We start from the raw sequence: 142,953 nt of genomic DNA, 5'->3' as shown, positions 1-142,953 counted from the left end.
GGTGCAGTTCAATGGAGAGGGATGACTGATCATTCCCCATCTCTGCACCTGGCTGTAAATTACCACCTTAGCATACTGTAGGGACTGGCAGCTTCCTGCATGACGGTGAGTTTCCTCCCTGGCAGCCTAGGGCATAGCCTTAGTCAGCAAAGATTTGCTCTGATTCCCTATCTCTGCCACTAATAGTGCAGAAACGGGACCTGTTTGGCTTCAGCTGTGCTAGCCTCTTCCCTCATTCCCCTGACCTAAGCTGTCTCTGAAGACACAGCACACAGTCCAGATGTGTCTTCTGGGTGCTGTCAGTTACTGGAGAAAAGCTGGAGAAAGGCTGTGTGTGACCCATAACCTCTTGGCCCAGGAGCAGAGGCATATCATCAGCCTCATGGAAGAGCTCTCTCCACCTGTGCTGGGAAATGAGGCTGGAACAGAAGAGATCTGTCTTTTTTGGTTTCAGTTCTGTCCCAATTCAGAGGCCTGTTTCAGCCAATGTCAGAAGTACCTGCCATGAGCTTGGGCAGATCTCAAGAGGATGATGACCACTCTGGGTTCACTATCCCCACACTCAGGAGGTCTTCTGATGGACAGACCACAAAAGAAAGTAGGTTTCTGCATCTCTGTGACATAAGATACCTCTGTAATCCACAGAGATCAAACCCGTACAGGTGGAAGAACCTGGGTATGGATCACCCTGTCTTAAAGTGGACATTTACATTTGGTCATGTGAGTCATCCTAAACTGTACTGATAAGCTCTCCAGCAATTCTGAAGAGAGCACAGGGTGCCTGGCTCTGACAGGGACCTCCTTGTTTTAGGGGAGCCTCATCTGCTTTTTCTGGTTGTGTCTGACCTTTCAGGTGCTCAGACCCAGCACACAGGGTGGTTTGAGGATGTTGCGAACACAGTATGGGTCAGGCAGTAAACCACATCAGCAGTTTCCAATGCAGGCTCAGGAGAGATATTTCTAACTAGCTTGAGGTTCTAACAGCATCCACCTCTGCTGGCTCCTTTGACCTACCAGTCTGGCTTTCCTGTTGTTTTGCTCGAGTGGTTTCTTGTTTCCCACCAGGTAGTTGAGTGTAGCGTACTCCATGAGAGCTGCAAAGACGAAGATGAAGCACACAGAGACAAAGAGGTCCATGGCTGTGATATAGGAAACACGGGGAAGGTGCTTGCGGGAGATCGTACTCAGGGTGGTCATTGTTAGCACAGTCGTGATACCTAAGAGAGAAAAGAGCTGGTTTAAGTAATAAAGAGGAGCACTTGTATCTTCTGCATGCATCTAGACCTAAGAAAATCCACATTTCCCCTCTAATGTGGTAGAGAAATTCCTCTGGTTGTCTGGTCCCATTTTTGCTCTGCTCAGAGGGACACTGGTCTTGAGGTGCCCTCTGACAATGCTCTATGGAAAAGGAGTTGTTCAAAACCCAGGTGTCACACAGGCCATCAATGTGAACTGGTAAAGGAGTGGGGAACTCGGACTCTGCTTAAGGCTGTACACAGGAACAACTGCTTGGATGATGGCAGGAGGGTCCAAAGGAAGGACATGCTAAGAGGCAATAACACTGGATGGATGGCTTTGGGCAGGCAATGGGTGAGTTGGGATTCAGTCAGTGATGTCTGGCTGAGTCAGCAATAAACATGGCAATGTCTTAGATGACACAGGACTGCTACTTCTGTCTGATGTGAACCAGAGCTGGAAGGCAAAGGCCTCTGTTCTTTTTCTGCCTTTGTCTTTGAGCATTTGCTCCCAGCATTAATTCAGCCCAATGCAAAGCTCATCATAGAATCATAGAATAGTTTGGGTTGGAAGGGACCTTTAAAGGTCATCTAGTCCAACCCACCTGCAATGAGCAGGGACATCTTCAACTAGATCAGGTTGCTCAGAGCCCCGTCCAACCTGACTTTGAATGTTTCCAGGGATGGGGCATCTACCACCTCTCTGAGCAACCTGTTCCAGTGTTTTACCACCCTCATTGTAAAAAATTTCTTCCTTCTATCTAGTCTGAATCTACTGTCTTTTAGGTTAAAACCATAACTCCTTGTCCTATTGCTGTAGGCCTTATTAAAAAGTCTGCATCTTTCTTATAAGCCCCCTTTAAGTATTGAAAGGCTGCAATAAGGTCTCCCCAGAGCCTTCTCTTCTTCAGGCTGAACACCACCAACTCTCTCAGCCTGTCCTCATAGGAGAGGTGTTCCATCCCTCTGATCGTTTTTGTGGCCCTGCTCTGGACTCACTCAAGCAGGTCCATGTCTTTCTTGTACCAAGGACTCCAGACCTGGATACAGTACTCCAGGTGGGGTCTCACCAGAGTGGAGTAGAGGGGCAGAATCACCTCCCTCGACCTGCTGGCCACATTTCTTTTTATGCAGCCCAGGATATGGTTGGCCTTCTGGGCTGTGAGCGCACATTGCCAGCTCATGTCCAGCTTTTCATCCACCAGTACTCCCAAGTCCTTCTCCACAAGGCTGCTCTCAATCCCTTCCTCCCTTAGCCTGTATTGATACTGGGGGTTGCCCTGCCCCAGGTGCAGGGCCTTGCACTTGGCCTCGTTGAACCTCATGATGTTCACATGGACTCACTTCTCAAGCTTGTCCAGATCCCTCTGGATGGCATCCTGTCCCTCAGGCTTGTCAACTGCACCACTCAGCTTGGTGTCATCTGCAAATTTGCTGAGGGTGCACTCAATCCCACTCTCTATGTCATTGATGAAGATACTAAACAGTACGGGTCCCAATATGGACTCCTGAGGGACACCACTTATCACTGATCTCCATCTGGACATTGAGCTGTTGACCACTACTCTCTGGATGCGACCACCCAGCCAATTCCTTATCCACTGAACAGTCCACCCATCAAATCCATCTCTCTCCAATTTAGAGAGAAGGATGTTGTGGGGGACCGTGTCAAAGGCCTTACAGAAGTCCAGATAGATGACATCTGTAGCTCTTCCCTTGTCCACTGATGTAGTCACTCCATCATAGAAGGCCACTAGGCTGGTCAGGCAAGACTTGCCCTTGGTGAAGGCATGTTAGCTGTGTCGAATCATCTCCCTGTCCTCCATGTGCCTTAACATGGCTTCTAGGAGGATCTGTTCCATGATCTTCCCAGACACAGAGATGTGGCTGGCGGGTTGGTAGTTCTCAGGGCCCTCCTTTCTACCCTTTTAAAAAATGGGTGCAGTGTTTCCCTTTTTCCAGTCACCGAGGTCTTCACCTGACTGCCATGACTTTTCAAATATCATGGAGAGTGGCTTGGCAACTACATCAGCCAATTCCCTCAGGACTCTGGGATGCATCTTGTCAGGTCCCATAGACTTATGTATATTCAGGTTCCTCAGGTGGTCACAAACCTGATATTCTCTTACAGTGAGAGGGACTTTGCTCCCCCAGTCCCTGTCTTGCAGTCCATCCACTGAAGAGGTGTGGGAAGAGAGGTTGCCAGTGAAGACTGAGGCAAAAAAGTTGTTGAGTACCTCAGCCTTCTCCTCATCCATTGTTACCAGTTTGCCAGTTGTGTTCATCAGGGCGGTACACTTTCTTGGACCTTTTTCTGGCTGACATACCTGTAGAAGCCCTTCTTATTATTCTTTGCATCCCTTGCCAAGTTCAGCTCAAGCTGCGCCTTGGCCTTCCTGACGCCATCCCTACACAACCAGGCAGCGTCCCTATACTCCTCCCAGGATACCTGTCCCTGCTTCCACTGCCTGTACATTTCCTTCTTGCCCTTTAGTTTGACCAGCAGGTCTCGACTCATCCATGCCAGTTTCTTGCTCTCCTTTCCTGATTTCTTACACCTGGGGATCAAGAGCTCTTGCGCTCTGTGGAAAGCATCCTTAAAGATCTGCCAGCTCTGTTCTGCTCCCTTGTCCCTGAGGGCAGTTTCCCAGGGGGTCCTATTGGCTAACTTCTTGAACAGCTGGAATTTTGCTTTCCTAAAATTTAAGTTCCTGACTTTACTCTTTGCCTGACCCATATCCCTCAGGACTGTGAACTCCACCAGTGCATGATCACTGCAGCCAGGCTGCCTTCAGTCTTGATGTCACCGATTAGCTGACTTGCATTGGTGACCATCAGGTCCGGTATCACATCCCCTCTGGTAGGATTGTATATTACCTGGCTTGTATATTACATTGAGTTATCCTCAATGCACTCCAGGAATCTCCTGGATTGCCTACAGCTCACCATGCTACTCCTCCAGCAGATGTTGGCGTGGCTGAAGTCCCCCAGCAGGACGAGAGCCTGCGAGTGCGATGCCTCCTGTAGCTGGAGTAAGAAGGCTGCGTCAATAGGCTCCCCTTGATTGGGCGGCCTGTAGTAAACACCAACCGCAAGATTCCCTTTGTTGCCTTGCTCTCTAATTCTTACCCATAAGCTTTCAACCTGCTCATGGCTGTTCTTCAGAGACAGCTCTTCACAATCTATCCATTTCTTGGCGTAGAGGGCAAGTGGGTAGGAGATGATAAGGAATATCTTTTGACTTGAATGGGGCTTGGAATTGTTTTTGCAGCAGCAGTAATGCTCACAGACCTGTTTCCAGAGATGAAGTATCAGGAGCCGACAAAGGATCAGCTGCAAGAGTTGGTCTCGTGATCTCATCGACTGCTTTTTAGGATGTGGAGAAGATGTTCTTCCTTCTCTAGAATTCATCTAAATCCACCTGCCACCCTTTCCTGGGGTCACCCCAATGGCTCTGGGTGGGAGTATGGCAAGAGATTTTCCTATTTTCCTGCTGTCTTTGCTTTAGCAGATGTGATATGACTTCCCATATATTTGGAATGCCAATGGAACTGGTCTGGTTTACATCTCCCTAATGTAGGTTGGCAGGCTTAAAATGCACTGGGAATCATTTGTATTAAGTACAACAGGGACTGTGGAGAGAATACATTGCTCTTGATGTGCTGAGATCCCTTCCCACAGAGAGGAGCCCCCCTCCTGGGGAAACTTGCCTTTGTTTTTTGAGACAGCCACCATAGTGGTGTCAGCCTTGCAGAACATTTTGCCTCTTGCTGTTCATTCCTTTCCCAGCCACAGACTATGGCGTACCCTCACCTCCATTGGAAGTGACACCCCATTCCTCCTCCTGCTTTCTCCATGGGCACCAAAGAAATTGATTTTGATAGGGAGGTGGGGAGAGATGGTCAGAATGTATGGGCTCTGACTAGCCCTGCCTGATGCTGATGGCCCCTTGCCTCTTCTCTTCCTCCACACAGAGGCCTGCAGGGAGGGCTGGGAATGCTACCTCCAATTAAAGGGAAAGTCAGCAAGGCTGATGGGAAGGACAGTGCCAGGAAGCAGAGCTTGCTGCAAAATGCAGATACAGCTAAAGTGTATTAAAGATTTGTAAAGACCTGTCTAGCGCCTATCAGAGCAGGATTCAATCAACATAAGCTTTTTCCTGCCTCAAAGAGCCACTGCAGGTTGCTGAGAAAATCTAAACAATAGGCAGAGCTGTTGCCATGTCCTGGACTCCCACTGTGTGTGACTGACAGAGAAAGGCTGTACCTACAGGGCTTCCATGTCCTGCCAGAGCTTGGGACTCTATGGATACAGCCGAGCAACTTTGCTTGTTACCCTACAACCTTCTTGTCATTGGTCCTACACTGAGCCCTTGAAAAGTCATGAGGAAATGCAGAATACATGCTTGTGACAGGAGCCCTTTGGCCAGCATTGCCATGCCACAGCTCACCCTTTTCCCTTTCAGCACATGAGAATACCACATTGTCAACTTGGAAAAGGCTGTGTTCAGGTCTCAGATCAAGATATGAGAGTGTTGTGCTATCCTGAAATAATCCAGTAGTCCAAGCCAGCACAGCTGGAGATTTGGTTGAGCTTGAGGATAGTGTTACAAACAGAAAGATGGAGGAGTGGACTATCCTCCAGTAAACTGAATAATGCCAAAAGATGGCAAAGTGCTTTAGGAGATTTTGTACTCCAACACTGCCAGTCTGCTAGCCTTGCAGAGTTTGACAAGCATCAGACATGCAACAACCTGTCTCTTACCCAGAGATGTCCTGGCTGGCGTAGAGTCTCTCTTGATCCAGAAGGAAACCCAGGAAAGAACAACAGTCAGGATGCAGGGAATGTAGGTCTGAATGGCAAAATAACCCATACGTCTGCTTAGGTCAAAAGAAACTGTCATCACCATGTACTCCCCTAGGAAAAAGCAACGGAGACATTGGAATCATAACATGTGGCTTCCGGAAACACAAAAATCAGCAAAGTTTCAGAATTTGGAGTGTTTCTGTTGAGGTTTTCTTGATGTTTTAAGTGCCTGGCTGGCTGGTTTTGTGGCTGGCTTTGTGGCTGCCCAGATTGTTAGCTTTATGGACAGCTGTGTGGCTGGCTGAGTAGGTTTGGTGGCTCACTGGCATTGTAGCTGGCTTGCTGGTTTTGTGGCTAGTGGACTCTGTGGCTACCTGGCTGGTGCTGTAGCTGTCAGACTTAATGTCTTTGTGACTAATTTAAGAGCTGACTTTGTGGTTGCCCAGATGCTACCTGCCTGGCTGGCTATGTGACCACCAGGCTGCATTTGTACTGGCCCTGCTGTGTGTCCAAGCACACTGAAAAACACACTGTCTGGAAAAGTTTCAGAGAGGAAACTATAGAGTTTTCATCTTCAGCTGATTGCTGCAAGGGTTTCTTTTCTATAGAAGCTATTTAGCTGTAACAGGCTACATGGCCTGGCTTGCTAACTAACTACCTGAACTGTGACAAAGGAAGTGTCCTTCAATCACTTTTGTTGAGACTCTGGTTCTGCTCCTGGAAAAGGAATGTGGTGCTGTACATCCTAATTGCTCATTTGGCAACTTACAGCTGAGGTTCTTCTGCTTTTTTAGAGGATCCTAGTGAGTATTGGAAGAAAGCCACCTGACAGCTCTAGGGTTAAGATGGAGCTTGCAAGCAATTACCAAAAAAGAGAATTACAAATGTCAGACAGCCACTAGTGCATTCAAGACACTTTCACTGCACCAATTCTTGTCCCGGTTTGTCCTGCCTTTCTACCCCAGTTAGAGGCTGGCTGCTGGTGTTGGCAACAGCAGCTTTCTGCAGAGTGGGAGAAGCAATATGTGAACTTGCTGCTTCAGAGGGCTTAAAAATATGAGCTCACCCCACCTGCAGGAATCCAAAGAGGCTTTCCTCAGTTGTCTGTGGGAAGGAAAGGGAATGTGAGCTATTATGAGGAGGAGGAGCTGAAGGGCCTCCATTCCTTAGTTTCTTCACACATGCAACCTTGTTCCTGTCTCTTAAAGCATAATTCAGGTGTTTGTCAGCCCCACACAACTTTACAGAAGTAAAGATTGAGATCTGCAAGTTCTGATTTCCCCACCCCTGTTCCAATTATAAGCATCATCCAGAAATGACATAGTATGCACATACTGCAGCAAGAGGGGATCTGAGCTCCATCTCCTTTCCCTCTTGACCCTTCAGTTAGGGATAGCTTCATTCACATCAGCATTGTCACCCCACAGTTCACAGCTGTCAGTGGTTCTGGCCTACCCCTGCTTCGTCTTCCCCTCACTCTTAATCTCCATCACTTCTGCTCCCTCTAGAAAAGGTCCATCCCTTCATTCTTACATTTCTCTAACTGTGCTGTTGTGACTTTCCTTCCCCACCACTGTGGAGCTGTCTGATGATGCCTTTGCCTCCTGCAAGGTCTCCAACACACTGACATGTCTGTGGGCTGTCTCCCTTTGCCTCACCTGCCCCAGTCCTGAGAACTTCTGAGGTGTTCCTCAGCCCCGTGAAGTCAAACTGGTACAGCCTCCAGGTGCGCTGGTCGGAGACCTCAATGGAGTAGCGCCTCCAGCGATAGACAATCTCCTCACGTGGGTAGCCATCTGGGAAAAGGGTCAAGGACATCAATGAAATGGTACATCATGTGCCTCCACCTCATTCACCACCCTGACTGCTAAAGCACTGGCATCTCACTCTAGCTGTTTTGTAAACATGAAGCTTTCAGGCAGGTATTAGGTTCCCTTAGGCATCCCCACATGCAATGGGGGTAGGGTCAGCATCTCCCCTTGTGGGCCACTTCAAATCCTAGGGATGGGAAATCCAATGCTAGAAACAGTTTTTCTAAGGACTGCACTGGTGGGAAAGAGGCTTGGATTGGTGTAAGAGGACTCCCCCAGCCTGAAATCTTTAAGGGTTTTAGCTTCCTGGGACAGCATGGGGCCCTCACTACTCCTCATGACTACCTCCCCTTCCCAGGCATGACTACACCAGGAATAAAAAGCTGTGAACATGGGAGGTAGCCTGACTGTGGCTGCTCTGACTATCTCTGTACCTCTCGCCCTGGGAGCTGATCCTGAGTATGGAAAAGAAAGGGTGCATTCTCCATGGAGAAGGAGATCTGGCTCCTGCAGGCTGGAGCATGGCTTCTCCTGGCTCTGGCTTTCTTGACAAAGAAGCCTACTGTGAAGCAGGGACCTCAACACCTACGAGAGAGTTCCTCAGAGGAGGAAAGGAGCAAGAGCTTGGCAGCAAATGAAAAGTGTGTTTCTAATTATCAAGCATGTATGGCATGCACCGTTAATTAGCAAAGAATGAGGGATGGTGGGAGATGAGGGGATGGTATCTCCTCAGCATGCTGCCTCCCTCTGAAGCACCTTAGAGCCACATGTGCTGCATCTCTTCAGTGGCAGGGGAAGCAGGAGAGGCAAACCCAAGCTAAGATGACTGAATCAGATTTCCAACCAATGCATAAGGACAGGAATCTCTTGGTGTAGAAAGGCTCCCTGCAAAATTACCAGTGGAGATGTGCCAACATCAGCAGCCCTCTCTGCTGATGAGAATGGACATGTGGGGACTGAGAGGGGAGGTCTGAGTACCCCTCCTTTGCCATCACCTTGGGTGCAGAAAGTGGGTCTGTCTCTGGGCTGAGGTCTGGAAAGCCAAGCTGTCCCCTCAGAGAGCAGAAGGGGGAAGATGCAAGGCAGGACAGGTGCCATTTGTCTGCCAGCTGAAGGGATATACTCTGTCTGGAGTGACTAGAAGGTCAGTGAAATAATCACCTCCAACCATCCACCCAAATTAAGGAGAAACTCAGAGGTGCTGTGAATCTGTCCCAGAAGACCTTTTCTAGCCCAGAACTGGGAGGATGCTTCAGGGCATGACAGGTAGTGGCCCAGGAAGACAGTCACAGAGATTAGGTGAAAAATGTAGCTAAAAGGGAGGATGGTCCTCCCAGAAGAGTTTTATTCTACTGAGGTTTCTCTACTTGCCTTCTAAAACTATTAAAAAATATATATACTCACAACTGGAAAAAACCAAAGGGCAGGAGTGAGTGTCCATTGGGAAATTCTGCAGCTGGAGCAGACATTCAGCCTCAATCGTCAGCCTGAGAGAGAAAGAGAGAGAGAGAGAGAGACTGAGATATTGTGTTGGTGAAGGTGGTTTGATTCCAACACCACAATGTGACAGAGAGATTCTCGCTTCCTTGAGAGAGAAACACTAATTTGTTGAAGATCAGTCTGTTTGCAGGAACATTTCAAAACAGCAGCAAAATAAAACATATGTTTGGATATTTTCAAAGTGAGAAAAACATCTAATTTTCACATTCAAAAAGCTTTTTTGTTTAGTAAGCTTTTCAGATTCATTTATGGGACTGAGAATTTATGGGAACAAAAGCCAAATGTTTAATATCAGAATTAAATAGCTGGACTAACCAACTTTTAAAGGATTTTGGTTTAGGAAACCATTTGTAGTTTTGACTTTTTTCTAGGTATTATATGGAAAAACAGTTTGAGTTTTTTGGAAGCCTTCATCCTGGGAAGAGGAAGCCCATTCTGCAACCAGTACTGCATATGCACTCCCATCAGCCCTGGGAGATGTCTCCACTACTCTGTCCCAGGGCACCTGGAAACCTCCTCTGCTTTGACCAGGTCCTTGTTCCCTCACCTCAACAGCCAGCTACAGTGCCTGCTGCATGTACCTGAGTGTGTAGAGCACTTTTCCATCATTCCAGATGCGGAGGAGCTGATTAGGAGTGGTTATCCAGTGGGAATCAGCCCGCTTGGAGTTCCTGAAAAAGGTATCTGGGATCCAGATGCGGCTCACCATGTTGGTGTTCAGCGTGAGGGCCTTCAAGGTGCTGTTGAAACGAAGACGCCGGTCATACCACGTCTGAGCAAAGAAGATATCAATGGTGTATTCCTGTGAAAGAGAAGGAAGAACATGTCTTTCTGAGAGGGATTCAGGCAAAGCAGAGCCCTGTCCTTTGGTATGCAGGCCACTGTTTTGGAGTCACAGCCAGAACATTTGCTTTTTAAGTCTGGGAGCAGGTGTCAGTGACCACTGACACCTTTCCAGGCTCATCTTCAGCTCGGGGTCAGGACATCCATGGAACACTTAGGAAGAGCAAAGACTGTGTGTTGACTGGTGGGTTGAGCTGTAGCATGTTTGGCCTGACCCATGCCTGGAAAGCCAAGACCATACAAACTAGGGCTTGGGCTTCCTCTTGGTGGACAACTCAAGCCAAACACTCCTTTTAAGCACAGGCATGAAGGAACAGTGTGGACATTGGCTGAATCCAGTCCTAAGTTCAGCTATGCCTTTCAAACACAGTCAAGGAAAGCTGCTTACCAATTTACCAGAGAAGGCAAGCAGACAGCAGTTTCTGTTATTTATTAGGACACAGCCCAGCAGTGCTCCATACACCTAATTTGTACATATAGCAATAGTAGTGTTGGGCATAAACCTAGTGAGAATCCATCCCTTACTTCAGGACTTATACTATAAATGGTTTCTATGAAAAATGGGGGCACTGTGGGTTTCTGGGCAGATACCCTTTGCTGAAGATTAGAAAAGGAAGCTGGGGCAGGGGCTGCTATGGACCCAGCTGTTGGTGTAACCAGTTCAAAATCTTGAGCCTTTTGCAGACAGAAAACAGAGTTTCCACCATAATGAGGACCTTTGGTTGTGGTGAGAGAGAGGGTGTCCTAGTTCACCCATAGCTAGCATTTCTGGGAGGCAGCTCCTGTCTGGACTGGACTGGCAGTAGTCCACATCTTTAGCCCACCGTTCTCCTGCTTGCTGCTGCAAGACAGTTTGCTCCTTACCCTCTTTTTCAGCCTGCCTGAGAAGGTGCTAATTAGTGCCATGCAGAACCACGTCTGGCACTTAGTGGCGCTCTGAACCAGACCGCCAAATCCAGTTCCACCAGCCCATACTAAAGGCTGTCACCTGCTCCTGACAGCTCCTCTCTGACTTGGACTTTGCTCCCTTTCACTCCTGTTAAACCCCCATGACCACAGAGGCATCATCTCCCTCTCTCCTGTGGGCAGAGATGAACAGCGTCTGACTTTGCCATTTCTTCCTCTCATTCTCCTCCTCCCTCTATTGATTTATCTCGATGGAATTTTTATGACTGCAGCACATCCTCCCTCCACTGCCCTCACTGCTGGTTCAGAGCTGACTTCTTCAAACCATGCCATTAAAATAGATGCGGTGCTCTTAGCACGCTCCCTTGGACAGCATGTCCTGCTGGGGGCAGGCAGAACAGGGCAGCACACGACTCCCTGCTTCATTTTCTTCACCCTTGCTCCACTGTCAGCTAACCGGTGATGAGTGATTGGTACTGAAAACATCCCTTGCATAGGAATGAGATCATGAGAAAAGAGCATTTGCCATCAGGCAGTCGAGTCACTATCTGGGCTGATCCTTCACCCTGGTTAGACACAGGGATGAGCAAAGGTGATGGGGATGAGGTCCTAAAATATCTCTAAATGGGGACAGATGCAGCATGTTCAAAGTGATGGCATTGCCTCTACAGTTCATTCAAAACAGACAAGAGGAGACACAGAGCTAGGATAGCAGCAGCCCTCAAAACCAACCACACAAGCATGGCCACTGCCTGAAAACAGGAGGTGGAGAGAGCCCATTCCAGCATCTGAATGCTCTGGATCGGACTGGGTACTGCTTGGACATAGGGTATGTGGTGATGAAGGCACAGATCAGGTTGTGAAACAGTGAAATAGAGCCCACAGCCAGGCAAAGAAGCATTGGCACAGTAGGGACAAGATGGGGTAATGGCAGCCCAAGAAAATGACATATATGGGGAGGGCTGGCTTTATTCTGCTTGGGGCCATTTTCTTTTCCTTGCCAGCTGTTGGGTGAAAATAACACAACATTTGACATATTCTCCCCCACCCCTGCAAACCCTGTTTGAGCCAGTATGAGCTTACATTGCTCCTCCTAAGCAATATCTCTGGTGTAGGAGAAAGCAACCAAAACTGCAATGAATGATGCCACTATCAGTTTCTATGTCCTAACTGGAGTCACTTGTAAGATCTTGCTTCTGGGCTGGCTGCTCAGATTAGATGTCCTGCTGTAAAGTTCAGCATTCAGGTCTGGGATAACCAATGCTAATGTGTCAGGAGAGTGGAGGGTCAGCTATCCCAGGGGTTTAGTATTGTCAAGCCCAGATTTTCAGAAGGGACCAGAATTAAAGAGCTCCTCTTGTGCCATTCATAGCCAGCCTTTGCAGAAGGTGTACTGCACAAGTCATTCAGCTCTTCTGAAAAATCTGAGTTGTTATTGTCACTGTCCTGTGGTTTGATCTAATTTCAGCAGCTATTATTAGCACAGCTATTCATGAGGAAGAACTTAGTGGCTGAGCTGGCTCCCTTGCCTCTAGGTGGGGAACCCATTGGGAAATGTTGGCATTTACAAATGTATTTTCATTCAGAATTATCTGAGGCAAGTTTTATTAAAAAAATGCTCTGTCCTTTGGGAGCACTTTTACCCTTCCAATTCTCTCCCCCATTCCGCTGCAGGGGAGTGAGTGAGCAGCTGTGTGGTCCTTAGTTGCCAGCTGGGGTTAAACCACAACAGTTCCTCAAGACTTTGTCACCTCTTCCCATCAGGTGTGGTTTGCATTGATGCTGAGGAACCTTGCAGGACTGCACGTCTACACCAGTCAGTTGTGGGATAGTGCTCAGGCCTTTCTCTGAGCATTAATCAGATCCCACTTAACTGTAGGCACCTGACCAAGGTGATTAAAATAGGAGGTGTTTTGACCATGGGTTCTTTACAGTCACTGGAGAGGGGTAGGTATTTCTGGAGGAAGATCCCAATATGAAGCAGTCCAAGTTGTCTTCTGGAAATGCCTCGCACACTTGCTGACCTTAGAAGAGTCCAGGTTGATCAAGGCTGAATAGCTGAAGTTTGGCAGGGTGCACTCAGCCCCTAAAACTTACAACAGTGCTGTTTCTTGAACTCCTGCACCCCTGTAGTTTCTCTCTGTCCCTGATTCATTCTCAGGCATCACAAAGAGACTTCTCAATACCTCAATTTCCCCATGTGGAAAAAGCTTATTGTAAAATACGCCTCCAACATTACTGTACCATCTGCTATGCGGCACATGGAGGTTGTTAACTTCTCTGTAAAAGCACGGGCTTTTTTTGAGTTTTCAACAGAAGGAGCTAGTGGAATAAGAAGAATCGCTCTAACAGTTAGGTCACACCATTTGGATCACACGTGGGGTAGCACACACATGTTGGCATGCATGCAATATTACATCAAACTTCAGTCATAAAATAAAAAATCAAACTACCCGTAAGGCAAACACTGAAGACTGCCTACCCTAAATACTATCACGTGAGTTTATCCAATGCTAAGGAATGCCCTGCAGCATTGCCACTGCTAGCTGTGTGGGCTCATGTCCAACTCAGCCTTTCAGCATGTCCCTGCTGGCCCTTGGTCACCGTCATCACCTGGCACTGCTGCACATCACTGATCAGTCCTTGTTTTCCTCATGTGGGCAGCAGAGATGCTGGTGGAAACCCAGTTCCAGAAAATGGTAAAATCTGAAAACACTTAATGGAAAAAAACCTGTCCTGTAAAAGAGCATTTGCGGCAAATAAGGGGATGTGGAGTTGACAAGAATATTTAATCTTGGAAGAAAGAAATAAAACAACAAAAAGCTGTTACTGCACTCTCAAACCCTTTCATTTTTAAAAACATAGTTTAAGTGAAAAGCTATGGAATTTCCATGTGAAAAGTCATTTGAAAGAAAACCTCAAAATTTTCAATCTGCAAGAAAATAGGCAGGTTCAGACATCGGCCTGTCCCCAGCACAAGAGAGTTGGGAGCTGGCCACTGTTCTCTTTGTGTGCTACCCTAAGCCCTGCTCCTTGGGTCATCCCAGCCCCAGCCGCTCTGCCCTAACCTTCATGGCCCGGGAGCACCTCCCCGCTTCCCATCCTGATGTCCTTCCTCATACAGCAAGGACATCCAGCCTGGCCCCAGGTAGCTCCTCCCTGTGCCTCCTCTCTCACCTCTGCGTGTATGTGCATACACATGGGGAATCAGGCCGTATTTCCAGTTGGATTTGGCCCCAGAACTCTAGACTAAGTTCCACCCTGGGTTCAGAGCAGGTATGAGTTAGGGCTACTCAATTTCAGACTAACAGCTTAAACTCACAGGGTTAGCATGACACAAGTTGAAATTAGCAGTTTGTATTTTCAGGTTACCTTATACACCAAATAAACACAGCTGTGCATTGCCAGAAGATCCTTTTCAAATGGCTCAAAGCAAGTTTGTGTGTGCAGTTCAGCTGACCTCTCTCAAGGGTGCAATTAGTGGGATACAGAGGAGTTGGTACTACATGGTTCCTCTGTATCCATCTATGAGCTCCTTTCCCTGTGTTCTTTAAGAGCTCAGCTGTCTGACAAATGCCGGACAGAAGCAAAGCCATGAGATGAAGATGTCTTAGATGTCTTCCTTAATTAGGATAAAATTAAGGATTTAAAGGTGGCTTTTGCAACTTCACTTGTATTCAACAGCAACAAGAAAACCTCCAAATAGAGGAGACAGACGCCTAGAAACAGGTTCCTCCATTTTCCTCTGCTGGAGAGATAGTTTGGAAAATTCCTAAATAACAGTGGGGCTGAGAGATTAATATCCTAGCCAGTCTCATTCTAGCTTTTATTGTTCTGATATTTGTTTTTATTCATAGAGCCCTCTTCCCTCTGCACCTCCAAGCAAATCCCTTGCTGCAGTACAGTAAAGCAGGTTACTTTCCTGGGAAGCATGGTCAGCATTTCAGGTGGGCTGATGTGAATCTGATGGGTCCATGCTGTCAATCACAGAGCTAAGCAAAGCAAGTATTACAGGCAAATGCTTTGGGGTGCTGCAATTCAGGAAAATCTTAGGAGGAGATTTTGGAGGAGATGCAGGAATGGGGTATATTTCTTTCAAGTGCTGGTAGGTCACGCTGTGCAGCTTGAGGCAAGCCAGGAAGCCTCCAGTCTCCCTCTTCTGCAAAACAGGGGTCAGCCCAAGCATCCCCCCTTCAGACAGAACTGCACTTAGCAACTCCACACCCCTGCAGCCCTTCCTTCACAGGTGAGCATTTTCTTCTCCATGACATCCCATGCATCCCTCCCAGCTTGCAAACATCTGTGACAAACCCTGGGCTGCTCCCAGCAGCTGGCTCCATGTCCCAGGGAACACAATAATAGCAAAAAGTCTGGAGACACTCTCCAGACTAAATAAATAAAATAAATAAAATAACCTTATTTTAGAAAAATCTTCAAATCTGATGCACAACTTCTTGTCCCCACAGCTTGCAGGCAAGAACGTGCTTCTAGCACGAAATGTGCAAGCACTCTCCAAAGGCAGCAAGCAGAGAGGACATGTACTAACAGCATATGTTAATGCCTGACACTGACCACTTCAGCAACCAGTTGGGCAGTGTCAGGCTTCTCTCAGTTCTACCATTAGAAGTGTGAAACACCTTGCTTGTGGATGGCTCCGTGTCCCTGCTCTGGGTGAGTTTTGTCTCCCCAACACAAAGAGCAAAAGAATGAGAATGTAAGTTTCATTATGTTTCCAAGGTCCTCCTCTCTCCAAATCAGACTCCAGAGAGCTTTTTGGACATGATGCTGGAGTGACTAGGGGAGCTCACAAGGACAAAAGGAGCAGAGCTCTGATGATCTGTGTTTTCAAGGTGACACACTGAACTTCCCATCTGTTTCACTTCTGCAGCAACACAGGCAGCGCTGTCCTTGTCTGAATGTCTTTTGCCTCTGCCCAGGGAATCTCAGTTGAGACAGCATTCTTTTTATAATACAAACTCGCTGTTAAAAAACCATCACCATGTCCTGTGCTCGTGCCAGGAGCCTTCAAACAAGACATGCTGTACATGCTGCTCTGTCGATTGCAAACTCCCCAGTCAAGGCTTGCTCACCCTTGGATTCTCTGCATTCGGGAACTGGACAGGGCTTTCAAAACCAAGTGCTGGCTTCTGAGATCTCTACCTGCCTGCTCCCATGCATGTGCAAGCCGGGACATCTAAAAGGCAGGCTTTTATGCTCATGACAACCAACCATCCCAGACTCTTTCTTTCCCCCCAAACACATTCTTCTGAGCTGTTCCCTTGTACCACCGCTTCCTGTCCATCAGTGATGTTATCACCTCACGTGCAACCCCAAGATGGCTGCTGATCGCCTTGGTGCCTGTCCCTCATTTCATGGGAATGTAGCCTGGCACATGGAGTCTCTCACTGTGAGCCCCAGGGGCATGTGACCTAGAGTGTGTGTTTTAGCATCTGATTAACAGCCATTACCCAAAGGATCAAGGAGAGTCCTTGAGTCAAGACATGACGTCAGCCAGACTCTGGTTTATAGAAGCACAGTCTGCCTGCACTGTCCCTGATGAGGTTATTCCTGAAAAGGCAGAGGTGTGGACACAGGATGCTATATGCAGACGGGGCAGAATTAATTAAAGGGGAAGATACTGAACACTTCAATGAAGTATTATGCAAAGCACCATGGGGAAGGAGCCACCTCCTTTTAGATTAATTTTTCACCACTCTCGGGACGGGACATGGCCTGGGTGGAAAGTTTTGTGTAAGCACCTTCTGATGCAAACGAGGATGTAGCCCAGTTACCATGAGCTCTAGAAAATGCCTGGGCTGCTTGCAAAGCAAAGCCACACTTGTCCAAAGTCTTGTTTGCATGTTAAACCTTACTGCTAAATGCTTAAATGCACACCACGATGTTGGGCTTGAAGCAACTTTGTGCCAGCAGAAGAAAGCAGGTGGGGGAAGAGAAGAGGTAAGGACAGAAGCACACAGGATAACTGGAAGAGAATACTTAGCACTTCGGGCAGGTGCTCTTGTTTATTTGTCCTTTAAGCTCATGGGGTGTTTGACAAGACAAAAACAAATTTCCTTTGAAAGGGCTAGAAGACAAACCTTTTCACTGCATACAATTAACTCCCTAAGATTGCTCCTCCATGACAGCTTGGCAAGATTCAGATGAGAAGCTGGAATTTCTTTAATTGCACTTCCCATTCCCATGCTACCCACTGTGATTAAAATGAAATGCTGGGATGGGCAGTCTAATACTTCCCAGGCCTGGGAGAGCAGCTGCTGCAGCTCCCCTGTACCAGACAAAGGAAAGTAGGAGGTCCTGCGAATGCCCCAAGGTGTCCAGCCCTAAACACTCCTGGGGAGGGGTGTCTGTGATGGTCAGCTTGTCCCCATGGAGACATCTGCAAGTCTATCATTGCCTAGGAACATGATCTGTTCCTCCAGCTCTGATATGTTCTTTGCCCTATCTCTCTGTCTTTACAAAACTCACTGTCCTGGGCTGCTGGATTCCCATGAGCCTGCCTGCAGGATCCTGCTCAGTGCAGGAGCTGGACACTGTAACTTCACTGTCTCCTCCCTAGGATGGAGAGGCAGGAATGAGAGCAGTATCCTGTTGCAGCAGCAGGGAAATGGCCCTCAGGTGAAACGAAGGAAGGCAGGAACATCCTCCAATCATTAAATTACATGGGTGCCTTCAACTCTCAGAGGCACATGGCTGTGTGGTTTCGAAGTATGAGAGCAAGCATCCTTCTAGGCTTAGGGCTCGACAGCTGGGCCTGTCTCCCTGCCTCCAATCTGGTACCTCATAGAGAAGGGACCACCACTGGCATCAGCACTGGCTTTGCCAGACCCCAGTACAGCCTACTGCTGCTGCTGGCTCATCAGATGGACTAGGGGGTGGCAAAGTCAACACTGCCTCTGAGATTTAGGGTCTGATTCTCTTTTACATCCAGTCCCTATGTGGGCGTACTGAGGGTTTTGGTGAGGCAGAGTAGTCCACAGTAGTCTGTAGACTGTTGTAAAGGTCTTAGCACTTTTCCCTGTCTGTTCAGGGACTGAACAGCCCACATCTGCTGCCCAATTACCTTTGCTGTTTTTTCATCTTTCCGGGCTTTCTTGGGTTTTCTCTCTTTTTCCCTTCGCTCCCTGCTCTAGTCTTCTTTCCTCCTCCTCCTCTCCATGCCCCTCTCCACATGCTCTTTGGTCTGTAGCTCACCACTCTGCTTCTCTGCCTCAGCAAGAAAGGCATTACCACCCTGCCCACGCCCCTCCTCAGACAGAAACATCTTCAATTGTAATGGTCCTATTCAAGCACCACATCATTTCCCATGCCCTTCCCACCTTCTCATGGGATTTTGCTTTGTCTAGTAAGGCCATACGCTCTTCAGGGGAGGGACCACCTCTCTATGGACTGAAAGGTGTCTAGGGATCTCAGCTGGATGCCAACTGTCATGCAATGAGAACAGACAAAGTCCCTCCCACTGCAGTCTTAGTGATGAAGAAATTGCTACAGAAGCTGTGCTTTGAGGTCAAGACAGGAAGGAAAGGGTGGCAGAGACAGGGAGCCATAGGAGCTCTGCTTTCTGTGTGGATCAGAGCCAGAAGCTTCCTTCCAGTGCAGGAATTGTATGGCATGGCACAGCAGCATGCAAAACCAGAGGGGTTAAGAATGGGCAAACAATGTCAGGCAGCTTCCCTCTGTCCCAACAGTCACAGGAGCTTAGGGACAGAGTATAAAGAGCAGGAATATCACTACAGCTTGCTAAATATGCCCTCCTCCATGAGAACCACTTGCTTCCAAAAGCACTGAGCTCTGTCAAACCACCTTCACAGGCAGCACGTTTACAGGGTGGAGAAGCCAGCAGAGCCCAGAACTGGTGCTGAAGAAGCGATGCTCGCCACCAGCCTTGGGAGCTGCGCTGCTCCTGGGAGATGAATCACAGGCTGAGGTGGGCTAATGGGCTGCCCCACATGAGGAGTCACGACACAGCACAAAGCATGATGAGGAAACTGGCCCTGGGTGGGCAGTATGGTTCAGCTCTTCAAGAACCAGTGAGCCAGTGGCACGTAAGAGAGGCCCACCTCCCAAACCCTGATGGTCCTCTGTCCTCTTCCCACCAAAATGGGTCTGAGAAAGCACAGTGCACCCACATCCCTGGGATGCCATCCATTGTACAGAAATGCCTTTGCTGGCCATGAGGAAAACCACTGTTTGCATATATGAATCCCTTTCTTATCCTCATCCTCAAGGAAAAAAGCACATTCAAAAAAATGTGAGAAAGTTCTGCTTTCATAAAAGGGGAGGGTTTTTTGCCCTCTGCAGAAATCCTCACTCCTGACAGTGTTCTCTCCTGGCCCCAGATGAAGGAGGAGGTGGGGACAGTGTACTCTGCTCCACTGACTCTTTCAAGGAAACTTGTTTCATGTTGTCTCTCATGCCCCCTTGCTGTGCTTGCCAGCTTTCTCTTCCTGCCCTGCCAGTTCCTTGATTTAGCTCCTTCTCCCTGCTTCATTTTGTTTTTCCTTTCACAGTTCTTTTCAAGCCACCACAAAACCACAGCCCAGCCCTAATGAGATTTCAAGGGAGCAGCAGGCTGAGGAAAGCAGCTGGGAGAAATGAATCAGGTTACAGAGAAAGAACAATTTCTTTCTGTCTTCCCTGTTGGGTATTCGAAGGGCAAAGCAAGCTGGACTGCAGTTACAGAAGGGACACCAGGCCAGCTGATTATCCTTTCTAGGCATACATCCACACTTCAGGCCAAGTGTGCTGGTCATTTGGAAGCCAGGACACAGCCGCTGGCCAAGCAGGACCTGCAGAGCTCTGCCGCTCTGGGCTGCTCACTTCCCATGGCACCTGGTGGCTGCAAAAGACTCTCCTCAGAAACTGGGGACCGGTATTCCCGGTCCTTTTTTCCAGCTCCTGACTGTTTTGTAGAGACCCAGTCTCCTGCAGATGCCTCCTTTAAAATTCAACCAGTCTACCTTTCCCAGCTCCCCTAGATGGCTTTAGGACATCTTTGGGAAGTAGTGAAAAAGGTGAAGGCTCCGGTTTTCTACACAGAGATATAAGGAATGCACTGGCAGAGTTTGTATATCCCAGAATCATACATACAAAGAAACCAAACAATTTTGGCTCTTGAGCTGAGTCCAAAGTTCCCGGGAGCTGGACAGCCCATTCTCTGCTGCTCCTTACCAAATCCCAGCACTTGGACCTGCCTTTGGCTTTCTGTGATAGCAGCAACACTGAGGTATTTTCATCTCTCTTCTTGCTGATCCAGTGAGAGACGACCAGCGTCTAAGCAGCCCCTGACCTCACTGCTGCAGAACTGGACTGAAGCTTGCAGCCAGCTCCTCAGGAACGTGCATGCAGAGCTCACATCCAAACAGCCATGAGCAGCAGGAAGGGAGCTTGGCTTCACGCAATGGCTCACTCCTCCCTTGCCGTGCAAACTGGGTGCCCAACATCCCCATTCACAGTGCTCCTTCTGTCCCCTACCTTCTCTGCAGAGACCCTTCCTCCCCAAGCCTCCTGGTGAGATCTACTCTGCACATCCTTCTGGCACGTTGCTCCAAGCCAAGTCACCACTGTGGCTCTTTGTTGTGGCAGGGGGAACCAGGGTACATCGTGCCTTCTCAGAAGGTGCAGATTCATGTGACAAACTAAGGCTGCAAGCTCTGGACAGGTCTGTCAGTCCACCACTGCCAGATCATGAAAGGAAATGGTTGTCTTGAATATTACAGTTCTCTTTGCCTCAGCTTTTCTTTTCAAGGAGCAAATGAAGAGATCAGCCAGTGAGCATCTTAACTTCTTCTTAATCTCCTACCTCCCTGTGGCTGTAGGAACAACCAACCAAACTCCTACAATTTTTTTCCCACTTCTCACTTCCACCCCACTGCTCTGCTTCCTCTCCTTGTCCTCACTACACTACTAAGGTGGCTTTGGGTGTCTGTGGAGGAGAATGACAGACCAAGGGACACAGGTCTGGTGTGGGAGCTGTAACAGGTACACTGGCAAAGCTGGAGGGAAAGAGAAGTGTGGGCAAGTGTCAGAAACAAGGCTTACAACATTTGCAAAGTCCTAGCTCTGACCTTCCCTGTTCCCCAGCCACATGGAGACAAGGTGTTCCCCCACCCACACTCCTAAGTGTTTTGGTTCACACATCCCATGTGCACCTGCCTGCGGGTGAGCCATTATCACTGACTGCAATTCTGTTGAGACAAGCTGATCAGATGGTTAGAGCCATTCCCAGCTAACTGCAGGTCAGAGAACAACTACAGAAATCCTCACAGCAAAGCCCTCTGGACACGAAGATGGACAAGCAAGGCTTATACCAGTGTCCCAGCTACCATCAGCTCTGTGCTACCAGCACACACCAAGCCCAGCACGCAGCAAGCCCAAGACCCCTGACCAGACTTATTCCCCCCCTGCCCCCCCTCAGTGCCCCATGCAGCCAGCATGATTTCTCTGGGGCTTCAAGGAGCTTTTGCATTGGAAATTGGTGGGGCCAGTCTCAGCAGTGCTGGTGTGAAAAAGCTGCAGCATCGGCAAACCCACAGCGCGGAACGATGGGCTGCTGCCGACCAGTGTGAGGCACCGCAGCAGATGGCTGTGAAGATCTACCTGCCCACCCACTTGCTGACCCTAACACATATCTCCTACCAGCACAAAAGACACCAAGCTGAAGACACAGGGGCACCGAGGAGATGCCTGAAGGCATGGAGGAGGTGCGAGGGGTTGCAGGGAGGAGAAGCAAAGCGCTGCCTCAGCCCGGCCAGCCCTGGTGCCATGGGGAAGCTTAGGCTGGCAGTATCACCGCTCCACTGCTGCTCACTTGCAATTTGTATCACGGGCAATTAAACCCTTCCTGTACACCGAGATGGGATGTAATAGTCTGAATATTCAGCCTTTAATATCAAGGCATGAAGAGGTCCTTGAAGCATATTGCCTCCGGCCACCTACAACCACTGAATTCTGAGAAATGGTCTTCATTTCATAACACATTTATAGCAGGCAGATTTCATATCAGCCTTTTAGGGGAGATGGTAGGACTGCTTCACCTGGGGATGCAAGAAATAAATAGAACTGATTTGTACTGACAAAAATCAAGTTTTGCTGGAAATAAATTAAAATCTTCAAAACCTAAAATGAATTACCTCAGCATCATCATTTCATTCAGAAACTTTTTTTTTCTTCAGTAAGCTAACAAAATATTTTGCTTTACCCTTATCTATTTGATTCTTTTATTTTCAAATACTCATTTTCATGCTTGACTTATAGGACAGAATTTATCACTGTATGAAAAGCAAATCAAAACAATCTGATGATACTAAATTTAAATGTTTTGATTGTCCCTAAACCCATTTTCTGTCAGAAATGCTTAAGAATTTTGGCTGTTTGTCCCAAGCGGGAGGGGAGAGCGAGACCCCCTCCCCTACGATGCTGGCTGTTTGCCCTAGACCAGAAATCCTGGCCTCTGACCAGCTCTTTGGCTTGGCTGTCACGCACCTGAAATATCCAGACCTCTCCTGTGGAGACATCTAAAGCCTTCAGTTCAGATAAATCAACTCTGCCTTAAAAATAATTCAGCCCATCAAGTGACAACTATTGGTACAGCTCAGAGCCTACATCTTTCAAATTTGACACAATAGTGCTTTCCCTTTGACTTGGAAGAATCAATTTAATGAGGTTCAGAGCACAGATCAGTACCTGAATGAAACACATGCTTCCTGGCCTGTCCACGCACACACATCTCCATATGGAGAAGCGGCGCCATTGGGGAGCTGCAGAGCAACTCCATTAGCTAATGTGCTTGTGATGGAGACAGCTGCATCCGCGCTTTTCTTCGCAAGATGCAGCTGCGTGCAACTGCTCCGAGCCTGAGCCCGCATCTCCCAGGCACATCCCTACCAGGGTGTGATGGGCAAGGTTGCATTCCCACTGCCCAGTGACTGCAACCATGTCCACATCTGTGCATCACCACAAAGCCTCTTTTAATGCCCTGTCAGAGGGCAAAGCTCCTACCAAACCCAGAGAGAACTGCTAGCTGCCAGGGTTGCCAGGGCAGGGGATGTCCCTCTAGCCTGGTCCAGGCCCCAGGAAGGAGAGTCTCCTGGTCACTGGAGAACTGTCATCATCCTCTATTAGCAAGCAGAAACCCAGTTGCTGGCAGACACCTCTGGAAAGGGAGACCAGATGCAGCTGCTGTGGTCAGGAGCTGTGTTAGAAATGTTTTCTGTGGGTAAGGGTGAAGAATTATGAGTTACAATGCTCTCAGGTTGGGCACAGTGAGCACACTGGCTACTTGGGAAGAGCCTACAGTAAGTATAATTCCCAGGCTGCCTGCAAGGGTGCAGGGCAAAAAACCCCCTCTGCATTCAGCCCAGCTGAAGAAATGTGAGTTTTCTCCAAAGGCTGGCACAATATGAATGCAGGATTGAGCCATTCCTGCCAGGAGAAGGCCGGAAATTGGATCCGTGAAGGAATTTACAAGAGCCGCTTACTTCATTATGAATGTTGATTTATCTCATGTTGCCCGAGGGCCAGAGGCCGCCGGAGCTGTGGGCTCTGTGGAGGCATCTGTGTGCCAGGACTGATGCTGCAGTTTAAGAAACCTGACCGAGTACGGCCACATTCCCCATTTAGCATTGGACTGGGGAGCACAGATGTTAATTAACTTTAGGGCTTTGCTCTCCAGAAATGCCTCTGAAGAAAAGCACTTTTCCCCCCAGGAGGCCGCTGTCCAGATTTTCACATTTTAGAGGCAAAACCCCAGCTTTTTGTTCATCTTCCCTGATAACAGACTCCTTGTGTTTTCTGCACTATAAACAGCCTATAAATAAAATACCAACATGGATGTCACACAGAAAATATCTGGAGGGGATTAGTGTTTGTGCTGGATAATAAAAGGAGCTGGTTGAATTATTCATAGTGAATAAATCAGTCCTTTTCCAGTTTGGGAGCAGACCCTGAAACTTGCAGAAGCTCTTGGGATACGTTCAGGATGGGAGTAACTATTTATTTCATTAGATCTTCTGTTGCGGTTTGTGATTTGTCCCAGAAGTCACATGTGATCGGTGTTATTCCTTAGTGGCCTCATGATTTTTTTTTTTTAAGGCAATGACAAACAATGGCTACAGGACAGCCGCTGCCCTTCTCTGTACCCGACCTCACTGCCACGCGAACACAAGCAGCTACGTGAGGAACAGTCCCTCTCCTAGTACTTGGGCACACAGGAATGGTGACCGTTCTTGAACATCAAGGAATCAAGAGATATGAGCACTATCCAAGCAAATGAGTATTTTTGAAGATGTTATAAATGCACCACCAGCTCCAGCGGCGCTGAGCCATCACTCAGGCATGGAAACTAACGGCCAGAAAAAGCACTGGAGCCTTTAGTGAGTAATACCCATTTCCCAACACTTTAAATTTCTACGATGTACATCTTTATCTGGGACCAAAACCTGAACTAGCTCATTACATGAGTGTACGTCCTGTGCAACTTCACTAGATTTATGCTGATGCCTGACTCTCGCTGCACACCGGGCAGGCTGAGAAGAGCACAGAGTCCTTGGCAGAGCATTGTGGTGTGCTTCAGGCATTGCAATCCACCCTAGAAGTGGGTGCATCTGGGCTATTGCCTCCTAGACAGATGATTTGTGAAGCATTTTTAAGTCCTTTCAGTTCAGAAGTGCTGTGCAACCGCTGGAGTCTATTATTATCAGGGAAGAAGGGGGGGAGGTAACAAATTTCCTTTACCTATAGGCTTATCTTGTGCTCCAGAGCAACATATTCAAGCATTTTAAAAAGTGTGCCATTTTCATTTCATTTCCTTCCTACTTATTCCAAAGCAGCCAAAGCTAAGTATAATCAAGACTTAAGTGTTCCTCAGAGCCAGACAATTATTACCGGTCTTGGTTTCCCCATCTATTAAGAAGAAACGAAGATATTAACCCAAGCCTTGCAGCGGGACACCAGGGCTGTAACCCAAGGCTTCCCGCTGCAGTTCCCACACTAACTGCCTTCCAACAAAGCACAGCTGCCGTTCCTCGGGATGTGGCTCCGCTTCGGTGCGGAGATGCCTCAGACCGCCTAAGGGCTCTCCGTGAGGGTGGCTTAGCCCCATATGGCTTTTGTAGAGCCTAGCTCCTCTCTTGGGGATCTTTGCCCCTGCTGCTGGGATAGCTCAGCCATTCACAAGCGGCTGCCGGCTTGCTGCACACTCTGATAACGTGGCATCGATGGGGATTTTACTCAGAGCTGTGATTCAGCAGCTCAGCCACCCGCAGCTCAGAGTGGGGAAGAAGCAGCCCTTGGAAGAGGGTTGTGTGGACAGCCACTGCCTCCCTGCCCCGCTAAGCCATTCCTGCATGGAAAGCACCCGCAAGCAAAGACAAAGTGGCCCAGGTCCCCAAGCTAGCTTTGTCACAGCAGCCCCCTTCCTCACTGCTACCCCTTGTCAGCTTTAACTTTGAAAACCAAACCTCCCTCCCTGGCTCCTCAGGATTTACATGAAAGCAGTCAGTGGGGAGTTCTCTTCATTCATGCTGGGCTTATACTTCTAAATTATAAAGTGTGTCAAATGAGGATTTAATTTATATTTAACAAGACAACATTTGTAAATTAATTATTCATCAGCTGATAATGAATAAACATTTCCCCCTTCCCTCCTTCTTCACAGTGTTTTCACAAATGCACCATACATGCAAATCTATTAAATCTATTCTGCAGTACTCAGACGTGGGAAAATATGTTCTTCATCCTCAATTTCGTTAGTGTGTTGCATGGTAACTAATGCAGCCAGGCACAGCATTATGAATTTAATAGTGCGCAGCATCTCCTTCCTAAAGAGGGAAGAGGAGGAATATTCAACACGTGTATTTGGACATATCACCTTCTTCGGGTTCCAGTCCCCTGCTCACAGGCAGAGATAAGAAAATAATTTGCTGTAATAATGGAGGCAGGAGCTTAGCCCTACCCCTTGGAAGTCACAGGCACTTCAGAGGCAGCAGAATCTGGCCCCTGGGGAAGGATGGAGGCCAATTTTGCTCTTTCCATCTTTATTATAATGAAGTAATGAGATTGAGCTGGTGCACAATCCCAGCAGAAGAGCTGTCACCAAGTTTTGCTACAGAATTTGGCACACAAGAGCATCTCCTCGCACATACCAAAGAGAGGAGTCTCCAGCATCTAAACTAGCCCTGACTGCACCGCATCTGATCCCAGACACCTGAAGCAGGTAACCAAGCAGGTCCCTGGATGAGTGGCACGTCTCCATGCACTTCGGCCAGGAGGCTACCACAGTGTTTGGGATATGTTCTCAGTGTTCAACTCCTCGAGCCTCTTGCTTGGTTTTGTGCAAGGAAGAAAAAGATGTTCAGCTCTGACCTCTGGGAGAAATCAGAGAAGCTCTGGACAGCACTTGCTCCATCCCCAAGCTCGGAACAGAAGCACTTTTTCCACTCGTACCCATGCTGGCTCTCATGGACACTTCACGGACATTCTCAGGACTGAAAGACACTCAGCCCCGATAGCTGGCAACGACTTTACTTCTACAGCATCATTTCCTGAGAGTTAAGCATCCCTAAAGGAAGGTGATCCAGAACTCTAGGTGCCCTTGACAACAGTTAAAGCTATAATCTATAGCAATAAAGCCATTACGAAACAAAACCAGGAGCAAATCCCTCCAGCAAACCACCAGTCAGTGAAAAATTTGAACCAAAAGTCTCCTCCATCAGTCCCTGCTGCCGCAGCCCTCCCTGGCATCTCTTCCAGCAAACATGCTTGGAGAACCAAGGTGGGTCTTTGCATCAGGCTCAGCTTAACAATAAGCCAAGGACACCTGAACACTGTCTGTGTTAATAGGAATCTAATTGGGCATCCTGATCTGCGACACAGCTTGGAAAGCTGTGGCACTGTGGGTGATAACTCATTTGGCTTGAGGTGCTGCTGGCCAGCACCCAGCGGCAGCAGGCGGCTATGGAAGGGCTTGTGGCTGAGCGCATCCTTTCCCTGATGGTGCAAACAGACTTCCCACCACCTGAGAAGTTCCAAAGGCCCCAATCCCACCCAAAGACAATGGGCTCATGGGGATGGGTAGGAGATCCCAGTCCATGCAGCGACTGGAGCAAACAGCTGTGGGACCTGATGGTCCCACTTTTCTGCACCCTTTTCCCTTTCAGCCCATCCTCTTCCAGCCAAGCCCCATCCCACTTCCTATCATTTGACTGTCTCCTAGATTTATTTCTGGTTACTGCCACATTTTGGCTGGCAGAGCACAGAGGGTCCTTTCCCCAGGGAGGAGAGAATGTAAAATTTGCAAGTACATAAACGGGAAACAAGACTGCCATTCTGGTCTACAAAAGATACCAGGAAATCACTTTACATTTCTTCCCCCTCCAAACCTGCCCACCTTCTGCTGACTCCTGAATGTTAATGTTATTTATGACAAGTGATTGATGAGGGGGATGCAGAATTCACACCCAGCACAGGGCATTTTCAAATCACCTATTCATTTTTAAGGACCGGAATCAGTTTTGTATCCTGACATGATTTATCATTTGGAGGTTGAACAGCGGCTACACAGGGCCAGCTTCCAAGCCCTGACAGACCATCACCAGGCTGAAGGCAGTGGTGAGTGGTTAACCCTTTGAGGGGTGAGCAGAAGATCACAGGACACCCGTATTCAAACTACATTGCTTAAGTTGGAGCCTTCTATTCCACCAGCATGTCAGGCCATCCTATAGCCTTCAGATGCACAGACCGTGCAGATCCAAGCTAATAGCCACATTAATGCTGCTACATTTCTTAAAAGCAGAGCTAGGTTTTTATCTTCTACATAGCCTGGCTATGTGAAAGAAATATTTACATAAGATGCTGTCATTGCAATGCACCTAAAAGAGATCAATGGGACATTTCCCCTCCAGTGGACCTTCCAGCCTACATGAGTCTCTGTATCTGCAGCAGAGAGAAATCTCACCACGAGCTCAGGAGAGATCTAGCTCCAAGTCAAATTCTGGTTCCCTTCCCTCAGAAATGTGCATTTCCTCAGGTTGCATATGGGAAAAGGGAAAGATCAGGCATGTGGGACCGGCCTGACAGCTGGGAGAAGGCAGAGCTTCTCAGGTTGGGAGAAGCTATATAAAAAGGGACAAAGTGGGAATGACATGTCTCCAGCAAAGACATTCTGTACCATACATTTGATGCCAGCCTGCCAGTGGCTGGCACAACCCACAGAATGACTTAATTCATTGCATCAGCATGGAAAAGCAAACAAACACCAAACAAGTGGGTGAAGCAGCCAAGTCTAGAGGTGACACTGTGGCAGCTTTTTCACAGCCCTTTTCTCTTGCTTCAGGAGATACTATAGCAGGATGCAGCCTCTCTCATGAGCAGGGGGAGGTATTCAGAGTACAGACGGCAGAAAGCTGCCATCCAAGGCTACAAGACCTGGGTCTAGCTGTCCTCAGTACCTCAGGGAGAAAGGTTTTAAAGCTCAAGAGCATCACAGATTCAAGTTTAGGAAGTTACCTAAGGGGACAGGGCAGGAGACATGTCCATAGAGAGTCTACTTGCGGTGTCATATTGAGGTGTCATCAGATCACTGGTGACTATTGGGACCCAGCAGGGACTCCTGGACTTGTAGCATCTGGGCACTTTGGAGAGAGTGCAGCCAGTTGTGACTGATGCCACAAAATCCCTCAAGTGTCTCTAGGCCAAGTGATTTCCTCCCCTGCCTGAGCAGCTCCTTGCCATGCCATTCCCACAATACCTTCCTCAGGTGGGAGGGCTGCAGATGGGTAGATTAGCCCCATGGCAGCAGCTTCCCCAGCAGAGCCCTGCAGATGTAGGCGATTCCAATTGCCAGTCTTGCCTTCACACTCCTGGCTTGCACTAATTGCACTGGGACCCCCTGGGATCCTGTGCAGACATGGAGCCCCACTTCACGAAGCGTAAAAGCTTCTGCTGACTCTTAGAAAGAGCTAAACACATGGGTTGAGCTGCTCTAGGAATGTTCAGGGCTGTCTTCAGCAGCACTCTCCCATATGATTCTCTGGTGTCTAGTAAGGGTTGAGTTCACACAACAGTTTTTCCCCTCAGTGGGGATGGCAGTTGTCACTGCCTTGCATCCTGTTTTCACAAAAGTACTGGAGATGCTGAATATACCTGAAGCTCCTATACCTGCAGTCATATATGGTTGGTATTAGCTCAATGGATCTAAAATACTGAAGAATTGGGATGGACGTACGTATGTTCTCACATACCCATCACCATGGCATAAGCTGTGTTTCTTAGGAAACCAGACTAGCAGCAGTGCCTGGTATCTCCATTTAGAAGAGATGAACTCTGGATGCAAGACTGGATTTTATAAGCCATTCTCTACTGCTACCACCTGCATGGCTATGCAGTGCTCCTGCGACAGGGAGGAGAACAGAGCTTCCAACAGGGGTTGAAAGGGGTAAAGTAAATAGAAGAGAGGAAAAGAGAAGGCATGAGGACGTGCACTGTTGTTGTGCATGGTTTTCTTGGCATATCCTTTGGCAGTGCAAAGCAGATGGGACAGCGGCCTATAACATGACTCTTACGCTCTACCTCCAGGCACAGCAGTGGCTGGGGAGGTGAGTACACCCAACCCTGCGCCCTTCCGCCTGCACTGCTGCTCTTACATCACTGTGGCTTCACGTCCACACACCCACGTGGTATGGAGGAGCTTGTGGTATCTGCTGGCAGCCAGGGATAACATCCACATGCTTGGGCTGTGGTTCTCCTCCTGGAAACCAGGCCCACAGAAACAACGAAAGGAAATTTTTGGCCTTGAGGCCGTCCCTGCTGGGCCTCCTCATGGTGCCCTCATCATGCAAGTGAGCACCCAGCCAGGTCCCCATCTGGTGGCTCATGAGCGGGCGTTGCTCGGAGGCACATGCTTGGTGGTGGCCGGTCAGAAGGGCTGCTTCAAAATGCTTTTTGGAGTGGAAGTGGTACTACAGCTACAATGCCATTCTTCCATCCATCCTCAGAGGGGCTTGTTCAGTGGAAATTTGCTACTTGGGAAACTAAAAATAACTGAGAACTTTCTTTTTTCGGTTTAAGGGGGCTGGTTTTGTTTCTTCTCCATTTTGCATTGAGAAAGACAAGAAAAGCCAAATTATCCTAGCTATACCTCTCCTTTGTCCTCTCTATGCCATTGCCCAGTGGGCCAAAGAAGTCTTTCAAACCTGACAGCAGTCAGGTTTGTTTCTTGCTAGAAAAGAGGAAAAAACAGCTTCACAGGGAAAATAATGGAAGCTTCCTGTGATAAATAAATAATCAACAGTTGATCTCCAGTGTATGTCCTGGAGGCTCTTTAGACCAGAGTGTCTCTGTTGAGTCTTTCCACAGCTCTCAGTACAGTGGGGTCCTAAGCCACGAGCAGAAACCATCGCAGTTGTGGTGGCATCAGTCTAAGGTGCTATGTACTGAAGAAGAGCCATTGGACCCGAGGCACCCTGCCTGCCCCTCCCCAGCAGCACTGCAGGCCAGGCCTGGGCACCCAAGTTTTACACCATCAGACCATTGCCATGGAAACCATCTCCATGTACCTATTTCAATCCTCCTGGGAAGCGTGCTGCTCCCCCACCCAGCCACCACCACACTGGCTCAACCAGGGTGGTACAACTTGCTCCAAGCATCCTGGTGCCTGCACGCTTCCCAGGCAGGAGAGGGCAAAGCCACCAGCCAGAGGTGTCTGTCCACACATTGTCAGTGGAGACCAAAGAGCATCATCATCCTTCTCCCTGAGCTCGTGAGCACGGTAGGGTTGCTGAGCTCACCAAGGGCACTTGAGGACCTTGCTCCTAACCAGGGATGGCTGTCAAGCCTTTCCTAGCTCCAGCTATCAGCGGGTCAGAGCACCTCTTCCCAAGGGAAGGGAAACAAATCCACCTCTTCTCATGACACCACCACCTTCACACCATGTCTAGCCAGCATGACACAACCTGCCAGCAGCGCTGGGCCAGCTACCTCCCACACTCTCGGCTGCGGTGATAGGGTGACCCTGCAGCAACGACACCACTCACCATCTGGATGACAGACACCGGCCCAATGCTGTTCACATAGATATCCACATCGATATAAGTGGGCTTGACTGTAAAGAAAATAAAATAGGTATGGATGAGCTGGGGCTAGAATAATTTCTGAAGGGCTGAGGACCAGGGGAGCATCTGGGATCAGTGTGGCTCTGTCTCACCAAAAATCCCAACTACAGCAGCCACAAAAGCATGGAAAACACAAGACACAGCTGGGCCAGGTCACCACCCGTGGCCACAGGGAGCTTCAGGGGACACTTACTGCCAATGTCAGGCCTCAGCTTGTTGTCATAGTTCTTCAGCAGTGAGTTGAGGATCTGCGTGGCATCAGTCTCCTGTGCCTTGGGGGTGAGGACCCAGGTTTTATTGATGCTGAGGTAATCATAATCGTATTCCTCTGTGCTCTCACACCTGGATCAGAGAGACAAAAGGAGAGAGACATCACTGTGGCAGCTCTCTGGTGCTCTGTGGGAGCAGGGACACAGCTGGGTTTCAGAGATACTAAAGGAGGAGGATGCAGTGCTGCTAAAAGGCAGAACATAAAGAGCTCAGAGATCTGCTTTCAGCCACACTGCTAAGACACAACTCACCTGGCGCCTTTGGTGCCTTGAGGGTCCCCAGACATGCAGGGGCCTTGCCACCAGCAGTCAGGACTAGCAGGGATGGGGTGCTCCACATCCTCCCCAGCTTCCTTTGGAGACACACTGCTCATCCCCAAAGTGTGGGAGCCAGTCCCTGCCCTACCCTGCTGTGTTCCTGCCCATTCCACTCCTCGCCCTCCTCTACTGCCAGCAGCTCCTGCTCCTGGAGCTGCCTGTTAACCCCAAATACCTCAGCTGCTCTGCCTGCCACTTGCACCTGAAGTGGGCTTCCTCTGAGAAGAAGACAGTGACCAAACAGCATTTTTGGGGAGCAAGGCTTTTACATTAAAAGCATTTCATAGAAAAGAGGTCCTAAACTACCAAGCAGGCAGCAGGCATGTCTGGCTTGCCAGGAACCCAGCCATCTGCCCTGCACAGATCCTCAGAAAGAAAAGCTTTACGCAAACTCATCTGCCCTCAGGCCAAGACCTGCCACAACCCATTCCCTGTAGTGACCAACCCCTCCTCCCCAGCCTTTGGTGCGAGCTCCCATTTAAAGATGCTCCATCTTCCTGATCTTCCAGTTCCAAGCCAGGCAAGGAAAGCTTGCTTCCTCCTTTGGACATGATCCACTTAGCAACAGCTTCTCCCACTGCCTTTCAAATCTACCTTTTCTAAACCTTTCACACCCCTCCCTTTTCCTAAAGGGGTTTTCCTAAACCCCCTAATTAAATTAGGTCCACATGGTCACCTGGGAAATTCTAACCACCTGCCGCTGCTCTGGGCAGCTCATTCACAAGATTGTCCCTGGAACACAGCCGTATGTGGGAGAGGATGCCGAGCACTCCCACACCCAGCACCCCCCCCTTGATGTCTGCCATGTCAGCGTGTCACCTGCTCCAGCGCCAGAAAGGGTCTCGCAGCGGGAGCTGCCACTGTGTTGACACTTCCCAGCTGGAGCCTCGCAGCTCGGAGGTGCAATCAGGCACCACCGATACACATCTCCCTTCAGTGCCTGGGGAGGCAGAGCCTGGCAAAGGTACTTGAAGGGGGGGAAAAAAGCGTTAAATTGACATGTTGCAGCCAATTTATCGGATGCTCCTCTTTTAAAACCCCAGATAAAACTTGCTTTCACAATCACTTTAAAACTCTTTGCATCTCCCCAGCTTTCAGGCACCGGGATGTGTCCCCCGACAAAGGCTGGGCTGCATGCAGCTGGCTGCCTGCCGCCGCACATTAGGTATTGGTACATCAGCTTGTTGTTTCCTGTCTGATTGCGCTGCACTTTCTAACGATGCTTAAGGAGTCTTAAGCAACGCTGTCAGGATGCGCTTCCCTATCTGAGCAGTGGCAGCGAGGGCTCGCCTGGCTGTTGTGCTGTGCCGAGCCTTCGAAATGCAGCCGAGCAGACAGCTCCGTGGCACCCAGCAGCTGCAGGAGGCACGGGGGACCACCACTGCGCCCACCTGAAAGCTGGCCAGAGCCGAAATCTGGGGCCGGCCCTGCTCCTGTGGGGCACAAAGAGGGACATGTGTCTCTGCCCGCAGCCCAGCTCAGGGCAGGGGAAAGCAATCCTAACTGCTTTGCCTTGCTGCCCATGTTTTGGGTGGTGCAGGCTGCCTCTAGCAGAGTGGGAACAGCTACACCAAAACCTTATCTCAGTGTTCCCTTGACCCTACTTGAAGTCAGCGCAAGACAGGTCACCTGCCAGCACTGAACTCTGTGTGTCCCACTGCCCTGCCAAAATCCAGTTCCTGGAAGGTGTAAGGCCACAGTAGAGTGCGAAACATCCCTCTGGGGCCGAACACAACCAGGCTGGTTACTCTGACCTCAGCCTTCTGGCTTCTCCCTGTTTAGTGTCCCTGATTAACATCCTAAGGCTTGGGATAGCATTTCCAGGGAGTCACATCCCTACTTCAGATGCAGTGACACTACCAAAAATATGCTTTTTGCTAATGCAGTTAATCCTGGACTACTAAACCATACTAAGCCATCTTAGCATAAGCAAGCCAGCTTTTGCTGGAGAAAATATGCTTTTGCTGGGTGTCTGTGCACACACAGACACATGCCAGCTCTTACTGGTCAGGAGTGTGACTCTCATGCCACCCTATGCAAGCCCCTGCCTCCTCCCCAGTGGCCCCACTTCAAATCAAGAAGGGAAGAGTCCAAGAGCTATTGCAGAGGAGATGAATTAAGGTGACATGTGCATGTCACCCCACAGCTGCTAATGGAAATGTCACACTGCAAACCTGCAGTGATCCCCAATGCACTGTGAACACTTGCCGGCCCGGTGGCTCCGTCTCCTTGTGCAAAGCGACTGGCTCGGTGACAGGGGACAGCTGGTTCTCATATGTCTCGGTGCAGTCAGGAGGAAAGGCAGAGCCACGTTTCCTCACCCCAGCTTGTTGAAATATCAAAACATCCACCTCACAGCACTCCTGCATTCGGCCACAGGGCTGGGACGCAGCCATGAGTGCGGGCTGGGGGTGGGCAGGGGGGATGATGGCAGGGCAGAGCTGGGGACATTGTGAGGAAACTCCTGGTCTGACAGACGCGGTCGGGGCTGTGGCAGCTCCTGCTGGTGCCCAGAGCAGGCCTGCATGGCAGGGAGGTGTCCTTTCGGATGCAGTAATGTATATGGATGGGGTTGGACAACCCTCCCTGGGCAACCCTTGGCATTATAGCAGGACAGTGCTCTGCCTTGCATCCCTAATTCTGTTTTACTCAAGCAGACACCTGTTTTGCTGAGATTTCCAAGCACACTGATGGTCAAAGTAAAAGCCACCCAAAGAGCTGGTGGCTGGCTCCCTCCTCCAGTGCCCAAGCTGTCTGGCAAGGTTTCCCTTAGCAGGAGGAGGGGAAGAGCAAAATGCGCCATGAGCCCTTGAAGACACTTCTGCTCCTTGCCTGGTGGGACCGCCGATGGTGCTTGACCAGGTTGCATACCCACTACTATTTGCAACCTAGTGCGTTAAGAAAGTCTGAGACCAGTAAAATTTTGTACTGAGACCTGCACCCACTGGGAAGGTGACACACACGCTCTCAGCCATCCCTAGCCCTGAGGCAGGAATGTCCTGGAGCAGATGCAGAGACCCGGGCAGTGACTGGGCAGCCCCTCTGCAAACGCAGCGCAAAGCCTCCCCTGCTCCCGAGGGACAGACAGCAACAAAATGCAAGAACATTTCCCTTGGTTGAAAAGCACTGTGGTCAATCCTAATTACTACATGCTAATGTGTCCTTCTACTGCCCATCCCAATGCCTTCAAGGGTCGTAGGCACAGGGACGTTCAGGCAAATTGCTCTAAATTAGAAGCTGGCAGAGGATTTAAGGACAGGGTGCTCACTAAACTGTACCCTACCCATTTCACATGTCTTTGTACCTCTCCTTTCACAGCATGCTCCATGAAGCCCCAATGGTCAAGTCTGCACAGTTTCAACCATCTGCCAAGCCCAACTTTCTGGTGGTGTGATGCTGTGTAGGGAACCTGCCTTCAGGTCTCAGAATTGGGTGCCTTGGTCCCAGCCAAGCCAGTGCCCTGGGAAACGTGGTGAATTAGGCTCTGTGATGGGGGGACTGTCTGGGGAGTGCTGAGTCACTCGCCACAAAGCATCCAGCCCGCTCCAGCACCAGGGGATGGGTCTTGCAGCTTATGCCGGGAGAATAGCTTTGACACATGCGGCACCTGTCCGGGCTCCTCACCCCAGCACCCACCATCAAGTGCAGGGATGGCAAGATTCACCCCCTGCGAGCTGCAGCCAGGAAAAATGCAGTGAATGCAAAGTATGACCCTTGCTCCTCTTCTTCTTCTCCCACAGGCTTCCTCTCCTGCTCCATCACCCCCCAAGCATGCACAGACACTGCTCCTGGCAAAGCCAGGCTCAGGGAAGAGGTAGACACAAGGGATTGGGCAGAAGGAGAGCTGGGCCAGCTATGGGGTAAATCTTCCGGCCCAAGGGAATACATGACTTAACTGCTCCTCCATGTGATCTTGCAGATCACGATTCACCCTCTCAAAATGCAGTGTTCATGGCAGTGCACTGCAGGATGGTAGGGCACAGGAACCGGGACCACCACAGTCCCCCTTCTAGGCTCTCAAATCCCCCCTGGGACCAGCATGCTGGCGAGAGGCTGGGTGTCAGGGCACAAGATCTGCCGTGGGGAGATCTTGCTGCCTTGACTCCGGGAAGGCCAAGCCCTGGAGGACCGCAGCAGGGATGGACTTTCTGCCTGCACCCGAGGTCGGGAAGCCTTGGCAGAGCAGACCATTAGTAGCAGGATTCATGCTCCCTGTCCCTGACTGCATTTGTAATGGGATTTGATCGGCTTTAAGGCAGCTTATTCTGCCAATTAGCTTCAGCCAGTAAAATCCCTCTTCCCCCGAGCCCTGGGGGCAACAATCTGCTGACAACTTGTTCTTTCCCCGATCTAGCCATTAAACTCACCAGCAGGGCTAGGAATTGTAAAAAAAAAAAAAAAACAACGGAAAAAGAAACTTGAAAACCCCTTGTGCGTGGGGCCTTTCATTGCTGTTTACAGAAAAGCGCTACGAACGCTGGCCCTGGGAGAGAACCGTAATCCGCCAGCCCCCCACCTCCGCTCGCCTCCTCAGCCAGCACGCCGGTGGCTTCGGGCTGGCACTGGGCTCCCGGCCGGCACCCAGAGCTGGGACCTGGGGCCAACCTGTAGAGCAAGGCAGGAGCCCGCGCTGCCCTCCTCCTGCCAGGCTGCAAGCCCTGCAGGGGCTTTCGGGGTGCCAGGGGATGGAGTGCAGGGAAGGGGACGCCAGCTCCTTCCCACCCAGGCCGACTCCGCGCGGAAATGCCCCGGTGATGGATGCAGCCCCCGGGAGGTGCCGAGCTCCCTCTGGTCCTGCTCTGGGCACCCCCAGAAGGAGCGCAGCCCCCGGCAGGATTCAATCGGCGAGGCGATGGCGGGGTGGAAAACAGGACGTCCTCTCGATTCCCGGCATGCGGAGGGGGGACCCGGGGTGCAAGGGACGTGCAGGCACTAGGTGCTGCCGAGCCCAGACCTGATCCCGCCCCGGGGCCGGCTGGACGGAACAGCTGGGGGCACAGAGGTGACCAAAGCCCCGCTGAAGCCGGGGCGGGGGGTGGTGGGGACACACGCTGCGACTCCAGCCCCCTCCCCTCCCGTTGTCCCGACGGTAAACTGAGGCGGGGAGGGGGCGTCCCGGTCGGCGGGGGGGGGGGGGGGCTCACCTGGCGCGCAGGACCGGCCCGAGGGCCAGGCAGAGCAGCAGCACCGTCCCGGGCATCTCGGCGAGGCGAGGACCGGCCCCGGGGGGCTGGGGGGGGCGGCGGCGGCGGTGCGCCCGCCCCGGCGGGGCTCAGCGCGGGGCCGGGGCGGGGGCGGCGGCGGGGCCCCCCCGCCGCCCGCTGCGCCGCGCTCCAGCCCCGCCGCCGCCCGCCCGGCTCCGCGCTCCGCGCCCCGCTCCGCGCCGCCGGGGAGGAAGGGGAAAGTTGGGCATCTCTTCTCCGACTCCGCGGCGGGGAGGGGCTCGGCGCAGGGTCCTACCTCCCCGCGCAGGGGCTGGCTCCCCCCGCACCCCCCCGAGGGCTGAGCGCCAGCGGGGGGGCGCGCACGGCAGAGGCAAACCCGCGCATCTGCCTGCCGCCGCGCTGCCGGGGAGCGAGCACCGTCAGCTGGTGCACGGATCGCTCGCTCCCCCTTTGCGTAACGAGGCGCTTGATTTCTCTTAATAGTAGCTTTTTTCAGTGCACGACGGTTGGGGGTTTTTCTAAAAAAAAAAAAGGAAAAAAAAGAGTGGGTAATCGTTGTTTAAAATACGCGAAGCGTCAGTCCCCGCTGGGCTGAGCTGCAAGGGAGAGGCAGCCGGGAGGGGGTCCTTTCCCACCTGTTGGGGCTGCTGTCCCAAAAATAAGCCGGGAGGGTGCGTGGGTAGGAGCTGTGGGCCAGCCGCGGGGCGCGGGTGGGCGGTGGGTTTTCAGCCTGTCGCTCTCTGCTCTCACAGTTTGCCAAGCTGCACTCAGGCATTTCTTTTCACTGCTGGCATCTGACTTGTAAACAGGGATAACAGATTCCTTCTTGGTCAATTTTGGGTGGGACTTGCTCAGAACCAACTTTGTTACAGCTACGTGAGGTACCAGTAATTATCCTTCGTCATCTGGTTACAGCCGTGAGTTGCAGGAGCCTGTCCCCAGCGGGGCCTGGTCCTGCATCTCCCAGAAGGTCTAGTAACACTGATGATAAATGGGGATTTGGTGCCACCTCTCTGGACCGGAGTGGGACCATCCCTGGTACTGGAGTGGGACTGCGGACAATTGAGTCTCTCACTCCTGGCCCTGTCACAGCCTTCCCTACATGAGGCCGGGCGAATCACTTCACTGCTTTCCATCTGCGTCGTGCTGGTAACCGCTGTCCTCATTTGCTCAGCTTGGCAGTATAGGGAGATACGTGTTCCCTAGGCACGATCAGTTCCTAATAGCCAGGACCAGCCTCAGTGGGGACAAGGAGTGCTACAGGAGCACAAGCAGTAAATAACAGCAGCACACCTGGGTGATTTTTCAAGGCTCTTCCTACGCAGGTTCTCCCTTGCTGATTCTTGCAATGATCACCTTAAGCCCTCAAGCATGAGATCTGAGCAGCCCCAAAGCCACGGGAGCCAGCTGCAGGCATCACAACTCCAAGATGGCATTTCCCTGTAACAAAGCAGCTGCAGATTATGTTTCCTTTACTGCATGCAAAGAAGCCAGCTCTGGGATGGCAGAGTTTACAGGAAGCACATGTCAAAAGAGTAAATAATGAATATCAAAGCAGCAGCGAAGGTGAAAAGAACCCTTTAAGCTTCAAAGCAAGCCACTGGATTGCCCCAGAAGTTCTTCAGGGATCCAGATGAAGCCAAAGTTGGGAAAGGTGCAAGAACAGCCGCAGGAAGGACATAGCTGTAGAGACTTCTGGTCATGAGCAGATCACAGAAAATCCAGGGGTTCATATATGTGCTCTCAGCTCCCCCTCAAGACGCAGGATGTGAAGTGGTATATGGGGAAATTCATGGGACTGATTTCTTTTGACCACCCCTTCTGCTACCTAAGAACAGAGAGATGTGGGGAGGACCGGTGCTTGGAGAGCTGGAGATGGTCAGAGCAGTATTAAGGAATCACAATATCCATTTACGATGCTGTTTTGGGGACAGCTTCCAAGCAGTTCTATGCACCGGGAGCATCCGAGCAGCTGTCCTCCCCGGTCTTCTTCATCTACAGTGGTTTCTTGTTGTAACTGGTTCTGAGTCTCTTATTTGGACCAAAGATAAGAATGAAGCGTGTTGATGGTGTAAGAGAGCAAGGGGAGAGCGCTGCTTTTCAAGCAAACACTTTATTTGTCAACAGCAGAGGCTCAGCCTGGGAGAAACCCATTTCAAATTCATGGTGTATGATTTTGACCAGGAAAAACCACCCTCAGTCTAAATGCTGGGAAGGACAAAATGTCCTGCACCAGTGTTTTGGGAGGAAACAGCCCCCATTTTCCACTTTGAAGAGATATTTGTTTTGAGGTCTACTGTCATGGGATTCTCCAAACTTAAACAGGAGATGAAATGTTTTATTCAAGATGCTTTTTGTCCCTTCTGGTATTTCGGTTTAACTGGCAAACTAATAAAACCTATTATTTACAGAGTTCTCATAAGCACAGAGCCTGGGGGGGGCATGCTGCCACAGTAAATGAGGGTTTGATCATGCAGTCCTCACTGCAGGATTTAGCCCTGGGAAGCAAGGAGACAATCCAGCCCTGGCCCAGGACCCCAAACCTTGCAAGGTTGGCAGTGCTTTCAGAGGGAGACGCCCCATAGCCAGAAAGTCCTGTATGAGTCTGGGCACATCTGCAACCCTTTCTGAATCCTGCTGTGCTCTCTCAAAAGCTCCTTTGCAGTGTCAGCCATGGAATCTGTGCTGCCTGCTCCCGCGTTGGTGGGTGGTGTTTATGACTGCAGGCTGGAACAGCAGGTGAAGGCAGGAGGCAACGCTCTGCCCTCCTCTTCCCTGTGCAAGGGGCTGGTCACTCCTTGCCTCGGGCAATGCCAAAGACAAGGAATGTCTCTCTCCAAGGAGACTGCTTTTCTTCTGGGCTATGTCAGGAGTGCTGTACTGAGGGAAAATAGATACAAGTGGAGAAAAGTATTAACCCAAGGTATTTAGGAGCTTGTTTCTGGGAAAAGTCAGGCTCTTGGCATTTGCAAAATCCTCCCCAGATACCTTGCAAGGGTGAAGGAGCAAGGGAACTCACAGCTGGACTGGAGGACCCCGGGCAGAGACAGATCGCACAGGGCTCTGCAGGAACAGGTCAGGCTTGAGAGCACTGCTGACAGAGCTGGGGACGCCAGGACAAGGAGCTGCCAGGGTATTTGCAGGCAGCTACTGCCAGGGCCGTGCAGCAGGCAGCTCTGAAGGGCTGCATAGAGGTGAATTTGCCTTCCCCTCCTCCCGTCACTGCTCCACGTCATCCGTCTGAGGATAGAGCACAGTTAGAGCACTGTCCTTGATACTCACTCTCCTCCTGGTAACGAACCGGGGCTCGTGTTGTTACTTAGCCAGTGCATCCTCCAGGAGCAACGCAGGTTCCCACGCTGTCTGCCCATGAATCTCCTCCTCGTGCCCAGAGCTGTGGGCTCTGGCAGAAGGCAGAGGCTGGTCAGGCTGCGAGTCTCCTACAGCAGTATCCATGAGGCTGAGTATGCTGATATGCCTGGGACAAGAGCAGCAAAGGACATCTGAGGAGAAGCTGGTTACAGCATCCCTTTGGAAAACTCGGAGAATGAAAAACCCTGTATAAGCCTCAACCTTTTTCTCCAAGTTGGGGCACATCCTGCATGGTGGAAACATTTGTTTACTCTACCAGGGCATTTGTTCAACATGGCCAAGGTTTTGTCTTTTTCAGGCTCACCAGGCAGACTGGGCACAGCAGCAGATGCTGCATCTGGGCTCACACGACATCAATAACCGCTCCAGCTGGGCTCTGGCTTCCCACCATTATGGACAGCGATGATATATGAAGCAGACAGGACACAGTTTGGTTTTTAGGTGCTGGAGTGAACTTGCAGTGCTGACAGATTAAAAAAATGTGTTTGGAGCCTGAACAAATGTGACATGAATGTTTTCCAAGGAGAATGAAGGGTGTGGGAGGACAGCCCAGGCCGTAGCAAGAGCTGGTGCAAGCTGTCCCAGAGGGTGACAAGAGCGTTGACAGGAGTGAGAGCTTTACTTTCATCCTCTGCTGCTACGTCAGGCCAGGCATGAAAGAGTCTCCACATCCCTTCCGCTGTGGACAGTCCCTCTTCAAAATTAGTTGCTTAGTGGGAAGAGATCACCGAACTGATAGGTGATCTGATCCTGGGTGTCAGAACGGTTCTCGCTGTCATCCCGGGGATGGGAAAGATGCTATATTTCCTGCACTTTTATGGTTCTGCTCTTCCGACGCTCTCCCCAAGTTGGGGCTTAACGTGTTACGTTCCTGCTAGGGATGAATATGTGAAAAGAGAAAACGTACATGGGAAAGGGTGGGGAGGGGAAGAGAATTGGCAGCATTTGACAAAAAAGGGAAAACTCTCAGCAAATTGAACACTAGATATTTCAATACTTTTTCAAATGGACTTCACAGCTATGCCATCCATCCATCCATCTGATGTCGTATGTCCAGTACAGTACCATGAGCTGGTAGTTTGGCGTGTTGCCCCCAGAGTAACTCACAGGCAGTACATCCATATTTTAAATACTGTGCAACTGCTGACACAAACTTTGGGGACATGCAGCTGCAGTAACAGGAGCAGCTGCTTCCCTTCACTGTAGAAATATGCCTGCCTCTGGATGAAGACACACTAGCTCCTTGTCAACCCATGCCACAATAGTTCAGGGTAGGGGAAAAGGAGCCAGGAAGGTCATGGAGGCAACAAAAACTGTCATTGGGATGCAAACTGTATTTCACACAGTGATTCCACCTAGGGTTGCTCAATAGCTGGGAAAAACCTGGGCTTGGGACTCTCCAGAGGACATGCTGGGATTCAGAGCAGAGCCTACACATGCAGAAGATGGTGCTTATGACCAAAAACCCATGGGTGGACCTGGCCAGCAGTAACCCTGCCTGGCCTGACCCTTTCCATACCACAGCTCTGAAGGCACAGCTGAGGGTACATCATCACTCACTGGCCTCCCTGGCTGGATTTGAGAGAGAGAGAGGAGGCACAGTTGCCTTTTATTGTTAATACCCTTAGGCATTTCTGTTCAGAGATGCGGGGATTTCAATGACTTCTCTCTACACTGGCTCAGGAATGTTTATACACCAGTAAATAATATTAACTGCTCATCTGTGGCTGAGTTTAGCTGTTGCAATTACAGCTGTTTCCAGCATCTGGTCTGGGTCCTGCACTCTGCTTTCCCTCTTGCTCCGGCTCTGTGGTTTGCCTGGCAGTTTGACATTTTGTCAGCCTGAGGATAATGCAGGACAGTTGGCAAGTCGAGAAACCAGTGAAAGATGCTTTCCTCCCAGAGCTGAGGCAGAACGCAGTCCCTCCTGTGGCACGTACCAGGTGATCTGGGCTCACACAAGCTGTGTTGCTTTGCTCTCTGTTATGGGACTGACTCTGAAGCCCCGGGACAGATCCCTGCAGCGAGCCCATATTCAGACACCTCCTTCCTTCTTGGGACCTGCTAGGCATTTTCAGGGCCTCTTCATTTTCCTTCTTTGTGGAGCTCTGGTGTCTCCCCCAGCAAGAGTGAAATGCCCTTCTCACTCAAGTGCCTGAACTCAAAGGACACATTTTGGAGGGGCTGCTTTTTGTTGTGTTTTAGGGAGGCCGTGCTTGGGATCATCATGCACGGTGTCCCCCCAACAGGGCTGCATTAGCAAGAGCTCACTAGGGAGATGACCAGCTGAGAGCAGGCTTGGCACACCCCGATGCACTTTGCCCATCTGGCATGTGGGGTCCCCAGCACACGCCTGCTCAGGACAGGGTCAGTGCCTGCTCCTCACCTGGAGCCCCTCAGCAGCCCCTCTTCCACCCCTGGCCCAAAGCATCATTCATTCAGGAGGAAGAGAGCACCCTCTGTGCTGCTATTACCCACTCCCAGATGGGGGGAAGCAATGGGACAACCTCTCCTTCCATCTCCTCTTGGCCAGATGGGACACAGCAGGACAGTTGGCCCCCACAGCAGCCCTGAGAGCCCCCCATGGTCATGCCACCAGGGTTCCCCCTGAGACCATGGCAGAGCAGGGCTGCTCTCCCAGTCCAGACTCCCTCCAGCAGCCAGCTGCTCTCCACTGCAGGCACTGCCATTTAGACCCTTTCCACCTCCACACCCTTGTGAGCACCCGCGATGCTCCTCAGCCCATGCCCGCAAAGGGTACATGGAGAAATGCCAGCATTGCTCTCTTCCTCAGCTCCAGGATCTCCTGTGAAACACTGACCTAGATCAACCCTACGCTGCGCATGAGCCTGGGCTGTGCTGCTGTGGCTGCCGGGCATGGCGAGCCCCACTCAGGTACGAGGAGTACTCTTTGGGATTTTACTTTCCGACCGAATAGTCCTCGCACCTCATCAGGTGGAAATCCAGACCCCAACTGGCCAATGCAGCCAATGTCACAGCGCCCAGCATCCACCATGCCCCTCACCCTTGTTTTCTCCCCCTCCATCCCAGCCCCTCCAGTTGCTGAAAGCAATCAGTGGCAGCACAAGTGCAAAGAAGCCGACACTGTGAGCTGCGGCTTTCACGCTCGGTGCCCTCCAGCTTCTGCGCTCCCAAAGTCATCGGAGCAGAAATGCCTGCACACGCAGCACCTCTCCAACAGGGAGATGCTGGCACTAGGAACTGCTAAGTGCCAGCACATCAGGAATGAGAGATCTTCTCCTAATACTCACTAAGCTCCAATCTTAATCTTGTTCGTTGCTGTTAAGTCTCAGAGAAATAGGGCTGATGCATTGAAAGGAGGTAAAATAAAAAGATTCAAGAGGAGGCTGAAGTTTCTTTAGAAAACTGAAGAGAAATAATCTTCAAAGGTTCCCATGAGCCTGCACACCCTGGCCTGGAAAAGCGGAACAGATAAACATTGAGAACAGCAGTGGGAGCCTTGCTGGAGTTGTTTTTTAGTCTGGTATTTTGTGGGAGGGGACAGAAGAGTTAAAGTTGGAATATCAGAAAGCAGTTATGGGATCTCAGTACCTAGGGCTTGACACCTTCCCCTGCTGGCTGGTAGGGTCAGGTCCCTGAGGCAAAGCCCAATTCCCATTTCCCCACCCGGCTGGGGACCAGCCAGAGCAGTGGCACATGAGGGGCTGGATGCTTTTCCCTGGGTGAGACCCCCAGGCAGGTCTGTGGTCCCTTCCCACTGCCCCACCTGCAAGCAGGTTCCAGCCAGGTGGAAAGAGCTGCAAAGAAACAGCCTGGTCTGGGACGAATGGAAGGAGTTGCGTCCAGTAGACGGCCTCTGCCTACATCCAGGCAGGGCGTTTGCTGCCCATCATCCCAGACTGTCAGGGCAAGGAGCCAGGGCAGTGCAGCACCTTGCTCCCACCACCTTGCCTGGGGCTGCCTCACCCCTCCCACATCCCATTGCCTTGCAGCATCCCTGCAGAGAGCCTTGTGCTAGCACCCTCTCACCCTTGCACGAGGGACACGCGTGGAGGGGTCTCCCCTCTCCTTGTATCCTCCCCTGAGGCCTGGGGGTTCCTGCAGTGAAAGCTGCTTCCAGACTATGTACTTGTCACTGCCCACCGAGCTGCTGCTGAATCCCTTCCTCAGCTCGCAGATACTTTTAGCCTCCCTAACAGCCCAAGGCAACACACGTTGCCATTAAATAAGGCCCTGCTATGAAAGGTGCTGCCCTTTCACCTTGCAAAAAGTGCATGTGTGTGGAAGACACCAGGGAGCATCCCTGGCATATTCCAAATGCACCCCAATGCAGCACACCGAGCATGCACACCTTTGTCCCACACACTGCAGAGGGATGTGCCCAGCCCCAGGGTGTTCACAGAAGGGGTCATGGTGCAGAGATGTAGATAAGCTGAACCAGACCGCTTCTGTGCAAGCAGGGTGGGATCTAATGGGGCTCCCGCAAAGTGGGAGCAGCCTGTCTGCAGGCTCTCAGCTAGAGCCTGCGGTGGGGAGGCAAATCACCGACTCCCCAGGCAGCTCTGCCAGCTTCAGGTTTTGCAGCAAATTTTGCCTTTGTCATTGCCCATGTCTTTGGTGGACAGGGGACTCCTGTCTTCTAGGAGGCTGTTAAAAAATGCCTTTCAACAGCAGTCAAATTCACCAAAAAAAAAAAAAAAGGAGCAAGCCATAATTACACCCACACAGCTCTCCACACTGCGCTAAGCTTCACCCCCCTGTCAGAAATGCACCCGCACCAATAGAGTGGATATGTTGATTAAAAGTCCCCCAAAATGAATAGATCAAGAGAAATCTGCCATACCCCTGCAGCAAGGGTGAAGTGCTTTTTAATTAAGGACAAAGAGATGCAAATGTCCTGAATCATCACAAGCAAATAGCAAAATAGCACCTGTCAGAATATTAAAAAACAAGCACTCAGCGTTCCCTTGTGATCAGCTCGAAGGAGGCCTTGAGTTTAAAAAAAAATAGAAATTCCACCGAGAGTTGGAAAATGTAATAGGCTGAGAGCAAGCGAAGAAAATGGCTCAATAAAAACAAGTGGGTATTACTTGCTGGTGATTTTGGCGTGGGAACGTGTCAGCAAAGCCGACAGACAGGTCTGGAGCATCCCTGGCCCCAGCACAGCCTGCGCCGGACCAGCTCAGAGGCCGGCACGAAGCGCTGTTGACCTGCCCAGCCTGCCTGCAGGCTCCTTCCCATCAGTGGCAAAGCCCCACTCCTCCCAGGTGCAAGATTCCTGCCGCGACCCTACAAAGCCCCTAATCACAAGCACTCAAATAACCCCAGTCAGCTGGGAAAAAATTACTTAATGCACACTGAAGTGCTTTGCTGGAGGATCAGCCTTGGGATCTGCTCCACACCGATCCCCTCACCCGCGTCAGGCCTGTCCGTGCTGAAGGAGAGGGGATTTAATGGGCAATGAAGGCAACAGGGTTGCATTTCAGGGCCGTGCAACAAGAACCCATAAACTGTTCTCCTCACTGTGCATTTGTTTGTGAGGCAACCTGGGAACATGCAGGTAGGGTCCTGTAAGTGTCCAGAGCCTTTATTATTAGGACTGATTACAGGGGAAGATGGCTGGAAAGGATGCCTGGATGCAATGCTGCTGGGGAGAGCTGGCAGGTGGTCTCAGGCTGATCAGGGCAGACAATTATTTCCACAGAATAAAAGGGTTAAATGGGGAAGTTTGAGGAATTCTTTTGCATTTTGGATGTGTTCATTGCTATCATTGCTTGCTTTCACCCAAACCCATTTGTGTTCACGTTAAAAACCCAGACGTGAGGGGCCATGGTGCCACGAGGAGCGCCCCACGCATGCAGCCTCCCCTCTGGCCTCCAAACAGTGGCCTTGAGCACCCCCAGCTTAATGACACAGCTGAGGCCACTGCTGTCCCCACCGCTGTACCAGACCCGGGGGGGGATGAGGGCCAGGAAAGGCAATGAAAGGAGCAAGTGTTGGGAAGCACGGCGAGAGCCAGCGCAGCCCAGGAGCAGCAACAAAGGGCTGGGGCTGTGAAAGGAAGGCAGAGCGAAAGGGAAATGCCTGGAATAATAAGTGACGGACGGATGCCTTTGAAGGGGACTCTGATATCTTGGGTCTCCCGCCTGACCTACTTAAAACTGGTGTAATCTGATGAAGGAGCATCCTCCGGCTCTAAATATAAACTTCACTCCTCTTTATTTAAATTCCTTCCCTCTGCCACCCAGGGGTAGGACTGTGGTTGACAGCTGGGTGTGAGGCATTGTATGTATTCCGTAGGTCCCAGAGTCCTGCAGAAGCCCCCTCTGCCCCTGCCTGGGGAGGGCTGGGTACCTTAGGGAGGCTGCTGGGCAATTTTCCCATGAGGATGGGCCACACAGCAGCAGAGGCACTAGCACAGAGCCCAGAGGGACAGTGCTGGCATCGCACGGTTTTCTAGCAGCCTATTTATGAACAGGAGCAAAACTGCACTCCACAGGGCATTGCCTATAGAGGAATTACGGGATGCCCTGCTGTCAGGTAGCCATTCCCAGCACAAGCTGCAGAAAACAACACATCAGGACCCAAAAGTCAGGGGTGTCCCATTAGCTCCTTGTATATGTGTGATTTGCAGTCAAAGATTTTTCATTTTAAATGAACAGCAAATCTGATGCACAACAGAGTCCTGAGGCATCTAAACAATAGGCAACTTTAGGCAGAATTTGGCAATTAGTTTAAGTAAGAAGAAAAACAAAACCACAATCCAAGAAAAAAACCCAGCTTTTTTCACCTGTTTTGAAATAAAATGTTTTGCTTAACAATGCCAAAATGTTTCATCGATCCATTTTCTAAATTAAATGCTTCAAGTTTTTCCACTTCAGCACACCATTGTTCATTTAAAACTCAACTTTCTTTAAATAAAAAGGGTAGAAAAAGAACCACTGTTTTGGTTTGAACAACACACTGAGATGTCAAGATTAATTTTTTTCATTTTTCCTGTTTCACTGGAAAGCCATATTAAAAAAAAAAAGTTTTGATTCAATCTGAACCAAATTTAATCCATTCCTCACTCTTCTCCAGAGCAATTTCCATATCTGCAATGTGTATTCCCTGGAGAGCTGCTGTCGCTGCAGCCCCAGCCCCATGCGCACTCTCAGCGTGCACAGCCGGAGCCAGCACAAGGGGATGTTCAAGCAACACTCGGCCAGTTTTGTTCAAGCAACTCAGCAGCGATCAGGTATCCGGCATGGGGCCAGCTTTGTGAGAGAAACAGTGACCACCGGTGGTAAAACTCCAGCAGAAATTAAGACCCCTAAGCAGCGAGATGGCCAAGGGCAGAGCAGGGGGAATGGACAGCCTGGCCCTGCTCCCGTAGGAAGCCCAGCAGCAGCGCATCCCTGGCTGAGATGGGGACACCGTGCTGTTCCCAAGCAAGAGCAGCTGCCACCACCCCAGACTATTGGGCTGTAGCCAGGGACATCACATCTCTGCTGTCATCCTTTCTGCAAGAACTACAAAGCCAGGACATGCCAGGGGCTTCTGGAGCTCCAGGTCTTCCCATTGCCACATGGGGAGCAAGGTGGGTTTGGTGAGAATTCCCAGCAGATAAGAGTAAGACTCATAATATTGTTCTATCAAGGGCTTTCATCAAGCCCTTACAGATCCCAGCTCCCCAAGGATATAAAATTTCCAGCTCATAGACTCTGGGACTGTATGAGCTATTTAGGAACCTTCATGTGCTTTATTCAACTGCCTTGCTTTGGTGGCAAAAATGTATGTGGGATTAGAAAGCCAAAACAATTAAATTAAAAAACAAGTCATTACAGAAAGCTAGCAAGCTGCACATCTCTCAGTATCATCATCAGAATTAGATGAGTTTGTTCCCTTTGTGGAGATAGGCCCCGTTAATTTTCTTGGCAGGATCTCCCATGTTAAAGCAACAAGGCAAATGTTTGCTTTGACTTTTCAACAGTGTTTGTGACCCCTGGGAAGCTTGAGGCGGTGGGGGGGAAGACAAATTCTCTTAATCTGAAATGCTATACACGTTAATTTTTGCAAAGCTCAAATTTAGGGTCAAATTTGAACTGACAGAGTCTCCTTCAAGGAGGAGGAGGGGCATAAGATATTTGGTAAAGAGAAGGGAAAGATGAGACAGGCAAAGTGGATTTTTTTTAAGCTTGCAGGGAGATGCTAAGCTCAATAATCAGACAAGAAAGGCAACGAGCAGCTATCAAAGCAGCAGCCGTTTTAAGAGCTGTACTCATCTGAAAGCGACTTTTAGTTCTTGTGAAAACTGCCGCCTTAACAGCTGTCCCAATTAGAGCCAGCCGGAAATTTCCCAATAAACCAACATTTTTGTCAGAAAATAATTCGCTGAGTCTGAAATGCTCCAAGTTGGCTGAACTTTTGTTGAATCGAAAAGCAGGGCTCCAACTGGGTCCGGTGCTCAGCTGCCAGGTTTGCACTACGAGCGGCAGCGCTGATGGAAAAGTCAATTTTGCTGAGCAGCTGCAGGCGCCAGGAAGCGCCTGGTTCCCATAATTTATGTTTGGGATTTGGTTTGAGTTGAAAAAAAAAAAAGATAAAAAGGCAACTGAGTTCCTTATAAACTTGAACTTGAGCCAGCCGAATTTGCTCATGCCATGATCCCATATGCCTGACCCGTTTTAGGATCTGGCGGCTGGATCTGCGAGAAAAAAAAACAACCCCAAAGCACTGCGGGGAGGCCAGTGCTGGAAGTGGCTCCTGCCAGGAGAGAAGGCTCATGGCCATGCCAAATTCTGTGTGACCCTGACGCTAGCAGGTCTCCCGGGGTCTCTCCTTCCCCAGGGTGGCCCTAGCAGAAACATCCTGACACCACCTCCCTTCTCTTATTTTTTATTTTTTAAGTAGAGCAAAAGCAATGACTACAGTTACTAGTTTTTTTCAACTACATCTTTGAAAAGTGATGTGTTACCACTGGACGTATCACCGGATTTGTTCCAGCTGCCTCACTGCATCAGAAACTGATTAAAAGAAGGAAAAAGTCGACAAGACTTAGCCTAGGAGACCCTGTGCAAAGCTTCACATGAGCATGGAGAGATTTTAGGTAGCTGTATTTAAATTACATTTTTTAAAAAGAAAGGCCACCAGGCAGGACAACCGAGACTCCCCCCAACCACCTTCCAAGGGTCTGCCAGGCTCTGAGGCAGCTGCTGGGGCCAGAGGAGCCCCTGGGCCAAATCGGAGCTGCGTTTGCAGGGGAAAAAAGCTGCTAATGCTCAGTGCAGCTCCTGACCAGGAGGGAAAAGCCTTTCTGTGAGTGTTGATGATTAATTACTAATGATAATTAACCTGCAACAACAGTGGCACTCAGAAACTAGAACAGAGGCACACGTCCCATCATGTGCAGCTCTGAATGAAAACAGAGTCCCTGCCCCAAAGGGATTTCTTTTTAAAAATGCCTAGAAAAGATGACTGACACAACTGGAGCTTTTCCCCACGTGAGCACTCCCCAGGGGCGGTTTGCAGGGCACAGAGCCCGCTTGTAGGTAGCAGTCTCCCTTCCCACGCTGCTGGCTGTTGCTCATGGAGGGGCTCTGCTGCTTCGCCCGGTGGCTCCGAGGGCATCCCCGCGGGTCTCTGGTGCACCAAACCTCGCTGTGCCCCAGGGAGAGGTGCTTCGTCAGGGCCCCGCTGCCTCCCCATCATCAGTCCCATCTGGTGTCCGTCACTCGCTGGGCCCCATATCTGTGCAGGCATGGTACCGACGCTGCCCATCATGCTGCCACTTACACTAACAGAAATGTAGGGGTATGGGGCTGGCACTTGAAATCGTCCCCCTTTGGGCCACTGAAGTGATGCTAAGGGCTTCTTGCTAAGGGCCCACTGAAACTAGAAAAAAAATAGCATCTGCCACATTCTCCATTTCATCTTGCAAGCTGTGAGATCCCACCCCTCTCACTGCCTATCCCTGCTGACAGCCGTGCTTCCTACAGAGCAAATGGGCTTGAAACTCTGCGATCAAAGTCATTTGCATTGATTTCCATGGCCTGGTTTCTCTGCCTTGATTCTCCCTGTTGCTGCCCTGCCCCTTTGGAGCAGGAGCACCGGTGTCTTGCCTGTTTGGGCTTTTGCTGTATCCCTGTTTCCTTCCCAGAGGAAGAAAAAATATTGGTGCTGGACGCCAGTGTTTACCTGAAGGTTTAGCAGCGCACGTGCTGAGCTGCATTTGTTTGACCCAGTCTCAAGGTGGAGGTGGATGTTTCCCTGCACACTGTTTCCCAGCCAGCTTTCCCATCTCTGCTCCCTTGCAGGTCACATCAGCATCTCACCTATCCCCGGGTTTTCTGTTTCCTACCAGACAGGCTCGCTCAGCAGCCCCTGTTCATGCCCCCTAGCCAGCCTGCCCCTGCAAAACCTCTCAGACAAAGAGCTCAGCTCCCAATGGGCTTTGCTGTAGGGCCAGTTGCCCCAGTGGGCGGCAGCCCATGTCCTCAGCCCAGTCACTCCTGAAGGGGCTGCTTCTGCTTTCTGTCCTGCTCAGGAAAGGACCGTAACAGCCTCTCTTGCTCTGGGAGAAAAGAGGGTCTCCATGGCAGCTAGGAACAGCACTAGCATGACAGTAAGACTGTGCAAGAAACTTGATATCTTTTTCTTAGAGAAAATGCTTCTATTTTTGACAAAAGGCCTTTTTGAGGTATGAAACCTCTTATGAAACTTCTCCCACATCAGTGCTTTACATAAACTATTTTGCTGTAGTTGTGTTATTCATTGCACACATTTTACACCAGCGTGAACTAGTTTATCTCCAGAGAACGGAAACCAGAGCCTAGCTGTGGGGCAGGGTATCCTGCAAGCCACATCCTCTGCAGGTCATCTCATCACAAACAGCACTAGCCTGGTGCAACTACCCTGAACAGGGCAGAGCCACACTACAGAGCCAAAAAAGGGTCTTGCCAGTGTGAACATTGCCTTTATCTGTGCAAGAAGAGAGTGTAAATGGGACAGGAAACATCACACAGGTGTACCCTGAGTTACAGCCTCTGCCAGTGGGAGCTGCAAAGGTGAATGGCATTACACTGATGTGCTCCTGAAAAGCCTGTGGCCCTACAGCACATGGGGAAGATGGCCAGCTACATCCTCATAAGGATTACCAGGGTGAAGAGTCCATTCATTGCATTAGTATCACAGCCTTTTTTTTTTTTTCCCTCTGAGCCTGAGATGTCAGGGCTGATAGCAGATAGTTTGTTTCACAGCAAATGTACAGCAATAGGTCAGGGGAACAAGTGAAAATGCCACCTTTGAGGGGAATTAGATCATTAAAATGTCACGGTAGTACCTTGGGAACCACCTGGAGATTCCAGCTGCAGTTTCTTGCTCCCTCTGCTAGGAAAAATGCGTTACACCTGCCAAGCAAGACCAGGCCTTTCTTTTCTAAAGAGATTACTATTTTTTTATATCGCCATTGTTTCACAACACTCTGCCAGCAAGAGAGTCATGATCTCATTTTCCATTGCCACAAAGTCTGATTTTGGGGGAGTAAAAGCTTTCCTCCAAGCCTGGACTAAAGGATAAAGGGAGTGGTCTGGGGACAATAGCACAGAAGGGAAACCTATACACCACCCAACCTCCATTACATCTGATGAACATTGAATTAATGGTAGTGCTATGCTAGGGTTATTCCCTTTTCTAGCTTTTTACCCTCAGTGCATTTTTTTCCAGCAGCAATTTGACTCTGTGGGTCTTTGTTTCTCCTCCCCCATCCACACTGCTATTGCCCACCATCTCAGTGCCCTAGAGATTGCCAGACACTCCTCCCATCATGTGAAGAAGCATCATCCATTGAAAAATATCATGGTCTAGGGCTGTTTGCAGCTCTGAAGCTGTCTTGGTTGGAGCCTGCAGGGGATTTCTCAGTGCTCAGCTCCCCAGCTGTGTAATGGAAGAAATAATCCTTATCTTTAGCATGTGCCCTTAGCACTGAGGAACACTGTGCTGCTATCATCAACCACTGTCCTTGTTAGAAAATTTCTTTCCAAGCACATATGGAAGGAGATCTGCACAGTAATAGCACATTTTAGAAGCCACAGTAAGTAAAGCCAAGTCCTCACTGTGCCTCTTGTCCCATCTCCCAGTGGCTGCCCAGAGGAGATACTAAGGGAAGGGGCAGGTATACGGACGATTCCTCCCTTTCCAGGAGGACCCTGCATGTTTCAGCAAGTCATATCTCATGAGTTGCCATTGTCCTATTGTCTCTTTGCTTTCCCAGGCTCTTGCTCCCCCCTCTCCCTTGGCAGGGCTGGGAATTACTTCCCACACCAGCTCAGGGTGGAGAAGCGGAGCCAAAAAAGACTTTGACTGCTGTCAGGCTACCTTATCTAGGTACCCAGTCACAGGACAGCTGATGGCAGCAGCTGCCACCACTCCTGGCTTTTCTCTGCATTTCTCTCCTGCTTCCCCTCCAGAGGACCAGCTCCACAGCAAGCCCAAACTTTCCCAAAACTCTGAGCACTCAAGCCCTCGAAGTGGTGACCCCTTTGCTCTCCCCCACGACATGCCTCAGTGCCTAATTGTTCATCTTCTGCCATAACTCAAGTCTTTGTTCCTTGCCACAGTGCGGAGGGAATAAAGCAGAGCGAGGACAATGACAAACCAGACACTGAGGGGCAGATGACCCCTTCCCTTTGACTGTGCACACAAGGAAAATCAAAGCTACCTGGGTTGTTGTTTTTCAACACCAATCTGGTCCAGGCAAGATAACCACCACAAATGCACAGGGCTGGGGTGCAAAGAATGGGAAGGGAGCATGCTATTGTGGCTGGCTGAATGGTTCAACTGCTGGCAAAGCAAAGCCTTTTGTCCACTGATTTTTTTTTTTTCCTTGCAGATTACTTTATTGGTTACCTTTTGTATTTCCCCTCTCTCTTCCCAAGCATCATATTATTCCATTTGGAGGGTATTTCCAGAAGTTTAGGGGTGGCCAGGAAAGTAATTCAAAGCAAGGGCTTCACTGATCTGAACCCCCACTTCTAAAAGGGGCATTAACTCTGCACTGCAGTCTGTCTGTATCAGTTGAATTCACCCTAGCAAATTTTTAACTCTTTGCCCAGTACTTTTGATGAGCTATTTTCAGCCTGTCAGGCACAGGTTAACCATTGGGTTCATCTGTCTGCAAGGTGATCTCCGTGCCGCAGGGTCAGCCAGTGAAGCCCCAGCTAGTCCTTTCCTATCTTTGATTGGATGATGGGATGATGTTTTTAATCAGAAGAATCACTGATGGCAAATAAATGAAAAGTTTCAAAAAACCAAATTAATATTTATTTATGCTAAAATTCACTGTCCCTTTTGTTTGCAACATATCCGTGCATCAGGGGGATTGTGATTGTTTGGGACTTCTCTGACCAGCTCTAGCCCTGAGCACAGGAAATAAGCTAGTAAGGTTTGGAGTCATGCCACACAAGCAGGTTCAAGGCAGGGAGGCACCTAAGAACCAGAATACATTCACAGCCAAGGCTTTGATTCTCCAATCCTCCTGGTGTTTACAAGGAGAGGGAGAGAGGAATTGTTTAACTTTGAAATTCCAAAATGGCCTTGGTGTCCACAAAGGTTTTAGAGTGCTTGCAACGCAGCAGGAGCCAGGGATTAAGCTCTAAATCCATGTTTTGTCCCTGAAAATCTGTCCTGATCACTAATAAAGTGAACTCTGTGCTCTCAAGAAATATTTATCTACATCATTAAAACTCCCTGCTATTGTTGGGCATGACTGGCAATCAGCAGCTGGGAGCAAAACCATAGAAGTCCTTCAGCCTGACCCTGAAATGCCCCTGCTGAGCAGAGCAAGGGTGAAGAGCGGGTCAGAATTACTAAAGGGTGCTGATGGGGATGGAGGTGCCTCATCAGAACTGTGACAGCGTCATTAGCAGCTCGAGCCAGAACAGCAGGGAAGCTGGGGTCAGGGCAGAGGGCCACTGCCAGTGCTGCAGAGGGTGGCTCGGAGACAGCACCTCCACGCACCACCACTGCCCCCACGTTGCTCTCATCTGTCCCCCATTTACATAAGCCTCATTTACCTCAAATGCTGCAAACAGAGGAAAGAGCTGCAGCACAACAATACTCATTCAATCGGCTCCTGCAAAACGTAGCGCTTTGCCAAACAGGCTCCGCTCTTCCGTACCTCCTTCCAGGAGGTGGGGACCCCTCAGGTGCAACTGGTTGTGACTCTGCAGCCTGTAAGACCAAGGGGAGAGGTGACCACTCCCCAGAGGGGAAGGCTACAATTGACTCCTGCTACTGAAATTTTGGCTGGTAAGCCAAGTGCACAACCAGTGTGAATACCACAACCTGGGCAAGGCTATTTGAGAGCTGCAGCCCTTTCAGGCAGCGGGGAAGCAATGGAACCGCGCCTGTATGCCACATGAGAAGTCCTAGCATGTTCTGGGGTTTCCCAGGCTAATGTGAACCCATTTTTTGAAATGCTGTCCTAGAAACCAACCTCTGGTGTGCTGCTGCAGGAGCACTGCACATCCCAGTGACCATGGGGAGATCCTGGCACATGAGCACAGGAACTTGGAGGCTCTGCTTAGAGGAAACATCACCAAAGGCATTCCAAAAAGCCCCGAGTCAGGCAACAAGCAGCAGGCATGCAGCCGAATAGCACTGGACCGGTATTATATTAACCCTGCCTCTTTGGGCACTGACCACACGTACACCATGCTGCAGCTCCCCAGCACTCAGCTTTTGCTCAGGAACTGCTGTACGCAGAGACATAGGCAGAAGGAAACACACTGCACCTTCATCTGCCAGTCAGCACAGCTTGTCCCAGCCAGATCACTGGCTATGCAGACCCCTTGGCTCCCTCAGCCCCCAGCGTCACAACTGAGATGCTTAAGATGGAATATAGTGCATAAAGTTCAAGTGTATAATTGTGTGAGGCAGGTAGAGGATGGACAGGGATCAAGGGTTCACCTTCTCTTCTAATGCAAGCACACAAGGAGACTTCAAGTGAAAGGGGGAAATCATAGCCCCCAAACCTAAACGAAGGGGTTCTTTATACCACAATTAAATCAGGAAACTCCTTTCTGCAGGATGTTGTGGACACAGTTGATATGAGTTCAAGGAGCAGCTGGACCAACTCACAGAACAACAACAATCCATCAAAAGTTTTTAGAATATTTTCAGTTGGAAGGGACCTACAACAATCATCTAGTCCAACTGCCTGACCAACTCGGGGTGACCAAAAATTAAAGAAAATTATTAGGGGCGTTGTCCAAATGCCTCTTAAACACTGACAGGCTTGGGACATCGACTAACTCTCTAGGAAGCCTGTTAGAGTGTTTGACCACCCTCTCAGGAAAGAAAAGCCATTTTCAAAAACCATTTCCACACATCCTATCACTGGGCACCAGGGAGAAGAAATCAGCACCTTCCTCTCTACTTCCCCTCCTCAGGAAGCTGTAGAGAGCAATGAGGTTGCCCCTCAGCCTCCTTAACATAGGGATAACTTAATTAAACATAAGGATGTGGCTTTTACAGGCACGCCCCTGAGCCACAGATTGCTGGAGGCTGGGAGAAAACCCTAGTGAAGCTCTACAAGATGCATGAGAGTCCAAGAGAGCCTAAGATTATAGAAAGCATCTGCTATTTGACTGCTATCAGAAATCAGGCACTGTTTAGACAAGGCTTTGGGCTCTCCAAGTATAGCAGCTCTTCTGTACCTGCAGACTGTGAGCCCAAACACTTGCACTAACATTGGGTTAATTTTAGGAATACCCGCCTCTCCTCCTTCACATAGCTGGGCAATATTTTTTCAGCAAGTGACTTATTTGCTTTAAATAAATGCAATTTCTAGGCATCCAAAGTGATGCAAGAATTCAGGTCAAATTCCCTGAATAGCCTCCGCCACCAAAAAAAAGCAACAAACACTCTGAAGCGTTGAGCAAATCACAGGGAGAAGGGTTGGAGTCCTTTGGAAACACTCCTTTTTTGCTATTTCCAAAATGCTTCTCTTTCAGGCACTTCCCATATACACCAGGGATAAGCTCCTTGTGAGCCCAAGAAGCACAGACCCAGTTTGCTGCTCTTCCCTGGGGTTACATGCCCCCAGAGCTCCCTCCTCACCACCATGCTCCGTCCTGCCATGGGAACCTGCTCTCACCCTGCCACGGCTGGTGCAATTCACAGGAGCTGCTTTGAACATCTGTTGGGCTGGAGCAGGACCCCAAACAGGCACAAGACAGTTCCAGCTCTGCCACAGTCCCTGCACCGGCTACAGTCCTCTCCAGCCTGTGCTCCAGACCCCAGAGACCCCATTGCTTGAGCCATGTCCTAAATAGTCTCCACATGGTGCTTCTGCTTCCTGCAGCAGTTGCGGGGCTCAACAAGCTGACACCTGGGCAGTTGAGTTCTACAGGACCCCCCGGGTTTCATCTCATTATCCCCCTCCTCCCCAAACCACCAGTTGCAGCTGAGCTGAAACAACTTCCTTTCCCACGTGCCTTGAAGAAAATTATATTTTCTATGCAACAGTTAAAGTGCCAAGGGATCCTTTTAGCTTTGGAGGAAAGTTCCCCCAGATGGCCACCCTATTCCAGGCAAAGAAAGAGACACAACATTTCAGGGCGGTATAAATTATGCCAAACAGGGTTTGGATAAACACTGCAACCCAGATCCTGGTAACAGTGATGCACCAGGTTCTCCTTTCACACTATGGTCTGGCCAAACAACTTCACTCGCAGATCTTGGGTGTCCCCCTGGAGAATATTTAGAGGGCTGCAGAATCAAAAAGACCCCTGACCAGAGTGTTGGCTGGATTCAGATGCCAAATATTGACTTTTGCCCTCTGTGGTGGCATGCCTTTGGATTCAGGCTGATTTCCACTTTGAAAGGAAGTCAGCACTACACAGTCTTTTGCTGATTTTACACAACATCTCCAAAATGGCAATCTCTCTTCAGAAGCCCAGGGCTTTCCAGCTGGAAATATCTCCCTACAACCCCAGTTCAGACTAACTCATATCCAGAGGGGCTAACATCATCCCAGTTTGATTTTCAGAGAAGCCACAAGCATTCATAATCAGATCTCCGAATAAGCGTGTAGATATCTAGCTCTGAGTGAATATCTTGGCTTCTAGAGTATTTTGACTAATGTGGTACACATTGACCCAAATTTGGGGAACAGAGAGGCTCATTGACTCAGACTGGGTAAAACACAGCACACTTGTGGGGGACACATTTTAAACTAATTAAAGATTGCTCCCATCAGACCTGCTTCTGTCCCTCTTCATACCCTCCCAGCACATAGGTGTCCTTACTGGGCTAGCCCTGAGGGTCATTGGACTATGTCCCCTTGCTGGAAAAGGATCTCTTCTCTGTAGGGCTGAGTTGTGGGGAGTAAAGCAGCACTAGCACATCCTGATAGCACATCCCATTATTTTGTAGAGTGCTTCACGAAACCTTAGTTTTTCTAAAAGTATTTTCTTCAACTAAATTCCACTCTATTTTCTTCAGGCAATAAATGAATTTTGTTTACAAAGTACTTCAACAAGACTTGAAATTTCATTTATGGAAAATGGGCCTCAGACTTCCGAGGCATTTGAAACCATGCTGAAATATGGCAATTTCAAGCACTTACCTGTCTCCTTCCTGCAAGTCTCTGAATCAAAGGTTACCATGACAACAAAGCCCACTCTCAGTCCAGCAGAATGAATTGTTTTTACATGACATCATTATTAGCCAGGACCCAACAAAATTACGCAAATGAGATCCCCAGACAGCAGGACTACAAAAAGCCCAAACAAGCAGCATAACAATTATATTCTAAACTTAGCAAAGAAAGGAAAATGTCACCCAACTCCCCAGCAATAATTCTTTAAAAACCAAACCAAAAAGGCTGACCTCCTCCCAATGCCCCTGCAGGGCTACAGAAGTAGTCCAGCTCTGCTCTGTTACAAGTTGGACTTGATTTCTACCCTGGGAAGTGGCACAGTTGCCTGCAAATCCCAGCACATAGCCACTAGCGTTCCCAGGGGGGATGTTGACTCCCAACACACTCCCAGGAACCTGGTTTGCATTATGCTGTCTACATGGAAACCCGAAGAGGGAGAAGAGTTTCTGCCTTGGGTGAAATGCAGCTTCTCACCACCTTGAGCTCCCCATGGCCATTGCATGATGCACCCAGGGCTCCTTCCCCCCAGCACCAGGAGCATCCTTACCCCAAGGTGAGGAATTCTGCACATCTCTGCTCCTTACCCAGGACATCACAACACTGCCATGTGATGACAGACCCCCACCTCAGGGCTTCCCCTGCTCAGGACCACCTGCAAATCAACCTCCACATATCCTCCAGGCCAGGGCCCTCACAAGCCAGTTGCTTAGAGATGCTTCCCTTTATAACCATGGTCAGGTGAATGCAACCCCCTCCTCCCACTGAGGATGTGCATGAGGTCCTCCAATCCTAGTTGATTGAGGGTTCACACTTGAAAATGAGTGTATTCTGGAAGCAGCTGTTCTCCAGAGGAGGGAGAGGGAGTCACTCAGCAATAAGTTGCTATAGATGGTCATTCAAGCATAATAAATCCTCCTTATCAACCCTGTCTCGCTACTCCTCATAATTTAAGCTGGGTGTCATAAGGCAGTGTGAAAGCAAAGGCTAGCTTTACAGTCAAACTGGGGATTACAGTCTGGCACACATATTTAAAGACTCACAACAGCAAAGAGAAATTGTTAGAGGAGCCTAAACAGCATCCCTCGAATGCCAGGAGATGGGCTGATGAGTTATGGTCATTTCCAGCACAGGTCTCGGCTGATGTGTAGCTGAGCTGGGGTCAGACCAGAGACTTACTGTTCCTAGGCTTCTTGAGCAAGGGTAAAACCTGCAAGTACTAAAAAAAATTGTGCATTGACATTAGAGAAGGTTTCTGTCTGTATTATATGCATTTTTGTCTCTCTTTTTTTTTAAATGAAGATCACTGCATGCTTTTCTTTCTTTCTCTGAATAAACTCAGCAATGCTATTTTGTCTCCTATTCTCTCCCAGTCTTCACAAAAGTCCAGGAAGAACCTTCCCCCTTATAAGCAACTTGCTACTCTGCATAGGAGCTAGGAGCCTTTGCTCTCTGATAGCCTCATTAAGGAAGCTAGCCCAGACCAGTCCCTCCCAGGCCTAAGCCGGAAGTTTATGGCACCACATCTGAAGGAGAGTTTGTAGGCCTGAAAGCTTGGCTTCTTTTCCCCAGCTGTCCTATCTATGTAATAAAAGAATATTGCTTTTTCCTACCAGCCTTGCTTCACTTATGTCTTTTGCCTATCATGGCCGCAATGCCACCTCAGCTGAAACCACTGCTGTCAATTCCTAGATTGCTATTTATCAGGGATCCCAAAGTGCTTTTATAAAATGCCCAATGCTCAGCTAGCTCCTACTCCTCTCCCCTTCTGAAGTAAATCAGCCGGTGCTGGTTTTTTGGACACATTTTCTCTCTGCTAGCCAAAAGGGAGGCCACGGGGATGGGGGTGGCGCAGCCCTGTTCAGCCCAGGGTCCCTGCCATCCCCGGGCTGGCTGACTCCTCTGTCCCCCCCAAGTGCCCTATGGCTGTGTCTTCCACACCCCCCACTGCAAAACACCCATTGCAGCCCCAGGGTGGGGTGTAAAGGGAGACCTGAATCCCACCTGCAGTACTCCTCCCCTGGAGCAGGGGCCACGGCAGTACACGGGGTAGACACCTGCTTTGTTGGCAACACTGCAGGGTTGTCCAGGAATAAGACACAAGGAACCCTGCAGTTCCCACACCAGGGATGTCTTCCCTGCCCTGGGGTCAGAGCAGGGCTGGAGCAGGCTCCTTCTCCTGCTTCCACTGGCCACGGGGTGCGGGGAGGCATTCCCTGCTGCTGTGGGGTGAAGGAGCTTTGCTGTGGTTGGCACCCACACCCACCGCTCCAGGCACATCGCCCAGTTCCCTCCACAGTCCATCGCTTGCTGCCTGCTTAGGGGTGGAGGAGAAGAGGACATCTTCATCCCCATGAAGGACACTGAGGATCCGCAGAAGGAGCTGAGCGTGTCCATACTGGAAAGCACCCTCTTTGCTGCTCTGGCTGCTGTTAACACATCACCCATCTGCCGAGCATGAAAAGGGAAGGTAGTGGGGGCAGAAGGAGCGTCACAGCCACTTTTTCCCACCTCTGATTGCAGTGAGTGTGTCTTGTGGCAGCAAAGCCTGGGATCCCCTGTGAGGTCCCTGCAGCCCAAAGCCTGCCGATGTGTGAAAGTGTAAGGGAGAATGAATCCCAGCAAGCCACAAATCTGCCAAGCGAGGGTATTCTCCGTGGAGTGGGGCGACCGCAAAGCCTCAAACCATGTTCCTGCTGACAAGCTGCTGATGGATGAGTTTGGTCAGGAGGAATTGCGCTTTGCAGAAGAAAGCACTATTTGCTTACAAGGCAGACAGCATGGCAATGGTCCTGGGAAGAGCCCCATGAACAGGAACTGTGCAGTGTTGGACCTGCTCATCTTATAGGGTGAAGGAACCAGAGAAGAGAGTTCCTTCCGCAGAGGGAACCCTACCTTGATGCTGGGGTTTCTGATCATACCACCCAAATGCATGAAAGCTAGCTTAGCGCTGGCTTTGGGGCACTCACCCCACTTCATGAGGAGGTGGTTTGCAGAAGAGGTTTCTGGAACAGCCACCCTTTGAAGGCAGAAGATAACCACTGCACGCCAAGGGACCCTTTCTTTCATGGGGCTGTGGGGCTGAGCCATCCCTGCTGGCCACATTACTGCCTGACATAGGGGACACATTTATCTGCTCCCCAACATCTGGCACCTCAGTAGCTACACATCAATGGTTCCTCTCCCCAAGCACTGCTGTAGTATAAGCACCTAATAATAAAACACGGCTATTGCATTCCTAAGACACCTGTCAGCCTGAGCACTAAGTGCCGGGGTAATAAATACTTGCTCAGCTATGCCTCTTCTCCGCCAATTCTCCTGGCTCTGCCTGTTTTCATTAGTATTTCTTTTCTGTGGACACTGCAATTACACTCTGTTCCTCTTCAGGGCCCTTGTTCCAGGTTCAAATAGAGAAGTGATAATGCAGGGAAGCTTTTCACATCGCTGTTTATTTTTGTCTTCTGAGTCAGGAAGATCTTTTCAGGCTGGGACCAACCCTGTGCAGTTTTGATTGAAGAAGGACTCATGCGGTGTGGGGGGGTGTGAGCGGGGAAAGGGGTGAAGACTTCAGCTTCCAGCTTTTATGGTTTAAAACAGTGGTGGGCTCCTTCCTTGCCTGCTATTGCTGAGGTCACAAGCTACGCTCCTTCCTCAGGAAGACATAAGTATGCAGCCTGTACTGCTAAGACCCATGGTAACTATCCATCTGCCATAGCAGCTGCGAGCCCCGGCACTCCCAAGCCTCTTCTGTCATCCGAATCTCTGAGCAAGAAGGAGGATTCAGCTGAATGCAGCAAATTCAAATGCGTAACTTTTTTGTTCAAGGTTGCAATATGTTTGGAGATACTGTCCCGCCAGCAAGTCCCTGGTGCAGCTTCCAGATGGTGCTCAGGGAATCCGGGGAAGGGAGGAGGGCATTTTGTTCCTTCTTCAGGCATGGAAAACAACTGACGATGTCACTGCTTATTTGCTGCTTCTGCTATTTCCCAGTGGTAATTGAGGCGGGGGGAAAGTCCTCACTGAATATGAGTGATTTGGGTAAATCATCAATATTTTTAACTAAAAAGTAGCCAAAAATGCAGAAAAAAAATACAGGGGAACATAGGATGTTTCAAACTTAGTGCAATAGGAAGAACTTCAGCATTTCTTGCAGGTGATTTTTCTTCTGCTTTTGCATTTGAAGAGATTTACTTCATTTCAGATCTTCCTACCCAGTGAGAAATTTTTTCTATTAGTTGCTAAATATAAATTCTCATGCATCCAAGGAGATGCAATGAAGTGTCCAAATGAATCCCCTACACGTTGAACTTTCTTGCCAGCAGACCACACAGTCACCTGGAGACATGTCATACTGTCCAAGTGATGCGGCATGGCCAGCTGTGCGCTCTTAAATCTCCCAAACCAGGGTAGCCACAATCAAAACTCCCTGCAGCAAAGGTCTCTGCACCATGGTAAATCCCAAGTCATGCCTGGAAACTGTTTGAGTGGACTGAAGTGACAGTGGAGGTCATCGTAACAGCTGAACAGTACAGCAGGGTGGGTTGAACTGCCCACAACATTTCCTTGGCACACATTTGATTTACCACATGGCCAAAGACATTTGGGCTAAGGGACTCCATGTCCTTCTCCCCACCAGGGTCTCTTTAAGGCATGGTTCAGCTGGAGAAGTGTATCTGGTGGGTTGGATAAACCAGCATCTTGGCCAAGGCCTCTTCTGCTTGCCCCTAGAGCAGCAGAAAGCTTGATTCATGTTGTACCTAGAAAAATGCTGAAGAGCTCTACTGGAAAATCAAAGTCTAACCATGGGCCACACACTGCAGGGAAAGAGCACACCTCAGGGTCTCCTTCTTGCCCACCCATCACACTACCATCTTCCCATCTTTGAGTTGGTTCCCAAACTCCCCAGACAATTTGCCTTGAACATACCTTGTGCCCTCCACTCCCCTGCCATTGGAAGGGAAAACATTTTACACATGACATGATGGGAACTATGGAATATTTTCAAGCTCTTTTATTTTCCCCCCAAATATCTATTTTTTCTTGGGTAGCTTGTCTGCTCATCACTGGGACAAACTTCCCAGATGTGCAGGTAGCCTGAAGCCCAGAGGACTGTCTCCCCAGGCTCCCCATCCCTTTGTATGTCAACATCATTTGGCTTTGAGAAACAGACCATGGAAAAACCAATGACACAGATTTTTTTAAAATATGAATTTTTATTTGTTTTGATTGGAGTTCAAGAGAGTGGGTAGAGTGGAAAAGCGGAGTGATTTAGTTCAGTGAAGAGGTCTAGTCCCGCCTTGTGTGTTAGATCAGGAGGTTAGTAGGTGGTCAGAGTCCTCCTCCTCCACTCAGCGTGCTGATCTTATTCATGTAGTTCTTGTTTCTGATGTTTTCTAATCTCTCTTCAGAACTTCATTGTAATTTTTGGAGACATTTTTCTGTTGCTTTAACTTATTGAAAAAGCTAAAAGCTGAAAAAAATTGCAGGACTCAAAATCCTGCCAATCAGAATGGGCAAAATTTTTTTTCCGGCAAAGGTTGAAAAATACAATTCAAAAATACAAACAGGCATTGAACATTGCACCAAAAAGCATTTGAAACACAAATCAGAGAGAGAGAGAGAGAAGAAAGGTCACAGTTTCCATGAGAAATCCCTTAAGAGAGTGGATACCAGCTAGTCAATAGAGAAAATAAAGTCAACAAAAAAAATAAAAAATGCATTTTTTTCTAGTTGTTAATTATTTACAGCTGTAATAACAGGATTGTCATGCATTAAACTGCTGCCGGCTAGATTCTTTCTCATAGTGAAGAGTCTCACAAGATGGAAAACAAAGCAGAAGACATACTGGGGCAGAGATTGAACCTGAGGGAGTGAAAATGAGCATATTCTCTGGCAATTTTTTGCAGTGTGCTCTTTCCCATGATGGGCTGCCCTAGAGTGATGCTAATGCAACTTTCCCTAGCCTGGGCACCAGGGCTGCAGCTAAAGAAGCAGCAGGTGCCCTCACCTTCAGATAGGACATTTGCCTGTGGCTATCCCCAAGTCAGTCAACAGTGAAAATCTAGTTGATGAAGGGATACTTGTGGCCACCTGACTTGATTTGGTGGGCTGAGAAACTCCCTTCTGACAACCGAGAAGAGCCCTTCAACTCTAAATACAACCTGGCAAAGGCAATGTGGCAATGACTCAGGTTTCCCAACTCTGCCCCTACTTTTTGTGGTTCCAAAATCAAATCATTCAATGTATGATTGCCATTACATTTGCTGGGTGCCCTGCAAAAAAATAGGAGGAATTGACAGACTTTTCAGGGGAAACAGAGCTGCTAGCAGTGTTAACATGAGCCAATGGACTTATCAAGTTGACAGGACCTTCAAGCAGCAGTGCAGAGAAGAGCCAAGAGCCTTCAAAGACTGTGGGAACATCCTGGCTCACGTAGCAAACCTGGGACCAGGCTTCCCTCTCTAGGCAGATGGGATTGTTAAAGCTGTGTGCAGAAGAGATCTGCACTGGTGGGGATCAGGACAGTGGGGAATAGGAAAGAGTAGCTAGAACATCATATTTTGTCCCAGAGCTTCATGAGCAAAAACCAGCATAACCCCGCTTGTGGTGAAGGATGACAGGTCAAACATTAGGACTAATCCAAGCCTAAGGCTCTCTGCTGTTTAAAGCAGCACAGATTCCCATGGTGGGAGGCAGGCATACACCCAGAAAGAGAAGCGGCTTTGTTTGCTTATGAGTGGTGACATCCTTCATTCTCATGGCTGGGACACCACAAGGCACAGGCGGCAATTGCCGCTGACCGCAAGAACCTTTCTCCAGCAGCAGAGGAGGGAATATAGGAGCTATGACTGCAGTTGCAGGATCACTGCCTAAACGTTTCTCCTAAGACAGGGGCAGATGAAGGGGTGACATTAAGGGAGCTGATGCTGGGCACCATGCTAGGGGCTGCACACTGCTGACTTACCATGACCCCACCGCTCACAGGCTGCCCAGCATCTGCCTTTGGTCCTGCGCGTGCTGAGGTGAGATCAGGTGAGGGTCCAGGACACAGCGGCAGCAAAGGCCTATGCTTTTGCTGACCCCTCCCACAATTAGCGCATAGTCACGTATCAGCACATCCCACCTGGATGAGCAGCAAGCAGTGGCCAAGGGCCAGCACTTCCCTTTGCTTTGCAGAACAGCCCAAGCTGAGGCGCAGCCCCTACCTGTGGTGTTTCTCTGACCAGGGACAGCTGGAATGGATCCCACCAGGTTTTGTGCTCCCTCCTGAAGCGGGCTCAGGGTGGAGACCTCACAACACTTCGCAATGCTCAGCTACACATTCCCTGGTTGTGCTATGGGGTGAGGACTAATTGCTTATGGTATTCAGCTGTTGAAAAGTCACGCTTGCCTTCCTGGGAACATCCTAGTGTCCCGGACAGGACAAGGGCTGTGTTGGAGAAGTTATGAAATCTGGGACTAAGTTTTCCTGAAAGGTGCTGGGCAGCACTGCCAGCAGTGACCTTGGTCCAGGCAGCAAGCCTGCACCAATAGCCCAGCGTGGGGTCCCTTGCTCCCTTTGTTCCCTGTGCCTCCCAAAGCCATATAAGGACCAGCGGAGAGGGATGCACCTCTTTCCAGAAGCTTTAGCAAAGAGAATGAGAGGGAAGTAAAGTAATTGAAAGTGGCCATTTTCTCTTTCAAAGAGAAGGAGGTTTGACTTCTAGGTATAAAGAGTTTGTGAGCATAAGTATACACATGCATATATGCATATATATATATATATGTAAAATCCTTTGGCTGACTGAACAATAACAAGGTCAAACAGTAAGTATTTATACCTGGAAGCCATCAGTCTCATCCGTGTTGTGGCATCTTGCCAAAAATGCCTTCAGGAGTAGTTTAGCTTGATATGGAGAGAGGATTGGTGAATTGTTTGGGTTTTTTTTTTCTCCCTACTTTGACATTAACAGAGCATTTATGTTTTCATGAATGTGCCCGTCATCCTGGCTGAGTCCTCCCCATCCCCAACAGCCACCAAGGAGTCAGGGAAATGTTGTTTCTCTCCAGTCTGCAAAATCCACACAGATATTTGATCAGGTGGGTTAAAGTGTGGCCCCTGAGAGGCATACAATTTGGGGAAGAGGGCCTGGAGCAAGGGCTGGCCTGATGCTGTGACAGTTCAGCCCCACACCGGCTCTCCACCACCCCCAGGACCAAGCATGTGGAAGGGGGGACACTAGCACATCCCTGTCAAACCGTTTCCCAGGTGAACCTATCGGGAGCTGCCTGGTCCTCTCCTGCTCATGGCATGCCCTGGCACGCTGGGGGAGTGCAGTACCTGTCCTCAATAGCCACTCACCTTTGACCGTGATCCTTCCTTTAACAGCAGCCTGTGTTTAACTGCTCTGTTCCTCCAGCAGCTGCAAAGAGAACTGCAAAGAGGCTGTTTCTACAGCAACCTCCAGGACAGGCAACAGCTCTAGGTTTCTGAAGGTCTCAGAGAGGTTCTTAGCAGAACAGAGGGTCTTCCAATGTGAGGCGATCTGGAGCAAGAGAAACCCCTTCCTGCTATGTGATGCAGCCCTTAATCCCCCCAAGGGATGGCTGAAAGGAATCCAAGATATGGACAGAAGAAATCAAGGCAGCAGATGAGAAATGAATAGACCTTGTGTCCATAGGACAGGCTTGCAGAAACAGGCTGGTCATGACCTTGTTTGCATGCATGGCTTGTGTCTGGCAACAGCAAACATTGGGGTCTGCTTGCACAGGAGATGTCTTACAGCAAACAAACTAAGACACTGCCAGTGCTACTGAGCTGGCGAGGATCAGGACAGGGGTGAGCTGTGTTGGCCACAGCACTTATCTGTGAAACCTAGGGAGTGGCGAAGCCAGCTTTGCTTACGTTGAGCTTGGTGCATGGAGGAGAACTGGGAAGCTCTGTCTCGGGTGTCACAGTTCTGCTTGGTGATGTTCAAGAAGCTTTCGAGGTATTGTATGGGGATAACTCCATCAGCCCTTTAGAAGAACAGGTGGCACCGAGGGACCACTTCTCCCCCATCCTTCTCATGTCACCCTGCAGAAATGTCACAGCACTAACACGGCGCTTACAGCCACCATGTGCTGCCTCCCCTGCCTGCTCAGAGGACCTCAGCCGAACCGTCCCCTGCCTCCCTGGGGCACAGAGCTCCTGAAAGCCACACTGCTTTTGCCCATGTGCGGTTTAGAGAGGAGGGAAAAGGCAAGCTGCCAGCGCCAAAATGTCCCTCTGACATTTTCAGGAGAAATGCAACTGCAGGCTTGGACTGCAGTCTTTGTGTCCCAGGTGATGCAAACTACAAAACAGGAGCACAGACTGAACAGATCATTTTTATCACCCTCAAAGACTTCTAATTCCTGCCTGGGAGATGCTCATCAAGTCAGGGAGGCTTTGGGCCTTGCCAGAAGAAAAGAAATATTGGAGTACTGAGGTTCACAGCGAAATGAAGTGCCCGCTCCGTGCAAAACTGTGGATTAGATTATCAATGGCCAAGTACAGATCTATTCCTATACAGGAACAATTATAAAAATGGAGCCCTTAGATACTATCACAGCAAGCAGTAAACCCCAGTAACTGATGCTAGGTTAGCTCTGGCCTGGCGTGCCCTTAGATGAAGCCCCCATCAGCAGCCTGGTGTTAACTGGGAAGGAAATGTCCCAATTTGAGCTGCTGACAGGTTTAAAAAAAAAAAGAACATTATCTTCTCTGTGATGTCTGCTGGCAGGAGATGTTAAACCACTTATTTATAACTATCTTCCCGAAATGCTTCCCTGCTTGGAAGCCAAACTACAAATCCTGTTTGGTTTGTTGTCTTTAACCAAAGGATGCCGGTATTTCTGCTTCCAGCTGGCAAAAAGACTTGAAGCCAGTGCCAGGCTTCGGTGGGAATAGACTTGGCTTTCAAGGCGTGCTAACACAGATCCAGGAAGGGAGCCTTTTATCAGGCAGAGAGCAAAGTTTTTGGAGTCAGGAAGAGCAAAGATGAGCCAGCAGACGGGTGCCACCGGCAAGCCAGATAGGTGGGTTGTGTCCTGGGGATGGACAAGAGTGTCGGCGTTGCAGGGAGGAAAGGACTGGGGGAAGAGACTGGCAGGAGACTCACCCCAACAGTTTGGCGAGACAGGTCGGATCACCTGCAGGAAGCGAAGAGGCTCAGATGCTGCCCCAGTGCTGTCCCTGGCACCGCAGAGGTCCAGCCCCGGCACCTTGAGCATCACCCTGCTGCACTGTGCCCTGGGCGGGCAACAAAGGCAGTGCCCACAGGTGCTCGGGCTGCCAAGAAGCTAATGGTAAGACCTGACAGTTTATGGAGAGCTCTGTGAAGCAGGCATCAACAGACACAGGAACATGTAGCAAGGCAATGTGCAGTAGGACGTGGCCCTCGGGATAGAAGGGATTTTTGGGGAATGCCCAGGCTTGCAGAGGAGACCACCTCTACGCCGAGGCCAGCTCAAGTCAGCTAAGTCACTGGATCCTGTATTTAAACTTGCCTTTGATGTAATTCCATTAGTAAACACAATATACTCTTTGTTACCATTTTATTGTGTTTGTTTTGCTTTTTATAGGGTTTCTATTCCATTCACTTAGGCCTGAGTATTATAGTGACATGAATGTTTTATGAGATGCACTTCATCTCGCTTATTTAAGAAAATGACATCCAAGTAGTTTCCAAAACAAACAGCCTCACGGCTGGTTAGTGTAGCACTTCCCACCGGAAAGCCCGGGGAGCAGAAGGGCGGCAGCAATGGCACTCGCTGCTGGAGGGGACGGTGCTCGCATGGAGGGAGCACAGGAGCCGCGGTGGCGAGGGGTACGGGGCTGCGGCAGGGCAGCGCTGGGGCGGCCGGGCTGTCAGAGCGGGGTGGCTGCAGCAGCAGCAGCAGGAGGCCAGTGCCAGGAGGAACCGGGTGCCCCAGGTGCAAAAGCAGCCGGGATGTCCCCGCTGCCCAGCAGAAGGGCTGGGGATGGTGCACTCTCCCTCTGCTCCTACAACCCGATGCTGGGCGCAAAGAGGGAGAGCTCCTGGGCTGTCCCCTCCTCACCACCCAGCAGGGAGCCCTCGATGATGAAAGGCACTGTAGAAATGTCATGGCCAGTTTGGGGGGCGGATGCTGTGGGGGAGTATGGGGAGAGAGCTGGTTTCCTTAGCATCGGCTTGGGCGGGGAGGTTGCCACCTCTTGCGTGATGCAGCCTGTCGGTGTGGATGCACTTGTGGACTGAACACACCGGGGGCTGAGCTAAATGTCTCAGGGCTCCCCTCCTCACCGCAGCTGAAGGCAGGGGGAGCGACAGCACTGCTGTTGAGCCAGCAAGATTGGTTAGGGATGGGCAGGACACACACCAGTGTCACCCACGCTGCAGGACAAAGTGCCCTGGTCTTCCATGCTCTGTCCTGCCATCCCCATGGATATTCCAGGTGGGGCAAATCCTGTGCCTTGTGCTCAGCCCTGCTCCTGCATGGGCAGGGGTAAACTGAACTCGGCACAGCGGCTCAAAGCAGTGCTGAAGACATCACCATGGGGGTGCTGGGGCTTCGGCCTGTCTGCATGCACCCGAAATGTGCTGAGGGCAGCTCAGGGGGGCCAGGAAAGAGGGGGTGCATCCCACCCTGGGAGCAGGGCTGCTGGCAGGATCAGTGCTGCCCATGGCCTAGGGATGAGAACTCACCAGGCACAGGATGTCCTTCCTTGTAGCAGGACAGTGTGTCCATGGGTCTGGGCACCAGGGAGTGGGGACAGATGACTGGATGCCACCATCTTGTGCTGCTGCTGGGAAGGGGACGACCACTGGTTTGGGTCCTTCACTGTAGTGGCCAGGAAGGGAGAAAAAGCCTCTCTCCAAGGCACTGGAGGACTCTCCTTGGAAGAGCATGCAGGTGTTAGAGTTGGGTCTTATCTCAATGGCTTTGTGGGATGGCACCTGGCTCACACGGCTCTCCAGGACAGCAGTCTCACCCTGCTGTTTCGAAGAATGCCTTCTGCTGTTCTCCCATGGTGCTGAGGATGCTCAGCTGCATCTGTTCAGCAGGGGCAGGGAGGTACTCGGGGACCGACCGTCCCCTGACTCACCTCCACAGGTGGCCCCAGTGTGTCCCACAGGAAACAGCCTGCACCCGGGCTGGCCTGAACCAACATCACTGCTGCTCTGGTGCACCGGAGCAGGGATGCACCACGAGCTGGACTCCCCTGGGCTGTGCTCCTCCCTGTCAGTGTGGATCACCTGAGAGGTAGGGGCTTCTTCGCCTAAATCCACCTGTGAGCAGTGAGATACTACAGAGGGCTGCTGAGTAGCCAGAGGAAGGTGAATGGGGAGCTGGAAGAAGGGGCGGGGACAGAGAGGAGATGCCAAGAAGGATAAGTGGATTGGGCCAAGAGAAAGTGATAAACCGCCCATCTGAACACGAACTCTATGGCTTCCAGTCCTGATGCTGAATGCATGCAGCCTCACAGCTACTGTCTCCTCCAAGGCATTATAAAGCTCCTGTCTTCACTTCCTGACTGACCCTGGAAAAAATTATTTCTCTGGTAGGAACCACCCCACCCTCTAACATGAATTGCCCCAGGAGTGCAGGATGGCAGACAGATGACCTTTCTCACCAGTTCTTGTCTGGGGAGAGGCACGGAGGAAACCAGCAGCTGGGTTTGGTGAAGACAGAGAGGAAGAAGCCCTGTACATACCTACAAGATGCTGCCACCCTGTTCCACCACTGCAATGGCTCCATGGACCACAGCAATGGTGGGTTTGCCCCCAGCAGGCACTGGGCTACAAGCTGGCCCACACTGCACTGCTCCCTCAGTGGACCAGCTCACCTGCATCCACAGCCTGGGGAGTACCACCTAGCACAAAGTGCCAGCAGCCCAGCTGACAGACTGACTCTGGAGGCCTCCAGATCCTTGAGCCCAGGCCACCAGGAGCATCCACCATGCTAGGGCAGTCCATCGCAGAAGAGGAGGAGGGGGGTGGACTGCAGCAGCAGCCCTCAGCAGAGTGGAGCATGGAATGGCAGTGGCATGCAGACCATGGGAACGGCAGGAGGTAGAGGAGGAGAAACGGAAGCACAGGGTGACTTGTACAGATGGGGGACATCAGACTCACGATGTTAGAGGCACAACTTGTTATGATCCTTTTGTTTTTTTTCCTTTCGTCATCAGAGACAAAGTAAAATGAAACTAAAGTATACAGGATTAAATTAAAATCACAGTTTTGTTTACATTATAAAAGAACGATCTAATAATAATAATATCAAATGAACAATAATAATTAAACAAAACAGGAAAGAAGAAAGCCCTGGAGAATTCCTGCCTGGATGGTGCTCACTGATGGAAGGTTTGTGTGACCGGTTTTATTGTTTGGGGATCATTCCCTTGATAGCTGACTCCCGGTTTACGTATGTGGCCCAGTAGACTAAGTTGAAAATAGCAAAGAGGACTGGAAAGACGATGCGGGACATCTTGTCTACCTTGCTGACACTGTTGTATGTCTTCTTACTCTCTGGGAGCTTCTCCTCTATGCGGGGCATCTTGGGGGGTACGTTGGTGGCAGTAGCAGTGGCAGCAGCACTCTTGGAGATGGTGGGCAGGCCAGGGTCCTTGGCAATGTTGAGGGCATATGTGGTGCCAACAATGTTGTAGGTGTTGTTGGTTTTCTTCGCTAGTGCCACTGGCTCTTTTTTCTAGGGAAGGTGGAAGAAAAAAACATGATTGAGGTGAAGTGACTGTAGAATTGCATGGAGAACATTTTGTCCTCTGAGTTTACCTGCTTGCCCAGATGAGAAGATGGAAAAGGGTGTGAGGAGCAAGAGACCAAGAAGGCATTGTGGAAGGGAAGGAAGATGTGGTGAGAAGATGGCCAGAACCCATGACATCTGCCACTTGAGGGCTGCTGGAGCATAAGGACGTGCTGGACTAGGGTGGACCAGCTACTCCGTGTAAGCCTGGCATGCAGCACGTAGCACAAAGAGGTCCTGGCCTGGCAGCTAGGTCCTGCTGCAAGTCAAGTAACTGAAGCCACTAGCTGGGTTTGTAGCCTCCTTGCAGCCCCTTAGATCAGAGTAGTTGTATAAAAAGGTGTGTGCAGCTGTGCTTGAGTAGTAGCTGCCCTAGATGGGCGACTCCTTGAATGGCTGAGAGCTGCCAGGTCTATGTTGTGTATCACCAGCTTAGTATAAGTGAATGCAGGCTCAAACTACACAGACTCCTTGTTTTCTCTCTCAACTGGGCAGTGTTTTCTGTTGCATGTAAGGTTCAGCCATGGAGAGACGATGCAGGAATGTAGTCTCTAGAAAAGAATGACACCCTGTGTGGTCATCCTGGAGGAAGAGTTTGATCTTCTGCTTTGCTGGCCTGCTTCCTGGGTCAGGTGAGAGGAGGAGACATGACAGAGAATTATAGTTCTTTTTTTTTGTAGTAGTAGTAGCAGAAAGCCAGTGGGGCTTTAAGAATGTGGGTGACAGCATTGCAATACTTTTGCACCATATTACAAGGCCATATCATACACTGCCTCAGTGCCCCAAATACCTCACAGGAATACCTCACAATTTAACATCACAATGTCCAAAATTTCTCTGGGACCCTTTAGAGCACCTCATGACCTACCCAAGTAAGATACAGAACAGATAGAAGGCATTTGCACTAGCCCTGGATTTCAGGACTAGCCATGCTGTCCCTGGGGAAGGAAGGAGAGCTTGCATAGCAAATGGCAAAAGAGGCACTTACGTGACAGACACGATGTACTGAAGGATGATGGAAGATGCTGAAGACAGACAGTTCAGATGTTAATGAAGATGAGTGGACAGGAAGACGGAGCTAGGAAGTCATGATAGGTGTTACCCCCACTCTGGGGATCTTCCTGTTGCTGTCAGGGGCCTGAGACCAGCTGCACCGTAGACCATATCATATAAAGCAATCCAGGTCTACCAGGAGAAGCCCACTGAATGAAATCTATTCATATGCAAACATCAGGCATCCTACACATCCCAGCACTCATGTACTCCATGTGGTGTCCACTGTAATTACAGAAGAGCCAGCATTAGATACAGCAATGACTCATGGTGGGAATCTAATACCTAAACTGAGAATGAGGTGTGACTTTGGATCTCATTTTCTATTCAAAAGCAATTGAAACACAAGGTAAGGCTCATCCGGGCATTTCCCAGGGGTGCTTGGCATGGTCTTGCATGTACATGTGAGGGAACTATGTACAAAGTGATCGTCAGGAGAAGGGGAGAGTGTGCAGCCAGCAGGACCTGTACATCTCCCTACCCTAGCCTGGGAACTGGTAGCAGACAGCATTGCTGGGTAGCACTGGGAGCTGCAAAGGCCACATTTGCCCAATCTGCTCTGCAGAGATACTCCAAGGGCTTTAGCTTTCATACTGTATTTCCAGTTTAAATGTGTCCACAATCACCATGGATATTTCTGGGTACCTTAGGAAATAATTTTCCACAGTGATTTTCAGAGGGACACTAAAAGCAGACCTCTGTGCAATCTTTAAACCCCCCTCCAATAACATCATAGCCAGGCCTGCAGCCTTGTAATAATGCCAGCAATTACAGAAATTAACTTGCTGTTAGAAGGAGGTCTAAATGCCTTCAGACTCCAGATCAGATTAAACCACTGATCAGACCATATTCATAGTCTTTTATGGGAGTGGGTGTTATGATCTTTAACGATTAACTGAGCAACTGATTTCTGCAATCATTAGAGCCATGTTAACTTGTACCCCCTGCACAGCAGGTGAACTTTTCCTGCTAAAGAGCTGACAAGAAGCAAATAAAGGACTAAAGATGTTTCACCTTCTAAAACATTTAAATATGCTTAAGTATGATTACTTATTAACAGAGCTACAGGAGGTAATAAAATAATTAATAATCAGTAATGAAATGAAAAACAGATTGTTGTTCACAGAATGTAATTTGAAGTGCACTGTGATTATTTTAGTATTAATCAGCTGTGTTATTTGTTACAGGAATAAGATGACTACAAGTGACATGACATTTTCAACCTGGCTAGCTTTTCTGCCCCAGAGCTTGGAAAGTGGATTCGTCTTGCCTGGCCAAAGGCATCTGAAAACAGCAGGCTGAAACAGAGTAAAGTCAGGCAAACATGAATGCTGTGGATGGTGATAGCAAGCTACTGCTCCTATTAGTGTGATCCAGAGCCCCCCAGCATCAACTTGGGCTTCTCTGGACCTCAGATGAAGCTGTTCAGGTACTGCAGAGGCTTGGGAGCCTACAGCCGGGGCCTTTTTCCAGCTGCCTATGGAGTCTTCTGCCCTGGTCAGAGCTGGGAGCCTGGGTAGCCTTTGGGAAGCACCCAGAGCACACACCGCCTACACCAAGGCACATGTGTGTGCTCTGTATGTGCTCTGCTCCTGAGATGTCAGAAGAAATGGTTCAGTCTGAACTTTACTGGCTTGTGCTTTACAAGTAAGTGTTTTGGGCAAGATTTTGACAATCAAACGAAGAAAAATGTGCTTATTGCTGTCAGCTGCAAAGTAGCCCCCAGCCTTCCCCCTGCACCTTTATCTGTGAGGAGTTCCATGACCTACTGAAACAGCAGGAAAGAGTAGAAAAACAGCAGGCAACCCCACATTTGCTTTGAGAACTTGTCCCATTTAAAACATCTATGTTGCAAAGCAATTCCTGCATTTACGGCCCTGTTTGGGCACAGGGAGACTGAACCTCTGCATAAAGCTGCCCCTGCGCTGCTCTCCTGAGGAAAAAGCTGTGAAAGCTGGTCTAGAGATAAATATGTTCCCTGGATATTGCAGTCTGACAAGTTCTTCCACAACACACATACTGGAAAACAACAGCATTTTTGTTAAATATTCTTGTCTTCAAGCCTTTCTGTTGAGGAGCTAATGGCTGAACATCTAAATTATGGGAACTACTGGTTCTGCCTATGATCTGCTGGAGATACAGTTCTCTGCACCTGCTCCTCGGCTAGAAATTTGGGTTGGAAGCACTATCCCTCTGACAGGCCACTCTGAAGGTCACCATCACTAATATCTTCAGTACTTGAGAAATGCAAGGTATCTGCCACTTGCCATTCTACAGAAAAGTCACTTTATTGATCTCCAAGCAGCTCTAGTCTCTGACATACTTGTATCCTATAATTCAAAGCCCAACAACTGCAGTTGCTGTTCCAGCAAACATGTCACTCCTTCCTCATGCCAGCCAAAGTTCGCCTCAGCAGCATGCCAGAGACTTGATCCTATCAGATAATAGCCGCAAAGTGTTTTACACTGAGATGCCTGTACCCTGAGCAGAGGCAAAGACTCCAAACAATGCAATCTGGCATTAACAAGCAGGCTACGTCAATGCCAGGTTACTGTCAGCCACTGGTGTAGCCCTTGGCATCACTCATCCCTCCCATCTCTTCATTCAGATTACATGGGACTGAGCCTAATGATCTTATGCTCCCTGGATCACCAGACAGACTCAGAAGTTGGATGGAGTCAATAATCAGCCCAATACACCACGCAGATAGTGTTGAGAGCAAGACAGTGAAATGTTGTTGAATGATACATGGACTCTAGTGAAGATGCTGAGAACATAAATCACTTGCAGTGCTATGAAGAGCTACAGGTGATTGCAAGTGCAGTAGGACAAAGGACACATGGGCTGCAGAGCATGGTCAGCAAGGGAAAGTCCCAGCAAAAACATATTTACCATAGTGAGGCAGAAAAAAAAGATGGGTCTGAAACACCCCATGAGTCTGTAAGACTTCAAACTGGTGGAAAAGGGTGGCCTGTCAAGGTTGGTTCTAGTTCCTCTCTGTTGGCAAGGAGGGGATTTAAACAAAGATGCCACAAATGGAAAGAAACAAAGGAGAAAGAAGAATGATTCCCAAGTGACCTGGATCAAGGGGCAAACTTTAGAATTGCTGAAGAGTGAGTTGGACAAAAAGCTAGGCTTTAGTCAGTGGAAAAGGCACCTAGTGCAAATGGTGAGCATCCCCATCACTTCCAAAATACAAGAAAGAAAACCATGATGATGATATCAAGAGAAGTCTGGAGGATGCTTTTTGGTGACCTTCTCTTAGTGAACAGACATGTGAAAAGTATATAAAAAGCCTGGACCTAACCTTCTCACCATGCACTACAGGATTATTGTCTTAAGGATGAGAAGGATAAAGATCCAGGACTATTCCTCCATCCAAACTGTGTCTTTCTTTGTTTTCATGTGTCTGACTGCAGCTACTTGTATTGTTTTTGTTGATTCTTGCCACCCAGGATTTCAGAGCAATGTCACACAAGCACAGATACAGAGCTAAACCAGATTTTATGCTAGACATGGCATTGCAGGCAGAAGTGGGTTTAAGTAAGCATCTTCCAAAGATCCAAAGCACCTTCCATCCTGAGGAACAGACAGCACTACTTTGCAGGGAACTCCCTGGTAAATGTCATCCTTGCAGACTTCATGAGTTTCCCAGTGGCAAAGTCACCATTAATGGTTGTCTCTCTGGATCCTCACTGTAACAGCTGCTCAGAAAGTGACCTTGTTGGCTCCAGAGATGGCCATCCTTATGGTTGGGATGAATGGATGGGATGGGATGGATGGATGAATGGATCTCATTCTGTTCAGACACAGCCCTTCTGTCCTGAAGTGGATCCTTTTAACAAGATATTTTGAGGATGCTGGAGATAAAGAGCTTTCCTGGCTACTGAAACCACTCATCTTTCAATCTCTTTGGCCTCTCACTTGTCCCCAACTACTGCCATCTCCCACCTTCCTCCTGATGATATTTTTTAAAAAATCATCTTTACTAAACGAGTTTTCCACACTGGATTCAGATACCTCTCTCCAATTTGATCTGCACCTCTAGGTTGGTTGCAGCCACTCTGCCATACAAAGGGAGAGGAAAACCTTCATCCACAATTAGTGATTACTGGTGGCCGGCAGGAAAGGTTTGAAAAATATTTGGGTCCAAGAAGCATTAGTCAAATCTTACCAGAGTGCGTGTTAAAGGGACTTTTTGGTAACATCTATGGTGGTATCTGCCTGTCTTTCATTATAGGACAACTGCAGAGAATGTGCAGAGTAGCTCCCAGCTAGAACCACAACCCAGCTGTGGTTATAGACAGAACATCATCATGATCATTTATGATGCAGAGATCAGCAATTCACCAAGATCAGCCCATCATGATAGATTCTACCGGAAAAAATGCTCTGTTCCCACCTAAACCGATGGGTTGGCTGAAGGGGAGAAGGAGAGAATGGAACCAGCCCTGAAAGAGTGAACATGCTGGGAGTGCCTGTCACCAACCAGCAGCTTTTGCAAGGTAGTGATTTCTTTCAAATGGGATGGGAAGCATTAGTGCTGCCTACATTTGAGGTGAGGGAAGGGCTGATGCTTATTGATTTTTTTTTCATGTTCATGCAATGAAACAATCAAACCTGGAGTGAGGATCCTTGCCATCACATCAATAAAAAGCATTCTTTTTGGCTGGGGGGAAGGCTCTCCAGAGACCAGGGCTCAGCCTGGGCTTGTCACTGGTAGTTTTACTCCTGATACAAACACTTTAAAATGCCAATAGTTATTCTTTTGCCTCCTCTTTCTTTTGTGGTTTCCACCACCTGGCTTGTCAATTGTTTCAAGAAGAGCTAATTAAAGGCTGAAACTGAGCCAATGAGGCACCTTCATTGCGTAGCAAATTCACTGCTTGGACATATTCAATGGAATAAAGATGAAAAGCAAATATGGTGACACATCGTATTCCCAAGCTCCCTGGAAGCCCACTACTCTTCAGGGAGCTCTCTGAGCTGCAGAGAATGGGAGCGGGTTAGCCTTCTAAGATAAAGGTTAGAGTTAGCTTGAAAAAACATCTCCAAATTTGGAGTCCTTCCTGATTCTCCAGCATAATACCAATAGCAGCAAACTCGCAAAGAGCACTCCCTCTGAAACATTCCTGGTCCTCCTTTGTTTTCTTGTTTGATTACCATGTGCACAAACATTCTGCCTGCTCTTACCCTATTGTTTCAGCACTGTTAGTCTTGCAGTGCTGGGTCAATGAATAAATTAAGGAGCGTGCTTCTTCTGTGACAAATAGAAGCTTTTGAGCCTTTGCTGCTTTTTTGGCTGTGCCCAGTTCACATAATTGCTCAAGGCTGAGCAAAGTCAGTGAATCCTGATTTTGTGCTGATTTTCCTGTCCCTGAAAGGGATGTGGTTGCTTTGAGGACCTGTTCTGATCCTTTGCTCATGCCAATGACCCGGGAAAGGCTTCTCTCATCTCTAGAGGCCAGATTAGCGTTATTGTTCACGATGGAAGTGGAAGACCATCAACTGGCCTCCTCTGGAGCCTTTCTGCCGTGAGTCTGTTGCTTAGACCACAGCTGCAAAAGCAAACAGATAGAGACAGTCCAAGAAACACAAGAGAGAGGCATTCAACACCCAGTGATGGCTGTGATTCTCCATAAGGCCTCTGTTCTCCTGCTTTGACCTCCATACCAGAGAGACGACTGGCTGTTGTCTTCCCAAAAGTTACTGCAATTCTGCCAGGTATTTGCATACAGCCCCACAACAAATTTAAACAACACATTAAAATGCAAAGGAGAAAAATATAAAGGCTCCAGAACCAAGAACAAGGACAAAGCTGATTTTCAAATTGATTCAATAAATATAAACAAGGAGCAGCATGCTACAGTAAGCGATTTCTCCGCGCAGCCGAGATTAAATCAGTTAGGAGGGAGGGGGCACGAGCAGGGGTAGCGGTGGCTGTCAGGAAGGAAGCTGCCAGAGAGGCTGATCCCGAGTGAGAAGGGAAAACGTGGGTGATGCTAGGCACTAATTTACTGCCAGTTGCCGTTTCTGATTGCTTGCTTCCCACCCACCCTCTTTGCCCGAGCTTACAAAGCAGCAGCTGCCGGCAGTTGCGGGCAACAGCACAAGCATTAGACCTTCCCATCACTGCACCATGCTTGCCCGTGCCAGGGGAGACCTACAGTCAGGGATACCAGCCACAGGGGACACAGCGGAGTAGGACCATCTCCATTGGTGAGGCTAGCATCCCATGGTCTACTTGGGTTTGTGTGGCATGCTAGCAACATGGAACGTGACATTTATGGGTTGGAGGGAGAAGAAAGGAGAGGAGACCACCGGCGGAGCAAGACCAAAACATGCACGCATTCATGCTTCCACCGGCAAATGGTCGTGCAGAAGGACGGAGGGAAAAGTGAGCAGTCAGGTCTGGGTGTTTTTCTCCAGCTAAGCACAGTGGCCAGCCCTCCAAGCCCTTCCTCCCTCGACCCTCAAGAACCACTCCAGTTGAGACCTGAGCTGAGGACCCCAGTAAGTAGCATCCAGCCTCCCGGAGTGCTGCGGGGCTGCATGTTACCCACTCCTGGCCCCAGCGCAGCTCTCTCGTGCAGTGTTTCTTCACCACCCGCTCCCCCCCAGCCTTGGCCACAGGGCTGACCTTCATCTCTTGGGCTTCCAGCACCTTCTTGCCATCCCAAGCCCAGCTGCGCTTGGTGAAGTAGTTGACGGTGGCAAATTCGATCAGCGCAGAAAACACAAAGGCGTAACAGACGGCTATGAACCAGTCCATGGCCGTCGCGTACGCCACTTTAGGTAACGAGTTTCTTGCGCTGATGCTTAGTGTGGTCATGGTGAGGACGGTGGTGACACCTATGGAAACACAGCAGGAGACAAGGTTGGTGTGAGACCATACACTCGTACCCACCCAGTTTCTCCTCAAACCGCACAGTTGGCATTTCCATCATGTAAATTTAGAAGCCATGCTCTAAGTCATGTGGCCCACATTCCTTTGTAATTAGGGGAGCCTTACCTAGCACAAGTCTGTGGTGCAACTCAGAGTAACAAAACAGTCCAGGTTGGAAGGGAAGTCAGTTTGCCCAACCCCTGCTTGAATCAGGGCCAACTTCAGGTTGCTCAGGGCCTTCTCTGGTTCAGTTTTGAATATCTCCAATTCATATAATCAATGGCAAATGTCTGCATTAGGATGAAATTAATCTTGCCCAAACTCCATCAACTAGATCTCTGCTCACTATAAAAGAGTCCTAGCTCATAGGTAGGCACCTGCATTCAATCCCTTGTCTGCTAGTAGGGTAAGTTGCATGATGCTAGACCCAGCTCCCTCATGTAGAATATGCCATGGAGAAGCCTCTGGTTGCTTTTGCAATAAAAGACAAACAATAAAATAACAGTAAAAAGGACAGCCAGATGGTTGGGAACTACACAGAGGACCAGAAACTGGCCACTTATCCAATGTGGTTCTCTCAACATTTTGGAAATAGTGTCTTGTGACCTGCATGGATGGACGTCTGGGATCCTGGGTCCTGTCGGCACAACCAGGCACCCGTCAGTGGCCCAAGCTGCCAGAATGAGTGTCACAATGATAAATCTTAAAAAAATGATCTGTTGCAAAATGCCTTTTAAAGCTTTTTTTCCTTAAAACAAGCAACCATTGCTATCCATTTTCCCCAATAATGTGCTCTTCAATTAAAAATGCATTATAAAAATATTGACTAATTTTCACTTCCCTTAAGCCATTCTCCTGGTAATTGAAGAGTTTCAATAATATTGTTGACAATATGCTCTGAGGGGCAAAAAGAATAAAAAATTGGAGTTCTCATTATTTTCTTAATAGGAAAGCAAGGCAATTTGGGAGCAAAGACATTTTTCACAAAGGTAGGTTTTAATTTTTCAGTCAGCTCTTTCTTGCTCAGTCTGGGCTGCTACTCGAGGAAACCTGTCTAATTGCAAATCTCAGGATAACATAGGAGGGAATCAAATATCCTCAGAGAAGGGCTCACCCCCAGTGTCAGGAGTGCAGAGATACTCCAGAACTGATGCAGATGTAATAGCCCACCTGGGTCATGGACAGACATGGGGTCCGGCTGTGCACTCTGTGGGCTTTAGTTGCAAACGATTCACAGATAGATGAGTGAGTAAAGTTCATTAATGACTCTCTATATGCCTGAGCTGGTCCTATTTTCCACGTGGTTTCTGCCTGAGCCTCCCCTTTTCCATTCTGTTGGGTGAAAACACCAAAAAGTGGGTGCCAAGGGGCCGTAGCCTCTCTTCTTCACTGTTAACACAGTTCAATGCAGGTCTTGCAGTCTGGATGGTGCAAACCAGTTTGGTCATACTAACCACCCAGCTCCCTGCAGCTGCACTCCATCCTGGGGATCACTGTAGGATTTGCCTCACTAGGGAAAGGAAGGCAACCTTGTGCTAACGGGAAGAAGCTGAGGTCAACTGTAAATTTTAAAGCTTGTTCATGACCTACATTTCATAAGCCCCAGTAAACACAAAACCCATAATGATTCCCTTCTAGTTCATTTAGGAGGGTGCAGAGCCACCTGTGACCCTCCCCACATCCTGTTCCAGTCCACAGCATGGGAACAAGGTCCAGACCTGTGGAGAGGGTCCAGAAAGGAGGACATCAGCCTTGTTGGGTTTGTGGGAGTATTTCTATAATGACTCTTGCTACAGAGAAAATGCTTCATGATCTTTGAAACCAGACCACCTTCTGTCTTATTCAAAAACATGAGCAGGTGGTACCATATATCCCCACACTGCTTCGTGACTTTTGTCCAATATACTCTCTATTAAGTGGTATCTGCTGGGCACTGTTATTTCCAGGAAATACAATCCTGCAGCATCACACCTGGTCTGTGAGCATGTGTGTGTAGATCCTGAACTAAAGGTCTTGGCAGGAAAGCACAAAGCAATTCTGTTATTAAAAGTTTGTAAAAGCTATTAATATATGTGCAATGCCAGCCTGACACTTTGCCTCGGAGAGAGGACCTGAAATGAGCTGAAGAAAATAATAACAATATATTTACCATGCAGTTATACTGTCTCAGCCCAGGAACTTGTTATGTGGAGCTCTGACCAGGGGCACATTAGCAATTTCAAAGGTAGAGCTTTAAATGCCTCCCCATGTATCTGTGCTCTCCTCAACTCAAAAGCCAATATAGATAAGCAGACACAGCCAAATGCATATAATTAGATGATCAATACCTTGATTACTGTTAATATTTATGGCTTGGCTTGTAGCAGAAACATGGACAGGAGTATTTTTGCAGTGATTCAGTGGAAGCAGGGGCACTGGGAAGACGCTGAGAGCTATTCTGGGAAATGGCCAGCAGCTTCACTGATGCCGGTCAAGACCTGGAGAAGACCAGCTCTGATGCTCAGTCTATTTCCCGTCCTTTGTGGTGCCTTTCTCCCCCAACCTGAGAGGACGCCCCCAGGCTCCCAGACTCACCAAAAACTGTTCGGGCAGGAACGGACTCCCTGTTAAGCCAAAAGGAGACCTGGGACAGGATGACTGTCATAATGCAAGGTAGGTAGGTCTGGATCACAAAGTACCCAATCTTCCGCTTGAGGTGGAAGTGTGTGGTCATGACGACGTACTCCCCTGCAGAGACAGCCAGTTAGAGATGCTGAGCAGCCTGTGCTTTCGAGGATGGGGCCAGCTGACCACCAATCCACCTCTAAACCACTAAAGATCTGTCCTGAACAAACTTTCAAGTTCTTAGATTAAATTGCAGCATGTGTCTCATATTGTTACTGGCTGGCATACCCTGGTATCTTACAGTACTGTAGACCACCCTAACAGCTGTGGGAAGGAGGGATGCATGCTGCAGCACACTGTCAGCACTGACTTTGCACGTCCTGCACACGCACACACAGCTGCTGTGCCATGCCAGGCATGTGCCCCAGTGTAGCCTGGGTGACTTCCACATAGCATTTGTCCTTTCAAAACACTTCTCTGGAGACTTCTTTAATTCACCACAAAACGGTTGTGGGACAAAGGCAAATCAATGCCAATAGATAACTGGGCAATAGGCTTTCCCTGTTTCACCCCAGGCGCAAGATACCTCTGGGGATCTCTCCCGACCCAGCTCCCATCCCTTTTCTGCTCCAGCCCAGGGAGCCATGTCGTGGGTAAGATCCCTTAAGCTTAGAGAGACCCTAACAATGCTTCAGTAGGATTCAGGACAGAGGATTTTATTTTCTCTGACAATCCTGAAAATATTCCACCTTTCCTCATGGTAACTATCTCAAAAATCAGGGCAAGTTCTGTTGTTAAAGGTCTGGGCTGTAAACCAAAGAAGCAGCTGTCCCTATTTTTCCTCAATGCCCTATTCCTCCACTCAAAGCTTTGGATATTTTGTTGGATTATTGTGCCTTTTTGTTGTGAGCGTGGCTCTGCTAAATCATTACACACAGGAGCCTTTAGCAGCTTTCGTGCCACTTCAGGTTATTCATCTGTACATTTTACTACAACTTAAGTAGAGAGATGGGTCAGATATTATGACATTTAGTTCCCTGGACTCCCCACATTTCCCCAAGGGAGGTGATATGAGTTGTTACAGACAGACACTATTAAAATCAAGTGCACCAGAGAGGAAATATCCTCAAATGAGAGAACTACTGGTGCATACAGAAGAAAAAAAAAATAGAAAAGAGAAAAAGAAAGATGAGAGACACACATGAGATAACAGAAGCTATCAGTACTTGGATTCAGAGGGGAAGGGAGGAGCAGCAGATGGGAGAGAAAGATGATTAATATTGGTCATTAATCAGAGGAAACATTTGTTTGGGATAATCTTCTACTAGCTATGATAATATTTTTGTAAGCAGATGCAGTGAAAATCACACTGAACATTATGTTGCATTTACCTCCCCTGCCCGCAATGCTCTCCTGAGGACTGGAAAGGGATCCAAGACAAATGAACCCACACTACCAAGAACCAGCTGGGCAAGGTGGGGCAAATTTTCCACACAACAGATCATTTTTAGATGCTTGAAATCAGTTTTCTAGGTTATGGGCGATAAGGCTCTTTAAGTGGAAACCACTAAAAGCTAAACCGTTTACTGCCTCTTGGTGACTGCTCCAGATGTCCCCAGCCATATTCTCCAACTGCACGTGGCTTGGGAAGTACTGTGGTGCTCACCGCCCACAGGTACTACCTCTATAATTATGCCAAATCGTGGCATTCAAAGCCCATGGGTCCCTCTCGTCTGACAGTGTGCTCAGCCCACGCATCGCGGTCCCACAAGTACCTGTGCTGGATCGAACCATCTCTGTCCCAACAACATGGCCCAGCAGGTCATACTGGTTCAGGCGAGATCCACCCTTCGCTACTTCCACTGATTTATCCTTCCCCAGTGTCCAGGTGTAGATCACCTCCGTCTTTGTGTAGGCATCTGCGGAGGAGAAAGAAGAATGAGGTTTGTGCTTCTGCCTGACCTAAAATATACCAAAATTAGCCTGTAGCCAAATTAATCCTGCTGTGCATTCCTCAGAGCCACATGGCTGAGCACAGCGAAGCATGGCCAGAGACCGAGGCAGTTCAGCAACTGTTAAATCAAATGAACAAAAGGGAGCTGGGGTTTTCAGAAGGGAGCTGGAAGAGGGGGCAGAGCACTGTCATTGAGAGACATGCTGTCCCCTTGACGTGCTGACTCTGCAAGGGCTGGCTCCAAGCAGAGACAAGATAGGAAGGTGTCCAGACCAGCAGGCTGCTGGGGCAGCAGGACAGCCACAGTCCTGCCATGCCAGGGACCAGGAGAGTCATGCTGGTAGCAGCTGGCGAGAAAGGCTAAACGCAAATGAAGTTGAATTTTAGGCTAAGGAGAAAAAGTTAAAAATCTTTACTCTCACTCAGAAGCAACCCTCTCCAAGCCTCTCAACTTTGGAGGTAGTGTGCCCTCCCACCAAGATGCTTTTTCCCCTGCATGACCCTGTGTTTGCCAGCCTCCAGGCCAATCCACCAGGCAGCGATGGGGGTCAGTGCTGAGAAAAGCCTGCCTGCACATTGCACGAGAAACAGCAGGCAAGTGTTGCTGGACTGCTGCATGGGGTAGCACTGGGCTCAGGGCCAGGGCATCCTTCCAGGAGCTTGCAAGTTCCCCTCTCTATCCCACCTGCCCAACTCCCCATATGCAAACTCCTCTCTCCGACACACACAGCCACCATCACCTTCACAAGCCTTTGTGACCAAAATCCTTCTTATCCTCATAGCCACTCCCTTTCCCAACAGTGCCTGCATGCTCTTGCTTTTGCCAGTCCTATCATATCCAGAAATTGAGTCTCTCCAGGCTCTACTGGGAGATACTTCTCCCCATAATGCCCAAGTTTCCTGTCCATACCCATTCTGCACTGTTTTTTTAGGCAAGAACGAAGTTCAGTAAAACAAGTTTTTAATTCATTTTTACCACCAGCTTCTCCTATTAAGACATAAATTGGCTGGGGTCAGGTCAAGCAGTGGCTCAGGTCTGCTACAGAAATCTCTCAGCTCCTGCTTTGTGGAAGATTGTGTCCTGAAACAATCAGATTTCTCTAAGCTTTTTGAAACAACCATTGTTATCCCTGCACTGTAGGTTTTGGCAAACCTATTAAATACTAAGTAGGCACTGTGCAAAGTGGGGGGAGTGGTTTTGATGATCAGCCAATGTTTCTCAGCATGCCAGCGTGCTGCCTAAGCACTTCTGATGCAGGCTGGCACCTCTCACCCGATATGCAACACTCTGCTTTTCCAAACCCTACTTCCAGCTCTCAACATGCTTCTGGACACCTCAATCCTCCTTCAGGTTTAGCTTTGTACAGCTCTGCCAATGCTCTTCCACCTTGATGGGCAGCACCTTCTGCTCCAGCAGTCATGGTTCACCCACCACCACTCTCAGCCTACAAAGGAAACTTGCCCACAGTATCATTGCCATCATCCCTGAAAATGCAGTTGTCTACATATCTGGTTGTGTGGGACAGAAGCGTATCTGGTGTCCCATAGGCATGGTATGGATGCTTGGAACATATTTAATGCCATGGAGCTGTTTCGGTTCTGCTCAATGCCTTGCTTTCAATGCAGTCTAGTCCAATCCAAACAGGGACAGCTCTTTGACATTTAGCAGAGCTGGTAACTTCAGCAACACCTTCTGCTAGCCTAGTCTCAGACAGCTGCTGTACAAATGTCCTATGACTGGCTTAGAAACGGTTGTTCTCTGCTGTGTACATCCATCTTCTAGGGAGCATGGCGATAGGTAAAGCTATCACCTTCACTGCACTTGGTCCAAGGAATGATGCAGGTGGGCAGCTGAAGCTATTTGAAATGCCTGATGCCCTTACTTCTCTTGCAGGCTCTCTGCCTTCCCTCTTCGGGTGGCTGCCATGGTAGCAGAGGGACAGGAGGCCGCTGATGAGCCATTCAGGTTGTGGGGATCACTGGAAGGTGGTCACTGAGGCAAATTTGGCTACCCTTTGAACAGCATGTGTCTCGCCCTGGCATTGTCCTTCTACTTGTAAATCTGACCCCCTTTAAGCTTCTTGAAAATGAGCAGCTTCCAGCTGTCAATGGCTTTTTGGTGCAAACGCTAGTTTAATCCTACTCCAACGCAGGAGAGGTGAGGTCAGATGCTATGTGGATGGGTGCTTTAGTAAAAGCCGTACTAATGTTAATCAGGGGGAGCTCTCTGAGCTGCTTGTGTCAAAACTCTCATCATTCAGTAAAAATACCCAGAAGAACCCCAAACGATGTTCCAGCAGAAATATGAATATTAATCTCTTTTCCTCACCAAAAACCATCAAAAGCAATTGGATGTGGAGTAATCTGCCTTCCTGCAAATCTTGTAATAATCCCAGAGATTAGGCCTGAGGTATGAGATTTTATATCCCTCCTCACAAGGTCAATTAACATCCTTCTCTAAGGCTTGCTATTTTACTGGCCTTAGTGATGTCTTGTGGCAATGAGTTCTACACTTAATTAAGTGCTGCCTAAGAAGTAACATTTTGTCATGAGGCAGAAGAGTAGATGCACATAATAAACATGATTTCTTCTGGTGTCAAGCAAACTTTTCAACTTTCTCCTTAGTTAACTCCCAAATGGCTACAGGAAGGAAGTATCAGTTTAGAAAGGTTGTGATTTCTGTGTTTTCTTAGAGTCCAAAAGGGAGATTACTGGTGGGGGCTCATTCTTTAGTTGGAGGTGGGTAACTCTTCCATCTAACACAAACATAGACAGAGTGGTGCTCAGTTCGTTGGACCTGGAGGAGACTCCAGGCAGTGCAGGACTAGGACATTTATTTCCAGATCATGGTGTACCAGTGACTTGGAATTTGGTTCCCACTCACTTTAGGAACAAAACCAAAAGAAACTTAACTTGCATATGGGAGAGAAGAGGGAACTTGTTCCTAGGCAGGGTATGGGAAGCCCAGGCAGATGACCAGCTGCAAGCCTGGGAGGCTGGGAGCAGCTTTCAACTCACCAGCAGCCTGCAAATCTTCCCTAAACCAGGACCCTTGGGTGTTGGGACTGAGATTCCCAGAGTTTCCAAGCCTTTTACTTGAGAGCAGCCTGCCTGACAGACTGAAGAGGAGCAAGGGGTTTGTAAGCTCCACTGGAGCATGGAGCCAGAGCAACCAGAGATTTCAGGCTCTCCCCAGACTGGTAGGAGTGATGTAGGGAAGCTGGACAGGACCCCTGGCAGCAGACACCACTGCTATCTTCCCAAATCTGTCACCCCAGGATCACCTTGTGATGAAGGAAAAGTATCTCTGAGTCTTCCACCAACACCAGTCCTGCTGGAGCAGTGCTGAAAAGGCAGCACTGCCCACCGAAGGCAGGGAGAGCAATGGGAAGCTGCTCTTCCCACTTCCCTAATAAACTTACAGCAAAACCATAGGAGTCTAACCCATCCTGTGAGCCTGAATTGACCACACATTTGCATGCTGCCCATTTCTGATGATGGTAGGAATTGCATGTATAAGATACCAGAAACAAATTTTTGGTCACATTATCATTAGCAATAAGTAATAACACTGTTACTAGAATACTGGAAAACACTAGCCACACAAAGGACTGTTCTTTAGCTCTGTGTCCACCTCCTTGCAGCGGATGATCAGGGTACTTACAGCTCCCAAATTTCAGCGGGCAAGCATGCACATCCATTGGGAAGTCCTCCAGGTGCATGGGGCACTCTGCATGAATCGTTAGCCTACAAGACAAAACACAGAGCGTGATCAGAAACACACGGCTGCAGAGGCTCCCACCTGGCCCTTCTGCCACGGCATCTTTGCCCTGCACCCATCAAAGGCGACAAAGGCCTCAATGTGGTCACTAACCTCTGGGTCTCCGGGCAGAAGGCCATCAGCTGTGGAGAGAACAGCAGGCACACAGATCTGGCAACCTTTCCCATTGTATAAACTCAACCCTATTGACTGAGTTCATCTTTATCCACTCAGTGCAATCAGAAAATCTGCTAAAGCCCAGGACTTCTGTTTGCTTATGCACTGTGCATAAAGGGCTTATTAATGCCTGGGGCCAGGGGACATCTCATGGACCATGCTGGAAAGCAGAGGGAAAGGGCTTCCAGGGAACACGGCTTGATCTTCGCGGTGGTCTGGAAGGAGTCAAGGGCTGGCAGATTGTTCAGTCAGGAAGCCGCAGCGCTACTGGGCTTGCTGAACAAAGTCAGTCAGAGCCCTGAAGTCGCAGGTGCTGCAGCAGGGTACAACAAAGCCCTGTGCATGGGGGGCACCTCACCCCACCTCCCTCAGCTCTTCCCTCACTGGTGGCACTGCAGAGGATGCTGCGGGCTGACGCAGAACTGCACGTCCTGAGGCTGTTTGGGGGGGTGCAGGACAACTAGTGCGTTTTACGCATCCACCAAATCCCAGTAGGATACCTCATCAGGAAGCAGTTTTGTGAGGGAGGCACAACCATAAAAGCAGTGTGCTGCAGAACATGGGGCCAGGCATAAAAGGATCTGTTATAAAAGGCTCTAAAAAAGGTAGCTCCAAGCCCATGTTCCTTCCTGAAGTACTGCAAAGCCTGCAGCCTAGGAGGGGGAGCCAGGACAGACAGCTTCCCAGGAGATGTCTAATACAATCTTCTCTGAAGGAACCATTTCCAGAGAAAAAAAGGACCCACTTCTGATGGCTCGGCAAAATAACAAATAAACCTTGACAGGAGCAACAGGTGGATGCAAAGGGCAAGTGCACAGACCTAAGGCAGAAGGTGGCTTGTGGAAAACTCAGGTCAATAAGCACAGTGGAAAGCTTCTGTTGAGATATATTCTTTCAGCTGGAAAAATGTTAAGTTATTCTTCATAGAAAATATTGAGCCTTAGTCAAATGCAAAACAAACCCTGAAAAAAATAAAGGGTTCAGATTTTGTTTGCTAAAAGCAAAGAAGAAAAAAAAAAGAAAGAAAAGAAAAATAAAGTTTTTTTCTTTCAGGTGGAAAAACCTTAAATGATTCTACAAAAAAAAAAAAAAAAAAAAAGGGGGTGGATGACGACTGTTTTTTAAACTGGGCATAAAAAAATTTGGTGGACAAAACCAAGCACTTCACAAATCACTCTAAACCCCCCTGTGGGGGAAACAAAGCAGAATCACCATGGCTTGGAGGTGGCAGGCTGTCGCCAGGACTGCAGCGACGGTGGCTGCAGGCGGCAGATGGTGCTGTGACAGGAGGACACCAGCGCAAGCAAGGGATGCAGCAGCAGTGAAGTCCTACACAGCTGCTCTGTTTCGGCTGCGAGAGTGGGCCCGGCTGCGCTGGAAGCCCTCCGCTGGCTGTGAATTTTGCTCTGCTAGGTGAGGAAATGAACCTCGCGATTTCAGACCCACATCCAGCCTCACCTGCTTCTTTTAGAGGATCTAGAAAAGGTGTCATGCCCGTGAGAGACAGGCTGAGGTGTTAAATGAAGAAGCAGAGGAGCAGAGGTGGAAGCTGCTGTAACTTCGATGGGGCAGGACTGGGTGGCCAAAACCCTCCTGTGTGACCCGGAGCCCCTGCAGCACCCACAGCAGGGGTTTAAATTGCAGTTAACACAGCCTTTGGGCATGTCTGGGAGATGAGGCACGCGATGCCTTTGCAACAGTCACTGGGGTCACAGTGCTGCAGAGCAGACTGCACCATGGGGAAGTCTACGGCTTACTCTTGGATGGGCTAGGAAAGGAAAGCGGTGAGATTCCTGCAGACCTTCTGAACACTGCCCCACAGTGCTTCAGCGGAACCTCCCTTCTCCTTAATGCAACAGCAGCACATATGCATTTCTGCTATTTTTCAGCGCCGGGTACCACTGTCCCGTCTCCACTGGGCACATCCGCCCCACTGTGCCCCAGGAGCTACCCCACAGAGGGAAAAATACCCTGTAAAAGCAATTCCCACAATCAGGACAGGTCTGGTCCTGATAAACAGCTCTTAGCTATTCAGCATCAGCAGGACATGGTCCCTGTATGCCCCATGGGGACTACTTGCACTGAAGCCCTGAGGGGCTGGCTGCTGAGTCCCCATTCACTGTTGAGTCCCACGGACTCACAGCCCAGCCCTGTGGCTGATGCAAGGCTCTGTACTCTGGCCAGGTTAATCACAGCAGGTTTATTGGGTCTATGTAGGCTGACTCCACCTCCAGTAGAGCAGGTCAGTGGATACTTACAGAGAAGTACAAAACCTGGGTGAATTCAGAGCGAACCACAACTTGCTGTTGTCTCCCAGCAGCCCGTGGCTTACAGCTTCCATGATTCAGAGGCTGTATCCAGGCGACTGAGTGCACCAGAGACCAAGACTTTTCTACAATGCGTCTGCCAATCCTTTCTGAATCCATGTGTATGTCCTGTAGTAATCATTCTACTGACAAAGAGGTGGTGATGACTGTCCTGCTTGCATTATGTCTGGCCCCAGCTTGGCTTTCTCAGCCAATCCGAGAACCACTGTGTGGCCAAAGTAACTTCCTTGGAAACAAATCACTCTTTCTGACTTGCTGATCTCTTCTTCACACCTGAACTGAATGTTCTACACAAGAGAGAAGAAGGCCTGATCTTTAGGACTTTAACCAAGGTTCACTGAAGTCAATGGAAAGACCGACAGTGATTTTGACAAGCCTACAAGCACATCGTCGGAATTATTTTCTTCTGGACACTCAAAGGCCACCATGAACAAATTCCTCATTTGCTCTGATGCCTCTCTTTTGCAATCTTGATGAAGATTAGGATTTCAAGAAGCAGGTGTGAAAACCTGGCAGCAAGGTGTGGACTCAACAGCCTTGCTCCTCCTGTTCTGTTTCTTTTGTGATGCTTTCTTCTGGCAGCTTAAAATTCACTTGGGGTGCTTCATGGTTGACAAGCTTTACAAGCATGTCCTCACGGATCTTACCATTCAATTCTTTCTGTGTCCTTTCCAACTGCAATGGACTTTTTGCTTCTAATATTTGTCACTGTCACTTGTGTAAAGGAAATGTTGATGCATTTCCCCTTTCTCCCTCAGCACGCCACACAAGACTTTTCCTTTTTACCTTCCTATTCCTTTGTTGGCTTCACTAATTACTTTATTATTTCAAAAGGCTCTTAGCTGGGTGTTCCCAAAGTCGGCTTTTCCAAAGGACCTCTCCTCTGATCAGTGCTTTCCTTCTGATGTATCCTGAACTCCTCAAAAAAAACCAGAAAGGCCTTTTTCATCCACTGTACTGTTTGCAAGTCTTGGCTGTGATCAACAACTACTATGAATAAGGCTGAACAACTCAAAAGACTGCAGATTGTGGTTCCGGTGGTTGAGTGCCATTTAGAGCAGCCAGAAAGAGCCTCAGAGGGGGCCAGGATGGCAGCAGAGACCAGCTGGGCACAAGTTGGCCTTGGCCATACCCTCCTGCCCTCTCCAGGCCATGGTCAACAAGAGCAAGTGTTGTCAAGGAAAGGAGACATTTATACAGATGCTGGATGACTCCATAGGTGTGTGGGAATGCAGCAGTCACACTTTAAATCTGAAGTGTTTTATTAGCTGAGCCAGTAAACACCACCACAGTAAATCCATCAACAAACCACTGAAAAAGCAACCTAACCTGCCACTTCTCCACATACAAATGAAGGAGCTTTTATGTCTCCTGAAATTAAATAAAAAAGAAAATGCCATATCATTCCAGCGAGATGAGTCTGGTTCAGCAACTTCAGCCAGCCAGAAGTCAGCACGTTCACAGATAACACACGAAGGCAGTCAGTTTCCCTGCCGAAGGGGGAAGCAATACAGGCATTCCCACTTCCAGGTGTTCTCCCTTGCCTGAAACCTCTTTGCTTTGCCCCCACACATGCTGCGGTGTGCTGGGTCCCCAAGAGGCTCTCCCCACAACCAGAGTGCATGCACTGCTGCTCACCCCGCTGCCCCCCCGCATCCCTCAGCCATCTTTCACCCCCCTCCTGCAGCCTCTCTTGCACACGCTCATCTTTCAGAGTGCTAATTAGCAGAGGTATTTAGGTAAGCTGTGGAATCAATCACCGCTCAGTAGAGTGCCCACATTCCCCTTCCGCTCCAACCCCCCCGCCACTGGCCTTCCCTGCCACCTCCTGTTGCCGGCAAAGGACTCCTCAGCACCATATGCTTTGCCTAATGAAACGTCAAAATGTCAAACTAAGAGGAATGTATCTCGCTTCCCAGACAATTACCACTGCCTCTGCAGTATTTGGGTAAAAGAGCCTGTTCATCTCATCTTCATCTCATTCTCATCTTTGCCCCTTACCATGTGCAAGGGAGCTTGTGGCCAGCTAGCCACAGAGGTTTGCTTCATTGCTCCAATGCCCTGTTCAGGTCCAGACATCTGAGCCCTGAAATGTCATTATAAAGCCTAAACAGCATGTGAAAAATAGCCCAGCTGCCAGCAATCACATAATCCAGCTGTTGTATCCTTTGGCTCATCTGTCCCAGGCGCTAGCAATAACTTACTGTCTTGAAATCAACCCCCAAACTCCTCGTGTTTTCTTTTCACTTTGCTGGCACAATGGCACCAAAAGTGGAACATCCAGGAGAGAAACCATGTTTTTCTCTTTAAAGTCATGGGAAGTCCTTTGAACTGCTCAACACAATGGCAAGAAGCGTGAATCAGGCTAAACATACCTCTCCCAGGGCTGACGGTACAACAAACCACTTCAGCTTCGTTCTCATGGTTACCAGGAGCTTAGCGAAGCCTTTGATGTGTCATTAGAGCCCCTGTCGTTACCTGCGTCGTGCTGCAGGATGAGCGAGAGTCTCAGTCCAATTTCTGGGACGCAAATGTAATAATCCCTTGGTGTATGTGTGGTACAAAAACATGACAGCACCCTGCACAGCAGAACCAACTTTGTTTATGCCAGTGATATTGCTTGAGCTTTGTCCTGATTTCTCCTCTAGGAGATTCATTAATAACCACAGTCAGGCCCAATAGTGTTTACGGTTTAGGCTGTGTGAGAATCTAGGTTAGGTTTAATTGCTGGGGTTTGAGCTTGAAAGCCACATTGCTTCTAGGATCCTTGTGCTGGATCTGAAAGCACTAAATTCACTTTGCATCTTCTCCCAGCCCCTGGAGATTTCAGCCCATGATGGCAGAAATGCAGCGAGATAAGGTGATCTCTGAAGATTTCTCCCTCCTGGGACAGCTTCCTTACAAAAGTCTGCCTTCACAAAAGCAAGCCTGGAAAACATGATTTCTACCTTTGGATCCATTTTGGAATCTGTAAGGCAGGGAAAAGCAGGCTGTGCAAACCTCATCTCATCTATTCATCTGCTTGCATGTTTAGCAGTCTAGCTTTGATCTGCTTGGGTCCATTTATGCTGTTGTTTAGGATCATCCCTGACATGGGATGCAGTCAAATAGTTTCCAGTCCATACTACCCAGAGGAGCTGGTGCTGGCATGTCCCAGCTGCTGCTCTTGCAGAAAGGAGAATGACGGTTGCAACTCCATTGTGTGGAAGGGTTCTGCAAGCTCCAGCCTACAGCTCCCAGAAGTTGCCCAGGGGTTAAAAAAAACAGGCAGTAGAGACAACACAAAGCCTTTGCTGGAAGAGACATTGTGAAGCTCTGTGATTTCAAAAAGCAGCCTGGGAAGCTCAAACCCCTGAGCATGCCCCATTAGGTACAAGACTTGTTATCTGGGGTTCAACTGCCCTGGTAGGACTGCACGTGTCCTGGGTGCCTTTGTACTCAGCTTTCCCTCCTGTTCTGCCTCTGCCCCACCCAGGGGTTCACTGACCCTCCTTCCCACATGCTTGTGCACTGCCGCTAAGGACTTTCCATTGTCTTTAGCAATATAGGTCCTTGAGGCAAAGTCTTTGGGCATGCAGCTGAATGCATCAGCCTGGCATTAAAGAAAACGTCCTTTAAGTGCATAACTTGAGCACACATTGACTGGGAACCACTCTGACAATAACCACAAAGCCTCAACATGCCACTCTGACAGTCCCTGTGAAGAGGAAGAGAGCTCTTTAAAGCCTGGATTCACAAAGTTGAATCCCATTGGCAAAGCATTAAGCTTTCACTATTTTCATATGCTTCAAGGCTAGGAAGAACCAGAACATTATCTATGTGCCCCACACAATTCGAGCCAGAGAGTACATCCAGAGATTGCTGCAGCAGTTGAGTTTTCGTCTGTACCTTATGTAAATCCATGCACAATTCCCAGTTTGTTGTACTCAGGTCTGACACCAGAGCTTTGAGGCCCTAGCTGGGCTTTTGTGAACTACTTGGATCTTGTAGGGGCTCCACAAACAAGCCTACAGAGGCAGGGCTACATAATAAAACTGTGTTCCCCATGCCCTCTAAGGTATCCAGAGTAGCAGGGAAGAGGCAGAGGGATCAGTAATCCTGTCCCTTCCTCAGTAGCCAGAAGGAGGTGAATAGAGAAATGCAATTTTGTGCTGCGGTCACAAAGGCCATCTTGTCATGCAGGTGCTAAGGCCTGAGTCAGTGATCAGATGTTTGCACTGTGATGTTGCACTGACCCGTGAGGAGGCTGTGCTGCGACTAAAGGAAATCTCCGGACGCTCAGCTACAGCTGTTGTGTGACTTGTTGAAGCTCAGGTCAGTGATAAAGAGGCTCTCTCCGGGAGCTATAAATATTGTCACACAGGTGTAATTTTGCTGGATGCATGTGTCAGAGTTGCTGTTCCACCAGAGCAACTTCATCTATAAATGTAAGCCTTGACTAAGAGAAGTTGGCTTTCACAGCAGGATAAATAGCAAGAGACATGCCCCTAATTGCACATCAGCAGAACTGATCCCTCAAGGATATTGGCTGGTACAAGGTAAAGGAGCAGGATATGTCTCAGGAGTCAAACTGCATGGCAATCTACCAGTCTAGACAGAGCCTGCAAGGGATCACCTGGGCAGTCCTGCCAGACCAGGGGAAATCTGGTGGAGGTCCAAACCCACTCCCTAGTCAGTAGACAGAACGTGCCTCTTCGGGATGTGCACTTTGCTGGATGTCAGCTCTGTGGGGCTGAGATTGGCTTCATGGTCCTGCTCCTTCCTTTGAGAAGGACACATGTGCATGCCCCTGTGCGGGGGGGACAACAGTGAATGTGTCACTTGGACATAAAACATGAGTCTCCTTCCAGCCCTTTCCTGGGAGGAGGTTTCAAAGCACTTAACAAGGGAGGGTAATACCATCATCATAATTTTACAGGGGAACTGAGGTGTGTGTGCCTATGAGTGGCAGAGCCAGGTAGGACTTGGGGTCTGAGCCTCAGCCTGAAGCACAGTCCTGGACCATGCAGTCTGTGCCCTTGCATTTTCCTTTCTGAGCCTCACTCAAAAGACCCTCTGTGGCCCTGAGCAGACATTTCCTTCAGCAGCAGTGAGAAGGGCAATGATCAGATGCACCAGGACAGATATCCCATCCTTGATGTGTTGAACTGCAAAGCCAGAGGAGCTCTGCTTCACCCCTGACACACCATCCCGGGCAGTGGGCAGTGCTTTCCAGGTGGCCATCTGGCCAGCTCTACCCACATCTCCAGCATCAGGCTGGTCCAATACTGCCTAGAGCCTCACCAGGATAGCTTCACACACATCTGCACAGCAGCAGTCTGTGCTGGGTAAGGAAAAGATCTCCATGCACTACAGCTCCTGGTACTGTGCAATGCAACACGTGACAAAGGGCCTCACATCCAACCCTCGACCTTTGGGTATCTCTGAGTGGGCTCTTCACCTCTTACAAAGCCTTAGAGGTACATTTAAGGGGAGCAGGAGCACACGCAAAGGGAGGTCCAGACTGTCATTCATTCCCCACTTCTTTTGGAGGCAGCTAAACTGAAAGATGTGTTGAATTTATTTAAAAAGTCCCATGACTCCATTTTCTTCAAGAAGCTCATTCCCAAGAGCCTCGTGATGCTGCCATCCTGGCACCTGCCCAGCCCTAAACGGAAAAGTAAATCCAATACTTTCTCAGTCACACAAAACTTGCTGAAGCTAATGGCTGTTTGCTGAATAAAGAAGAAGTGAAATGATATAAAAGCCCTGAAATTGAGTCCTTTTTTTGCTGTCTTATGCCAGTAGCTCCTATAATACTTTACAGTCAGACAATGATACAAACGGGGTGGGAGGGGTGGGGGGAGTGTTAGTCATCCACATGCAGGTCAGAGAGCTGGGAGCAGAACCCAGCCCTTAAGCCTAGTTGGGCTTCTCCCTTCATTTACCCCATCTGCCTCAGTAACGTGAGATCACTGATGTGTGGAGACCTAAACCCCCAGGGCACCGGCAGGATTAGCTCATATTTGAGAACTGCTGCACAAAAGCAGAGCATTGTTTATCAATGTAGGCTGTAAAACTTGCTGACACTATGTAGATTCACAGCCAGCTTAACTAGGAAGAGCTGAAATTCTGTCTGGTCCTCAAAAAACAGAGGTGAAAGTGCAGCATCTCAGCACTCAGAATCCACTATGAAGCCTGTTATTAGTTAGGATCAGCTTGAAGATGGAGGCAGAGAAAATAATTTTTGAAAGCAAAGATTTACACCTTTCACAAACCAACTTAACACCTTTCTTGTGCATCTATGAGTAGCTTGTTGTTTCATTTATAAGCCCATTTACCTCAGAAGGCAAATTAGTAGATCAACCCCAGGTGGCAAACATTATTTATGTGGGTGAATAGCTTACAAGCATACAGGAATATCTGAATAGTCCCGGAACAAACATACAATTAACCCAAAGGCATTTCTCTTCATGCTCTCCACCTGTTGCAGCTTAGTGATAAATGTATGTACCAGGGCTGTTCTTGAGAAATCCAGAGAAGATGACTGCCGAAGTATGGTTCCCCAACAGCAACTCATGTTTTAGAAGGAAGGGCCCAGTTGCTGGACCTCACAGTGGGGTTGCACAGGCGGTATCACTGCCTGGGGTCTCATGCTGCAGGGCTGCCTCATGTTCAGGGCTCGCATTGAGAGCTCAGCTGGGGACAACCTGGGCTAGGTTAAACTGAGAACTTCCAATGGCCTCTCCAAACCCAGCACCTCCAAAGCACAGTTTTTAATAAGCTGGTGATTTTTTTTCCCAATGATTACACAGATTTGGATTTTTGATTCCATGAAGTAGGAAAAGAAACCCCATTGCTCTCACAAGCAAGCTTGGGCTCATTAGAAGTTTCAAACAGCTCTGGTGTAACGTGCTGAACAAATTTAGATCTGTTCTCAAGCTGCTGGAGAATAACACATTCTCCTATCCCAGTATTCCCCTACCAATACTGGAAACCTGACTTCATATCCCATCAGAGACCAGGAACAAAAATAAGTCGGGTGGCAAACTAACTCCACAAACTATAGATCCCAACACTTCTACCTCATCACATAAAAGAAGAAAAATCAACATGAATAATGAGAAAAAAGCTACCTGTAAAAATGTGCTTAAGTTAAGGATCAGTGATGCTACATAGGTAGGAAACAAGGATAGCAGGGAAAGCAGCAGGATAAGTCTCAAATGTGCTAACAATCAGTGGAAGTCTACACAAACCCTGCTGTAACATACCTTGAGGTCCCATCCTTGCCTGCCTGTGTATAGGGACCTGGAAGACCCTGGTCCAGGAGACCCAAACTTACCTCATGGTGTACAGGAGGGTACCATTGTCCACCAGGCGCAGCAGCTTGTTGGGTGTTGTCATGTTATGGGCAACAGATTTCTTCCCGTTGTGGAAGAAGGTATCAGGAGTCCAGATCTTACTGGCCAGCAGGTTGTTCAGGGGAAGTATTTTCATGGGACCGTCAAATTTCAGCCTTTCATCTCTCCAGGATTGCCGGAAAAAGACATCAATAGTGTATTCCTTTGTGGAGAAAGAAGAGAAAAATAAGTCTTGTTTTACTGAGCTCTTCATTGCAAACAAGCCACTTCAAGAAATGGTAAATATCTTTTGTCACTGACCATACTGTGTTTTGGCACACCTTGGTTGACATGAAGTGTGATGCAACAAGAAGTGTGGATTAACAACAGTGAAGAAATCTGTGGAGGATAGAGGGCATTTACCACATTTTTTATAATGACTTACATATGATGCCAAAATTTGCATTTCAATCTGTCTGACCACTGCACACAAGCTGCAATACAGCCTACAGTGGCCAGTGGCCAGTTCTGGGGTAGTCCTGCTACACCACCACCTTTATCCAGATGTTTCAGGGCAGGGAACCATTATGCGCAGCTACACGGGAATTTAAAAAGGCAAAAATAAAAGTTACTGGAGATGGAATTTGGCCAGGATACTGGTAATTATACCCCCGCTCATAAAAAAAATAAAGAAATAAAGTTTCATGACATTGTCTTAATGTTATTTTGTTCCCTAGGCCACCTCTGGAAAAGCATTGAATCAAGAACCTCACAAACTTGCATTACAAGATCCTGTGACTTTCTTTTCTTTTTTCTTCTTTTTCCTATTTTTTCCCTTTTTTTCTTTTTTTTTCTCCCCCCTTTTTTTTTTCTTTCCACTAGTGTCGAAACCCATTTCCTAGGCCAAATTCCAGTTGGGGCAATTAGAAGTCACATCTCTGAAACCCTGCAGCCAGGGCCAGCTCCTTGCTCGGTGCGTGCAGCCTCGGAAACCACTTGACCAAGCAGCAGAGGCGCTACAGCTCCACAGCCACCCCAAGGCAAAATTAAATCAACTTGCCCAGTGCCTGGCATAAGGGACTGCTGTTCCCTGTGACCTGAGCCACCCCATGTCCTCTGAGGGTCCATGTCACTTGTGGGAAATTCTTCAGCCCCTCAGCATGAGCTGCACCACTGCTCACCTCTATGACACACACCTCCTCTTGCTAAGGAAGGATCTCATTAGCTCACAAGGCTTTCAGAGAGAGGCAGGGGCTTTGGAAAATCTGTCTGTCCCAGCTGTTCTTCCCCTGCCATTGCAGACTTATAGTCTTTATTTACGGGTTCCTGGAGGCCGCAGGACCAACTAAACTTATCATTGTGAGTGATTTCTTTCCTGCAGCTCTTCTCAGAAGCATTTAAAAGCTGCTGCGCATCAGTTTCCTATAGGTCGTAGAAATTCCTACAGGTTTTGCAGCAGATGGCAGCTGAATGAAAGCATCTTGGTAAAGAAATTCATCCCTGCTCCCTGGCCACAGAGCCACTCCAGCTCAAATGTGAAGTTTCTGGAGCCTGGCTGGGGGAAGGAAAGAGAAGATCCTACATTCCCACAGGATCTGCCTTGTACAAGATATTCTGCCCCTTCATGGAAGCCACCTTCACTTTGTGGTTTTAAGCTCAGTAAAGCGAAAAAAAAAAAAAAAGGAATGAGCCTGTGTGCAGTCCCAGGAGGTAGGTTTGGGAAAAGTCCTTATCAGGAGAAGAGCTATCTTACTCAGAACTCCCTGTTTCTACTGAAAAACAAAGAAGCAAAACTTTTGTAACAACTTCCCAGGCCCTGTTTCTCTTCTTTTATGCTAAGGAATCATTCCCAAAGAAAAGAGAAATCATGTTCAGAGTCCTCCCCTCTTTTCTATACTTCTTTCTGTGAGAGCATCATTCCCAAGTCACCCCTTTCAATCAGGACACTTAGTTCTACATTATGCTCTTCACCTTATAGAAGTGGCCGAAAACATCAAGACTGAGTCTGTCTCCATAGTGTATCCACCAAAGAATAACATTCCCTTAAACTTCCCCCCCCCCTCCCTTCAATTTCCTGGGGACTGAGGCAAAGCTGCAAGAGCTCACTACTGAAGATTCAGGCATATGTCAGGTCCTATCAGGCTCTACTTTCCAAACCACACTGAAAGAGAGATCAGAAGTCCCTTGGAGCATCTCAGAGAAAAGGTCTACATGTCCTCCTCCACGCTTTGTAAGCAGCTGCTCTCCTCCGCTCTCCACAGCAGTTTTACCTGCCTCTCCTCCATCATCATAATTACAGTCTCTGTCTGCATCAAGATGCACAGGAGCAGCTTTCCATTGCAATGAGTAATGGCTGTGGGAGGGACGGGAGCGAGATCACCAGGCAGATGCAAGCGGGGAAGGAGGGACTTCCCCACTCCCGAGATGAAAGGAACCACCACAGAAGAGCAGGCTCTCCCCACGCTTCCCAAGGAGATGGGGTTTCTCTCTCTCGTGTTTCTGAGTGCATTTAGTACCAGAACGGCACACTAAAACACATTTGCTATGCATTTGTAAAACACATGGAACTAAAGCACACAAAGGGGAAATAATTTATTATTCTTTAACTGTCTTCCTAATTTTAAATTCATTTTGTTAAATCATATTGCAGAGAATACCTTCCTCTTTTCAATACCTCATATTTCTTCTTCACAGTTCATTATACACACTCCCTTAATCAAATATGCTCCACCTTGGAAGTAATTATCAGATACTCCCCAAGGGCTAAGATGGCTGAATATATTATGGGTCTCTGCTGCTGTAGGAAAGCAAGTGAGATAGAGAGAGAACTCAGATGAGATTAATACTCTTGGCCACGCTGACATCAGGTTAACTTCTAACCCTGGAAGGGAATGGTCTTTCCAAAGCAGGATGAGGTTGCGTGATGGGGCTAACACCTCGATGAAACACAGATTTTATTCTCCCCCAACTCCTCCGCTTGCTAGCATGGGGCTGTCAGTGGGGCAGCTGAAGAGATCTTCATGGCCATGTCAACACAGAAAATGAAACCCTCCCAGCTCCAGAGGGGCCACGAGAGCCGCAGGACATTACTCCTGCCTAACCTAGCTGATGAGAGCAATGCCTGCTCCCTCTCCCGAAGTGGGCTCCCTCCAAGGCCAGGACTGCCCACTGCTGGCCTGGGCTGTGCCAGCACCAGGTCACCTCTGGGACTGGACGTGCAGGAGAGTCTCAGTCCTGAATGCGTGACTGTCCTCATGTGGCATCCTCAAAATTTTGAGCAACCATGAACAGCCAACTCTTCTCTGTGCGCCTGGATGCGTGTGGAATATGAGCTGCAAGAAATGCTGTTGAGAAAGCTCACTATTAATTATGCTCCACAGTCCTGTTTTAATTAGAAGACAAACTGTTGTGGGAATACAAGCCTAAACTCAGACCTCAGGCCTTTTCGTTAATAATTTTCCCTGAACATGACAAAATATTGCAATCAGCTCACTCTTTTTCTTTTTTCTCTTTTGCCTCCCTTCTGGTTCAAGCACTAAGGACAGTTTGATGGTGAACCATCCTCTTCTGGCACTGCCACCAAAACAGGCCAGATTCTGGCATCCTCCCCTCTTCCCAGGAAGCACCCTCCTTCCTCCATGCACAGTCAGGTCAAGGAAAGCTGGCTACGGTGAAGGTGTTTGTCAAGGCATGTAATGGGTGGAGCATGTACAGGTCTTGGTCCCATGGGCAGACCTCCCCTTTGCATTAGGTTGCACTTGCAAGAAGGAAAAAGACCCTAAAGCCTGCAGTGTGCTTGAGTGGTGCAAAGGCATCGACCCTTCAAGGTTGCATTATCAATTGGTTTCTAAAAGCCTGAACACACGTGAGGAACAATCCCTGTCTACCACCCACACCAAGCTCCCCCTGGCTTGCAAGAAGATGATGAGGCCCACTTGTGCCCACTGGGATGCTTGGTCATGTTCTTGTCATTTAGGAAAATCCTGCTTTTGCGCAGACTGTCGAGGGACGAGGGTGGGACATGTCCGCTGCGGCTGCAGGAGAAGCCATCCCTCCCCAGGAGGCGATGAGCCAGTGGCACCTACCATATCTGTGTCCGAGACAGGGCCAAAACTTGTCACGTAAATGTCGGTCTTGACTTCAGTTACGCTGTCTGGGACAAAAAAAAAGGGGAAAAAAAGCAATTAGAAAACTGAATTTGCTTGTATAGGGAAGGGTTTGGGGTTTGTTATGTGGTGGTTTTTCCTGCCAGGCGCCTCCCTGGCGAGCCCTCAGCAAGCCGGCATCGTGCTCTCTGCTGTGCCCTGAACAATGGCCGATTTTATCACTCGTAATTGGTCAAATTAATCTCTGATGTAGTTCTGCTACTTTCCACACTTACACCAAGGATGAATATGTCCCACACAGCCAGACAATGTGTATTTACGAAATGTATGCAGCTACACGATACATAATGTGGTACAGATCCACACGTTTTCAGTACAGAGGTAAGCCCTGATGCTTTGAAACTCCTTTTAATCTGAAATCCCTTTGTGTCTCCCAGCCTGATAAACAGCCTAGCAATGTTCCACCAGTTTTAGGAAACCCTGGGTTTGTTACAGCTTCAGGCTTATCTGTATGTAAAAAGAATCAATATTCCGATTGCCTTTTACTGCCATTGTGTTTACTGTTCTCCTAAGTGCCTCGCTCCTGGTGAGAGGCTGCTCTTGCAAAGCTGCTGCTCGCCTGCATCACACGCTCCCCTGCATCCCAGGCTGCGACACCCTCATGGATGCTGAACAGCAGCCTCACCGCCCCAGCAGCACCACAGAGCCCCAGTTCCTGTCCCGAGTGCTAAAACCCAGGGGCAATCTTAATCACATGCCTTCAGGTAAAGATAAACTGAAGTGCTTTGCAGAATGCAGACACAAGCACATGTGCCAAACAGCACATACAGCTCTCATTCTTGACTTCATTACGATTTCGGCATGTTTCCTAATTGAAATCTCTGCTGCTGTCCCATTTTGCAGGGAAATCAAGGCATAGTGATTTGCCAGATTCACGGTCCTACGCTCTGCCCACTGGGTTGTACTGAAAAAATGATGGGTGAGGTGCCTTGAGTTTAGCACTACGTTACCATAAATCCTCACCACTTCAGGGATAGAATATGCCAATTGTGCTCTTTTTGTATGGCATTAGCTGGCTCAGAGCTGCTTTCCCAATGCAAGAACCAATTTAGAGCCCCAAAGAAGAGTTCATATTTTATGCATAGTACCTCATTTTGGCTACTGCAGCAGCTTTGCAAGTAGCCTGGATGGCCCATTGCTCAATTCAGTTATGGAAATCCTTCTGTCCCCTGACAGTTGTTTTGCAGTACTATGAAGCTTAGTTTTGTGATTCAAAGTTTTGTATCCAAAAATAAGATAATGCATTCTGGCAGGGTTTTCTCCTTAATGGCTAAAATATACGTATACATGTCTTTCGTTATTATGGCTGGAAAGCTTCTGACACAGCCTGTGGCTGATATTATTGTGCTATATAAGTAACCCTTGATCTTGTCTTGATGCGATAAAAAGAAGGTTAAAGAGAAATATGTATGCGGTACACTTTCTGAAACACCCAGAAGCCAACAAGACATCATCCTGAACAAAATGAGTTACTTCTGTAAGACTTAAACACTCAGGGTATTCTCTCTGTCTTCCTCCAAACAAGTCCTCAAATGAGATACACAGCAGAGAAGAACATTTAGTGAAGTGAGGCTCTTTCTGCTAACACATGCAGCGAGAGAAAGCTAATTATGTTTTAGAGAAAACACAAACTCTCTCTTCCCTCCCCTCCTCCCTTCTTGGCATTCAGTGTGCCCAAGATAATAATTTACAGCCATGGTTATCAAATCAGGATCCATGGCTGCCCATGGCCAGTGAAGCCAGTCCTTGTGAGATGCAGAATAAATTGTCCCCTGCACCTGAGGGGGCAGAGGGACAGGGGTCCATGAAAGCACCCATGCTTTACAATGTGATCCTTGGGGTCCAAGTACAAGGGAAGGGATTCAGGAAGTGATGAGGAGGTTAAAAGGCAGAACTAGTTTTGGACACCTTTTGATATGATCCTGCTATCTTTATGTGAGCCTTTATGTCCTTAACATGCTGTAACCTGGCTGTCACAGAGCTCCAGAGCTTCCCACCCCTTCAATCTCTGACAAATCCAATCAAAGATAATGGCATTAACAAACACCATTAATGTATTCATATTAATAATTAATTACAGTCTGGGTCTGAGGAGGATCCCCCATTTCCAGACCACAGATGTACCCCCCCGGGGCCAGGCCATGCAAACCTGCTGAACTGGGTGGGACCCCTTTGTGTCTGCAAGGCAGCGCCCAGCGCAGGGACAAACTGGGGGGGCCTGGCTCGGTCACTGGCTTATTGATGTCTGCCAGCACTTAGAAAAATAGGCTCCCTGCACCTTTCCTGGCAAATGCCAGACTGAACTTTCCCTGTTAATGTGTGCTCCCAAGGGCAGGATTTGGCTGGGATCCGGAGGGATTTCTGAGCTTAAATCATTGCTACGCAAGCAGGGATTTCAGCAGAGCTGGGCAATCCAGAGATAAGTAATACACCAGCGGAACAGAGTGAGCTCCAGCCTCAGAGATTCGCTTCCTTCATGATCCTACAGCCCAAGAGCATCCACACTGCTTGCAGCTCTGCCGGAGCTCATCAGCTCTGTGATGGTGACATCTTCTCCTCCAGAGAAATCAGGAGCTACTCAGCCAGCCTCCCCTCTCCTTACCCTCACACCTACCCACCCTGAGCCTGAACAAGAAGAAACTGCATCTACTTTTGCAGCAAGAGAAAGCTGAGAGGGGAGCATCTCCTGCCTCCGCTCAGAGACATGGCAGGGAAATCCTTATCTCCTTCTCAATCCACAGACATGCTCATGCTGCAGCTTGGCTGTCTTGCCCAGTTCTCACCAAAGATTTAATAATTAAGGACTGTACTGCAGAGGGTTAGGCACTTTCCCTAGACCTATTGCAGAATATTACATGGCATTTTTCCTTTTCTAGCATCATCCTTCCCTGTCACTCAACGTTTTTTTTTACATGTACAAGTGAGTTGAGCCTTCAAGCCTGCTGGGGTAGCAGGTGGATGCTTCCAGTCCTGTTTTATAACTGGGGGGGGGGGGAAGAGAGACTTGGTTCAGGTAGGAAGCCAGAGTGGAGCAAGGACCAGAGCCCTAGGGAATGGCATGGGCTGGCGCACCACTGCCCAGCGGAGGGCTCGGTATTGCTCTTGGCAGGCTGCACAAGCACCCTCCGGCCACGTTGCTGAGCCTCACCATGCACCAAGCTGCTGCCACCTGGGGACCAGGAAAGCAAAAAAAGACCCTGAAGCAGTCACAAAATTAGAAGAGCAAGAGATTTTCAGGTTCAATGTTTGAACATGGGCAGAATTTAGAGACCCAAGTGGGACGCCATGTTGCCAAGCCATTTATTTGAGGCCGATTCCCTTGTCTGGGGGCTTTTCCCATTTATAGGCTCAGCTTATTCCTAAGCTTCAGCACAACTGTGTTTCTAAAACCATCTGGAGCAAGTGTGTGAGCAGGAACAAGGTGCTGCAGGCCGATCAGAGCTGCCCCTTCTCCCACATGGTACAAAGCCCCGTCCCTGCCTGCCAGCCAATGCTGCCTTGCTCCTGCCTGCAGAAATCCCCCACAGCTGGGCAGATCTGCAATGCAAATGTAAAACAAAAGCTATAACATCCCTTCCCACAGTGTTACCATGGCACTCCCTACACCTGCCTGCTCTTTAAAAGCTACCCTGCTCCTTCTCCAAGAATTTGCTGCGCCAGAACTAGCTGCTTGTGCAGGCAATAAACATCCCTATTAGCTCCGCGTGGAGGGTCGGATCCTGCCACTCTGAGCCCCACACCAGCAGGGTGGGTTGCTTCCCTCGTGCGTGCAGAAGGTGTAAAGCAGCAGCAGCTGCTGCTAGCGTGCTTCAGGGTTTCTATCTCACCCGTCCTCCCCTGTCCCCTCCTCCGGGTCCCCATGTCCCATCTTCCTGGCCCTGGCTCAAGGTAGACTTCCCTCCCTTCCCGCAATCTCCCTTTTAAGTGCTCGTGACTCCCCGGGCCTGTGAGGAGATAGCTATTATTTACAAAATGACGGAGTGCTATTTTTACTTGCTTCTTGGAAGCACTAGGAGCAGTAGCAGAGCTGAATACAAATTATGCTGCCTCGCTGCCTCTCCCCTCGCCGGCTGTAGATTGTAGGGTTGCCTCTACAAGTGATTATAGGAGGCGGGGGGCACAGGGGGCTGAGGAGGCTCTTATTAAACATCCCGCTGCACTCATCAAGTGCTGTTTATTTAAGAATCTCAGCCGTAATATAATCGACTCGGACGGTTGTGTTTCAGCTCTTGAGGTTTGCGGATGTGCTGAACACAGTCACGTTTCCCAGGCGGGGGTTCCCAGAGGCTATGCCGCAAGCTAGCAGAAATGATGTGCCTGCATCCAAGCACTGGAGGCTCCCAAATGATGTGCACTATTAAAACAGGGGCGAAGCCACTGCGGCTTCGTGCAGGGGATTCCTGGCTGCTGTGCTGACGTCAGGGAGGCTGCACAGCCTTATCTCAGAGATAAGCTGGATGAGCGAGGGAATTGGGACCTCCTTGAGGCTGTGCTCCACGTGGCAGTGCTGGGACCTAAGGGAGCTCGGAGGTGACAAGCCTGTCTGTACTGGTGTTTCTGTGAATGGCATGGCTGAGACTAGAAAGCAGGACAGTGCTATTCAAGCTCTTCTGCACCCAGGGGTACAAACCCTCAAACTGCTCCAGCCCAGCTCCTGGAGGTAGATGCTTCTGCACTGGGCTCCGTATGAACTGCTCTGGAATCCAGCCAGCCCAATATCCCTTCTCCAACCATGGTCACAACCTAAAAAGTGTCATAACAAGCTGATAATGCCCCTTAACACCCTCCTAGACTGCATTTAGCCTCAGCTCAAGAGTTTCTCAGCTTGATGAGGTCCCCTTATTCAGTGATCCTCTTCCAAGGACCTGTCCAGTGTCCACTCAAATACACAAAATCCTTTGGGAAGGACTTCCACCAGCCTGCGGTGAGGACAGTGTCTCCATGAAGAGAGAGGGGATGCTGCGTAGCTCTTTCCCACATTATGTAACCCAAAGTAAGCACACTGGACAGGATGATGCTTTACAGCTAACCCAGCACCCCCAGGAAGGGAAACACAAGAAGTTGGTTTGTACTACCGACTTCCACCTCATGCCTTCTCCCAAATCCTTGCCATACTAATTAATAAGCAGCAGAAGGTAATTTTTGCAGCTGCACACAGAAGCTTTTTGGCTGTTGCATTCTTTGTTTTCTCAGCCTCTCAGTGGGGGGATTTAATTTTCCTTCCAATTTTAGCCTCTGGAAAAAAAGAGGCTTCCATGACCTTTGCTACAAGCCCCATGAGCCCGCTGGAGCCAAGCCACACCATAACTCAGGGCAGCCCTTGCCTTCGGAGCCAGCACGCTGCAGCCCCCAGCCAGAACTCCATCCTTGGGTGCCTCCTCTCACTGACAGCATCAGCCCCACCACAACAGGACTGCTGCCTTTGCCAGTTCCTACCTCGGTTTTTCAGATGGCCTTTTAACCTGTGGTGCTGCCTTGTTTTGGGAAGTAGGAGCCGAGTTGTGTCTCCTTTCAGTAAGAAGAGAGGCACTGAAGAAGGAAGGGCACATCTCTGGGTGGTGTGGCACAGGGTACTCTCTCTGTGTCTTTGCCCTTGGGACTGCTGTGCCAGTACTGGGAAAGCACAGGGGAGAGGGCAATCTTGCCTCTTACCACAACCTCCCTTGCAAGAGCTGCAGGAATGGAGACATGACATCTTCTACATCACCAACCACACACATGAAACCCCTGATGTAGCCTTCAGTGCTGCTCTCCTGCTGCAGGGCCAGCAAGACTCTCCCACAGACATTAGAGATGCTTTTCTTGCATTTTTTTGCTAGGGAGCTCAGGAATAACAGCACAGAAGGAAACATTTCAGTGAACATCATTGCAGCGCTGTTAATGCCTCCTAGGTTTGTCCAGCCCAGCCAGGGGATAAAGCTGACTCCAAGGACATAGACTGACGGAGCTCCTGCCACCCAAAGGCCACAAAGCAGCATGAGCTATTGCTAATGTCAGGACCACAAACATCCCTACTGCACCTGGGATGCTTTCACACCAAGTATGCTGGGAGCAGAGGTTATGCATGGGTCAGGAGGGGAAGGCTGGGGAACAGAGACAGCAAAAAATGGAGAAGGTACTGGCATTTCCTCCAGCATCTCCAAAAGGGAGAGCACAGCTGGAGCGCAGAGAGATCTGGGCAGCTCTCAGCACTGCTCCTTCTCTCTCCTCAATTCATTTTGACTTGGGGATCTCAGAAAACACATAGAGAGGTCACAGTCAACCTCTTCAAACTCCCAGTCCCAAAGTAAAAATACATATTTTCAGATGTTGCTTGGCTGTCTTAGTGCTTCAGCATCCTTGAATACAAAGTTACTTGTTCACAAGCAAAAGCCAAGTCTCATATTGCAGACATTTACCCAGGTTTGATGAGTTCAGCCTGAGCATCTTTCCCAAAAGTGGATGGCAGCATGCACATGTTCTTCAAAGAAGAATAACCCAGAACATACATAGGGTGTCTCGGTCCTGCCAGCAGCCTTCCTTACATAGGAATAAATTGTAGCCACCTCTGTATATAGAATTACATAGAATTGAAACAGTTGAAATCAGTAAGAAGCAAAGGCTTTTGGTAGCACACCACACAGCCTACAGAAGTCAATGCCAAATGGCCAAGAGTGTCACCAGAAGGCCTGGCAGCTGGTCCAGTCCTGCGCAGGCCAGACAGAACTAAGAGCGGCATCAGGTTTAATTCCCTGAACTACCTAAACCACCAACACATCTCCAGAAAAACTCACTTGGGCAGAAGCATCAAGACATAAGAGAGACCCCCTTGGCCCCATTTTGTCTATGGTGGGAGGGTAATCTCAGACATCGGTCAGCCCACCCAGACCTGACTGCCTCTGATGGCATCTGCCTCTCTCTAGTGAGCGTAGAGATGAAGATGACAACCAGGGTCCCGTGGATGAAGGCTGGCCTTAGCCTCATGCTCCCACCTGGGACAACATGGTTAAAGATGATGGGATGCTCATCCACTGCAAAGTGGGGTCAGCCAAGGACTGAGCACTGGGAAATTTGTACTCTGCAAAATAAACCACACAGTAAGGAAAGAAACAATATAAATGTCTGAAACAAATGTCTTATCTCAACAAAAGCAGGGGTGAGTAAAAGCCTGCAGGGGATTGCCAATGAGACCTTTGGATCAGATCTGTATCTAGCTGTGCCTATGTGTCATGAACTATTTGTCTAATGCAGTTTTGCTCGGCTATTTGCTTGCTTCCAGAAGTGGTCACCCTGTCTCGCTCGTAAAGCTGAAACAACTCAGTCTGTGTAACAGATCTGACCCCCTCAGTTACACTGCCAGTGAATTCTGCAGAGTTATGATCAAAAAGGCATCACATTTACACAGGAAACAAGGCTATCTGCTGCTCTCCATGAAAGCATCAAGCCTGTCCCTCCCATCCTGGGGTGCCAAGACATCTTTTCACAGGGGTTGGTTTATCACCCACCGCTGCTGCTCGAATCCCCTGGGACTGCCAGTGTTTGCTGTACAGACAGTTCCCAAGTTGCTGCTCTGTGAGCCACGGTGATTAATCACTACTTTCTCTCTGGTGTGATGGCACATCAGTGTCTACAATTGCATGTCCTCCAGCCAGACTAGAGAGAAGTCATCAAATCTGTAAACACAGATACGCGTGTGGTATCACTTCCAGCTGTGCTCTTTCTCCTTTCTCCCCCCAACTTGGATATTTCAGCATAGGGGTAGCAAGAAGTTCAAAAGAATTTCAGGGGCTTTCTCAAGAGACAGCTGACAACAAAACCACTCAAACATGATGAGAGACATCAGCATGGTCTACAATTACATGTACTTAATTTTTCAGCCCAGATGAAGTGAGATGATGCCTGTCAAATCCCTCAAAGAGATGGCCTGCTGCCCTGGCTCTCTTTCTTAGCAGGGCCAGGGGAGAGCTGATGCAATGAAGAGATTTATTGCCTGTCTCACACAGCATGCCGCAATACGCAGCTTTGTAACATGGCTGCATCCAGTGTCCTCTGCAGGAACCAGATGCAGGACCATGAAGTGACCCAGTTACCACTTGAGCATGGCTTGTCTAGGTTTTATGGCACACTGTAATGCCTAGATGGATGTCTAATTCCTAGGTGATCCCTGGGGCACAAGCCACCCAGGGCAAAAACTCCTTGGGTTATGTAGGGAAGATCAGCTCAGTTCTTGGAAGAGAAATCCCTAAGCAGTCTCCAAATGCGCTATACACATGCTTGTGGCTCTGACCCAGGTCTCAGCTCTCTCCATGCCTACGTAACACGTTGGCTATGGAGTTTGGATCAAGACATAACTACTGCTGAAAGCAGAGGAGTCAGGCACATCTTATTCCTCCTTGCTTCCAAGTGAGCAGGGAGCCAGTGTCTCAGCACAGCGCTGAGTGGCACACAGGGCATCTGCTTGTCCCTTCCGGGTGAGAAACTGCACTGCCTCCCTAGCACTTCCATGTGAGTAATGGCACAGGGTAGCCCAGTTTTCTGGTCTGAACTCCCTGCACAGAGCATGCTACACTGCCTCTTTATCTCAACACGCAATGGATAAGGGGGGGTCTAGGCATTCCTGGCGCAGCGAGTAAGTCCACGTGTTGCTGTAGAAGATGCTATAGGGATTTCACACCCTCCCACGCTGGAGAAAGGCATTTTCTCACATTTACCAAGAGTGGGGGATGCAGGTTAGAGCTCTATCCAGCAGAACAGCCTAGGAGAGATGCTGCTGTACCATTAGTGGAGCCAACAAACGCTGCTTTCCCACAGATCAGCTTTTCCTGCCTGTTTTTCAGATGCCTAACAGCAGTTGATCCCATCTAGTTACCTCTCTCTACTTCAGGTCTTTTTCCACTCAGCTGCATAATTCCACAAATCTTGCAGGAACTTAAAATCTCTGAGATATCTACCTTCCTGACAGGTTTTGTTCAGATCAGCCAACAGGCTCAAAAGTTTTTAGAAGACAAAAGGCAGAAAGAAAGATGTGATAAGCCTTACTCCATTAGGAGCCCAGGCAAAAAACTAACGCAAGACTCAACAGAACTATGCATTTGGCTTATGTAGTTTAACTTAGCTTCCCCTCATTGCCCCATGCAGGCATGCACACGCACATATTCTTATTACTGCATTAAAATACACATACAGAGGTTAGAATCAGGGTGTGGTGCAAGCTATTGATAAACATAAAGTGCAGTCAGAATAGAAGAGAGAGTCAGATAGAAGAGAAAGTCAGAAGCAGCAACTGCTAGAGGATGTACAGTCATGGAGGCTTTACACACACCCCTCATTCTCACACATACAGACTACAAACAGAGACTACAAATTAGTGGCGCTATTTTTGCTACAGACAGAAAAGACAGAATGAACAAAGCTACTGTAGTTACTATTTTAAGGACTTAGGACACCCTCAGATGCTACGAAGACAGAGGAGGAATATGTATGTATGAGCTTGCTTTTAGAGGTTCTACAGTGCTTTGAGACCCTGTGGTAACAGAAGAGAGATGCTACATAAACATGTTTGTTATATAGTATAAATACAATGAGAAAATGTGTGAATATAAATTAGCATGCATAATTTAACTTATTCAGTATAAAAGCCTGTCCTTGATGGCTAAGCCAGAGGTGCTCGGGGAAGGGAATCCCTGCCAGTCCCAGTGGACAGGGGAAGAGCATTCAGATGACACCGTGTTGCCAGCTGGTACATGTAGCTGTGGCCCTAACAAAACCAAAGCCAGGAAAATTTTGCTGACCACAGTCCTGCAGGGTGCCTACATAGCTGTACACACTGGAGGGAGCAATGAGATGAGGGCAAAGATGCCAGACTGGTACTCCAGCATTAGGCAAACCTCTCCATGTTACTGGCAAAACACCTGCGTTTCGTATTGGGCCTGCCTTCCTGACTTCACCTTCAGTTAATTTCCTTCTTTAGGGGTCAGTGATGATGTTCTTGTTGACCACATGAAGGAGTTTTGGTGAACAGCACCCTCAAGGAAAGACTGCAGCAGGTCCTGTGCCCCAGTACTGTGGCTGAAGTTGCACATACACGGGAAGGATAAGGCACCAGAACAAAGCAGCCACTGAGCCGCTGCCTTTGCTGTGTGCCCTCACACGTGTATAACTTGGCTGCGAGAGTCAGTCATTAGACCAGGCTTATCCAGAACCCGCGTGGATGTGGTGCACCTCTGAAGCTTCTCCATCAGGGAGCTTGCAGACTGGCCCCAGCAGATTATCACTTACTCCCTTTTCTAAAAACACTGAACCTTTTGTTAACTCATTCGCAGCAAGTCTTTCTTTAACAGAAATCATCACCTCCCAACAGGCCACTCGCATGCTTGAAGAGGAGCTGCAAAAACGTCAGATCAGTGCCAGTAAAATCCTTAGCATTTGGAAAGGAACTACTGAGCTCTGTAGTTCATCAGAGCTCAAGGCAGATCCCCAGGAAAAAGATAAGCACAAGGGTGCAATACAAAACTGCTATTGCTAACCTGGTAATCATTGATACATAGAAAACAAATGGAAAGATTGGAAAGCCAGAAAGCAAGCAGAGAAATGCAAGAAAAATCAAATGAGAAACACACTGCATTGCATTAATTCTATGTCATTGCAGAGGGGGAAAGAATAAACAAGATGTCTCAATCAAGTGCGTGAGGTTTGCAGGCAGAGCTCTGAGCTCCAACCCCACCATTGGTGCTAATCTGCACTATGGCACTGAGCATGCAATGCAGTTCTGCTGTGCCTGAGTTTCCCCATCTGCCTTTTAGCCCCAGCACTGCCTTCCCATGCCTCTGGCTATATTTTGTTCCAGGTTGCTCTGCAGGCTGAGGATTGCCAGACCGCATGACGGACTGGAGTGTGCAAAAAAGAAAAAAAAGAAAAAGAAAGTGGCTCCTGGGGCTTGCTGTATAGCTGAGAGGAAGAGTCCATTTAATTCTCAAGCCTGTCCCCTGAGGCCAATGCCAGGTAGTGAGACAAAGATACAAGAAAACCATGGCAGGGAGCAACACAGTCATTTGCACTCTGGTTCCCTTATCCATTAGCTCCTGGCTAGCATTTCCTTCAGCAGAAGAACTTAATCATCTCCTGCGACAGTGTGCCTCCGGTGACGCTTCTGGCATCCTTCACCACCACCCCCAGGGCAATGCAGACAAATGCTTTCCCTTCCTTATGCACCCCAACATGGTCTTTGCCAGTGTGACCGCTGAGCTGTGCGCAGAGCCAAGGTCTCCACGGAGCTGTCTCTCCCCCGTCATGCACGGGTCTCTGGGCTGCATGGCCGCTGCTCATTTAGTTTGCAGCAATGCCGATACATCGTACAAATAAACTTATTTAATTCACATTGCCTTGCGCTGGTCAATTTAGCATTTCCTCTGATGCTGGAGTCCTGTTGTACAGTACGGCAAGCTCTCCTCGCTGCCTGGGCTCACCCAGCTCCCTGTGTTACCTCTGCACACACTGCTGCCAACGCACCAAGAAATGCATTAGACAGCACGGACTGCGAGTCCACCTCTGCCACTCAGAAATGACTCCTCCTGTGTTTGCCGTCCAAGGCTTGGAAGCAGAAATAGAGAGTCTCCAAAGCACAAGATAAAACCCCAGACACGCACTGTGGCCCTCCATCACCGTGCCTCCCAGGGAAGTCCCTGGCCAGCAAATGGGGCCAGCAAACCCCAGGAGTAGCAGGGTGATCCACACACAGTGAGATGGGCTTATTTGTGCACTCAGGATGTTGTTTTATTCCCAAGTAAGCAAAACCCTTTTAAAGGAAATTCCCTTATGCTCTAAATCTTCCCCTCCCCAGCACTGTTCAGACACCAGCGTTGTCTGTCCCGCGCACAGGAAGGCTTTTTATCACAGTTACTCACAAAAATTCGGCAACAAATATTGCATTTTCAGTTCTACCCACTACACAAATTACGATATGCTGCATAATACTCTGATACTCCCATTAGAGACAAGCAGAGGGCAGATGCCTCCAGATGTAATTTTTAATTTCCTTTGCTGGGGAGAATGTTTTCTTGTTTTAGCGATGTGCATTCAGAGCGTTCCAGTTCCCATGGCAACTCTCTGCTTCCACTGGAGATGTCATTTTTCATGCCATCCCTTCAGAATTAGACATCTCCTAGCAGAAGTTTTGAAGAAATGTCTCCCTTAAATATATATTTATTAGAGACAGTGCCTGCGAGTGTGCTTTATTGACACATTTCTTCGGCGACTCACAGCCTACAGAGGAGAAAGCTGTCTCCAGAAATATGCTGGCTGCCAATCTGCCTTTTCTCAGCTTCTGTTTTCAACCAGAACTCTCCTCTTTTTCTGCTTCATACATAATAGCCAGCACCTGCTCCCGTCTTTTTTGTTTTGTTTTGTTTTGTTTTACTCCTTTCTGTTCCCATCACTCTCCCTCATGCCCAGTCTTGGCCCAGCTCCCCGATAATGCAAGCGCAGCAGGGGAGTGCCCCAACAATTCAGCACACGCTGAAAGTATCTGCACCCATCCACTGCCTGCTGGCACGGGCACTGCCCAGAGCCATCACGGGCCTCATTATACATTTGCATGCAGAGGAAAACCCAAAGTACTGCAATATAGAGACCACTACAAGAGCCTCTCAGCCTCGGAGGGCAGCATGAGGAGCATCTGCACCATCTCTGCCCCCGGCTGCTCTCCCTATGCCATCTGGCCGTAGCCTGCTGGGCACCACCTGCCCTCCGGGAAGCTGTGAGCACATCAGAGCACTGATCCTGCTCCCCAGTGCAGGAGCCTGTGCACGGGGCTCCCACACTGGCTGGGGGAAGGATTCGTGCCCCAGGTCTTGGTTATCAGATGCCTCTCGGGCACCCCCGTTGCAGCGGTTCACAGGGTTTGCAGTACCTCTCTGGGCTCCACGGGTGTGGAGCCGAGGGATGCCAGGACGGACCCACCTCCCTGCCTAACACACTGCCTTCCCTGCCGCACCGAGGCACGCCACCCGCCTCTGCTCCCGTGCAGTCCTCGCCTAACCATCACACCCGAAAAACCCACGCCTCTGGCTCAGAAACCCCCTGCAGGGAAAGTGAGATGCAACATCCCACCCACAGCAGCTTCCAAAGATTTTTCACAAGACCCCCGGGGAAAGTTCCTATTTCAGGCTGCGCAGGCAGCCCCCGGCCCCGCTGCCCTCCAGGGGCTGGGAGGCCCCCTCACCCCGCGGGGATCTCCAGGCTCCCTGGGTACCGCAGCGCCCGCAACCCTCGCTTGCATCACGCTCAGCATCTCCCACCCGAGCTCCCGACAGCTCATCAGAAAGAGGCGGCACCAGCCCTGGCGGGGGTCCCAGCGGGAAACCACACTACAGCTCTCTAATAGAGCTGTAACATTGCAGCTTTGAATTGCCTTCCTTCAGGAGACAAATCCAAGCAGGTAAATTGGTAGGAGCTGAGCGGATCGGGAGGCTGATGGAGCTAATCCCAGGCATGTTTAAATGCAAAGGCCCAGGGAGCCTCACTCAAACCTGACATGATCGCTGAAGCTCGTTGCTGTGCTTAATTCTCAGGCGCAGCCTGCTCAGAGGGGTGTGAAAAGCAGAAGAAAAGGCAGAGCACTGGGAGCAAAAGCCACACATCGGCTTCAAGGTCAGGACGTCAGCCCTCAGCAAAACCATGCACCAGCCAAACAGCAGCAAAACAGCAGCTCCTGTTCACCCCATCATGGAAACCACACGGATAAACATTGCTGTTGTACCTCAGAGAAGTTTAGAAACATTTTCTTAGCCCAGCCTCCAGCAGGGACACATGGGCTCAGGGGACACTTCTTGCTGACTCCAGACTTCACATTAATTGTACCATCCCACCAGCCATTAATCAAACGTCCTCCACTGGCATTTTTATTGAAAATCAATTTAATAAAGTAGGTGGGAGTCCACATGCTTCCGTAACATCAGATAAATATTCATGGGGGCTTGTGCTGCTTTAGCTAAATGAGTTTTTTAAATTTAACTGGTGCAATTTCCTTGTTCCTTAATATATAGCTTTCCTTGCCCTTGTTCAGGAATAGAGATGAGGTGGGACTCAGCCCTGCGCTGGCTCGCTCTCAGGCACACCAAGGAACAATCCTTTGCTATCAAGCCAACACCTTTTGGCAAGGTTATTGTCATCCATAATAGGAAATAGGAAATACCAGTCTGCTGGGGTCAGTGTCACCTGGTGCGAATCCCCCGAGCCAAGGCTGAGTTCAGAAGGGCCGGCCATTTGGAGCTGAAAACTCATTTCCAACCACTAAGAGCGTGGCCACCATTTCTACCTCTGCGGGTGTGCCATTTGGTTTCTGCTTTTCCCTCCCTGTTTAAGCAGCTATTGTGCTCCAACAGCAAAAGCTAATGAAAGCCATCAGAAAACGCATTCCCCTGATGCTTACTGAAGGGGGTTAAAAGGCTTCCAGCTACCAAAATATACAACGCACCAGTGAAAGAACCGAAACACACCCACACAAAGCTTCAAAATTTGTGGGGCGCATGAGTCTTAGGAGAAGGGATGAGCGCCAAGCTCACCCTCACTGAGACAACATCCATCTGCAGCCCTGGCTGTGAGCATCAGCCCCGGGGAGGGCAGGTTAACCCCTCATTCCCCAAGGAGGCTGCAGAGCAGCCGTGACCAAGGCTCCGTACTGCAGTCCTCCTTCTCAAAGGCAGTTATTAGAGTCCAGACGGAAGAAAAGAAAAATCTGACACATTGATCAAATTTAGTAGAAAGGCAGGATTCAGACAGTCCTTATCAGTGAGAGATTTTACAGCGTCTAACAGCTTCTTTGTTAACTGGAGCAGTGAAGAGCTGCAGCTTCCAAAAAGCGGCAATGCAAGGCAATTCAACCACTGCCAGGACTCTTGTCGTGTTATCCTAGTGATACCCTTTCTCTTGAAAGGCAGCGCTTTAGAAATCAAGCGCATCATCATTTTGCCTTTGTTATTAACGCAAACTGACTTGTTTTCATCATTACAGCCTCGACCTAATTCCCCGTGCACACTCTCCCTAGAGCGGCTCAGATCTCTGGACAGGATTTGCTTTCCCTGTGCTTTAACGACATGAAGGTTGTGACTAGCCCCGCAGACACACGCAGATAGCCCGAGCCCAGGAATAGGGTGCGAGCAGCCCTCCCTGCCCTGGGCGCTTCCGCACATGAGCTACTGAGGGTCGCGTTTCCTATGCCCCAGCTCCAGGGTGGACACAGCAGGAAGATAAATGGAGTCCATGAACTGCCACCATAATCATTTCCCCCTAGTCCCCAGCAGGTATCGATGCAGCAGAGGTGGGCAATGCCCACTTTCTGATCCCATGAGATAGTCTAGTCACAATTCCTCCCAAAACACAGCACTGGCTGCATGGAGAGTTCTCCTGCAAGCCTCTGAGCCTACCGATTTCTCCGATGTCCACCCTATTAAGATAGCATTCCTGCTTCTGAGAGATCACCCTTGCTGGAGACAAACTGCCTGTCAGCAAACAGCATTAAATACAGGGTATCATATTCGACAGATAATGGCATGCTTTTAGTTTTTTCTCTCTTGGATGCAGGTCACACAACTACTGTCATCTCCAAACGCTGAAATCCTAGATGTGAAAAGGTAAAGCTTAATTGCCTTGAACAGCAACTCTTGTATTGACTCCAACATAAGGCCCATAAATATTAATACAGCTATATTTAGCCCCTTTCAATTATACATACAAAATTAAACATCTTTCTGGGAACAAATCAGTCCGGATAGGGTTTGGATTTTTTTCTTTTTCCCTTTTTAATGCATTCTGCATCAAAATAACAATAATTCTAATAGAGCTAAGGCCTGAAAAAAAAAGAAAGTGGACAGAGGCAGAGGCTTAAACATATTTTCACCTGGCTCAACCAACGTGCTCCACAGGTATTCAGAGGCACTTGCATACTCCTAAGCAAACCCTTGCTCCACCTGGTTCCCCTGTTATTTGTTAGACTCAGTCCCTTTTCTGGCTGCCAGCAAACTGGGACCCACTGAAGGTGTGTGCACCGAGTGGGGCACATGGGGGAACCAACCCAGCCTGGGACCTCAGGGTCCCAACATCACCACTCCGAGGGGAATGCTCGAGGAGGGACACCTGCCCTGCAGGAAAGGAGAGGTCCCATCTGCAGCACAGCCATGCCCACACAATGCCTTCTGCAGTTAAAGACCTTCTCTTTTGTATAAAAATCACATCCACTTTCCTGATTTGCAAATTAATTATACGTCGCTTTCCTTGCCAAAGTGGACTTAATGGTATTAACATTACATGACAAAGAGAAGCTATCAGAAAGCTTCTCTCATGATGGCTAGATTGATCAGGAAACAAGAAAGGAGATTTCATGCTTTTGTTCTTTAACCCTTCCTCATGCAAGCAGACAGGGCCCTTTTCTAGGAAAAGGCTTTTTCAAATTCTCAGGCGAGACCAGGTGCATCTCTCCAAAGGGAATCTTTCAAGCACAAAAGCCTGTAATTCAATTCCCACATGTGCATAGACCCTTTACAGAAAACACAACTTGTGGAAAGAAGAGTTTGCACCTTCATTTTTTTGCAGGACAATGGCCTTAGCTGGCTAAAATGACATTCACAGCTCTCCAGAAGACATGTCTTCAGGTAAGTAAGTAGGAATGCAGGACTGCAAAAAATCTAATCTGGCCTGTATGGATACAAACAACTTCCTCGCCAAGAATTCAGATGGATGCAGTAAGCCTTGTGCAGACCCTCTGTAACCTTCCCCTTTGCAAATTGCTGTGGTTTTTTGTGTGGGTTTTTTTTTTTTATGGTCATCAGATCCTTTCATTGACAAAGCTTCTTGTATCAGAACTGATCCTTCCAAAAAAGAGGCATCTAAAATGACTTTTGCAAGGTTGAAATAGCGTCTTGAATTTTCAGACACAATTTATTTCGCTTCAGTCATGAATCATTTCATCCACTGATTCAGTCTGAACTTGTCATCAATAGGATTTTCCAGTGGGTTTGGGGAAAAAAAAACCCAAAACAAAACAAAAAGCTTTTTCCATGCCTGTTGTTCTCATCACTTTGGTTTGAATTATGTTCTTCCAGAAGGTAAAGTGAACGGGGTGTCCTTTTCTCACAATGCAAAATGCAGATTAAAAACTCTCTCTAGGCTATACTCTATGCTTACAATTGCCAGTACTCCACAAAGACTTTTTTTTTTTTAATAAGCATTAGCTGTATGTCCTTCAGAGGCAGATATTTAAAGTAAGCTACATGGCAGTACACATAGACAAAGAAATCATTACATGAAATTCCTGCCCCACCAGACTCAGTGAGAGTTCTGCCATTTACTGCAACAGGGTGAGAATTTCACTCTGACTTTTCACAGTATTTGGTTAAGGGACCCTGCACAGTTTAGCCTCATAGTCTTGCAGCAACTCACTCCCCAAAGCCCCATGCATCTTCCAAAGCCTCATGAACACTCCAATATTCTTATTTAATCAAACAATAACCTTTAAATAAATGAAATGGCATTAACAAGCTAACAGGTCTGAATCAGCAGCATTAATCCCCCCACCTCAGGGGGCCCAGGTACATGTGATTTGATTGCTTCTTCCAGATGGAACTGGGCTGATATTCACCACCAACACGATCAATGACTTTGCCTCATCAGACATAATCAGTGCCTCTGTATACGCACACGAACTGCTGCAAACATTTTATCCTCTAGCTCAACAAATAAAATAACTGCTCTTTCCTCAATATTTGACCAGTTGTTTCACCACCAGCTTCCCAGAATAAACCAATTAAAATTGTTTTTAAACTTTATAATACCTAATAAAAAAAATCTTATTTCACAATCCATATCAAAGACACATTATAAATCCTTTACATGGGACTAAACGAGTGGAAATTCTAATAAATGAGTAGCTGCCATAGTCCAACCGATCAATAAAGACATCCTTGCAAGCAGTTTATAGCCATCTCTAACATCATCTACTAATGTTCTTAAAACCATCTAACACATGTTCAACATACTTAAACATCAGCTCCCCCCTTCCAAAGTCATTATAAACAAATTGCGTCATACCGTCTCCAACACACACCCACCAGCTTCCCCTCAGGCAGGGATCAGCTGCCTAACGTTCCCACTGGTTTACTGCAGGTGTCTGATGTAGCATTGACGCTCTGAGCTGTTACTCCAGTACAAATCACTGGGGTAAAAATTCCTCCAAATGGATTCACTTTCCTAGAAAAATTTCTCAACCTTTGGGAAAAATCTTACTTCTTGCCTACATGTGCGGATATATGGAGGAGTTAGCAGCTTGGGGCAGACTCCTCATTGGAGCCACAAGCAGCAAATGAAGGCACCATCTAAAAAAAGGCATCCAAAGTAACACAAGAAACACCTTCCCCTCTACAACCTCGGCAGCCTGGGGACTTGGTTGTGGCCCCTCTGGAGAGCCCAGGAACGCGCTGCCCAAGGACAGCCTCATCACGGGTCATCGACTTTGGCCACACGACTGCCCCACGGAGAGGGTGGCTGGGCAGGGACCCACCGTGGTGGTCCACTCCCTCCCACACCACTGCAGAGGCACAGGCAGCTGCGAGATGCCCCCAAAGGACCCAGTGCTGACCTGAAGCCCAAGTGCCGTTTCACACAAAAAGCTATGAATCTCTTTTCACAATGGGTTTCTGACCCCTACGGAGTGTTTGTGATATCCCTGAAGCTTTGATACAGACTTGTTGCCCTAAGCAAATTCATAAGTTATTTAAGAGAAGACTTTCACCCTTAGGCATAGCTGTCAAGCCCGTATTCCTCACTTGCCTTCTGATGTGTGCATGCCTTTTCACACAGAGCTCCCTCTCCCTGTACGGCATGGGTTTAAACAGCAGCACAACTGGGATTTCTGCATGAGAGAGGAGAGCATTGGGGCTGTGCAAATCCATGGCAAAGCTGCCTTTGGAGAGCTGCACCCAAAGGGAAGACAACCTTTTTTTCATTTGTTCATAGATCTTAACTTCAGAAGTTTGATGAGACAGAGCAGGGTCCCTGTTGCCCAGAAAGGTAAATAGGAGAAAATGCTGTTCAGGCAATGCCTCAGCTTCAAATTAAAACTCATCAAGGAATCTCAGACAAAGACAAAAATCTGAGATAAGACATGGATTTTTTCTAAGAAAGGATCAAATTCCTCCCTGGAGTAATCAATACAAGGCATGAAGTCAGATCAGAGAGAAGAGATGAAAAGTTGGGAGAGGTGGAACATTAAGATGGAAAAACAGATTAAACACAGTCCTGAAACCCTGGAAATCATAACAAACCACAAAGGACCACTGGGTTTGTCATCTAATGTCTCTCTTGCACAAACAGTAGATCTAGATAATGTTTATGACAAGCTGCAGGCAGCTTCAGCACGCACAGGTGAAAAATCCTGCAGAAGAGCTCAAGGCCAGACCGAGTCTGTCACCCCTGGACACCTGAGGACCAGCTCTGCTGCAATGGGGAGCGGGACATACTGCAGCGGGACTGTTCCACCAGCACACAGGTGTCCCCACAGCAACAGGCAGTACCCAATGCTCCTGCCAAGGGACCAAGAACAGACTTGCCTCCACCCCTCTGTCCACCACCAAGCACCTGAAAGTTGGGCTGCTGCATGCTGCGACTTTACAGGCACCCCAAGAGCTTGCGAGGGTCCCTTCCCCAGCGTTTTGCAACCTATCCGCAGAAGAAAAGGACTATTTCAACATTTCATCCAGATTTTAGGTAATAAAGGTTCTCTAAACTTCAACCTGGACAATTTAACAATTTCTACTACTATTATAAGTTACTCTCATTGCAAACAGATTTCTTCTTGGATCTTGCCAGGAAGATAAGCCCTCACTGTTTCAGCTTGAAGAGCAGTGTACTTCTGAGAGAAGGTAGTTCTATAATTTAATTATTCTGACTATTTCAGTCCCTCTGCCTTAATGCTCACATAATGACAGACAAGCCCTTACCTGCAGGAGGTCAGGACAAAATGACAGATGCACTGAGGTGTAATACACCAAGCATCTCACAGGAATGTCTCAACCTAGAAGGAGCCGCTCTGAAGCTAAGTCCAAATCCTCTTGGCCATCAGCATTTGAATCAGTGAAATACAGGTGGCGAGACAGGGATACAGATGTTTCTCGCTTGCTCAGAAGCCTTCCTGCCAACTACACCATCATTAAAAAAGCAGGAAGAAACACTGCACCACAGAAAGAAGAGACAAGAAAAACTCCAGCAGAAGTACGCTTCACTTACAAAAGAATAAAGGGAATACATCAGCAGGATAAATATTAACAGGTGACTATAGATCAAAACCATTAGCAGGGCAGAGCTGACATAGTAAGGCCAGATAAAAGGCACTGTAGGCCCATGTTGGGCATCCCTGATTTGAGTCCTATTGTGAGCAGCAGAGCCTGACCTCACCAAAACGTGCTTGAGCCCAAGGGCGTCTGCACTGAGCCCAACACAGGCAGGGAGATGTTAACACCAAGCCACAAAGAGCTACCCAGTGGAGATGAGGAAGAGGAGGCAGCCACAACCCTGGGTTGCTTTCACTCTGCAGACATACCCAGTTGTGAAGGTACAAACTGGTGCTTCCCCTCTGCCTGGATGGGACCCACTTGCTGCAAACCCTGAGGACAAGTATTGGGCAGCCATGGCCTGTTGCCAAGGAAGAAGAAACCAAAGGGGCCAAGTCACTTGTTCTGCCTAGGGAATTGCATTACTTTAATTGAGTTGCCTGCATTTGCTGGTCCCAGTAAACCCCCTGCTCTGAAAACTTCAGTAGGCTCCTAACCCTCAACTGTCCAGAAACATGTCATGCAGACACAGACCGGCAGGATGCTTGCCAGCCACTGCTCCCTCAGTGGGGCCGAGTCAGCCATTTAGGGACTCCAGAGACACGTGGTAGAAGCTTCAAGGAAAGGTCATGAGTTACCTTGTAAGCGATGCTGCATCCAGGAGGGATAACACCGATTGATCCTAGCTTAGCTGCTTAACATGGTACAAATTACTTTTTAATTGCAGTTGGAGAAACTGGCTTATCTAGAACGTTTACAGCCCATCTTTTAGAAAATTGAACAGGCTACTCTCTCCTTCTCTTCCTTGAGGCAGAATCTTTTCCTCCTTGACATCCCGTAGAAAAGGCCAACATTTTCCTGGAGTGCAGGCTTGCCCTGACCACCCAATACAGAGACCTTGTCCACCACTGCTCCAGATGCCTTCTGGGTTCCTCATCCTCACACCAAGTAGCACCTCAGACACACCCCTGGCCCCCATGAAGCAGTCTCTGGCTGAGCTGGAAGAAATCCTTACCATGTTTTGCCCCATGCACCTCCTCCCTGAGCAGCAAGTGCTCCCCGATAGCATTGTATTGCCAAAGCATGTTAAAAGGATTCTTGAGGCTGTAAGGCAGTAAAAGGCTGGGGCAAGTCTGGAAACCCCCCCTCCTGCGCCTCCCCAGGGATTCACAAGATGGTTGTGTTTCGGTTGCAGCACAATGGACCTAAACTTCATCAGTTAGGAAATAAGGCTGCAGGAGGTACAGATGCACAGGGACCATCACTGAACCTCAAACAACATGGTAACTGCTGGGCATCACACTGTCCACGTAAGGATTGCAGAACTTCAGTCACTCTTCACAGTAAGCAGCACAAGGATATACAGGGTATTTCATGCATCAGTCACTCTTGGAGGATCACTGATGGTCCCATTGCTCACATCCCACTCCTTGAGCATCCCTTCTTTTTGGGTACATGATGTCTCTCCCTTTGTCAGCCAGTTCTACCTCTTTCTCCTGGCCACATCTCCTCTCTCTGACTCTTGCAAGCAAGGCAAGCTCTGGGTTCAAAACAGGCCTCTCTGCGTGCCAGGTCTGCAGGGAGCCACAGCAAAGAGAATTTGAGAACTATAAATAGATGCCCCTCATTGCAGCCCTTGCAGGGCTGGGCAGAGGATCTGCATGATTGCACAGCTCCAGACCAGGAGTGGAGGTCAGTACTGTCCATAGAAACTCTCTCGGTGGGAGATTTTCTTAGCCTACAAGGTTGGCCATGACAACAGATGTCTCCATCCCTTCGGGGTCCATTTCTGTTCCTCTTCTGACTTAATAACCAATCTGCCCTGTGTTTTGTCAGGGGAAACACAGGTTATCTGCTGACAGTTCCTTCCTCTCCTCAACCACTCTGAGTCCTAAAACATGACCTGTTTACACAGCTACCCCTTCCTCAAGCCCAGACTGTATTTCAGTGGTCATGGGGCCAAACAAAAGACTCAGCTCTGTCCCTAAGAGCAAGCCAGCCTCAGCTCACCTGGCAGAAAGAGGGAGTAACCTCCTACCAGCCACAGAAGACTTCTCTGTGACACCGACGGTCGTGTTCCCAGTGCTACGGGGCATTGCTGCAGAAGGAGGGGTCTGACAGCCACCTTCCTCCCGCAGCTTTCCTCTTCTCAGCTAGCCTAGAGCATGCTCACAAACCTCTACTTGCCATCAAGACTGCAAGGACCCCTCGCCGGAGAGGATCTCCTGAGCTGCCTCCTGGGCACTGGAGCAGCAGCAAGGCACAGGACCACCCTCGCCTGGAGCCTGGCTCTGCAGTACCGGGCACTGCCGAGCAGCCTCAGCACTGGTTTGCTTCAGTTTGTGTCTGCAGCATCCTGGTAGGAAGAGGAGCTCTGGCATGGGAGCTATTAGAGTGGGTGGCAGCAGATGGTGAAAACAGAGGGGATAAGAAAATAAATACAAAGAGGCTATCTTGAGGGGAGAAGTCGCCACATCAACACTCTGTTGATTACACAGTGTCTTTTCCCAAAGCCTAAACAAACATTGCTCGGTTCCCGGCGCACAAGGAAACAGCTCTGCCAAACATGGGGGACCGACACTCGGGCACATGCAGCACTGTGCAGCCCCGGGAGGTGCTGCAGCCCTGCACCCCGCTCAGCCCTTCGTATCCCAACCCAGTGTTTTCAGGGGGATTTGCCTCATACAGAGCAGGGAAACCAAGGCCAGGAAGGGAACCTGTGTGTCCTGCTTCCTGGTTACCCATAATTTAGGCCAGTCCGTTGTTCCACCACGTCTTCCCTTTCCATGGACACTAAAGCAGGACTGCATGGTGCTAATAGATGCTTTTGCCTGACATCTTCAGAAAAGCAAGTGCAAGATATTCCCGAGGGAAACGGAGAGAGACAATGCTGGGTCTACAGGGACTGTTCAGTGCTGTCTCACAGGAAAACCAATGTACCTTGTAAGTCACTGAATCACCCAGCAGCACAGCTGCTAATGTGAAGCAAAGCAATCCCTTTCACAGATCTCACATAACCTTGGACAGCAGGAGCCCATCTCTTGCTGATTATCACCCCAGCCCATTTGATTAACCCCTAAGTCTGGAGTCTGCAGCAGGACCATTTCTACTTCTCTGGCCACCAGCAGCAGTGGGAAAGGTCCTTCCTTCTCATGCTCTTCCTGATAGCAGCCCTGACAGACCTCCAAGGAATAATAGCCTAGACTTGGGGAAAACAAGTCCCTCTAAAAGTGGAGAGAACCTGGCTCACCAGGCTGCACTATACACACACACACTGAGGACAACTCATTGGCAGCGAGGAGCCCCCAAAACCTGTAGCCCTTTTCAAAACCTCCCATCTGGGTCTGCAAGAGTGCTCCATGAGGGGAAATCAGAGGTGAAAGCAGTCTTTAAACATGCAATGTCTGGTTCAGGCAAAGGCAATTTATTATGTTAAGCACGTTATTAAAGGATCTAAAGCAACAGAGCAGAGATGTTCCAAGAAAGGTTTTAACTTCCCCAGCAAAGGGCTCCTGGGAGTCCTCTTGTTAATACTTTGCACGGGGTTGTCTGCAACCGAGCCTACGGTGAACATAAATGCCCCCTCAGTCCCCTTTCAGAGCTCGTTTCAGTTAAATCAATACAGCCATCAGGGAGACTTGAGGAAGCAAAGCTATTAGTGGGACCGCAGTTAATTCTGGGGGAAAGAAACAAGCAACAAAAGCAATAAAACTGATGGATGGCTTATGCAGACACAGTAACCCTTTCCTGTCTGGGTCCTGCAGCATGGCAGCCCACTGGAGGTGAGGATGCTCACTGGAGAAACCCTTCTTCCCCAGATTTTGCATGGTCTCTGCTTGGGATCAAAGTACTCCTGGACAGGTGCAGGGCAGAGGGCCATGGCACAGAGGTGGACATGGAGCTGGGAAGAGATGACGAGGCTGCTCTGAGGACCAGAGGGTGCAATTCCAGGCTAGCACTGTATCAGTGGAGCCCCCATCAGCATGCAAGAGCTCAGAAAGCTCGTTCCCAACCTCCTTTGGCAGCAGGACCTTCAGGGAATGGGGGAACATACAGTGACTCCAGCTTTGGGTGGGAATCATGGTCCAGCAGCACAGCTTTGCAGCCGAGCAGGAGTGACCCTCAGTGGCCCCTGTGGCACACAGTCGCCAGCACCTGAGAGGGGTCATTTTCTCTGCCACAGCAATGCCCCTTGGCAACAACGCACCAAGAAACCACGCAGGCTCATGTCTCCCTCGTCTCCCTAAGAAAGCTCACGTCTGTCTTCCCCACACATGTCCCCGTTGCTTCTGCCTCCTTACATCATACTAAATGTATGCCATAAGCATTGGGAGGGAAGGTGACTACCATGGTTTTGCTTTCTAAAGCACCTTAAACATCTGTAGGTGCTTGGAGAGAAACTCAGCAGCAGTAGCTGTAATGGCAGCAGTGTTAAAAGCAGCTCAGGAGACAGCAGAGCCTGGCTGACTGCCCGGTGCCCAGACCGGCACATAGAGAAGAGCTTGCCAGGTGACAGCTACATAGGAAATAACTGAGAAGATGTCGAGAGAGAGGCTCTATAGCAAAGCCCACGGACTAAAAAGCAACACCAACACAAGCTGAAGGTCCTGCAAACTGGTAGTATCGTCATTTCTGAAATGGTAATGCCTATAAAAGTAGCAGAAATAAGTTTAATCATATTTGCTCCATCTACAGGCCTATCAATGTAATGTCATAGAAGACAACAGCAGTCAGAGACTTGCACCTCTCATCTCACAAAATATCAAACAACAAGATAGCACAGACTCAGAATGGGGAAACCAGCAGCAGACTGTCTCTGGCACTGAACCAGCTTCTCCTTCCAACAGCACCACAATTATTAAAAAGTCATCTGTGCAGCCTCTCATTTCTAAAGCTACACAGCTGTGGAAAACATCATCTCTCCACCCAACTAACCTCCAAGTCCGGGTCTCAAGCGGTTGTCGTATCCATCCAACAGCCTGTCCAGGATGCGGGTGAAAATGGTGATGTTATCTTTGCTGTCATCGACGACATCTGAAACATGCTTCTGAGAAAGCCTGGCACACAGGGGAAGAAAGAGGAAAAAACATCATCAGAAGAGAAACCTACTCTTTACATGCCCTGAACAGTTACTGGAAATGAAGGGATGTTGGTTTATGCTCCAGCCTGTGCTGCAGTGGGCCCTGAATTGCAGGATGGGGCACACCTGTTGATAAGGTGATGTGCTTGCCCAACTCCCCACAGGGCATCTCGATCAACTCTCCTCTGGCATCTGCCACCGCAGCCCTCACCATGGAAGCTGAGGCATCCCCGCTGTCCCCTCCCCACCTTTCCATGCTTAGGGCCAGTGGCACCATGGGTAGCAGTTTAGGAGCCTTGTTTTTTCAGGAAGCCTTCGCTTGCCCCAGCATCCCTTGCCTGCCCCTAAGAAAGGGCATTTTATGAACAGAGGCTGTGGGAACCTCAGTTAGTCAAGTGCCAGTATCTCCTTTTAGGCAGCATTGAAGAAGTGATGCCAGTTATTTACCATACTGAGCCATTTCCAAGTTATCTGCTCCTGGGAAGAGGGAAAGAAGAAAAGTAGGAATTCAGTAAAGCAGGCTTGAAGCCTGAGTCCATCATTAAAACTCTTCATGAACCATTTCTACGGTTTGTTGAACTTTCCCTGTTTATAAAACCAAATGAGTTTTCACGTTCCTATCTCTGCTCAACGCAAGAAGCCTGGAAGCCCCCAAATAAGATTATTTCCTCAGGGCATTTTCTGCCCCAGGTGGAATAAAATAAGTAGTAAATTTCTCAAACAAAGCTCATTTCACCAAACAAAATCTTCAATGCAGCTTTGCAAGCCCAAGGGGCTCAAATAATACATTTGCATTTTGCAACCATGACAGTCTCCCTTTCAATCAACAGAAAAGGAGCCTGTGAATCCTTCTTAAACTGGCTGTCTCTAAAAGATATTTCAGACAACACAGAGTACTCTGGTGCTGTGGCTCCAAGAACAGCCTTCCGCCAGCAGAAATAGCTGTTAGGACCAAAACAAATGGAAAGACAGAAGATTAAGTAACAGAAAACCAAAAGAAAAATCTATAGAGATGCAGAGATTGCAAGGAAGATGGAAGAGGAAATAAAAGAGACACCAATGAGGCCAAAAAAAGATTAAGAGGCACAGACAGGCAGTGGGATGGCTGAGGAAGCCCAGCCAGGCAGGGGGAGAAAAGGCTGCTGGAGCGAAGGGATCCTCATCCAGGAGCCCCTTGGGAGTGGGGCAGCCCCCACAGGCAAATCAGCCCCTAACCGGAGAGATAAGTGCCTGGGGAGCACTGCCCAGATGAAGACCTCAAATGCAGCAAACTAGAGAGACACTGGTGCTGCAAGACGTGGGTTCAATTACCAGGAAGGGCACCTATGACACTCTGAAGCAGGGTCCCACTCCCTGCAGCTGGGGGAAGAGAAGCCCCTAAATTGTTGTTTTCTAACATTTTCTCCCCTTCCCTTTGCCTCCCCAGCCTCATTTTCTCTTGCTGCAGTTGATGTGTGCAGCCAATGGTTTAAGCATGCATCAGGAATTAACTGGGGGGGAAAAAAAAACAGAAAGAAGAATATAATTTAAGGAGTTCAAAGCTTAATCCTGCTGCATCCTATTTGGTTAGACTAGTTACCCCTGACTACTGGTCCATTTGTAAATATTCTGTGAAGGGTCAGTAGGGTGGCAAGTAGCAGAACTGGCTTGGAGTTTTCTATCAAATTGTTCTCCCAACAGAAAACCCAGCTTCTGTAAGATAAAAGAAGAGCAAAAAGTATTTTCTAGCAAAAGAGGAAAAATTGAGAGCAGAGTATGGGTATTTTTAGAGTCAGGCTGAATCAATACTATTCAGCGTGCTGCAGCTAATTGAAATATTCCATTTTGGGCAAGTTCGACATTAATTTGCGTCGGCATCAATGACCAAACACTCTGGGAAATTGCATTTCAAGTGCTTGAGGTTTGCCTCTCCAGGGATCGTATCCCACCTCTCACAAGGCCACTTGGCCTCTGGTTTTTAGCAAACCAATACCTGCTATCATGGGAGAAGTGGTCAAGCCAGGAAGCTCAGCAGATAAGAGCCCAACAAAGGTAATAAAGTGCTTAAACTGCAGTTCCCATAGGGTATGGGGGGGCGAGGCATGGTCAGGAAAACACCCATTCCAGCTGTAATGCAACCTGTCAGATGTGAAACATCAAAACACCGCTGATATTACAAACTGCATCACGCAGCCTTCAAGACTTCCCATTCGAATCAAAACTGTGGGTTTGGCTTTTCAGCTGGACTTGAAATATTTGGAATAGCTGAACTCCCTGCAGGTAAGTAGAATTTTGAGGAATTTAACAAATGCCTACTGTAATTAGTGAGGTTTCAATTGTACCAGCTTTCAATAGATGTCATGGTTAAAAGCAATCTGTACCAGTGTCTGCTGATGGGTATATAACCATCTATAACTTATGAATAGCTAGCATGCTCATGAAAGCTCATTCATTAATGTTTTATAAGCTATCTTTAAAAATTACCCATAATATAAAGAGCGAGAGGACAGGTTTTTGTGAAGGAACTCCTGGCGGAGGCTCAGCAGTGATGGGAAAAATGAGTTTACAAATTTCAAAGCCATTTTACTTAGCCTGACATTTGAGGTTTCGACTTCAATGTGAGCAGCGTGAGATTCACTCATGAGGCGCCGGGCAAAGAGCGGCACAGGCAGGGAGAGGGAAAGGTGCGGGCAAGGGACAGCCAGTAGCACCTCTGCCTGGCACCTGATTTGGGCTAATTCCCCAGCCCAGCCGAGGTCTGGGCTGGCTCACCTAACCTTAACATAAAGCTAAAGCTCCCCTTTAGCAAGGTGTAAAAACAGGTCTCATTTATCTCTCTCAAAGCCCCAGTGAACAACTCTAAGGAACTGCAAAGAGGTATGAGGATCATGGTTTTAAAATAAATAAAAGCTTTAGGCAGGGAAGACAGAGGTTTACAGGAAATTTAATTAGGATAGGCTGGAGGAAAAGTCAGTACCTCGCCACCCACCCCTGTGCACATGCTCTCTGGAGAGCTGGCTGCCACATCGGCTCACTTAGCTGCGAACAAGGGTCCCCTCGTACGCAGTTTAGGAAACAAATCCTCCCGCGGACCAGAGCAATATCCGCATGGCAGGCGGTGAGGGAGCAGCGGCAGCAGCATCAGTGAATACGTGACGGGAAGCAAAAGGGCAGCGGTGGGGAAGGCAGAGGCAGGGCTGTGGGCACAGGGGCTGCTGATACCCCCCCGCAGCCGGCCTGGGGACAGGGACCCAGCCCCAGCGGGCTGGAGGGGAAGGCGAGAGGCCAGTGCCCAGGGGCTGCCTGTGCCTAGGCAGGCAGGCAGCCGTACATCGATACGAGGGTCAACACCTACATGTCAAGGCACGTTCAGGACGCTTTTGCCTATGCAAAGTTAGGTCCAAGCAGGTGAAGCGGCGTGGGCAGGACAGGGTAGGAGCGTGCAGCTGGGCGAACGGCTGCACAGAGAGGGGTGCGTGGGTGAAGTAGGAGTGGCAGCATTGACGTTTCTTCATGCATGAAAATCCTTGATCGCTGCTGGACTTGTAACTCAGCAGACAGCATTTCAGCGTCCGTACCTGGCACTCTAAAGGCTTTTCTAAATTTTTTATAGAAGTCATGTATTATTTGCATTTCTCTCCCTCTGCACAGAGCTCCTCCCTCCCCACGGCTGGCAGGCTGTGCTGGGGGAGTCTCTGCCTCCTTTCCTCGAAGAGCTCTCCGAGCACACCAAGCCTCAGCAGAGGCTCCGGTGGGATGCAGAGGAGCAATGCAGAGCCTGTCACGGACTAACAGGCTTTCGTCTTCTCCCGACAGCTCCCAGAGGCTGGGAAGGCGAGGCTGGTGGCAGCGCTCTCTGTGCCAGGACAGCCGGAGCCTGCATGCCCAGGGACACCAACCCAGGTGGAGGGCAAGCAGCGTGCCCAGCCAGGGCTGGCCAGAGACCCCCCTCCCCATGCTGCAGCAGATCAGGTGTGCCGCTCATGGGTCGTTACACCATAAACAGCCAAACAGCTGAAGCAGTTTCATTTTCTTTTCTTTAAAAGAGTATCAAAAAATTAAAGGGGGGGAAGTCTCTCTTCCAGGTTAAAACTCATCCAAGCCAAGTCCTTGCCCAGAGTGAATTGTGCAGAAGCCAAATCTGAAAATTGGTTTTGCTGCAAAAATGCTGACAACTGTCCTTAGTGAGAGCACCTCAAATAATGCTAATGTAATAAGTCAGTTCAGCCACGAGGGACTGAACAGTCCCCGGGTGAAGGGCATGGGGACGGGGACGAGGGGAGGGTCAAACACAGCAGAGACGCTTTTTAGTGCTTTGCCCTGGACTACTTCACACAGGTACTGGCCCCGGGATATTTAAGCACAGCAAGAGGACTGCAGCCTTGGCCAACAGCCTCAGCGCTCACCACCTTACCCAGCATCAGCAGGGAGAGCCAAAACCAGGACTAGGACTCCAAGGCTAATGAGAGAGAGTGACCCCGTTCCTGGGAGCCTCGGCGCCATGGCGTCAGCACGTGGCGACCGGCAAGCAAGCCTCCAAAACCTGCCAGGGTGGGCACAGAGGGGAAGGAGAGAAGAGAAAAGAGATTTTATTTACTAGGAGGAAAGCAATCCACTTAGTTCAGTTTTTCCCAGCAGTCAGTATTTCTGGGGTCCTGTATTTGAAGTCCAGAGACCCCCCAGGGACCAAAGGCAGCAGCATCCCCTGCAGCACTGCTGGCCCTGGGGAAGTGGCAGCACGGGGTCAGAGCCAAGCAAGTACATACACATACAAACCCCCACCCCATCTTCACAGCACATCCAGCAGCTCCCCAGGTGCTTCAGCACCTGGCAGCAAGTGCATAGCTCCACTCCCAAAATGACCACACTGGTGGTTCTTCCACTCATCGCTTTCTCCTCCTCCTCACCCTGTACTCTCAGCCACCGCCCTCCCCTTGCAGTGGTTTCCAGCTCCCCTGCTACCTGTGCTACCTTGGGGACACCCACACAGCAGAACCACTTGCAAAGTCTCAAGACCCATTTTTTCCAAACATCTTTTTCTGGACAGTTAGGCCTTCATTTAATTCTGGTAATGACACTGCCAGAAATTATTATTAAGTTTGGGCACTGAGGCCCAAGATAGTGGGAGTGTTCAACTGTACTGCACTTAGTGTGCTCAGATTTTTCATTAATGCTCAGTTTTACCTTTATTGTGATGTTATTGCACATTTAACTGCCTTCCCCTTTTATGTATCTCATTATGTTGATGCACCTTGGAACAGCACTGCCAAGCAACAGCCTGTATAAATACAGCTCGTCGTGACGTCTCCCCAACACGACACCTCATGTCTGGCACACATGGGAATCAGCCTAGCAGAGGCTCAGCACCACAGCAGCCAGGCACAACCGGCCAGTGTAAGCCCCCAAAGCCGTAAATGAAGGCTCGCTTCAATCACAGCCTGCAGAAACCAGGGCAAGATGTTGTTGCCAGCCATATCTGACCTCTGGATTTCCCCGCTCAAGCACCAATATTGCAGAGCCTCAGGCAGCTTCTTCCAGCACAGAAGGAGATGCTGAGTTGAAAGCCAAACCCCAACACCTGAATGGCATTTCTCAGTGAGCGGAGGGTGCCCCAGGATGAAGGGGAAGGGTGAGCTATGCAAGTGCTACCAAGGAGCAGGGGTTTCTGCATGTGGACATGGGAGATGGGAACTGCCAACAGAAATCCCATGCAGAGAGAGCAGGGAGCTCAGCCAAGCAGGATGGAAACACATGGAGATCACGTATATCATGTATGTGCAGCGACGTGTATCTGGCTACCCTGCCACAGATGACTGGAAGAGGAGAAGGGGCACAAGGCCAGGCTGGGTCGTGTGTTATGCCACAATTCTGCATTTAGCTACCCCTGGTTGCCCCACAACACTTCGGCCCTACAGTCTTCCTGGATGCTGTGCCTAATCCTTGCTTTTTAGCTCAGTACAGCTGTAAGAGGACATGAGCTGCCATGCAGGCAGAAGGTAAGAGTCAGACACTACAAGTCCTTATCCACTCACCTCAGCTTTTGTTCTGGCAAGATACTCACTAATGGCAGGCACAGGGGAAAAAAACCCAGCGTTGGGCCCTAGCATTGCCTTGCATAGAGCATACTTCAGACATCTTACCTTTATCTTCTTTCCCATCACTCACTTAAAATCCTTGCAAATATCAATGCATGGATTAATTTTGTGCATGTGAGCATTTGACAGTGTGCTCGGGCCTTATTTAATCAGGATGTTACCTAGGGAAGCGCAGCCATCACACCAAAGGAGCACATGCTTACAAGGAGGCTGCAGGAGCCTTCTGGCATAGGCACACCTACACCTCTGGTGAGATAAACCCTGATTTGGGATGGCTCCTCTGGTGCCTGCTACCCTCCAGCTGAGAAGGGACACGCAGTCTTGGAAATTCAAGTATTTGCTGATGAAGCACAAATTAAGAGGCTGAACATCTGTTCTGTGGGAAATTCCAACAGTTAAGGGAGACTCATTCCAAATCACAACAAGGACAGCTAAAATGTTTGTTTCTTACAAGACAAATCCCAAACTCCTTCAATTAGCAGCTCAACAGATTTCTTTTCAACTTTTCCCTTTCATTTCACTTAAACTTGCATATTATACAATAGGATTTAACTGATTTTTTTTTTCCTAAGGCAATTTCAAACACTGGCCAAAAGCAAAAAAAACATTGCTGGCTTCCCTCTACCCTCCCCACACCACCATTGAAAAATTTCATTGAAATCAACATTTTCCCATTCAGCTGCTGATTTCAGTAAATGGTTTGTTTTGGCAGAATTTGCACTGCCAGCAGTTTTTGACCAGGGATATCCACACAAACGAGGACCCTTTGGTTTTGCAGCAGGTGCCTCCTGGCTCTGCAGGAACTGTTGACTCCTCTAGATCATTTTGGACCATCTCTGTTAGATTTGGTGAGACCATGGGCTGGGGAGATTACACACCAAAGGTAGGACAGAGCAGCTAAAGAAAAGAGGACCAGAAAATGGGGCAGCAAGGTAATTCAGAAAGAGTTAGGGTCAAGAACAGTGACAAAAGCCAGAAGCACATGGACCTTCCATGTAGGTGTATGTAAGACATGCCTGTCTGTGCCAAGAAGCTCTTAACAACCGCATTTCCACCAAACCTTGTTCATACAGTTTTCCTTCAATATTATATAGAGATGAAGGTCTAATTTTCTGCTTTGGGTAGTTCTGTCAAGGAAGGTGCTAGCCAAGGATAACAGGGCTGCTTGAATAAAGTTAAATTTGTGCTGAAGTCTCATCTCAAGCATCAGAACCAGTTCCATATACCTGCACTGGGAGAAAAATCTGTTTTCACTACTTGCCCAGGTGATTACTTTGTCAGCCATGGCTCAGTTTGCTGGCACAGAGAATGCCCTCAAAATGGGGCGTGAGAGAACATGGATAGCTGGTTTGCTGTGGCTGCACTTGCAGACTCGTGAAGGACAACATAGCATGGAAAATAGCTTGGCACTGTTTTCTACCACTTTCCTTTGGTTCTTGTATTGTATTTTTCCTGGGGAGCTGGATAGAAGAGGCTGTGTGGCATTTTCCTTGTTCTTTGGCTCCTTTACACTTACAGATGGATTGAGAAGCAGACCTGGTCCTGAGGATTGTGGCTGACATTCCTGATTAACACAGGGGCTTTAACTGTTGGTGATGAACCCTGGTAGCCTTGTGACATTGAGCCAGGGCTGGCCAGGCAGTGCTAGGGGAGCAGCAGAAGGAACAACCGCTTCCAGCACTGGTGCTCATCACCCTATTGCCAGGCAGGAAACATGTCTCTGGAGGATGCAAGGTCACTTTTGCAGAGGAGGAGGTTTCACCCTTCATACAGTTTAAAGGATCTTCCAAAGCTCCCCGTAGCCAGAGCCTAGTATGGTCCTCATGGCACAACAGCACTCAGCATCACCTCTCCCCTTTCCTGGGGCTCTTCCTAGTCCAGGCTCAGCACCAACCACAGGGATGCACAAAATCTCAGACTGTGCAAGTGCTTTTATAAGCCTAATAGCTACTGGCCACAAAGTCTCTCTAATAACAAGGTTTCTGGCCTGGCAGGTTTGTAAAACCAGTCCTGGTTTCAACAGCGCAGTAACAGCTCCTCAGATTTTAGCACAAAAGAGTCGCTCGTGGAGAGGACTGCCTGTCCCATAGCAGCTACTGCTCACGGCAGGGCAGGCGGGAAGGAGTCCCTCGGTGCGCAGCATCATCTTAAGCAAAGGAAAGCAATGGAAACACCCACGAGTGTGCCTCAGGAAAAGTAACACTGGGGCTCCTCCAGCCCGAACTGGTGCTGTCCTTGTAGAAGGCGCTTAAACAAAATGCTATTCAGCTGTCACTTCCCACTCAGCAAGGCTCTGAAACAGTCTTGATCTGAATACTTGCAGGGATCCCTGATCCTCTGGGAAGGGGAGGGAGGATGCAGGCAACATGCATTTAACTGCATGTAACCGAGTGAGGGTTTAGGAATGTTAATTGAATGGTAATAGTCTCAAAGAAGAAAAAAAAAACAAACCAAAATCTCTTACTAGGTCTCGCTCAAAGGAAACTGCACAGTACCTGTGAAGAAAAAAGCAGAATGCAAAGATTTCTAAGCTCAGAAAAGAGTGGTACAACTCCTCAGACTGACCCCTCTTTCACATAAGTTAAAGAACATCCCCCTATAGCTTCTGGTTCCCATCTATGCCTATGCAAGATGGAGCCTATAAGGACGGTGTGTGTTCAAAGCAGCTCTGCACTTCCTTCCTCCATCTGTCCATTGCTTATTTCTTAATGGCACAGTTAGCAAATGCATTCATCACTAATTCTGCAGTTGCTGGTAACCTCCACAGCTGAATCAAATGCAGATTTTCTAAGAAGCCCTGCTAACACTTTGCAGCTGGAATCCAGCAATACTTGAAGTTTACAGTTCTGGGGACTCTGAATTTTGGCAGGTCTCTTTATAACCACAGACCTAAAGGCATCATAAACATACAGACTCCTCCAATCTCCAGAGCATCACAGCATAACAACACTCCTGAGAAATACAACATTCCTGTTGGATGTGCAGTTTTAGAACAAGGAATTGGAAAAGCTTCTTTCTCCCCAAGACAGCAACGTGCTCCAGTCCCTGCTCCTACAGAGGTGGGTTTAGGAACCAAAAAGTGCTGGTACCTTCCAGATGAGCAAGGTACCCTAGTAACTATGTTATTGGGCATCTCCTGACTTGGCATACTGAGCCTGATCTTTTCAGAAATCCTTATTCTAGAAACCATTAAATATTCTGAAATGCCTTCCTAGGCAAGAGTGATTAGCACAGGCTTACTGCTGACAAGGGAAAGACAGATAGAGCTCCGGAGGTGGAAACTGAAAGGTAAAGCTTGCAAAAAAATCTGGGAGAGCAGCCCAGAGAGGGGGAGACTGCAAGCATCAGAAAGGGGGGAGTAAAGACAGAAGAGACCCATAAACCCACCTGGGTACATTTTTAAGAGTCACATCAGTATCTCTCCCAAATTACTGCCTCCTTGGAACCTGCACAGCCAAGGGAACAATCTGATTCACTTAGCAATAGTTTCACGATGCAGGCGGCATTCATGAAGCAGCCCAAAGGACGTATTTGTCCCATCACTGCACCCAGAGATGCTGTGTAACTGCAGTGTCATTAGGTCAGCACACCCACACGCCATGCACCTACACCAGTGGCGTGAGCTGAAGGAGTGCTGAGAGCTTACAGCTCCCGCTCAGCCCACAGCCCCCAGGACCTGCAGCTGCTCCACATCTTTGCCAAGTCAGGTATCTCAGGGAGAGCTGTGCAATGAGGAGCTGATGCTGGGAAGCCAGCTGGAAAACAGACTGGAAAGTAGAGGCAGCCCCAGTACAAAAGCCCAGATACAAGCACTTCCATGCAAGGAGCAGAGGGTGATCTAGACCCGGTGGGTGCCAAGCACATCCACTCACCTGCACAGTAGCACAGCCAAGCACAGCACTATAGGTGACCTCACAACACCTGCATATTTACCCCCAAAGTCAGGTGCACTGGCACAGCACAAGCAGCTCCTTAAAGCCCTTCCTCATTGCACTGGAGCCTCTGCAAAACAGGTCCCAGGCATCAGGAGAGGTCCTCTGCCACCTCTCAAGAATTCCAAAATCATCCAGACTGCATGGGCTGTGCTCTGCCCAACTGTCCCCAATTCTCTGTGAGCACACCAGCCTTGTGGTGGTCACTGCTATGCCTCTTCTAGTGCTTCTTCAGGTAAAGCTCCAAGCTCTCTCTGCAGAGACGGGCAGCCAGCAAGCACTCAGTGCAGCAGCAGCAGGAGCAATAAATGCAGGCGATGCACATGCTGCTCTCTGTGGGGAGGTTTTGCTTCAGTTCTCAATCACTTCAGCTAAAAAGAAGGGTCCCCTGGAATAAAACTATCTTTTTCTTTGAGGGCAGGGGCAGCGATGAGCAGACACGGTTTATCTGGAAGCCTGGAAATGACGGAATAAGACACCGTGGTGTTTCACAAGACCCTTGTCCTACTGGTTGTTTGCTTCCCTTTGTTCTGAAATGAGCTAACTGGGATACACGCATACACTGCACAACGCAGGCAGAGACACCCAAGCCGGCGCATACTGGAAGCCGTCCAGCCCTGCCAGCATCACGCTCTACCTGCACCAGCCAGCACAGGGGAAGGCTGGGTTTGTCAGCCTGGACCAAGGGGAGTGCTCTGCTTCCAGATTTCTCCGACTTGCCTCTCAGTTTAGTGATGCTTTGTGTCGTACAGATGCTGGTGAAGGCCAGAAGGTACTACAGCGTTTTATAGGCATCGGAGAACAAGAAACAGGCAGCAGTACCTCCGCCCACCTGAATCAAACTTAGTGTTTACCATCGACTTAGAGCACTGGCTCACGGCAAGAGGCACATGGCAGAGGAACCACACAGTCTTCAACTCACAAGCATGAAAACGTTTGTGCTTACCTACCCGAGAGGCACACATTGGCTCATCCCCACAAACACACACACTGCACAAGCCATGAACAACCTTCCCATCAATCTGCCACACACGTAAGGTATGAGGCACACGTGATGGTTACCGAATGTGTTGTCTGCAGCTCTGCAAGAGATGCCAGCAGAAAAGAACACTCGGAACCAGAGGAACAAGGCAAAGAAATTAAAGGTTCAGACCAACATGGAAATCTTGGGAGCAAGCCTTAAAGTGGATCTCTTCTGGAGAAAGCTGGTAACAGAGAAACAAGCTCTGTGCCCAACTCCCAACCCAGCTTTAATTTTTCAAAATGAGAAGCCGCTTGACAGTTTTTCCTCATCAAAACAAAATTAATCCCAGTATTGCATCTCTCTACTCAAAAACACATCCAGAGGGACTGTAGAGTGATTCACACACACAACCGCTATGGGAAACCGTTTGCACTCAAAGTGTAACAAGCCAACACTGATTCACCCACATAATTACAGGCAGACACTGATTCACAGCTACTGCAACTGCAGACAGACTGACTCACAATCAAAGCAACTGCAGACAGACTCAGGCTCACAAGCACAACTGGAAACACAACCGTGCTGACAATACCCACAGTCTGCAATCATATGTACACACAAATCCTTGGAAAACTAGCTAGCACCCTAACCAATGCGAATACAGTTAGCCAAGCCCTGCGCTTTTTGCTGGCGCTCTTGACCTTCACCCCACAGCCATCTTTCCTTCACCGATGGAACAATATCCACGCCTCAGCAGTTGTTCCTTCCCTGACAGCCCTCGCACTTGCCAAGCACAACTGTCAAAGCCTGAACCCAGGAGCAGAGCCATATGATGCATATTCAGACACACGATGCATACAGGCACAGTAAGTGTATATGGTGCAAGACATCAACGTACATCCACTTTGATACCATATATCTGTGCACTGACTGTGCTGACTTAGTGTTTCCACAATATAAGTAAATGCAAGCCAAGTATAATACATTTAGCCCACGGGCAAAGGAGATGGCAAAAGACTCACCACTGGGCAAAAGCTTGAAAGGCAGGATTATTTACTACACTCTCTGGCTGGGTATGTAATTATGTCAGCGTTCAGCCTGGGTATTGTGCTACTTTTTGTAAACAGTTGGCAGGAATACTCCTACTGAGATGACGGGCTGGGCTGCTTCTCCAGCGTTGAGAGGAGCAGGCTGAAGAGGGCAAGGTTTACTTCGAGAAAAAGAAACTGAAGTGAAAGAATGGATTAAGAAGGAAAAGATGAAGGAGAAGCTGAGAATGAAGTGGGACAGGCAGCAGTCTACAGACAACGAAGAAAGAGGAAAGGAGAAAGAACAGGAGGAAAGCTGCATGATGCAGACTTGTGATAAGAAGCTTCAGAAGCAAGGAAAAGCAGCAGCCTCCCAGTGCTGAGCGTGTCTCGCAGCAGTGCAGGCAATGCATCTGTGCATACCCACGCGCTGAGCTCTGCTGCACACTGTGAACCTGGAGGAGATGGCAGGGGAAAGGACGAAGCCTCCAGCCAAGCATGTGGCAAGGGGGCCAGGTGCAGCCGCAACCCCTCCAGCTGCTCAGAGGTCTCTCGGAAAAGAGCAGGAACGTCGGGCTCTCGCACTCCTGCCTCTGTGCATGTGTGTGTGCGCGCGCTGCAGGGCACCCAGCCACCACGGGCACAGGCTGAAGGGCAGGCTGGCAAACTCCACCAAACCAGCATCACCTCAAAACCACCTGAAATCCTTTATCCTCCAGGGTAAAGAGAAAGTTAAGTGATGGACTACAGAAAGGAGAGGACTTGCCTGAGCCACATGTAGCATCTTCTAGTTGTAAGCTGGACCTGCATCACCACCTGTTATTTTTCTTCTTCACACTCCCCACAAGGAAGCTAAGAGGACCAAGAGGTGAGGGAGCAAACCTGCTCTGCTGCTGCCGTCAGAACAACTCAGGTGAGCAGCTACTCAGTGCTGCTCTGGCCGGCTAGCCCACAACAGCGGGAGTCTCACGGAGGATCCCGGTTCTCCGTTTCTGTCTGAGGACGCTGCTGCGTTTGCAGCCAGTCAGCAGCAGATTCAGGGAAGAGACTACGGATGCAATTGGCCAGGGAAATGAACTATTTGTTCAATTATACTTCTCTTGTCCAGATGAGAATTGTTCTGGCGGAAGGCTGAGGAACAATGGAAAAGTGTTGCAGTGGGGACTGTCTAACGCTTAATTGCATTACGCTACTCCTTTTTAATGATCCATATCTCAGTCCTAGTAACTCTGGGCTGAGGAGGAAAGATCTGGAGCTCTTTTCCCTTTCCTCCCATACCAGCCTCAGACACTGCAGCCCCCCAAACTCCTTTTCCCCTCCCCCCTTTCCTCCCCACCCCGACACAGCATCAGTGCCCACTAGGCCTGGCTGCAGGATTCAGGGGGAAATTTGACTTTGCTTTACTACACCGTCCTCCCTGCTCAGCCCTTCCGCTGCATTCACCGTCCGGCCCTAGGAACGGGGCTCACTATTGTCCTCGTCCAGACATCTTCCATCGCGGCCGCTTACACCTCTCCCCGCTCTCCAGCCAGCAGTGCCAGGCGGGCGGGCTGCAGCCCCGGGGGTCCCCAGCGGGGGGGGGGACCCCGGCACGGCTCGGGCGGCCGCTCTGCTCCGGAGCAACACGCTCCGGAGTTGCTGCGGGAGCGGAGATGCTCCGACGCCGCGGCCGCCCTCCCGAGCCCCCCTGCCCGGGGGAAGCGAGCAGGGCAGACCCCCCCCTTCCCCCGCGGGGCCGCTGCTCCCCCTATTGTTCACCGGCCCGTGGACAATAGCCGGGGGGGCGGCGCAGCACCCGGGAGCCCCATCCCCGGCCGGGGGGTCCGCACCGCCCCCCGCGCCCCCCCCCCCCCCAGCCCCCGGCGGGGCGGTTATCTGCCGCTCGGCGCAGCTGCCGGGGAGGCGCGGAGCGGAGAGGGGAGACCCCGGGGGAGCAGGGACGCGAACCGCCGCCGCCCCCCGCACGCACTCACCGCCGCGCCGGCTGCCCCAGCGGGGGGCGGCCGGAGCCCGCTCCGCTCCGCAGCGCTCCGCGGGGCTGCGCGCCCCCGAGCCCACCGTGCCGCCCGGCCGGGGCTGCCAGCCGCCGCCTGCGCGCTCCTCCGGCCGCGGCGAGGGAGGGAGGGGAGAGAGAGAGAGAGAGAGAGAGAGAGAGAGAGGGAGGGAGAGAGGGAGGGAGGGAAGCAGCATCCCCCCGCCTTCCTCCTCCTCCTCCTCCCCGCGCCCCGGAGGAGGGTTTACCCACCCGCTTTGTGCGGAGCAGCCCTCCCCGCGGCGCGGGCGGCGGGGACGGGTCGCTGCCGCCCTCCCCGCCCCGGGTTGGGGCCGCCACCCCAAAGCGATGCGGTGCGATGCGATGCCCCGGGGCCCTCCGCCAAACCCCGGCCTCCCGGCACCGCGGCAGCCCCCGCCATCCTCCCAGCGCAGGAGGATGAGCGGAGCGAGGCTGGCTGCTCCCGACGTCTACCTGTTGAAGGGGGGAGCTCCCCGAGGCGCTGGTGCTCTGCAAGGAGGCGGCCAGCACCCCAAGGGCTGCGCTGCGCCCCAGCTCCTGCCGACCCGCCTCCTCGCTGCAAGGCCGGGCCGAAGCCCCCGGTCTGCCGGCGGGGCAGGGAAGTTTGGCCCGCAACTTGGAATTGCCGAGGTTTATATCGCAAGAGAACGGCACGCAGAGGAAAACAAATGCGGAGGGGGGGGGGGGGGAGGAGGAGAGGTTAAAACGCAGCAGGGAGCAGGCAGTGAAACCAAGGGCAGATTCAACGTGGCAGCGCGGGAATCCCAGAGGAAGGGCAATGAGACAGAGCTGGCTGGCCTTTGGAGGTTCTGCGGAGCCACACGACGGTGAAGCTGGGAAGGCGAAAGCTGACAGTAAGGCGCACTCAAAATATATTGTCCCTGCAGAGCTCTCCTTGTTAAACACGCACTGCAAGGCTCAGCCGCAGCTGTGACTCCAAGGTACATAACCATTACTCCATCACTGAGAATGCGGGATGAGATAAAGGATTGTAACTGCAGGCATTACTGACCACCCCAAAATTCCTCTAAGATACTCTTGGCTTTGAATACTTAAAATAACATGCAAACTTACTTCAGGGCAAGGGCCCTCAAGGCATGAGTGATTAAATCCAGTTTAACTGTCAGTTCTCTGCATTTTGATAGCAGAAACTGACCCAGTTCTTGCTTCCAGGAGAAAGTTGGGCACAATCACTGTTCTACCTTATCCCTACAGACCACAGCCATCCCGACTTTGGTGAGATAGGAGTATTCATCATGACTCGTTTCTGGACAGTAGGAAGAGAGCATAGGCTCTCTTTCAAAGCAAAATTTCTGCTCCTTATGATCTGAGCATGGGCTTTACTAATCCAGGTTTCCAGACTTATATCTGTTAGCAGCAGTTCAAATGGTAGCAGAGTTCTGCTTTCCTCTGCTGAATAGGGGCCATAGGCGAGACCTGATGAGCCTCACGAGATCTGAAGACCAACATCTTCGGAAAAACTAAGCTTAGTCCAAGACAGTGCCCTCCCAATCAAATCTGACATCTCTTGGACCAGAGGAGGATGAGTCCTTAGTGTTACTGCAACACTTGGCTCTCTCACAGGAACTTTGCGGCTACCA

The 142,953-nt window shown here is 49.2% G+C and overlaps 2 protein-coding genes across 2 annotated transcripts in view; both read right to left on the bottom strand.

The window, feature by feature from the left end:
- The window catches only part of LOC142043167 (gamma-aminobutyric acid receptor subunit gamma-4), a 43,577-nt gene extending 6,501 nt beyond the window's left edge, over positions 1-37,076 (bottom strand). The window contains exons 1-8 of the mRNA XM_075053998.1: positions 36,959-37,076; positions 31,421-31,569; positions 31,150-31,217; positions 9,934-10,154; positions 9,257-9,339; positions 7,700-7,837; positions 6,000-6,152; positions 1,015-1,217 (exon numbers count right to left, since the gene is read on the bottom strand). Coding sequence (XP_074910099.1) covers positions 1,015-1,217; positions 6,000-6,152; positions 7,700-7,837; positions 9,257-9,339; positions 9,934-10,154; positions 31,150-31,217; positions 31,421-31,569; positions 36,959-37,014 — 1,071 coding nt within the window. The 5' untranslated portion in view covers positions 37,015-37,076. The remainder of the gene's footprint in view (positions 1-1,014; positions 1,218-5,999; positions 6,153-7,699; positions 7,838-9,256; positions 9,340-9,933; positions 10,155-31,149; positions 31,218-31,420; positions 31,570-36,958) is intronic.
- A 34,103-nt stretch (positions 37,077-71,179) lies between these two features.
- GABRA3 (gamma-aminobutyric acid type A receptor subunit alpha3) lies at positions 71,180-141,340 on the bottom strand. Its single transcript, XM_075054576.1, has 10 exons — positions 141,312-141,340; positions 131,734-131,862; positions 127,196-127,317; positions 101,883-101,950; positions 97,800-98,020; positions 87,879-87,961; positions 84,036-84,179; positions 82,231-82,383; positions 79,411-79,622; positions 71,180-71,663 (listed from the first exon to the last, which is right to left on the bottom strand). Exons 2-10 carry the CDS (start codon positions 131,820-131,822, stop codon positions 71,334-71,336), a joined length of 1,422 nt encoding a protein of 473 aa, XP_074910677.1. The 5' UTR covers positions 131,823-131,862; positions 141,312-141,340; the 3' UTR covers positions 71,180-71,333.
- Positions 141,341-142,953: the final 1,613 nt, after the last annotated feature.

This window comes from Buteo buteo, chromosome 22, assembly GCF_964188355.1.
Source record: "Buteo buteo chromosome 22, bButBut1.hap1.1, whole genome shotgun sequence".
Taxonomy (NCBI): Eukaryota; Metazoa; Chordata; class Aves; order Accipitriformes; family Accipitridae; genus Buteo; species Buteo buteo.
Note: the sequence above shows the minus strand (reverse complement) of the source record. Positions and strands in the feature narration are given on the sequence as shown.

What these genes read in the sequence shown, in the direction of transcription:
- GABRA3 (XM_075054576.1), bottom strand. Translation starts at nt 131,822, where the DNA reads ATGGCGCCGAGGCTCCCAGGAACGGGGTCACTCTCTCTCATTAGCCTT. An exon ending in CTTGAGACCCGGACTTGGAG is followed by an intron (nt 101,951 to 127,195) that starts GTTAGTTGGGTG and finishes TTTTTGTCCCAG; the next exon opens with ACAGCGTAACTGAAGTCAAG. An exon ending in ACCCTCCTGTACACCATGAG is followed by an intron (nt 87,962 to 97,799) that starts GTAAGTTTGGGT and finishes TTTGTCTTGTAG; the next exon opens with GCTAACGATTCATGCAGAGT.